This window comes from Pteronotus mesoamericanus, unplaced genomic scaffold (genome assembly GCF_021234165.1).
Source record: "Pteronotus mesoamericanus isolate MK-2021 breed Mesoamerican mustached bat unplaced genomic scaffold, CSHL_Meso_final contig_291, whole genome shotgun sequence".
Classification (NCBI taxonomy): domain Eukaryota; kingdom Metazoa; phylum Chordata; class Mammalia; order Chiroptera; family Mormoopidae; genus Pteronotus; species Pteronotus mesoamericanus.
The window spans coordinates 810708-954426 of NW_026555124.1; the positions used below are offsets into that span (position 1 = coordinate 810708).

At 45.2% G+C, this 143719-nt stretch overlaps 1 protein-coding gene across 9 annotated transcripts; it reads left to right on the forward strand.

Moving 5' to 3' along the window:
* The first annotated feature begins 1204 nt into the window (after nt 1-1204).
* BCL11A (BCL11 transcription factor A) lies at nt 1205-96581 on the forward strand. Of its 9 annotated transcripts, XM_054575379.1 has the most exons (6): nt 1205-1262; nt 8154-8483; nt 81268-81369; nt 86726-86868; nt 87406-88468; nt 96480-96571. In XM_054575379.1, exons 1-6 carry the CDS (start codon nt 1208-1210, stop codon nt 96569-96571), a joined length of 1785 nt encoding a protein of 594 aa, XP_054431354.1. In that variant the 5' UTR covers nt 1205-1207. The 9 variants fall into 9 exon arrangements, with proteins under 9 accessions (XP_054431354.1, XP_054431349.1, XP_054431356.1 ...); XM_054575374.1 differs by having other exon boundaries at nt 86726-88620; nt 96480-96581; XM_054575381.1 differs by lacking the exon at nt 87406-88468 and having other exon boundaries at nt 96480-96581.
* Nucleotides 96582-143719: the final 47138 nt, after the last annotated feature.

A 143719-nucleotide genomic window follows, 5' to 3' on the forward strand; every position in this document is an offset into this window, starting at 1 on the left:
CGCCCTCCCGACCCTCCAGCCCGGGCCTGCACCGCCTCCTTCGCCCCTGCCCCCTCTCTCCAGGCTGCCTGGGCTCCAGGAGGCCCCAGCGCTGCCCTTCCGGACCTGCCACCCTCCAAACTTGGGCTGGACTCCGCTTCGCCGCGCGCTCCCTCCCACCTCCCCTCGCCCGCTGCGTAGCTGTAACTTGGAGGCTCAGCTCTCAACTTCGGGTGATTTTTCTTTGCTAGCCTCTCCTTGGGCAAAGTTTCCCGAGCGCAGCCGCGGGCTCAGGGCTTTCACTTCGGCCCCGGGCGTCCACACGCGGGGAGCGAGAGCGGCGGCGGCGGTGAGGGGAAGTGGGTGTGCGCACAGAGGAGGGTGTCCGGGAGCAACTCTACCTGGCTTCCCTCCGCCCGCGCTTCCCCGGCCCCGGGCTGCAGCCTCCCCGTACACTCCAGCTTAAAAAAAAAAAAAGAAAAGAAAAAATCTTTCACTTTGGGGTGCACGTGCGGTGTGGGGGGGGGGGAGGAAGCACGTCTTGCTCCCTCCACCCCTACCCCAGCCGCCGCTTTTTTCTCCTCGGGCCACGCCACCGCTTCGGCGCTCGCTGCGGCCACTGGTGAGCCTGCGGCCCCAGAGCCCCCTCCCCTCCGCCTGCCCCTCCCCCGGGGGCCGCGTCTGGCGTCTGCGGAGCCCCCCGCCCCGCACCTCCCCCGCCCCGCACTGGCCATTGGCTTGTCCTGGTCTCTTTTTCATGTCCAGCCCCTGATGTGTGTCCATTGGTGTGAGCTTCCCCTTCCCTCCTCCCCTTCTCTCCTGCTCGCCCTGCCCATGTTTTGTGTGTCTCTGTCCATCCAGACTCCTGACGTTCAAGTTCGCAGGGACGTCACGTCCGCACTTGAACTTGCAGCTCAGGGGGGCTTTTTGCCATTTTTTTCATCTCTCTCTCTCTCTCTCTCTCTCTCCCTCTATCTCTCTCCTCTCTCTCTCTCTCTCTCTCTCTTTTTTTTTTTGCTTAAAAAAAAAAAAAGCCATGACGGCTCTCCCACAATTCATCTTCCCTGCGCCATCTTTGTATTATTTCTAATTTATTTTGGATGTCAAAAGGCACTGATGAAGATATTTTCTCTGGAGTCTCCTTTCTAACCCGGCTCTCCCGATGTGAACCGAGCCGTCGTCCGCCCGCCGCCGCCCGCCGCCGCCGCCGCCCGCCCCGCAGCCCACCATGTCTCGCCGCAAGCAAGGCAAACCCCAGCACTTAAGCAAACGGGAATTCTCGCGTAAGTAACCCAATAATAGTAATAATAATTATTAATAATCACGAGGGCGCGCAGGACGAGAAGCAAGAACTAGGGGAAGAGAGGGGTGTGTGCATGCATTTTAAAATTTTATCGCAAGAAAAACCTCCGAGAGTCGGGATAAAAGAGATTAAAGGGAGGAAAAAAACCTAATTCCATCCCGAACCATAGCCGTGTGTACTTTTGGGACAACACGCACCTTTTAATTTTATTTAATTTTACAAAAATTGACTCCTCTTTCCTGCTTTCCGGTGCTTTATTTCGCTCTTCGAGAAGGAATGCAATGATTTCCCCTCTAATTTTGCAAAATAATGAACAATGCTATGTATGGATGCGAACAACTCTCATGCAAACCTAGGGGAGGTAACTGGTAGGGAAGGGGGGGGTTGCTTCCACTCATCGAAGGAAGGAAAACGGTGGGGGGGGGTGTGATAGGGAACCCGAACCTAAAAAACAATTCCCAGGGAGAAAAGAGGTGAGACTGGCCCTCGGACATCGGCGCGCTCACGGTAAAGTGTGCACAGGGAGGAAAGTAGTCATCTCCACAATAGTGAGAAAGTGGGATTGTGGGAGGGGGCCCCGGGCGCTCTGGAGTCTGCCGAGTGTGGAGAGGGGTCGCGTCGGCAGGGAAAGCCGGGCGACCGGGAAGGAGCGGAGACGCGGTCGGCGCTGCCGCCTTTTGTTCCGGCCCTAGGTGGGTGTTTGTCCCGCTGCCTTTTGTGCCGGCTCCTCGCGCTGGCCCTCACGCGCCGCCGCCGCCGCCGAAGGGCAGGAGCTAGGGCCGGGGGCGCGCTGAAGAGGGAGGGCGGGCGCCCGGGGCGCTGCCGCTGAGTCTGAGGCTGCCCGCCCCTCGCGGCCGAACCTTAGCGGCGGCGAGAAGACGTGCTAAATAAAATAAAATTAGATTAAAAATTAAATAAAACAGGGCAAGAGAATGTAAAATTTCTTGCCCCCAAAACAGAGAAGCCAAACGCTCCGCTGGCCTTTTCTGCGATGCTCTCCTCTTCGACTCCCCCCCCCCCCCCCCCCCCCCCCCCAGCAAAAATCTCACAGTCTTTAGGTAGTGGGGAAAAAAATTACAATTACCTCTTTCCCCAAACCCCTTCAGTAGAGCAGTAGCGGCAGGGAGAGGGAGCGAGGAACTCCCTCCTCTTACTATTTTTTGGAAGATTTTCAAAAAAAGTGGAAGTGGATTTTGATTGGGAAAAATCTCGTGTCTGAATGTTTACAAGCACCGCGTGTGCGGGAGCCTCCTGCCAACAAACAGACACAGGACCGAGAGCGGCGCGGCAGCCTGGGAGCGGGCGGTGGCGGCGGCCGGGCCTCGCCGGGGCCTCGCTTAGCCTCGCCGCGCCCCCGCCCGGCCCGGGATCGCCCACCGGGCTCCTGGCGCCCGCCCGCCGGCACCGCGGCAGGCCATACCGCGACTTCGCGCCGGCGGGGTCCACAGTGCCCTCTCGCCCCCAGTACAATGCTCAGACCGCCTCCTAGCCAACCCGACTTCGAAATTGGCAGGAGGGAAACTCGGCTTTGCAAAGCATTTTTATTTTGCAAAGCAACTGAGAAAGTGCGTTCTGCCCCCCCTCCCCGCCCCCCGCGTCTACTGTCCACACCTTGGGACGGCGGGGAGGCCACCACGTGCTTTCCCTGTCTTCCTCCCACCCGACCTGGCCACCAGTCCCCCGGTTCCCGAGCACTGATAAGCCAGGTAGGGGTGGGTGGGGGTGGATGGGTGGGGGTCCTTCAGGGGAGTAGTATTCAAGTATGCATTCTTTAAGTCCTGGATCCAGGGACTCCGCGCACCCCACTCTTGTTCTTGCCCTCTATCCCGGGCCTGGCTTGGTTGGGGGGTGATGGTGGGAATCCGTGTGAGCCTCTATAAGGGGTGGGTGGGTGGCTGTCTCCGGGCTAGGAGAGTGCGTCTGGAAAGGCGGGTGGTGGGCACTTAGGAAAGTTTGTCAGCGAGGGAAGGACGTGAGAGGGCCCACATCCTTTCCCCTCTTCACTCGTGACCCTTGTTTTAATTTTTGATGCAATTTTAAAGGACCACCTAAACCCAGTTCTGTATTTTTTTAAAGGGGTGGTGGTGGTGGTGGGGGTGCGCACAGTGAATTGAATTTTTCACTTGGCCCTGTAACTTGTCACACACTTTGGAAGCTCCCCCGCCCCGGCACGTTGCGGGGCCCTCCCTCTCCCCACCCCCGCGCATCCCTCGCTCGCCGCTCTCCCCCGCCCCCCACTCCCCCGGCTGCGCCGGATGCGGAGCAGACGCGGCGCGCGGCGGTGTGAAGTTACAGCCCGGCCAGGTACCGGCGGGAAGGAAGGGCAGTGTTCGCAGGACTCGGGAAAGCCGGGCCCTCCTTTGGAAGGATGCATTGGGGGCTCAGAGGACGGACTGAGACCTGCAGTCCTGGCTGCACCTCCCCCCTTATCCCGAGTCCATCTCGGGGTACTGCTGGCTGGGTGGGTTAACCTCCTTCTTCCCCTGTTCCAGAACGGGCTTTAGGTTACGGGACCAGCTTGGAGGGGGTACAGGGGTCGCTCCTTTTACTGGGTGCGAAGAGGGGGCGGGAGCCATTGGGTTCTTCTGGACGCCCCCCTCCCCCATCCTCCGCTCCTTGGGCTGAGTGAGAGCCGTTCGGTCGCTAGGAGGCAGAACAAGATCAAGAAAGCTCAGCGAACTTGAACCTGTACCACATTCCCCCCCCCTTCCCCCGCCCAGCGTTTCTCTGCCGGGGAGGGAAGAGCTTTGCGAGGGTGGGGGTGGGGGAACCGGACGGTTAGGCAGAATTCCCTTTCTCCCCCCCATCACCCCTTGTGCCTTTGTTCTTCATTTTGACTTTAAAAAATGCTTCAGGCCAGGACTGCGGAGAAGCACCCCGCTGCGCCGACACCCCCGACTGCCGAGAGCGGAGCGGGGTGCAGTTCTCGTTTTCTTTTGGGGCAAGCATTTTTGATTGGGGAGGAAAGGGGAGTGCGCGCTCTTCGGTTTGGGGGCAAGGCCATATGGCAGAGATCCGGCAAGTTTGCACTTAGTCTCCAGGTTCAATTTTTTCACCCCCTCACCCCCCCCCCCCCCCCCCCGCTCAAAGCACGAACCACTGCGGCCACCGCGGGCTTGCAGAGCGACTCGGCAGCCCGACCCCTCGCTCCCCCGCCTCCTACAGCGCTCGCTTCGGAGCCCGAAATCACAACAATAGTAATAGTTATCATCATAATGATGCGGGCAAGCAGCGTCATTAATAATGAATAACCGCAGCCGCCGCGGCGCTGCGCACATCGGTGCCCGGAATTGCGGGAGAAATGCTTTTGCAGAGATCTCCCAGAGTAAAGTGTGAGCCAGAGGACACGAAATGCGTTTCAGGAGACGGGCTTGAGGTGTGTGCGGTGATACCGAGACTACACCAGGTTAACCGGCCGAGATTTTAAGCCTCACGTGCTATTTCTCCTAACTGGCAGGCCCTGGGAAGCTCCTTATCCGGCGGTCGGGCTGGATGGGCGTGGAGGCGGCGGCCGGGGCCCCTGGCCGCCCGCCGCCGGTCGGCCCCCGATCCCCGGTCCCTCGGCCCTGCGGCCGCTGCTACACGTGTTCGCAGCGAGCGCGGCCGGAGCCTGCAGCCTGCACGCTGCTCGCTTTGTGCCTCGGAGTCCCGGCGCCCAACTTCACTTTCTGCACAGCCCGCCCCTGCCGGGCCCCCTGCTCCGGGCCTGTCGCCCCTGCCTTCGCTTTTGTTTCTTTGCTTTTCCTCTCAGCATTTCAGTCTCGATTTGCTTCCTTACCTTGTTAAGACAATCAAAGGGAAAGACTTGGAAAGCAAACTTGAAGGCAGATCTCTTTTCCCCTCCCCTCCCCCAACGGCCCTCGTTTCCCTTGCTCCTTCCCTACATTTCTTCTAAGGATTTTTTTTTTCTTTTTAAATTTATTCCTTTCCAACAGCAGAGAGAGGAAAGAGATCTCAGCCAGCCGCTGGGGCATTGAGACATTTCAGTCTGTCTTGCTGTTTCAACGCAGAAGCGTTTTATTTTCTATTTCCTTTTCTAGTAGAGAATTCGCGGCTAATTATTATGATTTTTTTGCCCATTCCCTTCCACTTCAATCCTGGACTCCCCGCTTTGTAGCCGCTGTTTAGGCCAGAGCTTAGAAACCATGGTATTGTGGGGGGCGAAAGAGGATGGAGTCGAATTGAAGGAGGGGGTAAAATGGCTGAGGTTAGGAATATTTTTAGGGAAAGATGAATTTGCATTAAAATACAGAGAAATTATCTGATGCCCAGAAAGAAAATGTTGATTGCCACTGAGAAAAGATGTCAATGCAAATCAGTAGACTACACCAAGAGAATTGTATTTTCATATTTTCTTTGTGCCCTACTTCGTCTGATTTTTAATAATATGACAACATAATAAGAACACGCTCTGGTATATCTCTGAATATCAATAGCCAAATGTTTTCAGGGAGCCCAATGTTAAATGTATTTCATACATTAGGATATAATTCTTGTTAATTAGCAATAATTTACGTTAAGAGCATAGAAAATGTTGAGGTTACAGGTTTTATATCTGTACATTTGATCATCTTGTTATTTTCAAGAACTTTGCCTCCTATAAAATTAATTAGGTGAAATGTGGAGGTGTAATCAGCAACCTCTGAATTACCACTTCATTTCCTGGTTTTGATTGTAAATCAGTTCAGTCACTACATTTAGAAGACTTTAACCAAGTCTATTTTGTACCACATTACCTTTAACTATTTGATACCTAGGAGAATATTTCCACTTAATCCTAAATATTTTCGCTATCAGGCCTTGGGAATAAAAAACCAAATCTTAACAGTGGAGTTTTTTAAAAAATGTTTTTTTGTGAGGAGTCTGTGCACTAGTAACTTTAGTAAAATAAAATATTTTTCCTGAATCTTTCTTCAGTCTGTAAACCACAGAACTCTTCAGTTAAAGCTGAAAAACAACAACAACAACCACCACCACAGAACCCACATTTGTTGGTGTGTGCTTAAAATCCTTAATTCAGATAGCAGGGGTCTGGGAGAATGACTTACCCTATTCAGTTCCTCACTTGGTCAAAATGAAAGCAAATGTAGGAGAAAAATGACATAGAGGCATACTGCATAAGCACTTCCGTTCGTGTCCTTTTATCTGAAAACTATTCATGTGTATTCTGTATTGTATTTATCTTTTGGTCAGTATGTTGGGCAAAGAAACATAAGTGCTTACCTTGCTGTCTTTATTAGTAGGAATATAACCTTCATATTCCTGTGGTGACCTTATGTTAAATTAGGAGGAGTACCAGAGGCTAGAAATTATGACATGTCCTACTTGAGCACAGGTGCAGCTAGGCAGGGCTCTCTCAATATTATTTCACCCAGCACATCTGGGAGTTACTCCAGATCTTCCCCCTCAATATTCAGCCTGGGTAGGGTTGAAATAAATTTAACCTGAGTTCACTGGATTTTTGCACTTTATCAAAATCTGTTCCAATATTCTACACTCAAATTAAAATCTATTTTTTGATTCTCTGTGGCTTTAAGTTCATTAAATGTGAAATTGGCAGCTTGCTAAAGAAGGTCAGACTGATTAACTGTTTAAGACTTGTACATTTTCTGCTTCAGTTTTATAAACTGGCAACATCCTGGCTGTGTTTTGTATTTTGTGATTTTTTTTTTAATAGAATAATAGAGTAAGCTTAAGATTTCAGGAGCAGAGACTTACCAACTCTCTTTTCCCTTTTGTAAGGTTCAACAATGATAGAAACTGCTCCAGTGGATGCTGGAGCATTTTGCTGCAAAGTTTTTTAAAAAAAGGAAACAGGAATGAAAGACATATCTACCTTGTTATACCATCGCTGGTGATTATGTGTGCAGAAATAGTCCTATAATGAAGTGTTTTAGAGCTCATTCAGAAAATTAGTCAACTTTGACAACATGACGCAGAGTATTTCAAGTCTAAAAGAAAGGACTTCTCAGCCTTGTTCTGAAATGTGGCATTTGCTTGACCATTCTGATTTTATGTGATGGGGGCCACGGAGTGCAAACATGTTTAGAATATTTTAGGCTTTCTTCAGAATGAAAAAATGACTAATTGGCTTATTTCCTTAAGTACTCAAAAGTATCCCATTTAGCTAATGTGTCTGAGAAGAATTGCCAGTGAATTTGGGATTTCTTTGATTTTGTGGCACTGCTGAGAGTGAGATCAGAAAGGTTTTTGGCAGTGTGAATTACGCTGTGTTATGATTATTATTTAGATCCGTTTCACGGGTGAATGCAGTCGTTTTCTTATTACCGCGGTGTAAATGTGGCACATTTTCTGTGTGATGTAGTAGCTTCCTAATTTATAAAGCTATGTCTCTGTATAACTTAGGAGTATATACATTCATACACAAAGGGTCTGTGTGTTTATTCACCTCTCCTTTTATTCTTTGGCGCAATAGACAACTTAATCTATAGGAAAAAAGAAACTTGGTTTCCATCTATGTTTTTACAAAATTTTTTTGGGGGGAGTAGTAATTGTTTAAGCTTTCTTCATGTCCCCTGCATTACTTTATTTAACAGTCATATTCTTCCCAAATTCACAAACCAGACACATTTGTAGTATGTATGTATTTCTGGAGTTTTGAAAGTTAGACTTGAAATATATGATGATTTCTTTAAATATATGATGATTTGCCTCATTGATAAATTTGCTTTCTTGCTGACCACCTTTGTAGGTTTTTACATTTTAGGTGTTCACATTTTCTGGGGATTAAGTGGAAGAGCCTAGAAATACTTTATATAATTTGGTGGGATGGGATGGTGTTGATCTTATATATCCCCCTTTTCTCCTTTCTAGCTCTCTAATAATTGTGCTTTTGTTTCTCCAACCACAGCCGAACCTCTTGAAGCCATTCTTACAGATGATGAACCAGACCACGGCCCTTTGGGAGCTCCAGAAGGGGACCATGACCTCCTCACGTGTGGGCAGTGCCAGATGAACTTCCCATTGGGGGACATTCTTATTTTTATCGAGCACAAACGGAAACAATGCAATGGCAGCCTCTGCTTAGAAAAAGCTGTGGATAAGCCACCTTCCCCTTCACCAATCGAGATGAAAAAAGCATCCAATCCCGTGGAGGTTGGCATCCAGGTCACGCCAGAGGATGACGATTGTTTATCAACGTCATCTAGAGGAATTTGCCCCAAACAGGAACATATAGCAGGTAAATGAGAAGCAAGGAGAAAAGCTGTTTGCATGTTTTCTTTCCATTTTCAGAGGCGCCGTAGCCAAGCACTAAGGAGTGGTGAAGTGCTTTCTGTATTTCTCCATGTGACTGTCCATGGCAGCCCTGTAATGTTAAAATAATCGTTCCGATTGCTTACGTCCAGAACACAATATAAAAATAAATATTTTCCACTTCACTGAGTCAGATGTAGGCGGAATAGGTACACACACCTGATACCCTCTCTCTGAATCTGCTGATTCTGAATTTCTTTCCTTTTTTCGCCCCTTCTCATTTTTAAGTGTTGAACCTTATGACACCTAGCCCAATTTCCAATGTTTCTTTCCAGCCTGGGGGACAAGTCAGAGACAAAGTGGCCACATAGGCACTTGTAATTTGGCCAATGACCTGTTTTGAGTCGGAATACCTGGGCAGGTCTCTCTCGGGGTCCAGTTAGTTCTCAAGGCTTCTGTAAAGTGGGCTGGGCTGGCAGGCCTTTTGGAAAAGGGTGGAAAGAGTTAAGTGAGCTTCAGGTCTAGCCTTGGATCCATATTGGCTGTCAGCCCGTATGGGGCTGTAATTAAACACAGCCCCGTGTTGGGATGACACCGTGACCTTGACTTTAAGATGCCATTTCGACTGGCCAGGCCAGAGTAGAGAGGGCAGTTGCTGAAGCGCACAGACATGCTTACTCGAAAAGTTTAAGGGCATGTTGGAAATTTCAAAAGGTTGGTTTGACAGGAACGGCTGCTCCCTGCAGCCTGCCTCCTCAGCTAAATGATAAATGCTTCTCTGTGCTCTCTCTTGTCTCTGATGTGGTTTTGACAGATGTATCTTGATTTTGTTTGTGGTTTACACAACCACATGTCACCCTTACAAATGTCCAGTCCAGACTTCCACTGTTTCTGCTATAATACAATGTAAAAATTCTCTTGGAAAAATACAATACATTCAACAGCCCTCCTTCATTTGGTTAATTTTAGGGGAGAGGTAGCTAGGTGTGTGGGTTTTTCAGCAGCTCAAGGGAAAAGGAATTAACCGCTAACAGAGGGACTTACATCCCTACTCTTGAGTGATAAACAGCAACACAATATAGTGGTCCTTAACACACTTTCCCTGAAACCACAGTGATTTAACACATAAGACAAAGTGAATGCAGATTCTGTGGTGACAAAAACGGCTTGCCTGTTGGTGGATCACTTTCCTCTGTTTTCCCCATTCCCCTCCCCCAGAGACAGAAGATTTGTTCAGTTTTAGGGATGATAGTGCATATAATCAATTGATTCACTGGAACTTATGTCTCTGACCTAGTTTGACCACAAAGTTGAACTGCAGTAGGTCAGTGGTCCAGAGGGGATTAAATGTCATATTATTTCTTTTCTCCCCCTCTGCAATTTGATCATTAAACTCAAATGTGGCATTTCTTTCTTTCCTTTTTTTTTTTTAAATGCTTCCTGCAGTAGTATTCAGATAATTTTCCTTTAGTGAAATGAAAAATCTACTTCCAGGCAAGCTGCATTTACAAAATATTTTTCTCAAACCCACCCCATTCAGCTTATGTGATGTGGAGGTTAAGATTCTATTTCCCCCCCTCCTCCCACCCCCCAGTAGGATATGGCAATGACCATTTCCATGTGCTGTCTTGTGACTGGAAGGAAAATGAACAGAAGTGTAAGGCATGATTAATGAAGCAAGAGCAAGCGGAAGGGGATTTGTCATCTTTGGAGATCCAAAGCCTTTCTAAATCACCAAATATGGAGTAACACTTGCGTGATGTAACATCGTATTTACATATCGAGCTGCCCATTTAAAAGACAAAACACAGTGTCTGTCAAGCAAGAATTAAAACCACACTTCTTACTGAGGTCCCAGATAGGTTATTCGGTCTCAGATTAAGCAGCTCAAAAATTCTGTGCTTCTGTACTTAGAAAAAGAATCTAAAAGTTGAGGGAAGGCCTGATAGTAAAGGCTTTTTGCTTTTACAGTTGTGAATCTATGTAGGGAGAGAAAAGATATTTTCCTTAACTCTGGTTGTCATAAAGGTTCTATTATTATTTTTTAAAGAGGTAGTACAATAACAGAGCCTAGAGAAGCAAAAAAAAAAAAAAAAGGCAGCTCTAAAATATGTTTTATAAGGCTAATATGAAATAATTTCACTGAGATGGAAAGCTAAGTAAGGTATCTAAGATATTCAATGGGTGCACAAGTGCTTTGACCCAGGTGAGGTAAACTGCATGCACGAATAATTACAAAGCCTTGATTTCTTTCATTGTGTTTAATCACCTGTTCCCACTATGGAATTGGCTGAACATAAATAGCATGGTCACATCTCAAAGCGAGATGTCAGTAACTGGCATCATGACTTCTCATAATTCACAGTAATGAATTAAGAGTTTCCTATGGTGAAATTAACATTCTACCATGGCACATAAATTAAGATGCCCTGGTCCTCAGGTGCCTCTGAAGCAAAGTTCTGGAAGATGGCTGTGTACCCCCAACCCATTTCTCTCAAGCACGTCTTCACAATTCGAAGTCAGCTTTTCTTTTTATGGTGAGGAAGGAAACAATAAGAGTAATCATTCAGTGGATATTTGAATCGTGTCACAAAAAGAAAGGAGAAGCAATGCTCTGTATTAGGAAAGAGATATATTGATGAATCTCTAGAAGAATATGTTTGGCAACCACATAAAAGGTAGTCATTTAAGTGCGTTGTGTAGGAAAGGCTTTATTAAAGTGATGTAACTTGGATTTGAGCTCACTGTGTGCTCTGTGCCATCTTATAGGCAGGAAGCAGGAATAAAACAGTGACAGATCTCCCTGAGATAGATAAAGCTTAGAATTCGGGGCTTTCAAATATGGGAATAAGGTTAGAGATCTTTAAATCTTCAGTAAACGGTATGCATTTTGACTGTACATAGGCCCCTTGAAGCTGAGTATTTTTTAGAAAGGGTGATTTTTACCTGGCAAATAGATGGGTATGTGCCCATCACTTCACCCATGTACACATGTGTAACATGTACACACATATACAGTCATCAGGTTGCTTTTTCATTTTATTCGAATAGCCAATATATTATATGACTGTGATTCATTGAGACCATTGAAATAGTGTTAATTTAACTGGAAATTAGCAGGTTACACTGTGTGGGGCCCAGTTCATCAATTTGTGTGTCAAATATCCACCATCAGACATCAGCAGCTTTTGACTGGCAGTCAGGGCTTTTAATAGGCGTTCCGTCTTGTTTTCTACTCTCATATTTTATGAGGGGGAAATGTTCACTGGAGATTAGTGAATATAAAACTGCTGTTCATTTATAAAAAAGGCCAAATAATAGAGTCAGATTTGAGGTTTTGGCTTATTGCAAATAGAAATCTTTAAATTAGGATTGGGCTATTATAAACTTAAGCTTTTTGAGAAAATAGGAGAAAATATGACAAGTTCTATAAAATTCAGTAAAGTCTACTAACATTTTTTTCTCCTTGAAATCATGAACAGAGACATTTATATCAGGGTATTTAAAAATTATTTGCCTAGTCAATATACTCATATCTAGATAATAATATGTAAGACATATCTAATGAAGGGAGAAATACTAATTCAGAACAGAAATACATTAGCATGTTACTAAAAGTAAATCAAGTATAACATACTTATGCTTTTTAGAATTTAGAAAATCAGCTTGCCTTTTCTCTTTGAGCCCATTCTAATTCTTTCCTAATTCAGACTGAACAGGAGAGTGTACTTGTATACTTTACAGTGTAATTGTAAATGAGACTATAAATTATAGTATCCTATTATGACTCCTTATTTTTCGCTTTTCTTTATTTGTATGATTCTGAATAAAAACTACTGACTGCTGAAGTGAATTTTTAGTATAGCAGCTAAAAAACAGCAACAACAGCATCCCCCTCTCCAACATACTGATTAACATTTTATTTACCTTCAGAATCCACGGACTAGAGAATATTGTTTCCTAGTAAATACCTAGGATTTTCACTGGCAGCCTGTGTTTGTGAGACCACTACCCAAAGACTCATGTTCATGAAACTAGGAACCCTATATACAAGCTGTATTTGTAAATAAGACAGAGAAAGGTTGTGAACTGGCAGCTTGGATGTTTTGTCAAAGTGCAATGTCAGAGAAACTCTTTCTAAGACAAATTGTAAATAGAACTGTCACAGTGATTGCATGATTGAGCTGCAGAAGTGTCTTACAATTGTTGGCATTGTCAGAGGACTTTTGAAAGCTTAATTAAACACAGTGGCCCACATGGCTGCTAAATTTACTTCGGAAAGCCAAAAAGGAAAAAAAAAATCTAAAAGGTGGAAGATCCCAAAGATCCCAAGTTCTTCAGACAGTATCCCTTCGATGACACAGAAAAGATGCATTGTGTATTTTTCTAGTTGTCTTTTATCAATAATAGTTTTGAGAATAGGGCCACGTGATATGAAGATCATCCTGTGTGTGATGTGGCGATTGTGTTAGTTTTTCTGTCTCCTGCTGTTACAGACAGTTAATGTAAAAATGGCCTTTTATTGGAAACACAAATATGTATTCACTTCAAGAACAGGAGCAGAGGGAGAAAGTTTCCCTCCCATTCTCTGTGTTTATTCAGTGAAAACTTAAAAAAAAAAAAAACAAACGGTGCTGTAATTTCTTAAATCACCCCATCCCTTGTTGTGTTGTGAGTTGTGGCTTTTAATTTAAAGGATCTGAAATCTGTTTTGCACACCTTTCTCCTGGCGAATGTGGCCTTTAATGGTGGAGCTGCCCATGGGCTGGGAAAATGCAGCTGGGTGCGGAAACGCATCGGCAGTGTCAGCACAGCAAACCTTAAGCTCAGGGAAGGGGCGAGTTGGATGCATATTAATGGCACATTTTAGACTCCTGGAAAATCATTACTTTCACACTGCAGCGTCAGTGTAGTTTGACTAATGTGGGAGGACTAATTGGAGTGTATAACAAACATGCAAATCCTAGGGAAGCATTTTTCAGAATCTCATGATTTCTTCGTGAAAGTGTTTAATAAAGGAGAATAGATGAATGGTAGCTTCCCACATTAGTCAGGGAGAAAGGAAGAAAGTTTGGCTTTCCTTTGGGGGAAAATCTGAAATTTAACTGAAGTAGCGCAGCTAGGGAGATGCAACGAGATTGTGTCATTCGATGTTAATTTAATCTACTGTGGTTGGTCTGTTCACTCCCTTTATTGCACAAAGAAATCATTTGACAAAATTTACCCCAAGCCCAAGTCTGTTTTTACAGACAGTAGTACCAGCTTTGTGCAATAAAAAGCACTTAGCATCAAGCTGGACCCAGCCTGGCACCTTGCCACTTTTTTAGCAAGAGATTTAATCACCAAGGATCTTTAGTACCTTTCTGCTTGTTCAGATTTCATTTGGGTCATGGTTATGTCAGCACTGTTGTTATTACAAGGATTAAAAATTTTTTTTTAAAACTTAGTGCCCATTTTTAACATCTCAGATCAAGCAGGTTTTTATTTTATGTGTCAATTTGGAGGACATTAATAAAGTTCGTAAAATATGTTCAGACTATATAATTTAATGGATAACGACTAGTATTTTTATTTGTAATACAAACAAAAAATTGGCCTTCATATCCCTCACTCCTCTGTTCTCCAGCCCAGGTAAACCAGCATCCCTCAGCTGCTTCTCCCTTTTCCTTGCAGGGTATAGAGCTCTGGCCAATATCAGTAAATTTACCTTTGTAATTTGCCATGTAGTTTTTACAACAATGACCTAATTAATTTGAGCATGAACCATATTATTGCTACTAGAGTCATTTTCTGTCACAAACTTAATTTCCAGGAAATGTAACCTGACGAATAAGAATGCTTTAGCTCTCCACATGTGCTCCTAGAGACCAGAGGCAGATTTAAAATAATAATCATAAAAAAATGCCAGCATTATTAAAGCCAGTATGCTTGATGCCAAACTCAATTTGAAGCCAGTAAACATCAGACTATATTTCTAATCAGTTTTAGAATGTAACGTAGTCCATATTGGGTTCACTGGAATTTGTCTTCCTGCTTTTTTACTGGCCAGCTGCACTCCCTATGCATTTTTAAAACATTTCAGCAAAGGCTTTTGCTGTTCTTAGCAGGGTTCGTAACTTGGGGTCTATTTCTGAGCTCATTCGTCATTCTGCGATGGCATCGAGTTAGGTTGGCAAGGGAAGGATTTGAGGCCATGGGGGGTAGTGAGGTCACTTCTGACCCCAGCAGGGAATAGGTGAGCTTCATTTGCCTTTACAATAGGCACACAGTTACTGCACCTTGGAGGAGCTCTCAGGTGCCGCTCAGATGGGCGCATGTAAATGCCCTGTCAGATGCGGAGCTGGAATATTAATGCTTCTTCCACCACCGAACCATAATAAAGCTGTACACAGCCAGCTTAATATGCAGCTAGTCTTGGGAATTGTGTAAACTTAGATAGCCCAGTGTGAAAGACAGTGATGTAAAAATGCTCTATATGCCACAGTTTCCATTCTTGTTCTTTGATCTATAGCAAAATGAAAACATCCTTTCCTCCTCTTGGAGTTGTCTCCCCAACTCTACCACCTCCCAATCCACCACCAGAATTTTTTTGTGTGTGCTGGTATGGAGAAATGCAACATAATTTGTTTCATATGGTTAATTACAGGCGTTTGAATATTTAAAATTTTAAATAGCCACAGTTCCAGCTTTTCCTGTTAAAAGTATGTGATTTGAACAAAGGGTGTACAGTGTAAATATTTGTGGTGATTTGCAACACCCCTCTTACTCCATTAAACACACACACGCACATGCACACACATTCAGTTTAAATCTAGTGCTGACTTGCAGGACTTCTGTACCTTCATTTGTTGTTTTTTTTTAATCAACTCTCAAACTGGAACTCCCTTAAAACATTTTACCATAATTTTTGAGCTCACTGTTGCTTGAGGTTTTAAAGAGGATTTTTATAATGTGTTCATTTAACAGAATCAACAGCTGTCAGAACCAGTTGTGGTAAATCCACAAAATGTACAAAGAAAAATACACACGTTTCCTGAAACAAAACACTTGGAAAAATAAGCTGCCAAGAACTGGTGAATGAGAAGTTTGCAGACAGGGAACCGGAGTGTTTCATCTTTGGGTTCACCCTAGAGACCTATCGGAGCGGATCTGATGCAATGCCGCTGGAAGCTCTACCTGAACAGGTTGCTTCTCCGAGCCAGTGTGCTGAGCACAAGGACTGGGCTCTCTCCCTTTGCTGCCCTCTTTTTTCCTTTTTGATCTCTTTAGAAAGATAAAATGCCAAGTTCTTAGAGTGCTCAACAACAAATTATATCCACTAAAGGTGAGATGATCAGGTTTAAACTTCCTGTAAAAGAGGCTAGAAGGCGCCTTGCACACCCTTTTCCAGATAGGGTTGGCAGCCTGTTATTCAGAGTTGAATCGGGCCCGCCAGGGAATTCCCAGTGGGAACCTGGAGCAGGCATGTTGATGAAGGGGATACCTGGGGACCTTTGGTCACTCACAATGAGTTTCTGTTTGTATCTTCACTCTTGTTAGCATTGGCAATGAACAATTACACCTACAATTTGATCTCAGTTTTAGATAGAGGTGAGTCCACTGATTAAAAAATCCCATTAAAATGAAGAATGGAATTATTGTGAAACCTGCAAAGGTGCTTTTGAAAAGAACACAGGTGCTGTTGTGTGTCCCCCCTGCCCCCCGCCTTCTATTTTCTTTTTGAACTTTCTAAAAAACACAAGGAAGCCTTCTGCTAAAGCATCGGGGCATTTAAATTTATATTCATCAGTTCATTTTCTTGATATGTAATGATGCATAAAAACTGCAAAAAAAAATCACATCTGTTAATTTTTAGGGAAATAAGATGTAGCTTGGATTCTTATCTTGGCCAGAGCACAGTACACTATATGCCACATCTGATCTTTCACATTTTAAATATGGAGTTTCTCTTTGGGCCAACCCCCGCCCCCCCAAGAAAAAAACCCAAAACAAAACAAAAAAACAAACTGAACAAAAATTTGAAGCATTTCCCTTCACCTGCTCAGGGGATACCATGGTTTCATGATTGATTTACTAAAATTTAAGAGGCAGCTCAAAATGAGGTATTTACTGCTCATTTTGGGCCCCCCCTTCAAGTCTTTGAGTTCACAGTTAAAACAGTACATTAACCAATGTTAAATTTAAATCTCATGATTTTTCTCTTTCCTACTGCATCTCGTCCTAAGATTAAAAAAAATTATTCTTTTACATTTAAAAGTGAACATTGGCTACTGAAGAATGATTTAAAGCCTGAGAAAAAATTTTAATAATAAATCGTAACCTTCTCATGTTATGTTTTTGTTATGTTAAGGGGAAAAATCAATAAGGAAAAATTTAATTCTGATAAAGATACTCTTGGATCTTTGAAAACAACTGCTGTCCTTTTAACTAAAACATTTGAGCAGCTTCAAAGACTATGTATTTCTTCTGATCTTGGAGCTGTGTGACTGGTAGCAAGAAAGAAAAAAAAATCTTATTCTACATACAAGTGGATTGCTTAACAAGTCTGCACAGACACGTACTTGTTTGTACAATAGAGATAAAAATTCCTGTATAAAAATAATTCAGCTGCTGACAGCAGGCATTGTTGTTGGACCTGTCTTTTGTGCTTGTCCCAGCTCTGGGCCCCCTCCCCTCCTATCTGCTTGGGGCAGCTTGCTGCCTGCAGACTCCTGACCAGAAGTTAATTGCTATATATTAAATATATAGGTATTGTATCTAAAGAGGACTATCTCAAACCTTCCTATATGCATCACACTCTACCTTCTGATGTGACTGCTGCCTCGCCAGCAGGGGGGTGGCAGGCAAACGCTCTAATAGGGAAAATGACTTGAAGGCAGTTAGGGGAAATTTGGCCTTCAAGTCCCATTTGCTCTGCAGTGTAGCATCGGTTTCTAAACTTTTGTTTTTAATCTAATTCTGATTTACTCTGTCACATCCCATATCAACCCTCATTGAACTCTGCTCGTGTAGAGTAACATTAGTGTCAAACGGAATTGGTCAGGACCGTGGACCTGTGGCTCATACAGATGGTTGTGGATATGGGTTACATGCAGCTCTGCATCCTATTGTTTCTAATAAATTTTAAAATGTGGCACGTTTCCGAGAAGGGCCCATGGATAAGAGAGTCAAGGAATCAGGGTAGTACCTGAGGTTTTCCCTCCCCTTTTCCCTCCTCCTCTTTCCCACTTCCTCCATAGACCTGTATTTCCGGTAAGATCAACTCCAGAAAAGATCTGAGGCTGGGGGCGGGGGGAGGGGGGTGGTGGTGGGCAGGGTGGAGTGGGAGAGGGGTGGCAGAGAGAAGTTACTGGAATATTTTCAACAGGGGCTCAAAGACAATCACCAATGCAGAGAGCCCTTTGGGTCCAGCAGCGGAGCGGTAAGCACAGGCACGTGGTCCTTTCAAAGCTGTTACTCCCAGCCTGACTTGTACACTTGGAGAGATGGGACTTACATATAGTTTGGTTCCTTCACCTGCATTGGATGTTTGGGATGGGGGAAGGGGAGGCCTTTACCGGGAATCTAGAACTGGAATTTCTTAAGTGTCATGAGGTTAGTAGGTATGAGTTAGCATTCAAGGGGCGAGTTAGCTTCTTCCCTAGACTCGTAGTTGGGAAGCATGAAAATTCAAATTCCCACGACACACTCTAATAACTGGGATGGGTGGGTGGACACCACAACGTTTTGAAAGTCAGCTGATGTAAAAGCTGCCCGGGCAGGATGGGGGAACCCCCAGGAAGATAAATATCCACCGACAGGATTTTCACTCCTCAGAAGTAAACCAGGTCTCCCTCCTCTGCCTCATATGCTCTCCTTTCTTGCTCTTTTCCCTTTGGAAGTAGAAACTTCTAAAATGAATGCCACTCCAAGCCGATGAAAAAGCTGTTTTTATACCACAGTGGATGTTTACACAGGAGACTGAACTTGAGGGGGAAAAGGCTTTTTTGGGAGGGTGGTGGGACTCGTGTTAATCTGTTTTGTTGGAGGACTGGGCAGTATTGCCCATGAGCAACTCTGGGCTGTTTTTGATAAATTACCATGTTTAGAGATAGGTTTGGCTCTTAAGGGCTTAGTTTTATGAACAAAGTCCGTAACGATGTTTGCTGCCTCTGTTTGTCTCTTAGCCCCTTCGGCTTCACTAGAAGCTCAATGTTTAGTTTAAGCTCAGTCTGGAAGATATAACAATTTTGCATTAAAAAAATGAGGAAATCATAGGAAGAAAAACCCTTTGCTTTTTGGATGAATCTTACTGATAATTTGCTAAAGCTCATTTGAATTTTAAGCACTTCTTTAATCTTCAAAGGCTAAATTGCTTTATGAATATGCATGGTGTGGGCAGACTTCAGTTCATTACCTAGTTGTAAATTCTAATGACCATTAGGTCCTTCCAGTAATTGCGAATTGTTTTGCATTTTTGATTGGCCTATTAACATGTACATTCGGTGCACATCAGGCTGGCCTGTCAGCCGCTGAAGGAGAAAAAAAAGGTGAAAATTGTTTATAGCACCAAGATTCTTAGATTTTCAATCTTGCAAAATTGATGATGTAAAAAAATTAAAGCAGTGTTTTTTCTTCTCAAGATTGAAAGTTCACCAAGAGATTTGACATATTTAATTTACATGATGACTTTGCACTCCTTCATTAATGCAATTTGCATATGAAGCTGTTGTTAATCACTTTTGATCATGTTTTGTGTATTAGCTGCCTCAGTGGCTCTCCTCCTCAGATGCCCCAGTAGAAAGGAGCAAAATGATGCATCTTCTTGCCAAGTTTCCTTTAGTGAATTGAGGAATTAGAAGTCTAACCTTGAGTAATTACATATGTTTTATCCGTTTTCTTTTAACGTTAAGTACAGTTTGTGGAAGTGTTGGCTGGAAATCCTTCTCATTTGGAGAGAAGACTGTAAAATTTAAGTGTGTGATTGAGGCACATCCAGATATGTACAGAAATATGTATTGCCTGGTTCCCCCACGAAAGTTGTCGGGCAGTTTTATTGTTAGCAGTTTGATGGCAGGGAGACTTGAATATTCCAGTGGATTAAGACATCAGGCTCCTCCTTGGGAAGAGAGACGGCTGCAAACTACAGATCTTTCTAACAATGCTTCGGATTTCTTCTTTAAGTATACGGCTGGCACCTACACGTCTTGGGCCCGGTTTGGCTGGCTGCTTTATCTTTTAGTTCAAGTAAGTTTCCCTGTGGCCTTGCTCAGCTGCTGCTCTCAGGCTGCTCTCTTCCGTGTCCTCCCCTAGTCCCTAAAGTAAATCGTGGTCTCTGGGCTCCCGGGTGCCTCCCTCAAGGTACACAAGTGCCCTGGTTGTGAAAACAAGGTGCTAACTAACGGTTTCCGATTTTGGAGAGCCTGTGATTTTGGTGTTTGCCTTTGCTGTTGAATCGCCTGTGCTGTATTATTGATGTTCATCTTTGGTTTATGAGTTTATCACTGGTTAACAAGCAGAATCAGAACACTGAAACTGATATTCTGATTAAAAGGAATGTGTAATGAAAGAAAATAAATGGTGATGGAAAATGAACAGTGTGTAAGAAACATAACTACAATTTTAACCTCCGAGGGACCCTAGCACTGCCCTACCGTGACTTCCATCCATACCATGCTAAAAGCATGCTTCAGTTCAAAGTTGTTAATATTCAGCTGGGAAACAGTATCCAGAACACAAATAAATTATTAAGTGCATGAACTTTTTAGGCAGTAAGATGAACTGATGGGGTCCATCTGTGAGATCCAGGGGCTTTTTATTTGTGTGTGTCGAGCGATTCTGCCCTCTCCGACTTCACAGCCTTTGGTCTCCGGCCAACTGCATGCATAATTGATTCCACACGCACTATCATTTTCTTGATGTAATTGCTTTACTAAGATATGATGAAATCTAATGGATAATTTGCTATTTGAAAATGGGCAAAAAAAAAGTTTCATACTTTTTATTGGTGGGAGGGTCGTAGAGAATGGGAGTGTTCAGATGACCTGGTAGGGAAGAAAACAAAACAAAATGAAAAAGGCAAAACTTACGTATATACGCTGCTTCAATCGCCTTGGCTGTGGGTAGGAAGGTCTTTGTGACATATGGAAGCCAGTGTGTAAATCTCTCTTTCTATCTCATATCTCTCCTCCCCCCCCCCCGCCCCCAATTCCTTCTCTCTCTGTCTCGCCCCCAAACTTTACAAGAAAGGGATCCTAACAAGGTAAAAAGTAAACAATTTAGTCATCACAAGCCTTATTATTCAGTCTATCCAGGAGTTTTGCCATGTAGGTTTATTTAACTTCCAGGAATGTAAACACTGACACAGCCCTAGAAGCAGCAAGAAAGATTACAGTATTAGAGTTAAAAACCGTGAGCAGGGAGTAGCTGTGCTTTATACTCAGATGTAATAACGCTTTACATTGAAACATAATGGTAAGTCAAAACCGACTGGAAACTTCTGCTTATGTGGAGTACAAATTTCATTCTTAATAGATTGGCATAATCTAGTGTACCCAGAGTAGATTGTTATATAATGGAGAAACTGTATAAATGTCAAGTACACAAATAATTCTATAGAAAGTAAATGAAAAATATTAGAATTTCCTAAATCACCATTAAATTTTGTTGGTGCGACAATCTCATTTACTCCCTCAAAATCATGTGTGGCTTTGCATAAGTCTTCTAAAAATATATTTTGAGGGGATTTACGGACATTGAAACATTGTTTTAATCCAAACCAGTTCATGCTTTAAATGTACCTTTAAAAAAATTGTACTGTTTTTTTCAAAGTATTTAAAGGGAGTGGAGGGGTAGAAAGCATATAAAGTGAATCCATCTCACTGTGGCAAACTGTTTTTCAAGTAAAGTCATAATAATGAACAACACATGATCTGAAATTTGATCAGCAAACATATACTTATGCCAAGGAACTAACTTTCTTTCTTTCTTTCTTTCTTTCTTTCTTTCTTTCTTTCTTTCTTTCTTTCTTTCTTTCTTTCTTTCTTTCTTTCTTTCTCTCTCTCTCTCTCTCTTTTTTTTTTTTGCCATTCATATACCAAGGTTCTGTAAATCAGTAAACCAGGCAGAGAGTGACTATTGTAAGGAGGAGACTAAATCATAATACACAGAACAGCACAGTTGAGCTGTCTTTTGGAAGAAACATTAACATCACCACCACTAACAACAACAACAAAATACCTTTTTTTCAAAACTGGAAATGACAGAATGGTTTTACAAGAAAAAAAAACAAACCCAACCACCCCACCTCTGATGCTCAAAACTTCAAACTATTAATAGACCACCAGTGAGATAGACTGTCTTTGTGCCTTGAAATGCAAAATGAGGGAAATAATTAGCAGAGGAACAAAATTCTCAAAATTTGAAGAACTTCTGTGATTACTGGGGATACAGTGAAAAGAAAATGCAAATTTCTTCTCTATCTTAATTAGATTCAATTGTGCTGTGGGTGTGTTGGGTTTGGGGGGAGGGGAGGGAGCAGGGAGTGCTGGGGGGTGATGCGAGGGGCTGTGGGATGTGGAGACAGGTTAGCAGGGGCCCAGAAGGTAGCTTCCTGCGCTGGTGCAGTGCAGTAAGCGGTGCTGATGGGGCCTGAATCCTGAGCCCTCAGTTTAGCTGGGCTCACTACCCTCTGGGTCTAGAAGATGTAATTTGTTCTTTCAGGGGAGGGGTGAGCCCTGAAATGAGAGCCTGAGCTGCCTTAGGAAGGGGAAGCAGTCTGTGGGTAACTTTCCGCTGCCACGTGGGAAAGCTCTGTGAGCTGCTGTGGGCTCTGCCTGCGCACTGTGGCCGTCCACCAGCTTCCCAAGGTGGCGTCTGCACCGAGCCCCCTGACACGCAGGGCACCCCCGCCCCTGACCCCCCACAAACCCACTCTTTAGAGATGAGTGGTGGTGGTTGGCTAGAGTCCCGCCAAAGTATGTATAGCAAGTTTCACTGGCTGGGTTTTCCCTTGTGCGAAATAATAAAAGCCCTGGCCAAGGCTTATGAATCTATTTTTGTTTCATTAATATTATTTATTATGTATTTTATTAATATTTTTAGGAGGGACTGTGCTCTCATTTGACCATTTGTAGTAATAATTAATACATTCCGTGCTGGTTGTAAAAAGTGTACTCGCATTTAATTGCAAGTCAGAATAAATGAATGGATATGATTTAAAACAAAACTCACTTAAAATACTCTTGCAGGGAGCGAAAAAGGGGGCAGTGCCTGCATTTGATTTATTTTCTGGGTGAGTGTCCGAGGTGAGAGGGTCGAAAGGCTTGTGGGGGTCTGACAGGGTCGTGGATGCGGCTGAGGGATGTGGGGGCCCACAGGAAGCGGAGGGAAACCTGGGCAGGAGGAGGGGCCGCCAGGGGCTCCGTTCTTTTCTTTTAATTTCTGAGGTTGCAAGCGGGGTGGGGGGGGGCGCTTAAGCAAAGTGGTCAAGTCCATCTGCTCTGGAGAAGGTGGTAAAGAAAAGAGGTTAGTGGCAAGAGGGAAGGAGCACAAAGGGAAAATTGTACATTGGGAGCGTTGCTCTCCAGGCCGTGGTGTAGCCAGACTGGTTTAGCAGACAGAATGATAGATTGTTTTGTCAAGGGTCCCAGGGTGTGCCCTGAACTTGAAGCACTTTGTTTATCTTGAATAGAAAGGGAAAAGCACAGACATAATCGATGTCTAGTGTTTAGGAGCTAGAAAGAGGTAGGAGAACAGAGAAGAGTCGGGGTAGTGGGGGAGGTGCAGGCCCTTGGCGGTGGCTGTCCATTAACAGATGAACTTGGCCGATGGCCAAGCTTTAGATGCGAGCGTGTCAGGCCCCGGTGCAGCCAGGCCTTTTCAGTGGTTCTTCTTTCTTTCTTTTCTTTTCTTTCTTTCTTTCTTTCTTTCTTTCTTTCTTTCTTTCTTTCTTTCTTTCTTTCTTTCTTTCTTTCTTTCTTTCTTTCTTTCTGCTGACTGTACATCAAATGCTCCCAGGTTTTTGGCTAAAGGCAAGAGAAAAAAACGGCACACAGCTCAATTTTTCCCTCTCTGAACCAGTTGAGGCCAGCCTTTTGGCTACACACACACAGGTTCTATCATCTTTCCTGGCTTGCCAAATGGGAAAAAAAAGAGTGTGATAACGCCAGTAACCCGAGGGCCCGAGATCGGAAGGGTTCGGTGTGAGCAGGAGACCAGCGTGTGTGAACGCATGTACCGGAGTATAAGTGTGTGAAGCCGGCGTGGGGCGTGGTGGATGGGCCTGCGCGTGCATGTAGGAAATTGGTAGAAACTATTATTATTGTTATTATTATTTTTTGATGGCTGAAGTTAAGCTTGTAGAAAGGTCCTGTGAACTAATCTGTTGGTGGCTGAGAAAGATAATATGAAAGCAAGGCCCAGGAAAGGCCAGGGGTGGGGAAAAAGGGCTCTTGTTGGAAGCACCACATTTCCTGTGCAGGGCTGAGGGCAAACCCGTGTATCTAGGCTTATTTTGTTCTCGATTATCTTATCTTCTTTGGTCTGTTTCTGTGTTTTTTTGTTTTTTGTTTTTTTGTGACGTTATGCATTCACTTACGAGGGTTGGCAAGCAAGAGCCATCAGCCCAATATCTTCCTGACATTTTTAGCCCTTTTAATGTGCAGCCTTTGCCCTCCTGCCACAAGTGGGGAGGTAATTGAATTTCCCTGTTACTTACTGGCAGGAGGCATGTTCTGGTCCCACCAGAGGGGCTGCTGGGGCTAAGGTGGGGTTCACAGAGTTTCACCTGGCGGATGCAGGGCTCCCAAGTGGTTTGGGGGCCTGTCCGAAGAGCAGTTCACGCAATGAAATCTATTTTTTCCCACCATAGACTTGAAAGGCACCAATGTGACCATCCAAATAAAATGTGATAAAATCATGTTTACTCCCCCAGGTCGAAGCCTCACAAGGAAGGAGAATTGTTCTCCTTCCTTATCTAATAGCCTGTGGAAACTGGGAGAATGTGGAGGCCTCTGGGCTCATCCCACCAATCACCCAAAGACCTCAGCCACGCCCTCAGGTGCCAGCTTCTTTCCCACTGCGGTGTCTCTGTAACTTGTGTGGTAAGGAAAGGAAGAGGGGCTGAAAAGAGGGGAAATAGGCCTTTAAAAATGTTTATCTCCTTTTTTTTGTCCTCTTCAGCCTCTGTGAGTACATGAAATAAAATGGCAAAGAAGTGACGCCATTCCTAGTTGTGTGAGCTTGGGCAGCTTTCTTCATCTCTAAGCTTCGGTCTCCTCGTCTGTGTCGTGGGGCAGTCACAGGACCCACCTCGCGAACGTTGGGAGCATTAAGTGAGAGCTTGCCTGGCGCGTGGTAAGCACTAGAGAACGCTAGTTGCTATTATGATTATTACTCATGGCTAGAAACATCTTTCTCCTGTCTGAACTGGGGACCCTGTAGGTCCTGCCTGGGTGGGAGGGAGTAGGCTGGGGGAGAGGAGAACAGGGCAGGGAGGGTTCTAGAGCCCTGAGAGACTCTGTCTGCCTCCCAGTGGGCTCCGTGGGAGCCTGTGGGGGGTGCCCTGGGAGGGGGAGGCGGTTCAGGAGCCACGGCAGACGTGGCGAGGTGAGGTGACTGGGGGCTTCCTCTCCCCGCCCCGGCAGCCCCCTCAGTGCTTGCCTTCTCTCCCTGTAGACATGTGCTGCCTCTCCAGGAGCTTGTGCCTGGGCCTGTGACTTAGTCACTCAGGGTTCAAATATCTACTTTGCCCATTGACTGGTTGGGAGAGTTTGGGTAAACCATTTAACTTGTGTGAAGTGGAGACGAACCTAAGTACCTCCCGTACAGGGTGGATGCAAGGAATCAATGAGAGAAAGCACGCACATAAATTACTTGCCACACAGGATGCACTCCAAGAGTTTTTATTGCCACACTATGTATCTGACCTATTGTTACTCCATCCCACAGCAACCCCAGAAGGGAAGTCCTAATAGCTCCTTTTGGTGGAGGAGGAAATTGGGGCTCACCAAGGGTTAAATAACTTCCCTGAGGGTTCCAGTTATTAAGGATTCAGTCCTTTGGCTTCCAGTCATTACCCTCTGCCACCTCCTCAAAAGGTTTGCAGCTGTCTGCAGTGGGGCTGGGCAGCAGTTGGTGGGAATCTCTGGTGCTGGACGGTTGGCCCTCCTGTGGGTTCTGTGGTCAAGTTTTTCAATCTTCTGGGAAAGAGAGGAATGTTCCCATCCAGTCCCTGGGCGGCTGTCCTGGGCACAGTGGAGGAGCCTTGGAGCTGTTAGAAAGAGTTGCAATGTAAGGAATTCTGCTTTGCAAGTAGTCACTTCATTTGTCCAGAGTGAGCCAGAAATGGGTCAGGGTCCTGTGAAGAAGAGGGAGGAGGTTTCGCTATTTATGTGTGACTTGATGAGGAGACAGCAGTAGGCCGACCAGGAAAGCAAGCTAGGACTTCTAAGGGCTGGTGAAGTCTGGCTTTCAGCAGTTCTGTTCTATTGTCTCTTTGGCATTCCCTTCGCTGACCGCACCTTCAAAGGGTGGGGAGGGAGAATCAGAATTACACAGTGAGGGTGAGACATGTGTATGTGTGTGAGTGTGTATGTAAGTGTGTCAGTGTGTGTATCTGTGTGTGTAGGGGTGCTGGGGACAATGGGTGCTGGGGGTAATAATCTGCTTCAAGGAGGTTTTCATTTCTGGCCACACCAGTGCCGCGGTAAGGCGAGTCCGGAAGGCATGCGAGGAGACTTGAGGGAATATTTGAATGGAAACTACAGTCAACAACTCCATATGATCCACATGTGGCTTTCCCTGAGGCAAGTTTTCAACTGCATGGTGGCCTCCCCCAGTCACTCTGCAGGCTGCTCTGACACCATTAATATTTGCTGAAGCAAGACCTGAGGTTCGTTGCAGGGGGATTACGTAATGTATTCCAAAACCAAATGTCAGTGTTTTCCTTTTATTACCCATTCTTTCGAATTGGCTGGTTCACCATGGACTTCCATTTACATAATTTTAGTCGGTTGGTAGTTAGGAGGCACCTACTGTGTGCAGAGGCACCTACTGTGTGTGGAGGTCCCATGGGGGAGCTGGAGAGTTGACCTCAGCATTGACAAGTGTTAGCTGGGAGCTCTGCTCCCTTGGTTAGTCCTTCCATTAGGACCAAGGGAGGTTTTTCAGAACCAACACCAAGAGCTTGTTGCTGGCATGAACCCAGGTGGGTGGGGGCGGAGGTGGCTGCTGAGAACACATGTGGGAAGGATCCCAAACCTTACATTTCAGCTCTTACTCCGCCCTGGGACTGGCATTCTTGCGTCCTTGCCCCTTCCCTCTCCTGCTGGCTCTCCACATTGGGTCTGCATGCCCTGGGTCAGGACTTGGAGGGCTTTGCCTGATCACTCCAGAAGAGAAGTTCCGAATTTTGTCTGCTTGGACTCCTAGATTGCAAGGCTGAAATGACAAAAAGAATAGCATTGCTTTCGAGCCCCTGTTCCACCCCTCCCCACCCCAGTTTTCTCTCCATTCCCTTGAAAATCAGGCCCGCTCTCTGATAGTGGCCTTTTGTTTCTTTTTCTATTTTGGTTCTGCCTTCGTTAAGGTAAGCACGAATTTAATGTCCCAAGAGGCAGACTGGTGACCCTTCAGGCCAAGTGCCTGGATGTGGCAATGCTATAATAAATATTGAATGGTGAGAGCAATGGAAATTTAACAAAGCCATAACTGAGGAGACCGCAGAGGGGCAGCGGACTGGTGAAGAGGCTGTTGGATGAGCTGGGTAGTATTTCTACTTCAACCTGATTGAAATGTCGACTAAAAATCAATGCTGTTGACTAGTGATAATTTACAGCGTTCCCGGTGCTAAGTAGTTCCCCGCTTAAGAATGCGTTGGCTGGGCAGAGATTAGTGTAGGGAGTTGTGTGTGTCACAATGAATCAGACGCATTATAGGTCAGCCCTTTATTTGTTTCATCATGACTTTTACACAGTTGTCATGTAATTTATGGCTGCTTTCACATTGTCAAACATTTTCATTGCATCTTCTTTAACACACTCCTGACACAGACGCGCTGTCTTGGAAGGCTTGGTATTATTTCATAATCCAAGAGGAGGCCTATAAACCATCAAATTACACTATCTTCAGGCTAATCTAAATGCGCTGCAGATTAAAATCAGAGCTCATTTGTCCCTGATGCAAATTATTAAGTTCTAATTATAAATATCCATTTAATTACCCCATACATTTTTATTTTGCGGACCCTTTTGAGCACTGTTGTCTGCAATGGGGGGAGATGCATAGGAGACAATCTGCGATAATTAATGTACACTTCCCAAATGGTAAAGGATAAACATATGCTGCTTTGTTTGTCTTATTTATTGATTGATTAGATGTATAGAGACTTTGGCATCAGCACAATCCGAAGTTGAAATCCTTTTAAAAATGAAAACTATTTAAAAATCTGTTGGGGAGGAAAAAGCAAAATATAGCCAACCAAGAGCTTTCTGCTAGAACACATTGTCCTAAAATGTAGGATTTTCAGCAGATTCTGAATATGAACCAGCCTAGAATTTGCAAAAGTCAAGGATGAGAGAAACCATACCTGTTTTGCACCTAGAATGAGAAGCCATTGTTACAGGAAAAACTGTAATGTATAATAAAAACGACATCCTTATTTCTAGCCCTGCTACCCTTTTCTAGTAGGAAATAACGGTATCTGCCTGTAATAGGAAGACAATCTAATTGAGAGCACTATGATAAACTATTTTTGGTTACCAAACTATAAAGTAAAAAACAATCAATTAAAAAAGGTGATAAAATAAAAATCTTTAAAGACCTTATAACTAGACAATTTACTCTTCCGAGAAGGCATTGGGAAATTACCAAGACTGGTTTGTTGGGGGAAGAATTGAGGTTTTTGGGGACTTTTCTAGAACTAAACCTTGACTTTTAGTGATTATGGAAAGAGGCTGTCTGGGAACCAGGTTCTGACCCTGAGCTATAAGACCTTGGGCTTCCTTTACCTCCTGGCATTTTCGTTTCCTCGTCTGTAAAACAGGTAGTTTGGATTGGATGGGTCTCTAAGCTCTGTTCCGCTTTAGCCAACTCTGAACACACAGACAGGCAGAGTCCCTGCCCTTTTTGCATTCTAGTTGCTGAATGGGACTCACCTGCAAAGAGGGCAGAATGTTTCTTGATTTTCCTCAGAGGTGGACGCTATGGTGGATATTAAGGCTTGGGTTCATGATCCCTTGGCAGAAAGCTCAGGAGCAACTTTCAAATTGCTGGAAGCAAAACTGAAACACAGTACAATGGACTGATAACAATTCATAGAAGTTTCCAGCCTTATAGGGTTCTTTATCTTTTAATTATTGCAATTGTTGCAGGCTTTTTTTAAAATTTTTTATTTTAAATAAACTCTAAGGAGTGTAATGTGTATTTTTTCCATGCTTGCTGTTTTGGGCAACGCTAGCTATGTCAAAATAGAAATATGTTTGACAAAGAAATCAGTTGAATTCAAGCAACCAGGTATTTTAAATTAAATTAACTGACTGAATTCAGTGATATTTTCCTTTTTTCTTCCTCAAAGCTGGTTTCTCTGTATGGACATAGCCTACATATGCTGAGTTCTTGGAGTTACAAATTCTTGCTAGTTAAAGGCATCCAATGCAACATGTTTAAAAGAACTCTCCCTCTGTTAGGGTTGAAGACAGCATAAATTGAGGGAAAATGCTCTTTTTTTATTCATGATGTAGGTAAAAGCATATGGCCTGTTCTGGGACATGTGATCTTTGCAATCTTTTCTAAACTTGGTGTTTACCACTGACTTTTAGCATGGATGTTTCTGTTTTCCACATTGTCCAGCAGATACCATTTGTGTGTGGCATTAAATGAGACAGAAAATTGTTTTCAGAAGCAGGCTGAAAAACAACAAAGTTATTCTTTGATAATGACTATCTGAAACTTTCTTTTATTATCCCATGTGCTGAGAATGAGGGGAAAATGAACCAGTTATGAAATCCGTATTCCTTATAGGACAGAGGCACTCTTGAGATCTATAGCTTCGATAAAAAGGTAATTTATTTAAATTATTGCCTCTTTATTTTGTAATATTTTGGGCATTTTTATTAGGAGTGCAATGATAATCAGCTCTTTCAGAGTTTGCCTGCTCTTTGTTTCCGGTAAAAATGAAAAAACAAGTTTAGGGGGAAAAAAACACGAAAAGTAAAAGTTTAGTCCTAACCCAAACCAAAGAAAGGTAATGGACAGAGTGAATGAATGGCAGCCACCCAGCGGCACTACTTTCCCCTCCAGTTATTACCTGACGAGAAAGCATAACATTCATGCCAAAGAGATAGGCCACCAAATATGTATTCAGATAAGAAGTTTGGATTTCATAGCCCCAGAGTCCCTCTCTCCTCCCACCCCCCGCCCCTCATCGCACTGTGCAAATGTATCAGCCGCTGTATTGTTAATGTATGAGAGGACGCTGCCTCTAGGACAGCCTTGGCTCACTAACGGGGTCAGCTGTGTCACAATGTGATGTATGGATTATGTTTACCGTGGCATATTTTGTTTGCGAGCTGGGCTGGGAGATGAGAGCGGATGATAAATGAAGAGACCCTAGTTTTCACACTAGTTCCTGTGGTTCCGGGTCTCCAAAACAATCAAGCGCCGCTGATAACGGAGAGGTATTTATGGAGATATAATTGATTTCAAAGTTTTAGATTTCTGGCTGAAGTTTAAGAGAGTCCATTACATTCATGTCTTTACTTAAAGCTCCTATTTGACTTAAATAAATTATTTAGGGTTTGCTGCTGAAACCTCGGTGAATTCATGAACCTTTGGGCTAGTTAAATAACTTTCCAGTGGCTTTCTGTGCCTTGATGATTCATGTGCTTGGGTGCCTGTGTGTTTGTATGATTTCTAAATTTATTTCTCAAATTTCACTGGCAAGAAATGATTTTTCTTATTAAAGTCTTGTGGGGTACACCTGTAAAAAACTTACGTCTTTTGAAATAAATTCCCATACACAGCAACACTATCATCACAAGATATAGCATATATTTATATACTTATACACACACATTTACACACAAGTAACATATCACATATATAGTATGTATATATAGCATGTATATATATATACACACTGTAAATATAATGTATTCTCTCTCTCCATAATGTGTACATACAGAAAGAGAGAAAGAGAGATTGAGAGAGTGGAAAGATCTTTCGATTTTCCACGAGTCCATTTTCCTTATAGAAGTTTTAAAAATCATCCATGTGCATGCCTGTTCTCATCAGGCTATTTGTCCCTGAGGGTCTGTTTTTCACATAGCCCTGGACTGAAGGGCAGTGTTACAAATTTAGGGACAACAGTCCGAAGGTGGAATCAGGCAGATGCAGCCTGAGTGGCGAAGGCTGCTCTTGTTCTGTCAGGGGCCTAACACTTGTTGCCTTGAAATCTCCTTCTTCAGAGTTCTGCTGTGAGTATATTTCCTGTGACCCGCCTCTGCACCTGGTTAAATGGACTTCAGTAATCTGAACACAGTTACTTCTTACTTATTTTATATCCTGAAAGATATTAACTCCAACAAGCTTTTACCCACCGAGTCTACAGAGAAAACGACCAGGCAATTTTTGTTTCAATCTTCGTGTCTCTCTGGAGTACCAGTTCCAGAGGCTGATCAATAGGTTTTATTGTAGACTTCACTGTCTCTAAAAGCATTGTGACCTTATCTTGTCTAAAAATAGCATTTGCTCTTGCCTGCAGAACCTTGACCTGTGAAAACCCATTTGGAACATAACTGACATATCTAGTCAGCTGTATATCCAAGACATGCTCTGTGAGTGAATTCTGTGCAGAACCAGCCAAGAGAACACTTTCTTCGAAGAAAAATAAATACCAGTTCTGAACACTGGGAGCGCACCTGCTTGTCCGATGGGGAGATGGGACGTGAGGTGGGGAGTGGGAGAGACTCCCGATCCGGGGGGACTCTGAGAGGAGCGAGGACCCTCACCCAGGACTCCAGGGGGTGCACAGGACCCCTCACAGGGCAAGGGACTACAAGGGGAAGGGGTTTGAGCTGAAGTGCAAGGTGACTTTAAACAAAGTCTGTGACCCTGTTCAGAAAGTGGGACTCTCTGAAGGCTTTCCTTGGTGGCCTCAGTCCTGAGCCTGGGTGCCAGGGATCCTCCGGAGCACGGCCTAGATGGAGACAAGTATTTCTGAGTCTAAAATAACTCCCCTGTTCAATGAGGAGAAATCACTGTCACTTTCTCGTTTTAGGTGTGATAAAGGTTTTGTGGTTAAAGAAAACAGTTTTTATTTTTGAAAAATACACGCCAAAGTAGTTACTGATGAAGTGACAGGATGTCTGCAATCAGTGTATGTAATCTAGCGGGCAGGGTTGGCGACAGGGTTCTAGATGAAACAAGACCGGCTGCGAGCGGCTAGTGGTGGAAGCTGGATGACTCCTCCCTGGGGTTCAGTGTATACCATTGTCTCCACTTTTGTCTATGTGGGATTTTACTGAAAGTTCAGAGTGCTGCCTGACTGGTACAGAGCAAAATGATCTTGTCCAGTGGGTGCTATGTCTTCACCCAGGGTTTGGCTCAGAGGCAGGGAGGGGGCAGTTGTACCTGGGACTAAAGCACCTGTGAGTGAGCTCAAGTCTAGTATCTGGAGAGAAAGTTCACTGTTAAAAGATCATCTGAGAGTCTGCACTGGGCACTGTGCTCCGTTTTCCTGGACAAAAAGAGATCCTCTGATTTTTTTTTTCAGTGCATGAAGAAGAGTTGGAGGCGGAGTTTCATTGCATTTCAGCATCAGTGCCTCCTCCTCAGGTGGATGTTGGGGAGAAGCAGGTGGGCCGTGTCCCCTTACCTGGTAGTGTTGAGGAAGACCAGGCTCGTGGACCTTCCGGTGGCTATTTGAGCCCTGGCTATTCAAGAAAGGCGGTTTGCCTGGGTGGAGGCTGACCACATGCTAAGGAAGAAGGGGACCAGACCGTGGTCCAGGGAGGACCAGGGCACCATTTCCTGGAGGTGAAAGGGTATAGTGATTGCATGGTCGCACAGGGGCATTTTGTTCTCTTTAGCAAAACCCGGGACTGTTGATGAGTAGCTTGAAAGCGAGGTCATCGGTGGTCTTCTTGCAGCCAGTTTCATGGGAGCCAGGGTGGGCCTGCTTCTGCTGTATCTGCTGCCTCGAAGCTGAGACCAGCCTCACTGAGCCATTCCCAGGCACAGGTCCCTCTGGTTTTACAAAATGTCCGCTCCTGCTCGTTCCCTTGCAGAAGCTATTATTAGCAAGTGTCACTCAGTTATCTGAGAGTGGCGCTTTTAGCTGCCATCTATGTGCGTGACACTTGGGTTTACAGCAGATTAAATTAAATTTTAGGCTGGTTTGGCTTCACTGGCAGTAAACAATAGGACCAGCTGTTGTAGAAATGTAACCTGGCACCCTGGAGGACTAGTGCGTGTGTGTGTGAGTGTGTGTGTGTGTGTGCGCGCACGCCTGCACGTGCACCTTTGGGAGTCCTGAGCATGCAGGTGACTCTTGGGCAATTAGGGACCTGACAGGCCACCATTGTGGGAATGGGGAAGGTGCCATTGTCTGAGGCTGACCACGGGGCCACTCCTCACTTTTCTCTTCTCTGCACTTCATCTCTTCCCCTGAAAGTGCTTGTGTTTAGACAGATAGTTTCTCCAACTTGGTTTTACTGTACTTGATTGACAAAGGGAGTGTGTGAAGCTGCAACACTCTTTCTACTGTTTGCACATCCATGCCAATATTTTCCTGCAAAGAAGGGGCTAAGCTTGCATAAAAATACCAATGGAAACCAACAGTAGAAGGGCGTAGATGATTTGGGTCTCATTGCAACGTGATCAGGTTGATCTGACAGGTATTGTAGGCAGAACGTCTGGCTGCCCCTCAGTCCTGCCTTATATCTCAGACTCCTGGATGTCCAGCAGGCAGACCGTCATAGGGACAGGGAGTGAGGTCTCCTTTTTCAGATGCAACCAACTTCACTCTCCTTGGTCCTTGGTGCTTGGTACTTGATGTGGGTGTGCCTGTGAATTTAGGACCTTTGAATTTATACCTCACACTGTTGAGTCAGTGCAAAACAGTGTACATCAACATCACTTATTTAAAATTCTTCAGAGAACTCTGTGGGGATAATTCTTCCTTCTTATAAAAAGAAGGCAAATGTGTACATTATTTCACCAAAGGGCAATGCTCTTTACTTTTTCATCTAGATTTTAAAATTCTGTGGCACTTGATTTCAGTTCCTCAGACTCCAGAATTTATACTCGCTGATTAGTAATACATTATGCAAATAATTCAGTTTACATATCCAAATACTGTTTTGCATCATTCACACCTCATGTCTTGGAAAAAAAAGTGAAATGTTTCCTCAAAATAAACAAAACCTGCAGAAGAGTTTATTGTAAGGGTGAAAATTAAAGAGGCACTCATTTGCCAGGAAACTTTTGAAGAAATTTTTAATACTTCTGCATAATTTTGCAAGGTGGTTTTTTTTCTTATTTCTTTTTCTTTTTTTGCTTCTACCCATAGGACATGCTATTCAAGGTGTATTATGTTATCTTTGGCTTTCTGAATTTTTAAATTTTTGGAAAGAAGAAGCCTTAACATTATATTGGATACACATTTGTGTGTGTGTGTGTGTGCGCGCGTGCGTGTGTACACACAGCCATAAATGAAAATTTGAGCTGAGTTATTTGAAGGAGGTACAATAATTGCTTATGCGTGGCATGATTTTTCTGCCAGAGAGAAGAGAATAAGAAGTAGAGGCAAACTTTTAATACTCTATATCAAGAGAGAGTTAACCAAGCACAGACAGGAATGCTTAAGTTATAGATTGGCAAGTAGCATTGCCCTACAAAAAGCATCTCTTTGCTTTCAGTGAGTTTTTAATTGTCATTGGAGTAATTGAGGAAACTACAGGATGTGACCCGCAGCCCTTGTCTGCATAAGCACGTTCCCATGCCCACGTGAATGTCTAAACCAGTGGTTTTGACCTCACGTGTCAGAACAGAATTGGCCTCAGCAATGTGCCCAGATTCCACTGGTTCCAACCTCACTCTCTGGAGCTGCCGACTTACTGTTGCTGGAAAGTGTGTTCGATTGCAGGAAGAACTTCCCTCGGAGAGAAGGAAGGGAAGAAAGCAAGCGGGGACCTTGTTTTTTCTCTGCGGTGTGAATGCCGTCCTTCTCCGACGACGTTCCACACCCATCTCCCCTCACAGGTTATGGACACATTTTTGGCACTGCATAAAGTCAGCGTTCCAACATGTTTTTAATCTTTAACTTTTACGTCTTTAGAAGGCTGATGTACTGACTCTAAGCTGCCTGGAGATAGTTCAGGGCACAGCACCTGACAGGTGTAATGTTTTGTGTTTTATGTCTCTCAATATGAAGGTTATAGAACGAAATAAGCCACAGAATGTCTTAAAGATGTTGTTCCCCATATACCAACCATGCACAGTCCGTAGCTTCCCTTTCTTGCCCCAGTTTCATACTTTTTTTTTTTTTTTTGGTAGCCTGTATTTGAAAGGGGCCCTTGGTGTACTTGAGAAACCAGAAACTTCTTGGCTTGGTATAATCGGGATTGAGGAATCCCACTTTTTTTGTTTTTCATGGGTTGAGAAATGTGTACCAGAGCTCTTTTAAAGAGTGGGCTCTCCTTGGGCTGTGGATTGTGGGGAGGCAGATTTGGAGCAGCCTGTGGCTTTGGGTCTCAACTTGACTGACAACACATCAGTAACAAGCAGCCCCGTGAGCTCCCGTTTTGAATGACTGGTTCTTCATCTTTGCCCATCAAACAGCAGCATGTTGATGGGGTCCATCCAGCTTCCCTTGAGCCTGAATAGGAATTGCTGGGTCCTCAGGAAGCTCTGTGGCACCCCCTTTTACAGTCTGGTCCGGGATGGACTTTCTAGGGAACTCTGTAATGATAAGAAGTCTCCTAAAATCTCTTCAACACACTGTGATGGGTGCCCCCGCTCTGGTGTGTGGCAGTTCTCAGACTGGCCCAGGTGCATGTGAGCAACTGACATTCTCACGTCAGATGCCCTCCCACCTGCAGTTTCTGGCTGGGCCCACCTCTTCCTTGCCACTCGAGTCTGTACATGGAAATTCAGGTGAGTGGGAATGTCATTTTACAGGCACGACCTTGAGTCTGCTCTAACACAGACACTTAAAGGGTCAATTTTATCAGAAGTAGGAACAAAACTCTCTGGACTCCCCTCACGAGGGGCTGCCACACACTGAAGGTCTGCTTCCGAGCCCCTTCGTCTCTGCCACCGTGGGCAGCGGGGGGCTCAGTGGCCCGTCAGGAGGAATGGAGACCAGATGATTTCAGGCCCAGCCTTTCAGAGGGAGCCTGGGGAGAGAACAACTGGGTTTAATTTTTTTTTTTTTAAATTTTCTTAAATTAAGAGAACTAGATCCCAGTCATTATTTTAAAGTGTTTTTAAAGGATTTCTCTCTTCCCCTAAATCTGACTTTTTGGGCCAGGCTCTTGTTCCCTGTTGACCAGAGTATCTGAGGAATCTCAGTAGACAGGCAGTATAGGTCTTTGAGCACAAATGTTTCTCTTCATGAAAGGGGGAAGTCAGTAGGTACTGAGTATCTACTGGGCAGACACAGCTTTGTGAAGTCCTACCAGTCACCTTCTCATGTTACAGATGAGGAAGGTCGAGGGTGTGAGGGCAGCCGTATCCCGGCAGCCATGTCCCCGCAGCCACTCCCTGGGCGGGGATAGAAATGGCCCAAAGCCCAGACCTCACGCTCTCACCCTGGCTCGCTGTACCCTGACAGCCTCTGCTTGCCCAGCAGCACCCAGAGGTGGCTCCCCGTTTCTCTTCTGCCGAGAAACGCGTGCTAGTGTCTGTACTTTTCAGAACTGGGGCTCCGCTGATGTAGACTCCAGGGCTCTCTGGGCAGTGCTAACCTAGGGATCCTGTGGTAAAACCCAAACGACAAAACACCCGACCAAATGGCCACGGGAGAGAATGGTTGTGTTGCTTTGCCTGGTCATCGCACCTCCTCCCTTCCCTGTGTCCTCTGCCTTGTTTCGTGATAGGGCTCCCATAGTGTGGCAGTTCTGGGATGTGCACTGTGTGCCCGTGGAACAGCTTGGCGATGTTATCCAGATCATTGGACATATGCGGTCGATGGAGTTGGGGTGGTGGTGGAATCCATGCCCTCTTGGGGGCAGACGGGTGTTCAGAATTGGCCAGCCCCAGACTCTTCCTCTGCGACTCTGCTACACGGGTTCTAGTTTTAAAGACCTCTCTCAATAGCTGGGAATCCTTCCTTCTATCTACCTTAAATCCCTTATGCTTCAGTTTATATCCATTTCTTCTTCATTCTAGAGGAGACAGTGTCTTGTCACCAGCTTTGGGCTAAAACTCCTTATCTTTTAGAATTCTTTTCTCCACTTCCTGCCACTGCCCTTCAATAATCTCAATGCCCTGAGCTTGAACTCCTAAATCAAGTATTTTTTAACCCATTCATTATTCTTGTACCTCTCTTTAGAACCTCCTGGTTTCCCAGATCTTTTACTCAAACACTGGTCTAATTACTGCAGAGTACGACGGCAGGATACCTCCATGTTGTCCACATTCCTTACCCTTCCATCTGTACTCGGGTATCTGGCTTACCTTGTTCAAAACCAGTGCTGCTTTGCTGCCTCCTGCTCAGCTCAATATCCACTGGGATTCCAAGATCTGTCCGCTGTCTCTGAGCGCAGTTAAACCTTCCTTCCCAACCGTATCGATGCCACAGCTCTCCCTTCCCAGACTGCCCTCTGTCCTTGTTCATACTGAACTTAGTTCTCCATTTCTGTCCCAAGGTTCCTGACCACCTCTCTGCTCCACCAGGTGATGGAGAGTTATGACCGCGCCTCTCTACAGGTGCCTCCTCCCTCTTGGCTTCTCTCCCAGTGACAACTTCATGGAGGCTGAGAAATACAGTAAGTGGCCGCTCTTGCCTCACTTACTGCTGGGGAGAGAGCGGCTCAAAACTTTCCGCTGACATCTGGAGAACATAGGTTTTGGAGGAGCAGAGCCCAGATTCCCTGCGAGCCAGCCGAGCCAAGTCTTTTTTGAGTTTCCTGCACAACCTGTGTTATAATAATAGGAGCTGGTCATTGTGTTTCATAGTAAAACAAAGGCCCAGTGCACATGAGAAGCACATCTTGTCTGTGCTGGGGTGAAGAGAGGTGACAGCGAGTGTGTAGGATGACAGGAAAAGCATTACAGACGTGGGAAAGCATTTCAGGGCACACAAACATGGCATGAGTAATAGCAGGCTTATAGCCACAAGGCTGGATTTTCAATCCCTGCCTTCTTCTTTTGTACCCCAGTCCAAACAGTTAAGATGTAAATGATGTGGTGAGAAGAGGGGCCACCTGCCCTTCAGACTCTGGGGTGTTTTGTAGGCCAGGACCTTCCATGGGTGTTGGCCCAGTGGGGCCCAGAGAACATCCCCCAGTTGGAACTTTGTCGGACTGACTTGCTCACTTTCTGTTCTGCCCTGCCCAGAGGTGACTCGGTAATCCCCACCGCATGACCTCACAGTGGGCTGAGTGGCCTGGGAACTTCTGCCTCCAGTCTCAAGTCGGGAGCAGAAATGGGGAAGCTGGGAAGTTGGGGGATCAAAGGTCGTTTGGGAACCTCTGCATCTGTGTCAGACGGGCTTCCCTCTGCCCCTCTGTTGACCACCACATTCTCCTTGCCCAAAAGTACGGGGCTGCGCCTCAGGGAAGAAACGGGCAGCTTGTTCCCGTGTACTGAGTGCTTGTTTCTGTAGCACCCTCCCTGGGCCTGATCTCCAAGGCCATTTCTCCAGGTCACTAAGAATTCTGAGTGGGGACCTGGCAAAGGCTTGACTCTGTTAGGTAGCGGCTGCAAGTCCCCCGCTCCCTTTGCTGGAAATGTTGCTCCGGGGTTAGCGAGAGAGTGTCAATAGTATTCACGTCGCTTCCTGGGTGTTGGTATTTTCTCCTCCCAAAACTAGAAACTTTTTGAGGGCAGGGATTATGTTTTTACTTTTTGTATTTTCATGCCCCAAATAATGCTGGTTCATATATGCTATGTAATTCATACTTCATTCAGGCTGATTGATAGAAAATTAAGAGGCTAGGCTTTGCATTGGATTTCTTGGCTCCCGGTGGTGGGAAGGTGCCAAGGCTGGGTAAATTTATTTCCTCTCTTTCTCCCTGTAGACAAGATGAGAAAGGGCTGGAGTTGGCTTCTTTGTGGACTTCACTCTTGGCCTTTTTCTCTTGGCCAAGCAGTGAGCTCTCTGCTTTCAGCCTCTGCCCCTTCCCCAGCCGGCAGTCAGTGTGGGGGAGCTCCTCAGGCCTGGGCAAACACCGGGCAGGGCAGCTAGGGGATCCCCTGGGGGTGTGGGAACCTGGGAGCAGCCTCCTGCAATCTGCCCAGTACATTCCAGAAGGGACTGGGTTCTGCTTTCCTTCCGGTAGCTCTGGCTGACCGTGGGTTGGGTTTATTTAAATGGTGATTCATTCTGTCTCTGGCTGGTGTACGCACTTGTAAGACCATCCGTATCTCCTTACTCTGGGCGGCATCGTCCCAGGAGAGGGCCTTTAGAATTGTGGGGGTTGAGGAGAGTGAGGCCTCAGTATCCCCAAAACCCTTCCCAAAGGTGACTGTCGGGTGGGTTGTCCTCTCTCCTTCAATGCAGAGGTAACCAGAGGTGCTGAAGTGGTCAAGTGTGACTTGCCACCTGGCTCTGGGGGCTTGTTTTTGGGTGGGATTCATCTCTGAGATGGCTAATAGGTAAAACCCCTTTCTTCTCCTATCATCCAAATGGATGCCATGTGGGCGGGCAACATGGTCAAGTTTATTTCTTTACTTTCGGTGAGTATTGCAGTGGAGCCCGCCTGTCCTCCCCATCCTTGAAGGGGTCTTTGTTAAGAAACAGAAAGGAAACAAACCGTCTTCATCAGACGGTCATCCTCTCCAGGCTCAGAACCAATTTCAAGTAACCCAGGGCTGCCTTGATGCCTACGTTATTGAAGCCTCTTAAATTAAATAAGCAACATGATGTTATTGGGGGCTTTCATTTTCATAGGACCAAATTACTAGAGCTGAGATGAGAAGCAGATGACATAATCTCATTGTTTCATTCAGCTTGTGTTTATTGGGCGCTTCCTTACTCTACGCCCAGTGTGGTGTTAGACACTGGAGATGGCAGAGGTAAGCAAGACCAGGCACGTTCTCTCTTGTGAAGCTGACTTTCTTATCTGGGGGATGGGTTGGTGGGGGAGGACAGTGTGGAGGGGCAGACCCTTACACCTGGGAGCCAGAAGATCTAACGTACACAGTCTGAAAGAGGTGAAGTGACTTCCCCGGGCTACCAAGCTACCTAGACAAGCTAAGCCACAAAACCAAATAGGGTTTTCTGAGTCCCGAGCCCATGCATTTCCTAGCACATCGGGCAGCCACCTGTAGCACCTCAACAGAGTTACCGGTGCACCTCTGGGGGCCTTCGGAATTGCCCCCTTTAAAGCATCCTGGGTAAGCAGGCTTCCGCTTTGGACAGCGCTCCAGGGAAGGTGAGCACGAAGCTTCCTTTGCTGCTTCCCACTCCCCTTTCTTAGCCCTCCATGTTATTCAGGTAAAGCTGCAGGTCCAGGTCTGCACACATATTCATTTTAGAGTCATTGAGACTCTGTATTTCCTGGGAAGCGTTACTGTATCTTTGGCCCAGTTAGCACTAAGCACTGAGTCATATCCTTTCTTTTGCCTTTGAACTCTCATCCCAGTTACTTACTAGAAGGCCAGCTTGGTGAGTTGAGTATAGAAGATGAAGCTACCACATTTATTTATTTGCTTGTTTGTTTTGAAAGGAAAAATTCCCACTTGCTTTACCATTCCTTTTCTCCTTGCCTTCATGGAAACAGCGCACAAAGCTTAGAGAAGAATCAACGACACCCCCCACCCCCACCACTGTCTTCCATTAGGAGCTTCTTCTATGCCTGCTGCATTTTCTACTTTATTACAGCTTTTCTATGGTTTGGAAAATCCGTTGACTGAGTGATGATTGTTTTCATGAAACGGTGCAGCATGTAAAGCAATGGTTGTCATTAATAGTGCAGTTATGTAGAGTGTGGCTTTTTAAGCCTTCACTTTCAAATCAGATTAGTGCTCTGTTAACTTAAAATAGCCCCCCAAAAAAAGAAGAAAGAAAAAAAGAGAACTGTCGGAAATCAGAGGGAAATATTAGCATTATGAAACATGTTAACAAGTGGCCATTAGCACTTTATGTCTGCATGAATAGCATCTTTAAGTGTTTTATTGGTAACAGAATAGAGTGGAGTCACATAGAATGGCATTTCTTTTCAAATTGGCAAGTTCTTTTAATTCAGACTTCTCCTTGTTATTGCCTACTGGGGAGCATTTATTTGCTTGTCAAAATGTATGCCAGGGTGGGAAAAGGTACTTCAGCTTTTCTGGCAGATCCTGAGGTCTCAGGTGTAAGGGATTTGTCCCTTCCCCAAAACCATCCATACCCCTCCCACCAGGAGGAGGGAGAGTCTGGAAGCCGACAAGGAGGAAGAGGGATGCCTGGAAGAAGCTGGCATCTCAGGGCTTTGCGCCTGCCCAGTGGCCCCGCACGGGATCGGTGAGTGTGCGCACGTCGGTTCGCCTGGACTCAGGGCTGGCTGCAAGCGCGTGTGTCTGTGTGCGCGAAGGGCGAGGAGCTCTGAGGAGCTGCTGGTGGGTGGCACCTCCCTAGGCTCCCAGCCTCTTCTAGGGGCTGCACCCAAGCCTTAGGGATAAGAACTCTAATTTGGTCTTCACTGGCCCCTCTCAGGGGCCCCTTCTCCTTTTTCCTTTCCCCAAACTATCCAGACCCTTCCATTTCTATTATAATGTAAAACGCTCTTCGTTCTGGACCTTAGGGCTTGTGGGGAAAATGGAATTTGGCTGAAACTCAAATTGCAAAGCCAGAGTGACCCCAGGTCTGGCTGCTGGGCTGTTTTATAGATACGGTGTTGAGTAGCCTCTTGACGGTTAGGGATTCCGCAGGTTCTCTCATTCATTTTCAACACTTTTTTTTTGAACACTTGCCCTGTGCCAGGAGCTGTTCTTGGTATTGGGCATATAATGATGATCAAAGCACTCAAAAGTCCCAGATCTTACGTGAATTATATAGTGTGTCAGAAAATGATCGAACTGCTTAGGAGAAAAATAAGGTAGGGCCGAGGGATGGGAGCTGTGTGGCAGGCACACTTGAAGTAGAACAGTGAGGAGGTCCCAGCGAAAGCAAAGGCTCTGAGGAAGTGACAGTTGGCCATGTGGCTTTCTGGAGGAGGAGGGTTCCAAGCAGAGTGCCTAGAAAACGCACAGTCTGCCTGGTAGAGGAGGAGTCGTGGGCCCTTGTGGTCAGGCTGGAAGTAGTTGGGAGGTGAATAGGAACTGGGGTCCAAGGAGAGGAGACCAGCACGGGCTTTGGCTTTCACTCCAAGAGGGGACGCCTCTGGGGGAGTGGCGTTAGGTGACGTGGGTTTCCAGAAGATCACCTTGGCTCTTTTTTGAGACTCGAGTGTGGGGCGGTGAGGCAGAAATGGTCAGGAGGCTGTCGCCAAAATCCAGGCAAGATGATGGCAGCCTGGTTCAGGGTGGTGGGGATGTGGGAAGGGGCTGGATTTGGGACATGTTTTGAAGGTGAGTCCAACAGGGTTTGCTGACCCTGTTAGATGTGGGGTATGAGAGGAAGAGAGGAATCAAGGTAGACCCTGAGATGTTTGGCTTGGTGCCTAGAAGGATGGAATTGCTGTATTCTGGGCTGGGCAAGGCGTTGGGCCGTGCTCCGGAGGGTGGGAGTGCTCCTCGTAAGCTGTAGGCTCCTCCTCTGCTTAGGGCCAAGCCCTGTTCAGGAAGGACTGGGAGGACAGGGACAGGGCTCTCGGATGGGGCGGTTAGGAGAGCTCTGGTAGACTGCCTGTAGTGGAGATGATATAAACAAACTTTAACTTGTAGGTCTTTAGGGAAGGTGTTTTTCTGAACTGTTTTATTCAGTTTCCTGCTCTGCTGTGTTTTAGATACCAAAGACACAGAAATACGTGCTTCGTGTCTTGCCTTTTTTTTTATTGACTTGTTGCTCCACTTACTTACACGTCCACTGCTTGATTTTTGTATGTGCTGTGACCAGAGATCAAACTCACAATGTTGGCGTCTCAGGCGACGCCCCAACCAACTGAGCTACCCAGCCAGGGCTTCCTTAGCTTGTTGTCTCAGTGCTCAGGTAAACCCTCTGGGGCTGCTGGTGAACCATGAGCTCTAGAAGTGGGTATGTAAGCTGTGCCTTTCCCTGGACTTTGCCCTCTCCTGGTGCCTGACGGGTCTCAGGAATCCACTGTCTCGTACCTCCAAAAAGTCCTTTTCTGAAGATGCGTCTGTGTCTGTGCTGTGCTCTGACCTGCCGGTCATTCTGGGGTTTGGAATTCCTTATGGAAATCCGTTGTCCTACTTTCCCTCCTCCTCCCTTTCCCATTCCTGGAAAGAAGTTGGCTGGCAGATAGAGTGTTTTTCCTTGAAAGGAGAGTGGAGAGCCCTCTAATGGAAAAGTAAAATAATTCTTGGAATCCACATAACACCCAAGCCAGCCAAAGCTGAGACCAAGTAAATTATTTGGGGAGTAATTTGCAGGGGGCCGAGTCAAACAAATTGCTTTCTTGCCCTGACCTGAGCCTAAATCTTTAGATCAGAAACCGGTGATTTTAGGAGTCTGATGAGAAACAGGAGTCAGTTGTTTCTGTCTGAGCTCCTTTTGTTTTAGGTCTTCTAGGGTTTAGGGCTCACAGGTGAACATCATTTGCCAGCTACAGGTTCCTCATCACCAGAGGAGCTCCTTTGCCCTCAAGTCTCAATAAAGACCTTAAAACAGCAGCATTTACAGAACAAGAGTTTAACATCCCTCAAGTTAGGACTTAGCATTTTTCCTCTCCGTAGTGCTGGCTTTGCCATATGTAGAACAAACTATTTTGGAATCAGAGATGATTCAAAGGAGAGCCCATAACATAGAATAGTCTAGTCTGTCAGCTCAAAGGTCCAGCCTTGTAGTGTGAGAGACCTTCAGGGAAATCCCAAGGCCTCCAGCATTGCTATGGTCCCAGACACGTAAGCACCAGCCTCTTCTTGCACCAGGCAGAGCTGGGTTCCCGGCATCTTCATTCTCATAGCTATGCCCCTCCTTGGCCAGTTCGCCAAAGTGCCCAAGACCAGCATCCGTCCTTCACCCACCAATCATATCCTTCCCTTCCTGGAGGAAGATACAACCTTTTTCAGAAAGGGAAAAGTCTAGCACACTTCCACACTGGCTGTTCCATAATTTTACAGCCACACCTGTTTAAAAATGTGTTTTGGGGATGTTTTTCTCGCAGCAACTAGCAAACACCTTGTTCCTGTAAATGTCAGACTGGGCTGCTATGCTGGCCCCTTTCCCCACTGTGGGGAGAGTGGCCTGGGGCGCGATTAGGGGTCCCAGGAAGCTCTTCTCGGGCTCCTCTTTCATGGCAAGCTTTCTCCACCACATTTGAAAACAAGTGTGGCTGAGTGTGAGTTTCTTCCCATTTTTTATTTATATAATTTTTTTGTAGTTGTTTGGGGGGAGGGGGGAGGCAGCCCTGGGGCAGTCCGCATTTTAGGTTGGCTCTTTGAGATGAATAACTACTTAGCTGTTGCTCAACTACTTTTGTCTGTGAAATAAAGGGCAATAAGCACCATGACAGGAGAGAATTTCAGGTTTATTGTGATTTCTTTTTTGTGTTTGCATCTGTCCTGCTCACTTAGGGCATTAGCCGTAACCCTGTAGGACCCAACACCGAAGACCATATGATTTTAAAGCTTTAGAAATCTGCATGTGTAATATGTCTTTTGTGAAAAAATTTTTTGTTCTTTTGCTTTAGAAACTGTGATAATGATCCATAGTAATTATGCCATAGTATGCCATAGTATGTCGTTTGTTACAGGAGCACTGGATTAGTGTGAAAATGTGTCCTGTATACAGTTTCAACAGCTTGATTTTGCTCACCGTGTCATATTCCCCGCCCCTCCCCCCCGCCTACCCCCGCCCCCCACCCCGCTTTCTGTCCTGTACTATTTGGAAGACAATTTCCACATTTCTGCCATATGTCTTTGAGAAGCTTGGGGCTCGAAGGTGGTAGCAGACTGAGGACAGCGAGCTCAGTTCAGGTGGCGAGGCTGCTCTGTGTGACACTGTGACAGAGACTTGTGCAGACAGTGAGCTGTTGAAACAGCTGCACGTGGGCACAGTGCTTCTCCTTGCCTGCCTGCCCTGTTGTCTTGAGAGACTCAAAACATCTGAAAATGCAAAAGCACTTTAGGTTTTAACTTTTCTGGCTCAAACAGAAGCCGCTTCAAATGAGTAAGAATGTAGCAGCCTTTGTACATTCTGTATACATTCCCAGCTTTTAAAGAAAGGCAACCACCTTCTTTCCTTTTTCCCTTTCCTTTCTTCCTTACTCCCTCCTCTCTTCTTCTCCCCCCTTTTCTTCCTTCCTCACTTGCTTGCTTCCTTCCTTCCTCCGCCTTGTTTTGCATTCTGCTGTACTGAAGAGCACTTAATCCTTGGCCTCCTGTCTGTTGAGATATTATGTTTTTTTAATAGTGCTTGTTTATGACTAAGGTCAAAGACAGTATTTCAGAACAAAAATTAGAGTTAGTTCATAATTGAGTACATATGTATGCAACTGTTTATTTTTATAGTTTGCTAATTTATTTTTAAACAGCTCAGTTATGCCAACATGTTTATAGCTCTGTTCATCACATGCCTTACCAGCCAGGGTATTAAAAGGCACATGGTTTTCAATAGTTTGGATCCCAAGTTAAATTAGATAATGCCATCAGGTAGCAATTTAATTACATTAATTGAATGTTTAGGTGGAAAGGTAGTTTTGCAGAGGCTATTACAAAATAACATTTATAAGTACACATGTATAAATCTCAGCATTATAGACGTTATTTGGGGTTGTTGACAGAAAAATGGAGATATATATATATATATATATATATATATATATATATATATATATCAGGTGTTTAGAGGGAGACATGAGGGGGCTCGCTCATCAGTGGTAAATGCTGCCTTTGCCGTTTAGGAGGCTGTTGGGCATGGCCATTGCCTTTGTGAGCTGCCTTTATCATTAGTCCTCGGAGCAGAGACACACAAAGGCACTTGGGTGCGTTTCGTGGAGCCAGGGCTTTCCTGGGAGGCAGGCTGCCAGCTTGGGCTGGCTCACTGAGTCTGAAATGACGAGACACACTCTACTTTGTCACCTTGAAGGGTTGAGGCTTGGTGCACTTGGGTGTATCCCTGTGGCCCTCCAAGCCAGCTCCCCCCGGAATCGGAGGGGGGCTGCCTCAGGGTTCCTAGGGGTTTTACAGCCCAGGGTGGAAGGCACTGGCAGAGCCCTGGGATATAAGATGAGGCGGGTCAGCTTTCTCCTGATGCAGACAGAGTTAAAGAAGAGGCTGGGGCCCCAACTCTGCTCACCTGCCTTTCCTTGATGCCCTGGGATAAAATGGGAGCGCCGACGTTCGGGTAATACGGCGAACTATTTTGGGTCCAGGTGTTCTTTCCCACTTCTCTATGATTTAGTGTGGTGGGTGTCAGATGATGGCTGGGAAATAGGGAGTTTTAGGTGTGCTAACAGACCTTTTGCCTGTGAGTAATTCATTGTCTTCTGGCACCATCTGGTTTTCCCAGGGCTGCAGTGCCTAGTGTGGTGTCCCGTACCTTGCAAACACCCTGTGTGGGTTACTTACCAAATACCTCCCGCACCGCGTCTGGCCAACCCATCAGGTCGGTCTGCTGTTGCTCCTGGACGCACATTTTCTGCCCACCATTGTTTTGGGGGATACTGTCCTCTTCCCTCGGGTAGAGTTGTTTCTGGTGACCTCTGTCACTGGCCCTTCCCTTTAGGAATCACCCATGGATGACTTGGGCTAAAATTCAAGACCCAGAGGGAGGATTGCCTCTCCTCCTCACACCACAGTCAGCTTGGGTCCCCTGCCTCCAGGGGTGGGGGCAGGGGGGCAGGATTGTTTCACAACATTTTCCTTGGTGGCCTGAAGGTCTCGGTTCCTTGGAGCAGAAAGGCAGGGCGGGGAGATGTGCCCAGGGAAAGGAGGCCTGCTGGTTGGGACAAGAATGTAAAGGCGGGTTGGTTTGGCCCCCCAGGGAAGGACAGGAAAGCCCTCCCTCCCGGTGCAGATTCAGTGTTTGTCCAGCTGAGAGCAGCCCCACTCGGTTGACTACCTGATGAGTGATTTTCCCCAAGCTGACAGCTGCTCCAACACGTTTCACCTGCAAGTCCTGACAAAGTGGTGGTGTGTTTTTTTGGGGTTATTACTGCAGCAGGCATTTGGAAGAATCTGGAAGAATGGGGCTCCAAAAGGACAACCTGGAAGCAATCTCCGAGTATCTGTTCCTTCCCATCCTGCCAACCCTCTAGCTTTTTTGGTTTATGAAAAAAATCAGGCCCATCCCTTTCAAACATCCATTATGCTATTAATAATGAGGATAGAAATAAAATCACAGTGTGTTTTTAAGGTTCTTGAATAAGCCCTTTGATGAGCATTGTCGGATTTGAGCCTCACCTCATGAGTAACCTTGTGAAGAGGCGGGAGAGGTGGTATCGGAAGCCCAGAGAGGTGAAGGGCAAGTCTGGTCTCCCAGCACCAGGACCCAGGACCGCTCCGTTGCCGCCCTCCACGGGTTCCACAGCCCACCCACAGGCTTGAGTGGTGGGGCTCGCAGAGGCTGGTTTGGGGCAGAAGATCTGTTTGAACAGTTTGGGAGCAGGGGTGTTGCTGGGGGTGCTCACTGGTACCGGAGGCAGGTGACAGGAATTAGCTTTATCCTTTGAGGGTTTGCTGGGACAGAACCACGCCTGACCTTCAGCCTCTCTATATAATTTCAAGGATGTGTTGCCGTAGTCCCTAAGCAGCAGGGGAAATGTTAACGTGGAGAGGCTTCTCAGCAAACACCGCAGGTACATTTCCCGGTGAGCAGCAGCCCCTGCTCCTTGGGCTCATTCCTGGCTTGCGGCAGTGCTGAGAGACGGCTCCAAAAAGCAGGGTTGGCGGGGACACACGTGGAGCTGGCTGTTACAGCACACAGGGCCTTCCCTTTGCATTTTGCTTTAGATTTGACTTTTCCTGGGCTCCAGGATGCTAAGCTCCCATTTCAAGGAGAACATTAGTGTAAATATAAAAACCACAGGTAGTCAGAGGTTGACTTGTTTGTTTTATTATGCCTTCCTCTTGGGGAGAGCTGGCTGGCAGGGTGGAAGGTGCAAGTGTGTGTAATATTCTGGCATTCAGATTGGTGGCTTCCTCTACCTTTCCAGTGGGTGGCTGGGTTGGGTGAAGTCCCAAGGCAGATTCGAAAGGGAAGGGTAGGTCTTCGTCATCACTCCAGCACGCGTGCTGGCAGGCAGCTGTGTATGGACGACTGGGGAGGCTGCTGTGCAGGGGGAGCCCCGGCCCCGCTCTCTCCTGCGAAGGCTCGGTGGGCATTTCTGTTTTGTGGGGGAAGTCCTGCCAGGCGAGTGGGAGCTGAAAAGGAGACCAGGGCCTTGTGGTGCAAGGGTGGTGTCGGATGAATGATCCTTTTCAGAGTTTGCAGAATGTCCCATCCAAGCCATGAACGTTCCTGGCAGGCTGTGGGAAATGTGGGCTTTTGGTCTGAATGGTCCTAAACACTCAGTGTCCCTTCCTTTTCTTCCTTCCTCCCTTCTTTCCTTGGTTTGATTGGGTCTTGACAGTCAATATCTTTCATTCCATCTCTCCTTTCTTTTCTCCCTCCCTCACTCCCCCTCCCTCATTCCCATCCTCCCTCTCTGCCACCCTTCTTTTACTCCTTTATTTTTGAATTCATAAACAGTCAATAATCAATTTTCAGGAGGTTTAGATGAATGGAAATTATTGTCTAGTTGGAAAACTTTACAAAAAGTATTAAACTCTTACAACAAAGATCCAGAATATTGTCCCTCTCAATGGGCATTGGGTTTGCATCTTTTCTCCCAAACCTTCTAGTTAGGTTAAATTAGTCCTTGCAAAATGTCACGCTTCCCTGGCAGAGCCATCTGAGAATTTGATGCAGCCTTTCCAGTCCTGGGTAGGAACTGGTGGGTATGGAAACCACCAGTTGTAAACCCCCAAACAGCGACTAGTATGGGAGCTGGGGTGGCACTCAGACCTGGGCTCTGCAGATTCCTTTCCCGGCCTTCGGCAGTACGTGGCAAGTCCAGCTGGTAGGTGGGAGCCTTATGCCTCGTCCTGGGAATAGATGGAAGGGAAGACACAGAGGAAGTTGTTACGGTGCTCACAGGAAGCAAGAATCAGCCATCTCCCAGGGGGAAACCTGGGTCCCGTAATGGCTGCCTAGGCTGGGGGGTGGGGGCACAGGTGACGGTTTTAATAAGAAGTCAGATCCCTGGAGAAGTGAGGTTCCTTTGCTACTGTCCCTCTTTTCTCTCTTGGGTCACCTGGTTGGACTCAGGCTCTCTCCTACCTGCTTGGAGATGGCTGTGCTCCTGGATGGGCCTGACAGGCCCTGGGGGGATGTGGCCCTCCTGTCACCGAGCTTGACTGGGTTTGGGGGAGGTGGCCTTCTCCTGCTGTCCCCACCCTCAAGGCAAATGCAGTGAGTGGATCTGGGTCTCCCTTCCTCACAGATGCCTTCACAACTGGCTTTGATCCTTATTCTAAACACATTCCATGCATATTAAGATGACAGACACATTGGTTTTGCTCCAAGCAAGTACCCATCCATCCTAGAGGGGCCCTGGGCCCTAAGGACAGGTAGGTGTTTGGGAGAGAGTAAGCAACAAGCAATGTTGTTTCTTCTGGACGTCCCTGATGGCTGAGTGTCCTCTCTCTGTCCCACGCACACCTTCCCCTGTCTCATTTTACCCACAAGAAACTTGACTCTCTTAGAGAGTAAGTGCTTCGTCCTGGTCACACAGCTTCTTAGTGACAGGACTAGAATTGATGGTTTTTTTGGTTACCAGTGGAGTCCTTTTATTTCTCTACTATATTTACCATGATCAGATTGAAATATGTTTTTTTGATTGGTATTTCTTAAATACCTATTTTAATATGAAACAGCATGGGATTGGGTATGAATAATATTTTGACATAGGAGGAAGAGAAGGGGAGGAAGTTGAGTGGGGCCAGTTCTGGAGCAATACCTGAGATCTGGCATTTTATGCACAAAGCCTGCGATGGCAGATTGAAAAATGTGCCAGCACGAACCCACTGGGCTACTCTTCTGAATTCCATGAAGAAGTTACTCTCTCTGTGTAATTCTTTTAGGCCAAGACTTTTTCCGGTGGTTGATTTTTCCCACTTGCACACAGCCCATAGAAGGGAGACAGGGTTGAGGGGCGGGGAAGCCTGCTCGTTTGCCTGGTTTACCTGCTCTCTTGACGTGGGAGCTCAGCAAGTCTGCTGTGCGTCCCTTTGTTGCACCAACTATTGCAAATCAGGACAATAAACTATAAGCACCTCCGCTCACTTCGAGGGACCCGATCGTTGCTTTGATAGGTGTCTGTACAAATATTTATATGATTCTGATAGTCTTGAGTTGCATCGTTACAACGCTCAAAGCTGTCAGGTTTCCAGGACTTCTGGTAGTAAAGCTTCTCAGTGGAGTAAGGATTATTTTCGATCTGGCCTTTCCTCCCTGAAATTCTGTTAGCCTGAGATTTCACCTAATGCAACACAAGTTGTGTAGAGAGAAGCATAATATTACCTTGTTCGTTCCGTCATTAACTAGTAAGATAACTAGAAGAGGAGGCCATTCTGGAATGCAGAGAGGCTGGTATGACTTCTCAGAATATGTCTCCCTGCTCCCCCCTTTTTAACTCTTCATGGGAGATGAGCACATTGCTGTAATTAAGGAAGCAATGTAGTACCTTTGAAAGGCCTTTATCTCTTGTCACTCAGGTGAGCCCCTGAAAGAATTTACAAACCTTTCGGGAGTGACTCATCACATTATAAAAGTGTCCCTCATTTTCCTGAAGGGACACCTCCGTGTTCATTTACAGATCATTAAGGATTAGAGCTGCTAGAGTGTGAGCTCCTTAAGGGCAAGGACTGAGGTTTATTTCATTTTGTTCTCTTGCCATTAACGTGTTTGGAACAGATGAAAGAAATTGGCTCCCATTGAATATCAAGGGGAATGAAGGTAGTCTTTCTGGAATGATGTTGTAAATAAGTGCAGAATTGGGTATTTACTGACTCCTTTGCAGAAACAAGTCTTGTTTTGGAAGACAGGCCAAGGGCTTCTTGTTTGTCACGTGGTAGTTGGAGCCCTCTGTTGTTGATTTAGTCAACTGTGATTGGGCCAAGCTGTTAAGGTTTCCCCCATGTTACAGGCGAGGAAGTGAAGCCCCAGAAGTACCTGCGAGCCCACCCAGCGAGGTGCCTGAGTTCCAGCAGGTCCTGAGCTCTCCTGCTCTGGCCTGAGTGCTTCGCAGACACTATTTAAATCAGTTTGCACAGCTACCCCAGGAGACTAGCAATACAGTACTGTCACGCACATTTTACTGATGACGAAACTGAGGCTTAGAGAGATTAGTGAGCTGCTCCGGGTTGCACAGACAGGAAGTAATGGTAGATGAAGATTTCAGAATCTTAATTTGGGAGTCGGAGCGCTCATCCTGCTGACCCGCCAGAACTTGGCCCCACGCACTCAGGGTTTGATGTCCCAGACCTTACACCCTGACTGTTGGCAGGGGCTGTTTTTAGAGGTGGCAGCTGGCAGGTTGGCTGTGGACTTGGGCCTGAAGGATTGGGAGGCGTGGGGCGGCCTTTAGCACACCTAGTTCTTTCCACTCTTTCCCCGTCTTTCACAGGGCCTCACCTTTCTTCCCTACCGCAGAGACTGTCTGCCTGGCTCTTGGGTAGGCTGCCGGCTCCCAACTGCATTCCTGCCGGGGATTATTTCTCTGGCCAGGCCACGGCCACTCCCCGTCCTGCTCTGAAGGCATGTCTGTCAGCCCGGAGGGGTGCGGTTCACGGGGCGGAGAAGTTAAAGGTGGCTGGCCTGAGGGAGCCGGTCCCCAGCAACCTCGCCTGCCCCCCTTCTCCCTGCCCAGGCTGGACTTGGGGAGTTTCATTCTCAGGCCCACCCCTCTAGCCCACAGCTCCTCTGCCCTCAGCTCCTCTGCCCTCAGGGCTACCCTAGATCTTTCTGGGCACCTGGCTGTTCTGTCCTGGGCAGAACAGCGAGACTGTGGGAGTCCCAACCCTCAGTGCCCTGGGCACAGCCTTGACATGCAATCTCTCTGGCAAGCAGCCTCAGGCAGGCCTGGGCAGGGGACTGAAAGGAGGAGAAGAAGAGGGAGAGCTGCAGCAGACCAGACGAGAGACAAAAGCCAGCTCAGGAGCAAACAGTCTGGCAGTGGGGTGGGTGCCCTGGCTGGAAGGGCCGGCCTGGGCTGGCCTGCCCTGGGGAGTCAGGTCGGTGCCTGCTCTCTCTGGCTTAGCCCTGCTGGTGCTGTGTGTGGGGCCGTGAACATGGGGTTTGGAAGTCTTGAAGGTTGTGAGTTGGGGAGAGGAGAGGAGAGAGCCGAGATAGCAGGGCACCAAACACCTCGGGCATGTATCTTCTCCACCACGCCCATGGCCAGGTGTTGCCCGAGACCCGTTTCACGGCATTCACGGCAGCCACTGCCCTGGGGGCTGAGCGGGCTTCTTCACTCCACTCCATGCTTTCGGTCCAGGGGCCCCTTGGTCCTCCTGGCTCACTGACACTGGCCCACTGGGGCTGGTGGGTGGTGCGTGCAGGACGCTTGGCAATCATTGTCTTGAGAAGGCCGCACTTTGTAGGAGCCTGGGCTCCAAAGCCAGATATGTGAGTTCCTTCGCCTGCTCACTGGGTGGCCTGAAACAAGTTGATCCACCCCATGGAGCCTCAGGCTCCTAAGCTGTAGAATGGAGCTAATTACCTTTCCTGTCCACTGGGAAAACGTGTTCTGCTTGACAGTCACTCACTCGGAGGTGTTACAGAATGTGCATCTTGTCCCAGCGGTGTTCTGGAGGCATAAGGTATGGCGGTCTTTTGACTTCAGCCTCAAGCACCGCAGGCTGGAGCTGGGTGGTGGGGGAAGGTGCCTGTGCCGGGGCCCCCGGCAGCCCACTGGGGGGCCCTAACTGCTGACCCTGCACAACTTGCGTGGCTGGCCCGAGCTGGCCCGAGCTGCCCCTGCCTCCCCTGGCTCTGTGGTCAGACATCATTCTTCAGCTCATTGGCTCGGGCCGAAGGCTGGGAGAAGATGATGGCAACCCTAGGAACTCAAGCTCCAGAGGGCATGCTGTAGGGTCATCTTCTCAGAAAAGGCAAAGATAAATGTTTTGTCACTGTAGCTTTCTTCCCCTTTGCTGCTCATGTGCAGAGAGTCAGAGGAAGGGAAAGTGGGGAAGAGACACTGCTCCTGCCTCATGGCCCTCACCCTACCTGCTTCCTGTTCTGTTAGAGCAGTGCAGTTTCTGCATGAGCTGGACAATCATCTGCGTCTGGTCGAGGGTTATGGGTGTTTCAGATATATGTTTAACGTACATATGCATTAGCACATACTCCCAGGGGGCTTGGCTTCTCTTAGCAACAAAGTCTACAGGCTCCTTGGAGCATCAGCAGTCTGGCCAACAATGGGGAGGGTCTGGGACGACCTTGGGCCTGCAGATGACCGTAGCAGCCCCACTGGCCTCTTGCCTCATCTGCCTGGTTCCCTCTCTTTCCCGGCCATAGGTGTTGGTGAATACAGCTGGGTAGATCAGATGACCCCTGCCCATTTCTCTTCAGTATGCTTAATTTATTTGCTATTAAAATTAGAAAAATAAATGCATTCCCAGAGGTGGCTATGGTATGAATGTCCCAGAACCCTTGTAGGGAGAGACGTGAGTATAGGGCAGCTCAGTGCTTCTGGTACTGGGCTGATGCAATGCTTGGACGTTGTCACCTCCCTACCTCCTCGGTGCACGCCCTGCAACCTTGTAGGGACCCCTGCGTCCAGCCCAGCCTGGGTGTGCATCTTGCGTGCTTGGTTCGCACTGATAGGGGTCACTGGTGGGGAGGGGTTCTTGGGGAGCACACTGCCGCATGTCCCATGGGCTGTCCCTGAGGCTGTGCCCGGCCTGCAGTGTCCAGGGCCTCTTCTGCCAGGGCCCTGCTGGTTATCACTGTGGGCATTATCTCCACCCACCACCTCTGCATCCAGGGCTGTGGTGTCCCCTTGAAGAGCCACACACCCATCTACCCAGAGGCCCCTCTTGCTTAGAGTCTGACCCAGTTCCCCATCCCCACCCCTCTACCAACCTCCCCCAGGGACAGTTGATCAGCCCAGCCCTGCTCATAGCAATGTCTCTTAGGGCGAGCTCGTATTCTCTAGAAGCTTCTTTGCCTCTGGGTACCGCAGTCTCTCACCTCCTTCAGCCTGCTGGCGTTGTGCATGGCCATTTCTGCAGCACCCGGACCTTTGTGGGTTCTCATGGTGACCCTTGGGTGAGACAAGGTTCCATTTAGGACAATTCATAGGACCCTTTTGAGCATTTCTGTACTAGATTATTGTCTTGTCATTGGCAAAGGGAGAAAAGAGGCAACAGAGTCCTCTGGGGTCAGTGTTGAAGATCAGGTAGTAGAGCAGAGAAAGTTGGACTCAAGACTGGTCTGGAAGGCCTTCAAAGGAAGTAAAGTTGTTAAATTGCTGTGTAAGCTGCAAAGGCCCATTCAGTGGAAGCTATTATTATTATTATTATCACCATCCTAATGGTCATTCTCATCACCATTATAGGTTATAGCAATGAGGTAGGTAGTAACTGGCGAGTACTGATAGAGTTTCCAGCTGATTCCTGACATTAGAGGCCACGAATTTGCCTACCTGGAACATTCCACTTCAGTTCAAGAGCTGGCGTTTAAGTCTAGACTTCACAGCTCTGTGATAGTTCCCTGGCTCACTGAATTGATAGCTAGTTTCTAGGGTTTGACTGGAAGACAACTTACATATCCTTGAATACTAGTTATCCTTATTGTGAAAAACCTTGCATTTACCAAACAGCAGTAAAAAGGCGATGCTTCATTTTACAAGAGATTTTTTTTTCCCTACTTTACCAAAAGAACCTCAGTGCTATTCCTTTTCGATGGAATGTTTCTTTAGCTCCCTAAGAGTTTACAGGTCATTAACTACCCCATGGAAGGGCTTTGATAGATACAAGGAAGGCTGCAAGAAAATAGACTCACAGCTCCAGCTTAGAGGGTGCCAGTTAGAGAGAATTAGAGTCTGTTTGACGGCAGGTGTCTACCGAGCCCTCCACGCACTCAGCGCTGGGAGAAGTGGGGTGGGAGCGAACTGTTTTCCTTCAGAGAACTTCCGGTTCCTTTGGAATCAGTATTTCTTGTAATTGTGAAGACGGTATTGTGAAGACAGAAATTAGGTGCTAAGTTGTGTTCACTCATCTCTTAGGATGATTGATGGAAAAATGGTCTCTGCTTTACAAAAATTCTCTGTACCTAATGCTTTTCAGTATGCGTGCAGTGAGGGGGACTTGAGGAAGGAATTGGCCTGAGACTCCTTTTGGGAGCCTGGAATGCAGGGAGTTGGCTGTCCTGGAATTTTATTTGGTGTGATCAGGGTCTGTACTCCAGAAACGCCGGGCTCCTTGGGCTGCTGGGAGGGCAGAGTTGTTGGGGAGGAGAGAGGGCTGTTACGAGATGGGAAAGATGTACCCATCAGGCTCTTCCAGAAGCGGAAACTGGCTCAAGCCTGTGTCTCAAACGTGTGGCAGAGGAGAAGATGAATGTCATCCTTCTGTCTCCCTGCTCTCCTTTAGGCTGCTGCTCTGGGCTCACTTTGGTCCTATGTCCAGAGCTGACCAGGGAACAATGGCCTATTGTCATATGGTCAGCACCAGCCCTGTCTCTGCCTGGGAAATGGTTTTAAAAAATTCCTGGTTCTGGCCTGGACACCTGCCTCCGAGGGCTAGCCACTTCCCCTTTAGCAACACCTTTGGGATGGTCCCGCCCCCTACTCCCCAGGCAAGGCATTTTGTAGCTGCGTTTATTGGACTTTAATTGTAAAGGTCAGAATTTGCTTTTCTGGCTTCCAGGGATCCTCCTTGGTCCTAGCATTCTGGGATTTCATGAGCAAGTCCATGTTCCCCTAATCCATTTCCTCTGTATATGCCTAGCTTCTAATTGTCTCTCCTCCTGTTATCCTAAAAACCTTCATCATTATTTGAGTTTTCACATGTGAGGGTGGCCCTGGCCTCTTTCTTTTTAGTTTGTCCCCACCCCTTTTCTGGCAATCTTTCACAGATCTGTTGTATATTTCTTAGGAGTTTTTTCAAGTATTCTAAGAAGAATGAAGCGTCCTTGTAAGTTACACCCTCAGAGATGCGGCTGCCTCATTTAGTGCCCACAGTTGCGGTCTGCCCGGGCCACACGGTGGCAGGGGGTTCGGGTTGAGGGGAGGAGTATGGGATTGCCCTTCTCTGAGCAGGAAGGGAATTGGAGTTTGTTCAGCACCTTTTATGTACATGTTCAGATTGAGGGTTCCTTTGGAGCATTGTAACTTTTAGGAAAGCCCCAAACTCTCAAACGACAGGGACTGCAACATAATGTCTGCAGCCCAACTAGGAAAACAACCCAACTGCCCCCACTGGCTGACTGGAATCATTCCTTGAGGGGTCTGGCCTGAGGTACTGAGGCACCATCCCCGTGAGAAGAAAGGAAGCCAGGCAGGGGTTGGGACATGGCTGAGAAGAGAGAGACACAGGGCAGGTCTGTGCCCTAGGTGTGTACGAGTTAGGAGCAGGTAGCCGATTCCAGTGCAGAGTCCCAACGCTGGCCCGAAAAAGAGATGTGACTGACATTCACTCTCAGATATAACACACCAGGGTCAACACGGTGGTCTGGTGCAAGCTAACAGTTGCTTTTATCGAAGGCCCCGTGGAAGGGTTTGACCTCCGATCGGGGTGGGTGGAAAAGGAGTGGTAGCTCTCCGGGCCTGCGGCTGTTTGCGCAGGCGGCCTCTTTCAGAAGTGTGGTCAGCAGCGAATTTGATTTTACTTTTCAATAGAAATGAAATTGTTTGTATGCCATGTCAGGGGGACTAGATCATCTCTCCCAAATCTGTGAAGGAGGTTCAAGGCTCCCCTCTCTGCACTCCCCCACCTTATTACTACCCATCCGTTATCCTTTATCCCCTGTCTGTCTGTCATACAGAGGCATCTCTCAGGTACCAGCTACAATGCCAGAGTCTGTATCCCCAGCCCCCACCCTGCCAAAGCCTCACATTCTTTTCCTCTCTTCTCTTCCTCTTCCTTTTTCTATTGATTTGAACATACTCTTGGGAAAGGGGCTGATGACCTCATTTCTACTGAGGTATAATTAATAAATACCAAGAAGTATGTGTTTTATTTCACAAACAGAGCACTTAGACGCTGGTCTAAGTACTTCACAAATATTAACTCATTTTAACTTTCGTAACAACCCTGTGAAGCAGACACTATTATTATTCCCATTTTATAGATGAGTCAATTTTTTATTCTAGCTGAAGAAATAAAGTTTGGTGGCGAAACATTAGGGGTGAGCCAGCAGTTATTTGTCATTGCAGAGCCAGCCTGCGTCTCCCCAACTTGGAGGTTGGGTAGTTGCAATGAACTCGTCAGTATTTCACCTCAGCTACCACGGGGCCACTCCCACTCCCCGTCCCGTAAGCCTGACCTGCGAAACTGGCACAGGGTTTCTGAGACGTTAGGGTATTAGGGATCCTGTATTCCAACCTGCTTGTGTACAGTGGGCTGACTGAGGTCCGGAAGAGCTGGCACGGTCTCCGGCCAGTCATGGCCGTGCACAGTCAGGAAGCCAGGATTCCCAGCCCAATACCGTCCCTCACTGCCACACCGCTCCGTCAGCACTGTCCTCTCCCCGCCTCAGCTCCCCCAGTCTGTTTAGCCCGAAGATCTATTGCCCCAGGAATAAGAATCTGTTCAGGTGTCTTCAGTAATGTAGGTGTGCCTTCCACATGGGGTTTTAACTTTCTTTTTCTCAGTTTATTGCCTGTAGCAGTCTCTGTTCTGTTTTCTTCAGCTTCTTCCCCTTGAGTTACTGTCCTTCATTTAACATGGCTGCCCCCTGTTTGGTCCACTTCCCTTCCCCTCCCCATGCCTTCCCTAAATCCCCTTCTGCCCTGCAGCTCCAATCTCCAGGCTCTAGCTGCTCCTGCTGCCTGTTCTCCTGTTGTCTTCCAGGCCTGAGGTTGGGGGCCGGGGGAAGGAGGGTGAATCTTCATTTCCTCCCCTGGCGCTCTGCTCTCTACAGCCCTGAGCAGCAGCTGGCCCCCCCAGCCCACCCCCACCCCCGGGGGGTTGTCTGAGAGACCTTGATGTTGTCTTTCTTACCAAGGCCTTTTTGGCAAAGGAGAAGTTATCTTCAGGACCCTTGGCTGCTGTTCAACTATAAGCTAATGACAGAGGTCAACCACCCCCCTTTCTGGCACAGTGGGGACTCTTAGGGCTCTCAAAACCGCATTAGTAGTTACCCATGACTCAGAAGGGGCCTCAGTCCAAATGAATACCCATTCTAAAATAGTTTTGGGGTCCCTTCCCATCACTTCCTTAGGGTACAGGAGCGATATCTGTGGAATAAGATGGCATTTGGTAATGGAGCCAAACAGATGGCTTTGGTGTTGAACTCCCAGGGGGCTGTCGGGGGAAAGACATGAGTGGCAGCATCCCCCCGCCCCCCCGCCGTGGGGGGGACTGGATTCTCAAACTCAAAACACTTTCTGGGTTCCCAAAACTTGTTGCCCTAAGTATTTATCTAAGAGGAATGGAAACATGCATTCTCATAAACACAAATATTCATTGTTATCGTTTTTCAAAATCATCAAAACGTGGTAACAACCCCGATGTCAATTGATAGGTGAATGTTTAAACAAATTGTTTTACAGCCATACAGTGGGATAGATACTCAATATAAGAATGAAATAGTAATATGCTTAACTACATGGGTGGATCTCCAAATCATTCTGCTCAGTGAAAGAAGTTGAACACAAAAGGGAATGTGCCTTATGTGTCCATATATATGAAATTCTAGAAAAATCAAAACCATGGCGATGGGAAGCAGATCAATTGCTAACAGGGGTAAGGGGAGGGGATTGGCTGCAAAGGGGTGTGAGAAAACTTTTTAGGGTGATGGAAATGTTCTATATTTTGATTTTTGGTTGAGGTTATACAACTGTATAGAATTAGCAGAATTCATCAAACTGTACACTTAAAACGAGTGACTTTTATTGTATGCAAATTATGCCTCAATAAAGCTAAAAAACTAAAAACCAACCACTTTGGCTGGACCATCATGGAAGGCTGTCTGTCTATCTCTAGCCTTTCACTGTTTGCGACTTCTCAATACTCCAGCCGTTTCTCTGGGTGCTGGGGTAGGGGTGGGGGTCACCGAAGTACATTTCAGGGATATCAGAATGCTTTTTGATTTTTAGGAGATTTTGTAGAAGTTGGTCGTGACAGGGAGCGAGGTGGAAGCAGACTGACATGGTGTTATCCTCCATGACCAGAGCATGTGTCTCTGGGTGAGAAATGTGTGGGTATTTGAGGGTGTTTGAGGGAATGAGGAAGCAAAGGGAGGGGTTTTATTTCATAGACTTCCAGTGGGCTTTAAAAAATAAAAAGAGGAGACGGTGCCCAAGGCAGCCTTATTCATTGATACACCTTTTCCTTGTGTGGAGATCGCAACTGTGTGTCTGGTGAATTCCTGTAAAGTGAGAGTTTGTGTTTGTTTTGAACATCCATCTTTCTCTCCAAATTGTCTTTCATGCAGTTTAGTCAGCATAACCATGGCATCTGAACTTGGCTCATCGACTTGGCAGCCTCGTGTGGAGCGCCTTTTCTGAACCCAGCTCAGTGGTAAGGGTGTGTAGGTTTGGGTCTTCGCCTTGGGAAACCTCTGCGCATCCACGGTGTTGGGTGCAGCCTGGCCGCAGGCCTCACTCCAGGCCGTGGCTGTCCAGGTGGGGTGAGCCCCCAGGACGCTTTGATGGGAACAGCCAGCCCGGCCTGGAGAAGTGTGGGCAACATTTCAAATGGTAGTTACATTAACTGCTGCCTTAGTTTTTGCTAGCCCTGCCTTTACCACACCCAACAGCTAAAGGGAGCCAACGACATCCATGTTCACTGCTTTCTGGCATCAAAATGAAGTCCTTTTCAGTGGTGCTGGATTTAAAAGCATATGAAGACCATGTTTTTAGAACTTAGCCTTTGCATTCAGGATTTGCTCCTGCTGAGCCCAGCTTCTTTGCAGATGAATGAAGTATAGCTAGAGAGTTGCCCAACCTTGAAGTTGGGTTTCACATAGAGATATTATTATTTTTTTGGTAACTCTGACACCCAGACTTGATCCACTTGGCACATGCTCTGGTTGGCGCATGTACTGTTCTTCTCCAGGGTGTGGGATGGCTGTTTAAAGAGGGTGGATATGAGTGCTAATCTTTGGGTAGCATAACATGTTGCTGCCACTTGCCTTTTTTATCTGGAAGTTCAAGCAGATATCAGAAGGGAACTGTTTGTGGGTACAGAGATGGTTTAAATTACCATTTTGAACAGAAATGTTATCTGGCAAAATGACTTCCCTTTTCAGAAGGTGAAACATTCCTCTAACCACTCTTTGTTGAATTCCTAGGATATGTGTGTATCATATCACATCCTATGCAGGGTACTTTGAAATAAAATAAAAATAAGCAGAAGACAGAATTCCTTAAGAAGCACATGGGGGTCATTGAATTAAGTAGAGGCTGAAAGAGGTTACTGGTGATGTGCAGATGGGGATAGGAGGCTGGATCAGTTCAGGGAATGAGGGCCCTGTGAGGCCAGAGAAGGGAGAGGTTGAGTCTGCCTGCTGAGGGGACTAGTAGACCTTTGGCTGGTCCTTCAAGTATAAACAGGCTCCCAGGAGGTCAGATAGGAAGAAGAAAAGCCAGAACGGAAATGAGAATGGAAGGGGTTCTTTACTTGAGCAGAGTGCTTTCATTTGTGGGTATCGGGAGCTAAGCCTGGACTAGAAACTTGGGACTAGATGGTAGAGCTCTGAAATGATGGGTGAAGGATTTGGACTGTATCCTGTTGACCAGGGCAGGCCGTGGACATGTGCGAAGCAGGGGACAAAGCAGCATTCTAGGAGACCTAAGGCAAGGACTCTGTCCAGGGTGGGATGGGGCAGCTTGTTGGGATCCTCAGTGTAATGTCCTTCATGCTAAGTTCTCCCCTCTGTTGACATATATGTTCCAGAGGGTGGAATTACTTAATAGAGGGTGGACCTTAGGTTTTCTTTCACAAGCAGAATGGAGCCAAACATAGTAGGGGACTAGCAAATGGGTCTGTTATTAATGTAGAGGAAATTTTAAGTCTTGCAAAGATTTCGCTGGGGAGTAGACAGGGAAGTTTGGAGGCAAGAGCTGATCAGGTTCCACATTGTTCCCTGCCCCTCTCCTCCAGACCATGTAGGTTGGGGAATTGTTCAGGGCGTGGGTAGTGCTCCATGACGGCATTTGTCATTCAGATGGCGTGTGATGAAACAAGGCAGGCACCGAAATTCATATCCTTATGAACGCTCTTTAACAGTACCCTTCTACTCTGGAAGGTATTAAACTAGCCCGGATTTGAGTGAACTGTTTTTGGATGGGGTAGGAGAAGAGTTGATAAAATGGCTAGTAGATAGGCGTTTGGAAAGGGAAGGTCTCGGAGCTCAGGAAATTAGCCAGGGGTGCAGAGAAAGTCAGAAGGGCAGCAGAAATCCTAGTGAGCCCAGAACGTTCTAGAGAATGAGTCTCCCTTAGCATTTGAAATGGTCAGAACATCTCTTCAGCCTCCTTCGTGGCTCTTCCTCCTTTAGCCAGCAGGCTCCTTGTCCTGGACCAGGAGGAGGTCATTTGAATGTGGGGCAGCCTTGTGTTCACTGTGAAGAAGAACAGCTTCCAGGAGATGTGGTGGCTTTGGGAAACACAGCAGAAAACGGTGGCAGAAATTAATCAGAGAGGAGAGTAGAACTGACTTCCAAAAACTCATATTATGTGGATTTGGATGTGCTGTGAGCAAAACAATGCAAAGGATATGAAATGAGGAATAGTGTAAATGACTGGCAGAGACCCTGTTGGTGGGTAGACCAGGGTTGACTGGCTCCCACATTGTGGATTTAGTTAGGTGTTTCCATTTTACCTTCCCCAAACTCTATAAAGCAACAGTATCATTGGGGTCTAAGACATTTTTCAGAACCGTCTTGGCTCCCTGTTGTTTATGACCAACAGAAATTTTTCTTCTTTCTCTGAAGATAAATTTATTTTGGGTGGTAGTGACTTCAGGCTATTATTGAATCTTTGGTTATTGGTTTGAAAATTATTTTGTTATTATTTTTACATCAGCCAAGCTAGAAAGTTTCACCGAATCCCCCTGTAGTATAATAAATGTTTCCTTTCATCGGAGAAGCAAACTATTTACAGCTGTAACAGGGTTTACAATGAATTGTATAAATGATACTGACTTTTGTGTCAGCAAAAAACAAAACAAAAACTGATCATAGATGACATTACCTAAATGACAGTACCTCCGCGTGTCCTTTCTTTCACATTTGCCGTAACCCTGTTACGGCATTGTCCTATCACCCCAAGTACTGTCATCTTTAAATGCTGTCAGGTCGTAACTGGATTGCCAAGGACAGAGTAGAGGTATCGGGGAGAACACAGTGGTGTTTCCGAACGTGCTGCGTAGATGATCTTCTTCCTCCTCGCATAGGTGGGATTCTTGGAGAAATTGTTCAGTTAAAGTGATGGCTCAGGTATCTTTTATAGGCGTTGATGAAGTGGCCAGATTTACTCCTCATGTTCTTAGAATGAAAGAAACATTCTCTTTTAACAGCGAGTCAGACTCTTCTGGGAAAATGTTAATGTTTCTGCGTAATGAAAATGCGGTATAAATATTATTATTGTTTTTAAAACCAGGTCAAAAGTTATAGCAAAGAGAAGGTTCTAAGAGTTTAACATCCTTTTTTTTTTTTTTTTTTTTTTTTTTTTAAAGATCTTATTTATTTAGAGAGAGAGGGGAAGGGAGGGAGAAAGAGAGGGAGAGAAATGTCGATGGGTTGCCAGTCACACAGCCCCAACAGGGAACTGGCTGCAGCGCGAGGCATGGGCCCTGATTGGAATTGAACTGGCCGCCTTTTGGTTTGTGGGATGATGCCCAACCCACTGAGCCATACCAGCCAGGGCAACATCCTTTTTTTTAAATTTTTTTTAAATGTTTCCCCAGGTTTGGGTAGCGATTCCATTTTAGAGAAGGACAACTGAGTCATAAAACCATCAGGGGCAGGCATTCTTGAACAGCTGGAGTTGGAAAATCTGTATTTTGTGTTTGCCCCACATGTCTGTGTACCTCTTCATAAGTTTACACCAAGTTCTTATCCAGATTTACAGTCTACACCTTTCCGCAGCTTCTGTAGATAGGATGGTTAATGGGAAATGCCTTAACATTAAGCCTCTTGCTTCGTGCATTCTATTGCTCAGAAGTAAGGGAGTGAGGCACAGTTACTTTGACTACGCTTATTAAGGACAGGTTGCCTGCCAAAGAATAGGGCTAAACTTAAGGGGACTAGCTAAGAGGTCTTTGTCATGTTTCTCTCTCTTTGTCTGCTTTGAATTTTGTAACAGTATAGTTTTATAATTTAATTTGATTTTGTATTCATTTTTAAATATATATTGTTGATTGGTATATTCTAGTATTTATAGCCCTCCCAGAGGACCCCAAGGGAAGATAATCTCCATTTGAGGAGACAGTTTCTCAATTTCCATTTAGATGACAGAAAAGTAGCTGCCCACTGCACGACTCCCCCGCCGCCCACCGTGTCTCCCTCTTACCCTTGCGGGGTGTGGTGGTGTGGGTCGCAGGCACCCACGAGCCTGCCCGGAGGTGCAGCATGGGATGCGCTGACATCAATGCGGAAGCGCTGGGTAATTGACTTGCAAAATATAGGTTAGGGAGTTTTATGGGATATCAAATTATCTTACTCTTTCTCTGATTAAAGACAAAATATTACATTAAGTAGATCATTACAGGGGTAAAAGGTTAGAACTTTACACATCGCGAGGTGTAGCAGGCTTTTTCCTCCTGCCTGGCGGCACAGGCCCCTGGCACGTAACGGACTGAAGGCAGGAAGACCGGCGGTTCGTAGAACTGTGAACCGTCTGCATAGCTAAGTTAGATTTATAGGAGGGCTGTTTGCCTTAGCTTTGAACTGCCTGAGTCTTTTTTTTATTCTGATAGACTAGTAATTATAAAATGAACTGTCAATTTGTAAGTGAAGGGATGTGTTCGTTTTAAGGCTACAGGCTGCTTCTGTGTCACACCTTGATGACTTGGTCAGCTGTCTAATTCCTGAAAGAAATTCCAGGCCCAATGCTCATGCAGAGCTGGAGTTTCCATGTGTCTGGTAATAATATACCAGCTCATCCATCAAGCTGCCCATTTCTGTGCTTTCCTTATTTCAAAGCCCAAGGCCCCCAAGTCTGCCACAGGGCTTGTGGCATGTAGAAGGGGACAATTGCCAGGCTGGATATAGCCATTTTCTTTCAATATTACAGATTGACAGGTCTTTAGAAATTACTCCTTAAAACAGGGGTGTCCAACCTTTTGGCGTCTCTGAGCCACAGTGGAAGACGAAGAAGTTGTCTTAGGACACACATTAAATACATTGCAACATGTAATCACACAAAAAAAATCTCATAATGGTTTAAGTAAATTAACAATTTTGTGTTGGGCCACATTCATAGCCATTCTGTGCTGCATGTGACCCGTAGCTTGGACACCCATGCCAGAGAGAGAGAGAGAGGTTTCTTAAATTTCTCACTTACCTCAGCACTTAACTGCATGTATGTGCATGAAGTGTACTGTAGCATTTGGCCACCCTGTTCTCGCTGTGTGAGAAGAAGGCTAAATTGAGGTGGGATGAGAAGGCTAAATTGAGGTGGGGCAAGGTGGGCTAGCAGAGCTGTGATTGGCATCTCCATTTGATGCGTGGGGGGGAGAACAAATCACACAAGTCATGCTCTGGAAAGGAACCTTGGTTCAGCCCCAGGACCATGACCCTGAAAGCCCCTGTGCAAGTCCCAGCCTCCCCAGGGTGTCTGGCCCTTCCGCAGCCTTTCGGTCAAGTCCATTTCAGAATGGAGAACAGCCTGCCACTGTCCTCTCCTCTTGGTCCGCTGACAAAACAGGGGTGTTAGAGATATTGGGTAGATATGGAAACAGATCCCTGAATATACTAAACGGATCGTGTGTGTGTGTGTGTGTGTGTGTGTGTGTGTGTGTGTGTGTGCGCGCGCGCATGTGTTGAGGGAGGAAGGAACCAGAGCAGAAGGCAGGAGAAAGAAAGTAGGGGAGAGAAACACTAAAATGCACAGCCTTATTCCTTAACCCTCCTGTTGGAAATGGGGACCAGATGTAGCAATACATACTTGTAGCAATCACCTATTTGATGAAGGGATTTGTCTGGGGGACCTGGAATTGCTGTGTGCCGTTAAGGAAACACTTGCTTTCTCTGAGCTGAACCCAGCCCATTGTTCACAAGGGGCGGCACTTGTATTTATAGACCAGGTCTGACAGTCCCTAGTGAAAGGCAGCTTCACTTCTCACCATGCATGGGTTCTCCTATCTAGGTTGCTGGAGCAGCTTCCGAGGAACCTAATATTCGGCAGTTTGTGACGTTGGATGGAGGGTTTTTCTTTTGAAATGAGTTGATTGGTGTTTGCCACTTTTCACATTTTTTCCTGGGTCTAGGTTTTTTCTTATTTTTTCTTTACAGGCAGCGTCTAAATAATCCTGTCTCCCCCCCACCCCCGCCACCCCAGTTAACTTAAGGGTACCGAGGGCTCTCCTAGGACTGAGGTCTGGAGGCTGATGACCAAACTGTCAGGAGCAGGATGTGGGTGGCGGTGGGGTTAGCAGCCCACTATTGTGGTCCTGTCCTGGGGATTCCTGCTGGGGTCTCCTTGCTCCACCCTGTCCCGTTGCTGTGACTTTAGCTAATTTGGGCCTATGAGAATTGTAGCTTACGGTGTCCCACCCCACCCCAGCCCATTGCATCTCACAAGCCAGCAACGGCCAGACCAGGCTCCCGTCACCCACGGTTTGCAGGGACCTCAAGCGAGAATTGGGTCTGCTTAGGGACTTGGGAACACAGCCTTGGTGAGATGCGTCAGCTTGGGAATTATGCCCGGGCGGGGGAGGGACCGTGTGCAAATAGTATTTCTCTTTCTTATTTTGATTTAACTCCTGGTCTCTATTTTGGCCAAGTCTTAGTCAAGTGCCACAGAGGATTTCCTTTTTGGTTTGGACTTGATGAAATAAACACAAGTTTACTCACATATGGTCATGGACACCTTCCTCCAAGCACGTATCTCACAAGTTATTCCTAAGGGAGAATTCCTATGATTTTAAGGCCTTACGTTGGAATAGTGATAAGGGCGGACAACCTCAGCCTGAGTTGTTAACCTTCCTTTCCTTCCTCCCCCTTTCTTACCCTGCTTCAAGGTCCCCCTTTCCCTTAAGAGAAAATCATGCAAGCACTGCTGGAAGTGTACACTTGACCTCCACCTCACCAGGTGCAGCAGCTGACTGGCACAAAAAAATAGGAAATATTTTTTTCTTTCGGTGGGGGGAGAGTTTCTGTTCCACAATCACTGCTGTTTCAATAAAAAGCAACTTGGTTTATTTGTAAGACTTACTTCCCTTTCTGGTGAATATGACCATTTTCAATAGCAGAGGACCCCAATGGTTGGGGGGAGGGTAAAGGGAAGGGAGGCGAGAGAAGGGAGATGCTAGAAAGATGAGGGGAAGAAGGGAGAAGAGAGGTGAGGAGGAGAAGAAAAAGGAGAAGAGAGAGGGGAGAGAAGGGAGGATTGAAATTGGAGCTATTTTTAGCTGAATGCGAATGCAGATTTCATCAGGTTTGTTGGCTGTGGAGAAAGACTGTGTGCGGACAGTCACCTTGCATCTAACTTCCTGCAAAACGGCCATGGTGACTGAATTTTCTGACACTGTCAGAGCTTGGACAATGCTGCCAGCTCCTAGAAGGGCAGCCCAACAACTGTCACATGCAAAGCATCAAAAGCATGAGCTGTCGATAGTGACCTGCATTTGCAGGAAAATCTGAGGGCTTTCTAATTAACGGAGGAGCTCTAAATTAGAGTAAAGCTGTTTGACAAGCCCCCCTTATATGTGGTAAGTGTCACGCTGCAGATAATCATTACATCTAACAAGCTTCTGATTTTTAACAGAAGCTCTGAAACAAACTCACCTATAATGGTTCAGATTCAAGGGAGGAAAGAAGCACTCCACCCCGATGAAAAGAAAAGAAGGAAAGGAAGAAAAGAAAGGAAGAAGGAAAGGGAGGAAAGAAAAAAGAAAATAGTGGAAAAATGAAAGGATATCCTCATTCCAGTGCTTCGGGCAAATGCTGGGACCCCGTCTCTTGAATTCCCGCCTTTGTTGCCAGTGGAAGCGTTCAGACACATCTTCTGTCTCAGGTTTTCCTTACTCTAATCGGTGCCTGCTAATAAGCCAGCCTGTTCATTGGTGTTTCCCAGAAACAAGCATCCTCAGGGTCTGAGTTGTTGAAGGCAGTTCCCCAAACTGTAACAACTGGAGTATTACAATCAAAATACATGATAGAGACACATGATTTGGGTTCTGCCTTGGATATAGAGATAGACCGGGGGCTGAAGCAGGTGGAAACTGTGTCCCAGGACTTGCCTGAGATCACTCAGGGTTTTGTCTGAGCTCAGGCCTTCTGACCGCATCCAGGGCTCTTTGCACAGGGCAGGGGAACGTGAATCCTCGTTTGAGGTATTGATTTAAACCAGTTTTCAAAGACCTGAGCTGAGCTGATCATTCGTGTGTCTTCTTTTCTTCGGGGCCCCCACCCTGACCCCAGACCCTTTCTCTACCAGGGATGCATTCGAGGGGAAAGGGCTATAAACTTGATGGTTGCCCAACATTGTTCAGGGCGTGCAGTGTTAGGAGACACACTTCTCTTGCCCATGTTGATCTTCCCCAAACTGCACACACTCTCCTTGCAATTATTCATGGGAAAGAAGATAATATAGATCACGGTGCCTGATCCTTCTCAAACAGCTCACAGAGTAATCACAGGCTGAAGTGCAGGTTTTCTTCCAGTGCCTTTATCAGTAAATCAGATTTTGAGCATTTATTAGCAAAAGTTAGATTTAAGCATCATTCCTGTAATGTTTGAAAGAAAGATTTGTTTCGGTGGGGACTCTGCCAATCAGTGATCTTCCTGCTTGACTCTGCTATCAATTATTGCTGCAATTATTTGTCTAGTTGGACATTTAAAATGTCATCAGAAAGAGATGATTACATATTCTAGAAAGCAAGGCACTGTATAATCAGATGAACTGAATCCAGTTAAATGTAGTGTGTTACCAACCTGTCCTTCAAAGGAGAATTCTTGAGCTGCCACCGAAGCAGCAGCCTTCTGCCCGGTTTTCAGGAAGCCGATCTTAACCTTGGGATGCAGCGGGCTGCCGGAGTGGGGTGATACTCAATTACGGGAAACTTTCCAAGTCTGAAAATGGAATTGCTCCTCACATACACGAGAAGTGCGTTTTGGTTATCTCATTCAATTCATCTGCAAATCTATAAATAAGATGTCCCTCTATTTTGCTTGTTTCCTGTGGATTTAAATGCCAAATCCTGAATTGTTGCAACGTTGTCACATGCCCCCTTTCCCACTCTCCATGCCTGGTGCCCAGGATCTAAGCAGTGGCAGTAGAAATTACAACTGTTTGGAAGCCAAGAAAAAGCTCCATTTCTCACTTTTCTCCAGTTCCGGATATTCTCGGCCCTGCTGCATATCAGCCTGCTCCCCACACACCTCCTCCACTGCACGCCCTCCTTCTGTCCACAGACAGGAAACAAATACAGCTCCAAATTTATTTTTCTTACAGAGGACAAGAAACCACAACCTTGATAAACAACACAAAAATGCCAGCCCAACGAAACTCCAGATAGATAGAATGGTCCCAAATGTTCTAAACGTACAGAAACCCCCCCATAACCAGCCTGTCCCTGCTCTGGGCAGCAAAAGTGGCCCTGATGAACGAGATGTGTGAGAGCTGAGGGTGACAGCCAAGCCTTCTGCTGGGAAATGTGAGTCCCTTCACATTCTTTTGACACCAAGGTCAGAATGGACTGCAGGTTCAGGAGACATCCTATGTAGATGGGTTTCATGAGTTCAGGAATTTCCTGTGTGGCTGGCTGGCTGTCTAGGCTTTTCCCAATTTACTTCCCACCAGAACAAAAAAAATGTATTAGGGACCTGTTAGAAAATTAATCTTATCTGTATGTGTTGGGTGGGGTGGGGGGACCCAGCACCTTTGAAAATATTAGAGCCCTGTGTTGTGTGTGCTGTAGGATGTGGGAGAAAGATGCAGGGAGTGGAATATCAAAAACTAAGGAGTTGCCCTTAGCATGGAGAAGAAACACTCTCTCAGCTGCAAGTGATTCTTAGCAAGGAGCTGCGTGGGGACAACCCTGTCACCTTTGTCCCTTCTCCTCCTTGAGCAGCTGTGTTCAAGAACCTTTGTCTTGCCTGGGTTACCCTGCCAGGCCCTGCAGCTGGTACCCTGGGTGGCCTCAATTCCAGCCTGGGATGAGCCGGGCCAGGTGACCACACTGCCCTGTTGGGGAACAGAAATTGCTTTGGCCCCTGAAAGCAGGTTGTATGCTTGCAGTGGGTGAGGTATCGTGTGTTAAATCTGCAGGGCACAGATTTGAAGGGCCTTTGGGAGACAGGAGGCCCTGGGTTCCGGCTGTTCTTACTTTTTCTAGGATCCCTGCCCCATTGTTTTCAGGGTGTCCCAAGCAGAGGTGGACTCTCTGCTGGGGTTGTCTGCTGAGCCCTTGTGGTTTTACATTCCAGGGCCCTTGACAGTGACTCAGCTGGGAAGCCCTGGCCACACAGAGCACGGCAGGGCTTTGCATTCCTTCTCCTTGGGGCCTCCACTGGGCTGTGCGCGGATCTGGTGCAACTTGGGTGATGAGGTATGGGTGGCTCAGGTGTTTGCCTGCATCTGAGGCAGGGAGGCAGATGAGATCAGCCAGCCAGCCAGCCTATAATGTGCCTGCCATGGATAGCTTTCTAGCCTTGTTTCAAAGCCTTTTTAGTGGAGCAAAACTATGGGTTTTACATAGGATTGTTTGAACTGAAGAACTTCACACTATTCTTTCTCTTGGGGCAGAAGGATAGGGTTGTCGTGGCGGGGGGGTGGGGGCAAGAAGAGAGGAAAGCATGGGCGATTCTAAAATAAAAATTTGAGAGAGGAAGAGGAAAGGGACCCAGACCAGGTAATCTGGGACCAGTTCATCAGAAGACACAGGGATATTTGACATCTAGTATAAATCTTCTAACTGTGTAATTACACAGCATTTGGAGAGTGAATTATTAACAACCTGATTGTCCATAACAACCATTGAGTAAATACACAGTTACAGAGTGCCGAAATTGTACAGTGAACTGATGGGCCAGCAGCCACTTTCAAGGGACTGTAATCATGTCTTGGGGTCAAGGCTGATCTGGAGGCTCCTTGGTTAGTGAATCATTTACTGAAGAGACCTCAACGACTTCAGGAAAGGAAGGTTCCCCTGGTCACTGCTGGATCCACGGCCGCTCTTCCAGCTAGGTCATTTAGAATAAACAGCTCTCTAGTGGGAAGAAAAGTCCACTGAGCAGCCCTCAATTTCTGAGTATTTACTGAAGGCTCTTTGCCCAGAACGGTGCCGGGAGATGAGAAGCAGACAGTACAATCTTGGTTCTTAGAAGGCTTGGACTTTAGTTGGGGAACTGGTGCTGGCGGGACCATGGTGGCCACATGCAGCCCTGGGCCCAAGAGAAACGTAGCAGAGAGCGGCAGATAGACCGTGGCATATCCTCGCCATCCCAGCTATTGTCTCACCGCGGGCCTTCGTGCCTCTCAGACCCCCAAGTTGCCTTGCTCCCTGGTAGTCTCAGCGGGGCCTCCTCCCGGGGAAGTCCACAGCCTGCTCCACACTGGAGGAGCTGCCCCGTGTCAGCCAAGAGCCCCAGGCCATAGATGCAAAGTATGGTTTAACAAAAGCAGCTTTTGAGTAAGAAAGCTGAGTGGAGTTGTCCCAACCTGTCAACTTCAGATTTCTTTCCTCCTCTCCATAAATCAAAAAACGGTTGGTGGAAGGGAGGGACAGAAGCGTTTCATTTTCGGATTTTGTAAGAAAATAAAATAAAATCAAAAGAACCTGTCCCACGCTGATACCTTACACGCCAGGTTTGAGCCTGAGGCAAATTTTTGTGGCCGTGTAATAAGCCTCTTTAAAATGGTGACAGACCCTTGACTTTTTGCCTTGAATTACACTGATAAAAGACGTTTTATTGCATTAGAGCTGGGGCAGGAGTACAGGACGGTTCTTGCCTGGTCGGCCTCTTTGAAACGGTGTCAGCCCTGCTGTCCACACTCCCCACTGCCTGACAGGGTTTGAACGGGTTGGCGGCGGAGATCTGTGGGCCGGTGACAGACGGGCCTTTCTACCCAGCAGTCGAAAGTTGAGGTTCTGGAAGCAAAAGGATTTCAGCCTGAGGGGCTTGTTAGGGAGAGTGGAGTGTCTCCCGTTCCTAGTAGATGTGAGAGATCTTGATTGAAGAATCTCATTGAATCTTAGCGAGATTCAAAATGGAGAACGATCCTGGGGTCTCCTCTGTAGTGTGGGGTTACTTTAGCCCCCCTTGATGCCTGTGGAGAAGGAAGGAGGGGGATTGCAGACCCCCTGTGCAGTGAGGCCAGATCTCTGTGAGCTGAGTTCCCAGAAGACCTGTCCAGTGTGCAGAAAGGAGCTGACACGGTGCAGTTCTTGGTCGGAGGAACTTGGGGGGCAGGGGGTCTGATAACTTCAGGGGTTACCCCTGTGGAATCAACAGAATTAGTAAACCTGAGAACAGCCAGCAGCACCCACTCTGTGGCTGGATTGGGGCCTCTCGAATGACTGCAGATTATACATGTGGGCATTTCTTTTTTATTCAGGAAATTCTTTCCATGTTGGTCAGTGGTATATGTGAAGGATTAGAAATGGGATAAAAAGCCAGGAAAATAACCACGAAGCCAAGAAAATAGGCCTCTGATAAATAGGCTGTGTCTGCCTTGCCTTTGTTCTGTGGGAGTCTGTCAGAGAGGTTAGGGCTGAGGCCCGAGCTGGGCTGCTGTGTTGTGCCTGGGAGGGGGGAAGGTGTGGAGGGACTGAGGGGACAGTGGCAGAGCTGGGGGAGCTTGTGGGCGGGCAGAGGCCTGTTTCTGAAAGGACGACTCACTGCCTTGGGACAAGGCCTGGCCTCACATCAGCAGAACCCTCCTTGATTCAATCTCACCTCAGGCGAGAGGGCAGCCTAGTTTTGTTCCTGAAGAAATGTCAGAGCCTGACCTGCTAGACCATTTTTTTTTTTTTAAAGTGTGTAGAGCTTTGAAGCCTTAAATTAGTTCTCATAATTTTTCTGAGCAGTTCTGTGTTATCCATAGGACATAATAGGTTTTCATTCTGGAAAATGGCCAGTTCTAGTTCTAAGAATCTCTTGGTCAAGCTTGTCACAGAGCATTAGGCCGGCAGAGTGTGCCTTCCCCACGTCCCCCAGCGCGCACACACACACTACTTTATAGCCCCAGGGAGGCATATAAGTGTCTGGGAGACTAGTGCCCTGGCAACACACTCTGCCTTGGCCCGCCCCCAAGGGGACCGGAGGTGAACGGTGACGAGGGGCAGAGCCTGGTCCTCAGGAAGGTGGGCAGGGCGCTGAGTTCCAGCGCTGCCCTCACGACGGCTGTAGGACGCCCCTGAGAACTTCCATGTCATGGCTGGGAGGTGGGGTTAATACCTTATGTCGCCCCACAGGATGGCTGCGGTGCCAGAATGTGAGGACCAGGCTTTGGGAAGCAGCAGGTAAGGCGTCCCACAGAGGCCAGGGCGTACTTCCTGAAGAAGGGCCAGACTGGGAGGCCGAACAGAGCTTTCCTGAGGTTGCCAGACTCCTGGGCCCTTTACTGTGGAAGGGTTGCACAGACCATTCATTCCTGGGAAATAAGAGCAGAAAACTCCCCTGCTCACCGGGTGGCAGCGCCGCCTGGGCCTGCTCCCATCTTCCAGTCCTGCCTCCCGTCTCCACTCACTCCAGTGGCACGCGCGCCCCACCTGGACGAGGTCCCCCCACAACACCCACAACACGGGGAACACCGGCAAACATCAAGGGCCTTTTTATAAGTGCTAAGCTTGGTTCTCTGACGCTTATTCTGGTATTTCCTTGAGACCGATGAAAATGGCGAGACAGAGGCATTAATTATATTTGTTGTGAGTCGATGCAGATAAAAAGGCCCAGGGGTGGCCTCTTCAGAGGAATTTGGGAGTTGCATGTTCTGTTGGCTTTGATAGACAAGTCCTTCGCTGCCCTGGCTGGTGTTATCAGAATTAAACGTTTGCTAAGCAAATGGTCAGTCTCATGGGATCCATCTTGACAGCCCGAGTGCCTTTTTATCCCTTCAGTTGACAGTGCTCATTCCACAGGCATCTAATCATACTTACATCAGGAGAAGCTCGTGTGGCTTTCAAAACTTCCCAGGTGTCTAGGACTATGATTTTCCACCCTTCTCTTCCTTCCTCAGGTAGGGTAGAGAGGCGTGAGTGGAGTCTTTGAACATTTGTGTGAGGCTGCACAATGTGGTTGAAAAACGCCATCCGGCCCAGCCTCTTTCATCCCTCACCTCTTCTTCCATCCACAAAGGTGCTCAAGTTGAGCCCCACCTTAAGAAAGCCCAATAGACACAAAAATCTCACCAATGGAAACTGGTAAATTAGAGGGTGATTTTTCACATTACAGAAAGATTGTTAACTTTTCAAAAGGTTTCGCCACAGGGTTTCTTTAAATAGTGAGCTCCCCCACTGAATTTAAAGTGTTTGTTTACAGATCATTAACTACTTGACGGAGAGGTTGGGGAGGGGGTGGAGGAAGAAGCTCTTAAAAGGTAAACTCTTAGAAGCCCTGCCAATTTTCGATGAGCCTAGAAGGGTGATGAAACATCTCTGAAATCATGTTGGTTAGCAAATGTGATTCACTTTACAGAAACCCATGTTACATATGACTTTCCAGGAACCCCTTCACGTTGGTTGAGGGCAGGGACCGCAGGACACTGGCGTCTGCCTCCCTGGTTTGAGGTGGCTGGGTTAGAGCTGTTGGCTTTTCTTATATTCCGGTGTGTGCCCTCGTGACCAGTGGGTGCCAGGCTCTGGCATGAGGCCTAGCTCTGCCACTGGCCTTCAGGCGTGGGCAGCAGACACCTTTCCCCTTGACATTTAGCCTGAGTTTGTGGGAAGTTTCTTCCTGGTTCTCTCTGACCTTCAGCCTCTTTGGCTCAGGACCCACCTAGGTTTGTTTCCTCCTCAAAGCTCAGACAGGTGAGCTTTGCAAGACTGAGGCCCCAGGAGGGTGAGAGCTACAACCAGGCTCACACTCTGAATCTAAGAATGAACTGCGGGGCCGAACCCAGCCCACACAGGTCTGTAGATCCCTCTGAATCTCTGCCTGTTCACAAGGGGGCGCAGGCCCATCCCGACCGGCTTCTGGGGTGGCCCCATAGTAGGTCTCTTAACTGCATCCAAGCCTCCTGCCCTAAATCTGGTCCCAAGAAGATTGCATCTGGTGTGGGGAACAGGAAAGAGAAGTCATCTACTTAAAGCCAGTCTTTTTTATTTAAAGATGAGAAAACTTGGGCCAGAAAGGGGAAGAGATTTACTCAAGCTCTCGAACAGCTGGTGAGTAGCAGAGTTGGGGCTGATGAACTGGATTCCTGACTTTGTTCCAGCAGCGTCTCCAGAGGAATGAGTCCCTCACACCCTGAAGGAAGAGAAGAATCTGGAGAGTGAGATTCAGTGGGACTCATGGGGGAATGCACTGGGCAAGGGCATCTTTAAAAGTAGTTCCCCAATACCCACCCCCCCAAATAACCTGAAAAGTAACTCAGGTAGAGGAAAGCCTGTACACACATGCGCACTTCACTGTACACAAACAAGATTCTGGAATAAGGACTCAGTAGGTGTAAGGTGACCCCCCTGCCCTCCCTGTGGAGGAGAAGAGAAGAAAGAAGGAAGAGGGAGATTTTGGAGGGAAGGTCAGTCGATGATTGAAGAGACAAAGCAGTATAGGAAAAATCTCCACATTTCTTGCACAGTCATTTGTTGAAAATGTGTCAGCAAGTACAAGCCCATCTTAAACTTGCAATGATACATCTGAAATAGATTATTTAAGCCAGGGAGGCAGGATTGCAAAGAAGAACATGGCTATCAACACTTGTTTGTCTGACTCAGAGGGCTAAAACACAGGGAATTGCGCCTTAGCATACCACCCACCATTCATCAGGGGAAGGAAATTGAGGTGGGGGAAACCAAGCAGGACAGACGAATATTCAGAGTTTCACAATAGTCCACAGGGCTATGTCCCTGATTTTAAGAAAAACGTGGCATTTGAAACTATGAGTTTATGAAGGCTTAAGACGTCACAGAAGTCCTCAGAGGGTCACGTGTAGGCGGCATGTCCTCTGTTGTCACCCGAACTAATCAATGCACAATATTTTGATTTAAATGTCGCTGCCCATTGGGCTCCACTTACTTTGTGAACACTTTGGGCTCTACTTCTCTCTGGGCATCCATACCTGCATTTTCTCTTGTCTAGGAAGTCCTTTCTCTTGGCTCTCCAGGCCTGGTTCCTAAGTTATGGTGTCCCTAAAGCCACTCTCCTCTCTTCCAAGTGGAAGTAATTTTTCTTCTTTTGAATTTGTTTAGCAGTTTATCTGTACCTCTCTGGTGACACACTTTCTACACTGGAGTAGAGAGAGTTCTGTCCAGGCCTTATCTTCTCTGCTAGATGAAGGCTCGTGCAGCCTGGGTTTGAGTTTTCTTGGTGCTAACCACAGAGGCTGGCCTATGGCGTGGGTAGTATAGGCATTTGGTTAATAATTGTTGAATGTATGCATGATAGAATGAATGAATGGAATTTATCCTGGGTACATACGTTTTGCATAGTGAAGCACTCAGTTAAACAAAGAAAAAAAATTGTTTTAAGACAATTTGTCTTTTTATGCAGCCGCCCTTCCAGTCTCCTCATTAAGTTCTACTATTCTAAGGCAAACGTGTAATGTGTAATAAAAATTTATCTAATTCACGATCAAGTGAAAATACTTTGGGCCCAGAGCCAAAGAATATTATTGGAGTGAACTTTTTTCAACACCCTAAATTTAACCAGCTGGAATTCTTTTTTTAAGTAGCATCCTATTCAACCTTTTGAAATGAAGGATTTGCCTTTTAGCGGGAAATCTGCATTTCAACACAAAGATGGAACACAATGTCTCTGGCTTAGTTATTCTTCAGAAAAGCAAGCTCTCGTGTGCTCTCTCTCTCTCTTTCTCTCTTTTTTGAATTATATGCTTTGCTTATGTTAAAGACACAGATTGCAGAAAATTTTGTTTAGGCCTGACAGATTGGTAGCGTGCATTTTTTGCATTTTTATAGATAAAGGGGCATGAAAGATGTTGTCTCTCCATCCCCCCTCTTAGAGTGAATATGTAGGGTGAGAACTCTTAAGGTGAAGTTAGTAACGTGCTGTTTAGATGATGAAGGCTCTGAGAGGATAGAATTGGTTAAAAGAGAAAACAAGTGGTTGATGAAATTAAAGCCACTGATGAGGTATCAAGGAATATAAGAACGACGACCAAGTTTCAGTGAAGAAATTCTGTAGTGTGATGTCTCTAGAATTCTTTCTTGCTTTTGTTTGTACAGGATGCACTGTTTAAAGAGCGTCACAATTCGGTAAAACCTTAGCTAATAAAAAGGAGTGATGGAAAAAATGCTCATGGAAATGTTAATTTCTAGAACAAAAGGGAATGCGATTTTGACAGTATTGGAAGGTTGATTGAGAAGTCTGTTAGCAATGATAAAGCTGGCACGTTTTCATTTTAGACTGATGTGACTCAAGACATAGGCATAGCTCATGAATCTGAGAGAGGAGAGCTGATATCTTTTGTAAAATGAGAGTCAAGAGCTAGAAGGATGTTCAGTGGATTTGCTTTTGCTTAAAGAAGCCTCTCGTGCAGACTAGTTGCGCTGTTATTTTTGTGACTTGGATCTGATAATATTGCTAGAACTGGAACTGGTTCTTTCAGGGAACTTTACAAACTTTCAGGATGCATTTAAGTGTAGCCTAGAAGTCGGTTACTGGCCGGGTGGGGAGAAGACTAAGAGTCTTGGAGCTGGAAGGGGTGGTAACGGTCCTTTATTTTGGCCCGTCCCCAGTATAGAGATTCTTCTGTATCGTGGTGTGTTGTCATCATTCTCTTGTTGAAGATCCAGGGTGGAAAGGAGGTCAACCGCTTCAGAAGGTGGCCATTCCTCTTGGGAATAGCTTGACTTCCTTTGTGCCCTGTCTCATTGTAAAAACAGGGAGGTTGTTTAAAAATATATGTTTAAGAAAAAATACATATACACATATATGTCAGTGAACGGCAATCCTTTGTATAGCTCTGTACTCCTAGAGAGGCCAGGACATTTAATATCTGATAAAAGTTGGGCACCCAGGGCAGCCACTGTGTTGGAAATGATGCTTTGTGCTTAGCTGTTTGGGCACTTTTGTAGATGAGCGGTATTACTTGGTGATCAGTAGACAGTAGTGTAGATGTATTATACACCCAGTGATTAATTGCAGAAACAAATAGTATGCCAATATTAAAGGGATCTTTGAGATGTTCTTGAAGAAACCTAAAACTTGATTTAGTAACCTTAAATTCCAGGGACATCCAACTGAGCTTATAGAGGTCTGTGTCAGAAGTTGGTACTCAGTGTATATGGAAATGTAGAGGGACCAATGTGTAACATTAAATCAAAAGCCTTCCTTATTTGTTGCATATTTTTAATTACACTTGAAAAATAAGATTCATTATTTTTCACTCAGCCATAAGGAAACATTGCAACCTAACAATGCAAAGGGCATTTCTGAGGCCCCAAGGGCATGTGCTGGGTCTGAAGAGACCTTTATGAAACAGAACAGGTTAAAACACCTTACACCAGAGGAATCAAGGCATTTAAAAGGTTGATTCAGAAAAGAGCCACACCACCTTTGAGAGCCCAGAAAGGGAAACAGGAGTCCAGTTCTTGCTCCATCTGAGCATGAGCCACAGCTCCAACATTTAGGCTTTTACAGAAGCAGTGGGGACACCACCTGCTTGGCGTGAGCTGGGTGGGATGTCGTCTGATGCAAAGCGTGTTCCCTGCTTGATGAGGGAGCCAGGACCTCTTTCCTGGCCTGGTCAGCGAGGGAGGAGATTCCCAGACAGAAGGGATAGCAGCCTCCCAGTCCATGGGTCTCTGCCAGGGGAAAATCAGTGCTTCCAGCTTCCATGCCTCCATATACCCAGAGATGGCACCTGTTAAACTGGCTTATGCATCTGAGTCACCTGGAGGGCTTTTTAAACACAGACCTGCACCCTATTCTGATTCAGGAGGTCTGAGGTGGTGCGTTGAGAATGTGCACTCACAACAAGTTCCAGGCAGTGCTGATGCTGGGCCTGGGTCTGCGCTTTGAGAACCTCTGCCCTAAGAGTACTACCAAGGCGGTGCAGAGGCCATAGCTGGACCACCCTCCTCCTAGCCAGCCACGCGAGCCCGTGTCTCCCCGGGAGAGTGGCAGTGCAGGTGGGAGGAGAGGCCTCCAGGCAGGGATGGCCTGGGAAGGCAGAGCTGCACATGGAGGGTGATGGCTTAGAAGCATTAATTGTGAGACTTTACTCAGTCTAAACTGTGATGGAATAATTGAAAGCATCATAGCAAGAAGTTAAACCCTAGGGAGGTGCTTAAGAGTGTAGCATTTCCGGTTCCTGTGGGAATGTCGATGCTACTTACCAAGGAGAGCGCTGTGAATGTGGTATCAGTGGGAGACGCAGCAGACTCAGCTGGGCTTCCCCTCTGCCTGAGCTTGGACACTTCTCCTGGAGGAAGAGAAACCCAAGTATAAGTCTGTCTTACAAACACACCGTCAAAGGCTTGTTAGGCCGACAGGAGTGGTTGGTTTCTCTTCAGCTGGCTAACTCTACAGGGGAAGCAGAGCTAGAGGGTGAAAACAGGCGGGGTGAGCGAGAGTTGCCGGAAGCAGATCAGGTGTTACTGTCCCATTCTGAAACCAAGTCAGTTCACATGGACCTATTGAAAGGCTCACTCAACACCTTTGGGCTGGACTCTCACCCAAGAGGTTAAAAGAGTTTGTTTCTCCTCCTGAATCAGGAGAGAGCCCTCCTCACTGACACTTCTTAGTCAGTGAAGACCAGGGCAGGGATGGCAGAGGGGAGGAGACAGATAGATCTATCCCAGGAAAGAGCACTGGATGGAGAGTGAGGAGGCTAACTCTGATCTTTACTTTGTAGCATCAATATAGCCATGGGCCAGTCACTTAATTTCTCAAGGTCTTAGTTTCCCCACCTGTAACACGAAGGCGCAGGGTTGATGATTTCTCAGGTTTTTTACAACTCAAAAAACCCAAACCAACCCAAACCAAACCAAACCATGATGCCACATACTCAGCACTCTCCTCGATGAGCCCTCACTGTGCCACGTGGCCTGGCTGTGGAGAACTGGGCCAGGCTGCTGCCCCGAAGCTCAGCGTGCTCAGGGCCACCAGGCGTGTGAACAGGTTTGCCAACCAGAGGTGCATGCAAGTGGTCAGGCCTGGATTAGGCTAACAGTTCTCCTGTTTCTTGCTAGAGGCCTCCTGAGTTGCCTCAGGGTGTCTTCCCAGACTGTGGCAGGGAGTTTGAAATCAGACTCTCCCTGTCTAATTTTTGTACAAGGTCCAATGCCTTTGTTGCTTTTATGCCGGAGTCACAGAGGTACCTCAGTTGTGTGGGTCACCTAAGAAAAACATTTTAATCTCGGTGACAAGCACTTATTTAACAGCTAAGGTAAGACCAAATGCAAAACTGAATTCTCAGATTCCTCATCAAAAAACACGGACATAATCTGCAGTTAATTCTACTCTATACTCTCAATTCATTTAACATAAACAATCCAATGAAGACATACTTTTTTGAGTCTGGTCTTCCTCCTTTTGCTGGTTCGTTCTGCGGCATTTATTTTGTTCGGGGTCGGAGAGGAGGACTTGCCCCTATAGACGGTCTTGGCTGGGTGGAGCCTCCACCGCAGGCTCCTTTCACAACCCTGGTAACAACAGACTTAGGCTGCCCCATCCGTGGAAGAGCTTCCATGAGCCGCATGCCATTGTTACCCACCAGGTCCTCATGAAAGGAAACCTTGTGCTGGCTGCCCTGGCTCTTCTTGGTAATGTGATCTGCATAAGGAGAACAGGATGTATTTTACACTTGAGACCTGCTGTCCTAGAGTACAACAACACCACTTTTAAGTGCTCTTAATATTAAGCTAATGGAAAACATTCTGTGTTTACTCACCATCGAAGTCTGTTTTTCTTCTCTACTGCCTCCCCCAACCATCACAGACTCCAAACCTCTAGAACACACCAAGCGTCTCCTGCTCCATTTGTCCTCTGTTCTGTCTCAAGGTTGACCTCTCCATGCTTAGTTAGTGCAAGGTGGGCTTAGAAAAGCTGGGAACTTACCACATAAACCATATAATCCCCAGGTTCCACAAACCAAATATTTCCTTTCTCACAAAAATTTCAGTGCTAGAAATGCTTGATTTACTGCTAGATTTATGTTTTATTAGTGAGAGAAGTCATTTTTCCTCACCAGAGTAAACGAAGTGCAGTAGAATGGAGAAGGTGGGCCACTTTCTCTCGGTTTCTCTGTATTGGAAAGTTGGTTCTCTCTTCCCGTCATCTAACGGGAAGATTCCTTACCCTCGTGGTGAGAATTGGCCAAAGTTATTTTCACGGCAGAAGTCCCGTCTCTGTTCTCCACTGCTCTGTGTCTGTACGGGATGCACCGCTGATAGAAATCTAGAGTGTGGCTCAGCTTCGTCCTGAAATGCCCAAGGTTTCCCTGTCATTGAAGGTGCTGTCGTACCCACAGCCTAGGCAGAGGGGCAGTGGGACAGGGAAGGGAGAGGGGGACTCTGTTCCAAGAAGGAATGATTTATGAACCCGCTTTTTTCCTATTAGTATACTGTTTTGCTTGAGCTTGTCTACAAAGTAAAGTAAATGTATGCATGTAAACCAGCCTTGCAGATAAATCTCCCATTTTACCAGCCTATGGTAATATGACCATAATATTACCAGTTTCCCCTTGCTATTTTCACGTCTTATTACAAAACAATCAGCAAGCAGTAACCAACACATGAATGAAAGAACCACCCCCAATACCTTAAAAAAAAGACCCCAAAATAAAAGAACACAACACTTTCCTTTTGTCAAAAAGACCAAAATTAAAAATAAAACAAAACTGTGGGAAATAAGTCATCGCTATTCTTTGGATACAGGTGTTAGGCCTGTTAACTATCTGCAAGGCTGTTGTAATGATGTTAATCTATTTTAATGGAATTGAAATGTGATATCCTGCGGTTTACGATGCACATTGTTTATAGCTTTAGTGCTTGATTTTGGGTTTCTTTCACAGATAAACTTCTGCACTGGAGGGGCCTCTCTTCCCCTCGTTCTGCACATGGAGCTCTAATCCCCACGCCCGGGATGAGTGCAGAATATGCCCCGCAGGGTATTTGTAAGTTGAGCATTATTTCTTCTACAAATGTGCATGTGTATAGAGATGAGAGTCTGGAAATTACCCTTACTTTTTAAGTACTGAAAGGAGTTACTTCCAAAATAGACTGGCATCCGCATATATATTATTCCATTACTCACTTGGCACCCGGTCCCCCATTCCACTCAGCTTTTCCCTCCCCTTTTTTTCTTTCCTCCCTACTTTCGTGCCTACTGAGGGCACGAGGGAGCTAAGAGCAGCTCGTCCCTGCGGGTGTCCTCCCCAGGGTGTTGTCTGGCTCCGCGGATGGTGACTGCATATGCCTATGTGGTCAGAGTCCATTTTATTGCTGGACAGTCCACTCCCGTGGCCTCATTTAAGACTTTGAATTATTCCAGGACATACATTTTTAGCAGAGGCCGGAACCAAAGGGAGTCGGTTTAGAGTTACTCCAAAGTTATTCTCATGCATGTTATATATGCATTTACATGTGTATTTAAAATGGTGTATTTTTATATATATGTGGTGCATTATATATGTGCATACATATGTAATTTCTACTTGTTTTTCTCCTAGTGTTAAAGGAAAATGCACAGCACAGTTGCTAAAATTTAAAGACACAACCACAACCACTACCATCACCTTCACAACCACCCCCACGCCCACCCCCACGCCCCCCCCTCCACCCCCACCCCCCCCATCACCACCACCTTCACCATCATCACCACCATCACCACGACCACCACCACCTTGACCACTACTTGTTCAAGCTAAATTTTATAGTGGAGATCTTTTTCATGAAACTTAGATTTGTATGTTTCTAAAAATGTTCTTGAAAGATGTTGTTTCAGAAGGTAATGCAGCTTGCTTCTCTGTGGAGGGATAAATGGTAGGCGTCATTCATAGCTAAAGGGTTGGGTGGGGGGGCTGATTCTACCCCAAACACGTGAAAAAACAGGTTCAAGGAAAAAACAAGTGTGACATCTAGTTTTTTATTTAAGGAATGTATGTTTATTTTGAACGTAAATGAAAAATACCCTGTTGTGGGAAGAAAAAAAGAAAGGGAAAGTGTTAAAGGACGAGAATACCGAAGAGCGAAAGTGCAGGAGTTGAGGCTAGAAAAGGGGACTCGTCTTTAGGTGGGAGGTCAGCTGACCTGTGGATGGCGTCTGCAGGGCAGGCTTGCACCCCGAGACCAAATGCAAAGACAGTTGTTTATTTTTGTTACCTCCTAGGTGATCCTAGGAAACAAAGAGTTATCGAGTGAGTTTCCTAAGCCCCAGGGTCCTGAGGGCTGGGTGGTGCAGGGGTTAGAGGCACCTCCTCTGCCCCTGCTGCTCTCCCACCTCCACACCAGGCTGGGCCTACGCCTGCTTAGGTCACAGATTGCAGATTTAGGGGATTGGACTCATGGCTTCGAGTCCCTACATGTTGACTAAGTCCTGGGTGGGGAGAGTGCTTCTTGTTTGGCTGGGGGTGTCTGGGGCCCCACACTTGGCTGTGGGAACAGAGCCACCATTGGCGGGAATGGGAGGGAGGAGAAGCAGAGCAGTAGAGAGGAGGGTGGAGCTGAGTGGCCAAGGGCTGCTGGCCTGGGAATCAGTTTAGCTCTCTCTTCCATTGATCCTCCTGAGGGCAGGGAGTTTGATTTGAGGGGTGGGAAACTAGGAGCCTCATATGGAACCCCTGTGTTCCCTGCAAAGGGAGGGTGCCCAGTTTGCTGGAGCCCATGCTGGCAGGACCAGTTTAGGAGTGACCAGAACAAGGTATGTGGAAATGGGTTGTGGGGCTCCGGAAAGCTCTGGAGCCAGGCTGACTGCCACCCCACTCAGCTGCCTTTACCAGGATTTCAGGGCCCTTAGCACTTCCCCTGAGGCCTCCCTGCTGGTGGGCACAGCCATGGTGCTTCAGACAGCCCCCTCCAGCCTTCCTCTCACCTGGGCATCCCCTTGGCCTGCGGTAAGACCTGGATTCTGGGTTCTAGACTCCAACTTGCCCCCGGGTGCCCTTCTGGGTGTGTAATGTGGTTAGCGTGCTAGGTAACCAGGCAAGCCTGGTAGTAATGAAAACTCACATTCATGTTGGACCTGACAGTTTACAGAGGGCTTTTATATGTGTCTGTCATTCGAGCCTCACGATCCTTTAAGGTACTGTTTTTATGCTCGTTTTACAGATAGGAAACCTAAGGTTCAGAGAAATTGAATGACTGTCCCAGAGCCACAGACTAGTAAATAATAGAGCCAGGGGTCCAACATCAGATCTCCTTGTTCTTTTAAATCCTGAGGTTTTGATCATGTGACTTTTTAATCACCTGACAAACTAGAAATAGGGTCATTCCTTCCCATACCATAAAATGAAATAAAATAAAAGCCAGTAGGTGAGCTAATAGCTCATGTTAACTGTTTTGATGCCTCTGAGTTCCTGTGCTTGGGGCTAGGTCTCAGTTTATTGCCCTAAATCAAAACAATCCCTGTGATTGCCCAATGAGGCTCTCAAATTGAGAAGTTGATTTTCATCAGAGTAAATGAAGAATATTATTATATTTTACAAGTCAATAAATCAATGTAGCCCTAATTTTGCCACGCAGGAAATCAATTCTGGTCTTTCTAAACCATCAAAGATGTTATGAACAAAGTAATTTCACAAATTATGGCAAGTAACACATTTATTGATGACTGCAGTTTAGGAATTTAGAATCTGTGAGCACTGTAATATAATATGGTACACTGGCATGAGCTGAGTGAATACAGATTATATGGGGAAACTGTAATGCATCATTTGCTATTAGTGGACTGGTAATAATTACCAGTTTCAAAGCAGCTCTTTCCATGTAATCTTTAGTCTCAATCGTAACAGCCCTGCTCATTGACATTATGATTACACTAGCTGCCCTCATGGTCTAGAATATCTAGTTGATGGGAATACTAAAACGCGATAGTGAAAACTGTATGTTGTATGCTCATTAGAAGATGAAATGCCATTTTCTCTGACCTGATGTATGGGGGAGAGAAGAGGGTAACAGCACAGTGTTAACATGCTACAGCATGATCGTGTGGGCTCCGAAAACAAAATTTTACGAAGCTCAGGGCAGCAAAATAAAACGGACTTGTCTCAGCTAAGCAAAGGATGCAGACGAGACCCTTGATGTAGTGCTATATAGATCTTGGCATTTATCAATGGCCTTGTTCATGGCGATGGGTCCCGTGCTGGGTTTCAACAGAATATTTTAAGGTAAAATATGATTTTAAGGCATTCAGAGTGATGAAAGTGTTAAGGACTTGCTTCAGCTGCAGATCTCCTTTTTCGCTTACCCAATTCAGATTGTCAGGCTAAATGTATGATAATAACACAGAGTCCTAGAGAGGCAAAGGAGAAAGCCGTGGAGGGTCACAGTAGTTGGAACCAGAGAGTTTTTCTCTTGCCTGTTCAGGACCCAAGTTAAAAAAAAGAAATTATGAAAATACTCTCCATAATGCTTTTTATTTCCTTTTGAAGAAAGGAGGCAAACAAAAAAATAGACAGATAATGTGATATTAATGTCAGCGTTTTCTTTCAAAGTCTTTCTGCCCCCCCCCGCCCGCCCCCCTTAAGGCGAATGTTTAAAACCTAATTTTGATATCTTATCATCTAGTCTTGTTAAAGAGATTTACCCAGGAGTGGGATATATCGAGTGAGATTATAAATGCATTGTAAAGTAAATTACGAGGGCAGGGCAGGGAGTCCATTACTCAGCAAGTGCTTGAGTGAGGCCGGCTTGTTTTGGAATATGAGTGTTTGGGGTTCCTGAGAAGACCCAGCTAGCTTTTCTTTCGGACTTGCTAACTAGAGGAATCATAATCGAGTTAATTCTTCATTCCCACTCTAGCTCATGGTGAATTTTTTTCCTTTTTAAAAAGTTATGAGCCAAGGCGTTCAAGAACTTCTCTGGCCCCTCTTTTAACAGAGGGGCTAAAGTTTATTTCTCATTTGTGTTTTGTATCCTGTCTTTTTTTTTTTTTTTTTTTTTTTTTTTTGGGAATCCTGGGCAGTTGTCTGTTTTCTTCCTCTTGTCCTTTGGCCACCAACATTTGCGCCCTCTTTAATGCTGCAGTCGACTGGTAAACTGTTAGTTACTCCCTTGGCGTATGTATGATTTTTTTAATTTAGCTATCTCCAAAAATGAATGATTGTGAAGTCAAGCTGGCCCCTCTTTGCCAAAGTGGCATTTACCACTCTCGGGTTCTTTTCAACGAGAGGGAAATAATGTGACTTAAGCAGGGCCCCTCTCCAGGCGGCTTGGCTACTAGCCAAAGGGTTGACTAGCTGAACTGTATCTTTCTGTTTCTTTCTCAACTGGAGCTGAGGCGCAGCAGAGGGTGCAGGATGTTGTATAATTTGGTTCCCGTTGTTCGCCTCTCAAAATAATGAGGAGGAGGATAGTGTAGCGTTTCTCAGCCTGCTGCCGGTCATGGTGCTGGCTGCCTTAACTGTTCTTAAACTAGGATGCTGTGGCAGCCTGAGTTGGCACCAGCCTCTCCTCCTAACTCTAGGCTTGCATTTGTTTGATTGGGGGATAACTCCTAAAGATTTGATAAGGCCAGTTGGTTAAATCTGAATTAAATTTCCCTTTTGAGATTTTCACACCCTCCCTTGAGATAAAAACGAGAGTCCTCGCCCTTGTGGAGCATTGTGCAACTAGAATTGGGATTCGTTGACCCTCACGCAGGCTGGGATGTATGTGAGAATGTTGTTAGTTTCTCTTCCATGGAATTAGCTTTTGAGTACCTTCTAATTTTTAACAACATCAACAACAGTGAATGTATTTCAGGCTAAGATTAAAAGCATCTCTGGGGCCATAGAGAATTGTAATGAGTTGACCTTCTCTTTTTTGATATCTCCATGAAATGATTGCCTATTTAGAAAGTTCACCTGCCACCCAGGGGGGAATAGAACGATGGGATTTAGGGAGCAGAGAAGTTTCCCTTAGGTCACCTTGTCGAAGTCTCTTACGTAAATGAGAAAACGGAGGCACAGAGATGGAATGGCTTCCCCAAATGACAGCTGGCGAAAGACTGGAAAGTTCAGAAGGTGTTTGCTGAGGTTCCCTAGCCTGTAGGGATCATCATCCTCAAGCTCGAATTGGTCTAGATTTTTCTGTTTTGGAGACTGGATTTAAAATTCTTAGAACTCAGTTCAATGGCAGGAAGACTGATTGGACAAATATTTTTTGGGCACCAACCCCTGGATGTGCCAGGCACAAGGAATAGGTCAGGAAGGGGCTCAGGCCTCGGGGCTAAGGGCTGGGGGCAGGGAAGGCTGGAGGCGGAACATAAATAAGCAATTGCTGATGCCCTGCTCGGTGATTAAACATTGATGTTGGTGTTGTATTGTTTTGCAGGTAAAGATGAGCCCAGCAGCTACACATGTACAACTTGCAAACAGCCATTCACCAGTGCATGGTTTCTCTTGCAACACGCACAGAACACTCATGGATTAAGAATCTACTTAGAAAGCGAACATGGAAGTCCCCTGACCCCGCGGGTTGGTATCCCTTCAGGACTAGGTGCAGAATGTCCTTCCCAGCCACCTCTCCATGGGATCCATATTGCAGACAATAACCCCTTTAACCTGCTAAGGATACCAGGATCAGTATCCAGAGAGGCTTCCGGCCTGGCAGAAGGGCGCTTTCCACCCACTCCCCCCCTGTTTAGTCCACCACCGAGACATCACTTGGACCCCCACCGCATAGAGCGCCTGGGGGCGGAAGAGATGGCCCTGGCCACCCATCACCCGAGTGCCTTTGACAGGGTGCTGCGGTTGAACCCAATGGCTATGGAGCCTCCCGCCATGGATTTCTCTAGGAGACTTAGAGAGCTGGCAGGGAACACGTCTAGCCCACCGCTGTCCCCAGGCCGGCCCAGCCCTATGCAAAGGTTACTGCAACCATTCCAGCCAGGTAGCAAGCCGCCCTTCCTGGCGACGCCCCCCCTCCCTCCTCTGCAATCCGCCCCTCCTCCCTCCCAGCCCCCGGTCAAGTCCAAGTCATGCGAGTTCTGCGGCAAGACGTTCAAATTTCAGAGCAACCTGGTGGTGCACCGGCGCAGCCACACGGGCGAGAAGCCCTACAAGTGCAACCTGTGCGACCACGCGTGCACGCAGGCCAGCAAGCTGAAGCGCCACATGAAGACGCACATGCACAAGTCGTCCCCGATGACCGTCAAGTCCGACGATGGCCTCTCCACCGCCAGCTCCCCGGAACCCGGCACCAGCGACCTGGTGGGCAGCGCCAGCAGCGCGCTCAAGTCCGTGGTGGCCAAGTTCAAGAGCGAGAACGATCCCAACCTGATCCCAGAGAACGGGGACGAGGAGGAAGAGGAGGACGATGAGGAAGAGGAAGAAGAAGAGGAAGAGGAGGAGGAGGAGCTGACAGAGAGCGAGAGGGTGGACTACGGCTTCGGGCTGAGCCTGGAGGCGGCGCGCCACCACGAGAACAGCTCGCGGGGCGCCGTGGTGGGCGTGGGCGACGAGGGCCGTGCCCTGCCCGATGTCATGCAGGGCATGGTGCTCAGCTCCATGCAGCACTTCAGCGAGGCCTTCCACCAGGTCCTGGGCGAGAAGCATAAGCGCGGCCACCTGGCCGAGGCTGAGGGCCACAGGGACACTTGTGACGAAGACTCGGTGGCCGGCGAGTCGGACCGCATAGACGATGGCACTGTTAATGGCCGCGGCTGCTCCCCGGGCGAGTCGGCCTCCGGGGGCCTGTCCAAAAAGCTACTGCTGGGCAGCCCTAGCTCGCTGAGCCCCTTCTCCAAGCGCATCAAGCTCGAGAAAGAGTTCGACCTGCCCCCAGCCGCGATGCCCAACACTGAGAATGTGTACTCGCAGTGGCTCGCTGGCTACGCGGCCTCCAGGCAACTCAAAGATCCCTTCCTTAGCTTCGGAGACTCCAGACAATCGCCTTTCGCCTCCTCGTCGGAGCATTCCTCGGAGAACGGGAGCTTGCGCTTCTCCACACCGCCCGGGGAGCTGGACGGAGGGATCTCGGGGCGCAGCGGCACGGGAAGTGGAGGGAGCACGCCCCATATTAGTGGTCCGGGCCCGGGCAGGCCCAGCTCAAAAGAGGGCAGACGCAGCGACACTTGTGAGTACTGTGGGAAAGTCTTCAAGAACTGTAGCAATCTCACTGTCCACAGGAGAAGCCACACGGGCGAAAGGCCTTATAAATGCGAGCTGTGCAACTATGCCTGTGCCCAGAGTAGCAAGCTCACCAGGCACATGAAAACGCATGGCCAGGTGGGGAAGGACGTTTACAAATGTGAAATTTGTAAGATGCCTTTTAGCGTGTACAGTACCCTGGAGAAACACATGAAAAAATGGCACAGTGATCGAGTGTTGAATAATGATATAAAAACTGAATAGAGGTATATTAATACCCCTCCCTCACTCCCACCTGACACCCCCTTTTTCACCATCCCCTTCCCCATCGCCCTGCAGCCCCACTCCCAGTAGGATTTTTTTCTAGTCCCATGTGATTTAAACAAACAAACAAACAAACAAACAAGTAACGGAAGCTAAGAATATGAGAGTGCTTGTCACCAGCACACCTGTTTTTTCTTTTTCTTTTTCTTTTTTCTTTTTCTTTTTTTCCTTTATGTTCTCACCGTTTGAATGCATGATCTGTATGGGGCAATACTATTGCATTTTACGCAAACTTTGAGCCTTTCTCTTGTGCAATAATTTACATGTTGTGTATGTTTTTTTTTTAAACTTAGACAGCATGTATGGTATGTTATGGCTATTTTAAATTGTCCCCAATTCGTTGTTGGGCAAAAATGTTGCTGTTTCCAGTTTCGTTCTGAGAGAAAAAGAGAGAGAGAGAGAAAAAGACCATGCTGCATACATTCTGTAATACATATCATGTACAGTTTTATTTTATAACGTGAGGAGGAAAAATAGTCTTTGGATTAACCCTCTATAGACAGAATAGGTAGTGCTGAAAGAAAGTCTCTAGGAGCTAAATGTCTGTCTCTAAAGGGTTAAAATGTATTAATTGGAGAGGAAGAAAGGCCTTGAATTGACAAATTAACAGAAAAACAAAAACAAGTTTATTCTATCATTTGGTTTTAAAATATGAGTGCCTTGGATCTATTAAAACCACGTTGATGGTTCTTTCTACTTGTTATACACTTGTAGCTTAATTCAGCATTGGGTAAGGTAATAAACCTTAGGACCTAGCATATAATTCTATATTGTATTTCTCACAACAATGGCTACCTAAAAATAGGACCCATTATGTCCTAGTTAATCATCATTTCCCCTTTAGTTTAATCTTGTAAGCAAAACTGATTATACCAGTATAAAAGCTGTTTTGCTCCTGGTGAGAGCTTAAAAGAAATGGGCTGTTTTGCCCAAAGTTTTTTGTTTTTTGTTTTTTTAAAATGATGATTACATTGAATGTGCAACGTGCAAAAGCCCTGGAACGTGATTAAACACATGAGTAAGGAATTCATTTCATGAAGATACTTGTTTTAAATAATGTCTTTTAAAAAAATTCTGGCACCAAAAGAAATAGATCCAGATCCACTTGGTTGTCAAAGGGACAATCAGATGATAAACTTCAAGACCTCGTATACCATGTTAAAAAGAAGAGACTGACAATAAGGCTTGACAGAGGGTAACAGAGGAAAAAAATAAGTGATTTATTAGCACAACATAGTACTATTTGCCATTTTAAACTAGAACAGGTGTATAAGCTAATACTGATACAATGATGATTAACTATGAATTTTTAAGATGCGTTGAAATGTGACATTCTTAAAAAAAAAAAGAGAAAGAGTTTTAAGAGTAGCAGTATATATGTCTGTGCTCCCTAAAAGTTGTACTTCATTTCTTTTCCATACACTGTGTGCTATTTGTGTTAACATGGAAGAGGATTCATTGTTTTTATTTTATTTTTAAAATTTCTTTCTTTTTTATTAAGCTAGCATCTGCCCCAGTTGGTGTTCAAATAGCACTTGACTCTGCCTGTAATATCTGTATCTTTTCTCTAATCAGAGATACAGAGGTTGAGTATAAAATAAACCTGCTCAGATAGGACAATTAAGTGCACTGTACAATTTTCCCAGTTTACAGGTCTATACTTAAGGGAAAAGTTGCAAGAATGCTGAAAAAAAAAAATCGTACACAATCTCATTGATGAGCATTTTTAAAAAAAAAACTTAAAAAACTTTGCCAGCCATTTACTTGACTAATGAGCTTACTTACTTGGACTCAACATTGCAAGCGCTGTGAATGGAAAACAGAATACACTTAACATAGAAATGAATGATTGCTTTCGCTTCTACAGTGCAAGGATTTTTTTGTACAAAACTTTTTTAAATATAAATGTTAAGAAAAAATTTTTTAAAAAAACACTTCATTATGTTTAGGGGGGAACTGCATTTTAGGGTTCTATTGTCTTGGTGGTGTTACAAGACTTGTTATCCATTTAAAAATGGTAGTGGAAATTCTATGCCTTGGATACACACCGCTCTTCAGGTTGTAAAAAAAAAAAAACATACATTGGGGAAAGGTTTAAGATTATATAGTACTTAAATATAGGAAAATGCACACTCATGTTGATTCCTATGCTAAAACACATTTATGGTCTTTTTTCTGTATTTCTAGAATGGTATTTGAATTAAATGTTCATCTAGTGTTAGGCACTATAGTATTTATATTGAAGCTTGTATTTTTAACTGTTGCTTGTTCTCTTAAAAGGTATCAATGTACCTTTTTTGGTAGTGGAAAAAAAAAGACAGGCTGCCACAGTATATTTTTTTAATTTGGCAGGATAATATAGTGCAAATTATTTGTATGCTTCAAAAAAAAAAGAGAGAAACAAAAAAGTGTGACATTGTACAAATGAGAAGCCATATAATGGCGGTTTGGGGGAGCCTGCTAGCATGTCACACGGATGGCTGTCATAGGGGTTGTACATATCCTTTTTTGTTCCTTTTTCCTGCTGCCATACTGTATGCAGTACTGCAAGCTAATAACGTTGGTTTGTTATGTAGTGTGCTTTTTGTCCCTTTCCTTCTATCACCCTTACATTCCAGCATCTTACCTTCATATGCAGTAAAAGAAAGAAAGAAAAAAAAGGAAAAAAAACCACAATGTTTTGCAGTTTTTTTCATTGCCAAAAACTAAATGGTGCTTTATATTTAGATTGGAAAGAATTTCATATGCAAAGCATATTAAAGAGAAAGCCCGCTTTAGTCAATACTTTTTTGTAAATGGCAATGCAGAATATTTTGTTATTGGCCTTTTCTATTCCTGTAATGAAAGCTGTTTGTCGTAACTTGAAATTTTATCTTTTACTATGGGAGTCACTATTTATTATTGCTTATGTGCCCTGTTCAAAACAGAGGCACTTAATTTGATCTTTTATTTTTCTTTGTTTTTATTTTTTTTATTTGGATGACCAAAGGTCATTACAACCTGGCTTTTTATTGTATTTGTTTCTGGTCTTTGTTAAGTTCTATTGGAAAAACCACTGTCTGTGTTTTTTTTGGCAGTTGTCTGCATTAACCTGTTCATACACCCATTTTGTCCCTTTATTGAAAAAAATAAAAAAATTAAAGTACACGATGTAAGCTTCTTGTGTCCTCATTTGACACACTCTGTAAATTACTTTCAAGAAATAACAGGTTTTTAAGAGAAGGCCAGTCAGTCTTTTTCAGGATTATCTCTATGGGCATTTTGATGTATGTATTGGACCCTAAAGGAACGTAAAGTACTTACTATATATTAAAACAGATATATCTCAAATGATGGAAATAGTTTTTAGACTTTATAGTTCTAGAATAATTTTCAGTCTGATGTTAAAAACTTTCCCTCCATCTCTTAGCGGTAATCCATTTGGATAGAAATGAAAAACTTAGTGGTAATAGCATCTTAAGCTTTTATTTCCTTTGGATTTTTTGCTGTTCTTGTTGTTTAAAAGTTCTCTATTCTAACACCCCCATCCTACCCTAGAACATAATGTAAACAGGGTTTTGTTTTTTTTTTTTTAAGAAATCAGCTTTTTCATTTCCATGTAAGAGTCTTTCCTCATGTCAAAAATAAACACACTTCCCAAATCTAAAAATCCAGAAATGACGGCATCAGGTAAAAGAGAGAAAAGAAAGCAAGCAATAACCAGGAGGTTAGCCAGATGTGGCCAATTCTGTGGAATCAGCCCCTGATTTCCTGAGATGTGTGGTGGTTCGCCTAGTGATTCGGAGATGCTAGGGACCCTAGACGGGAGAGATCTTATAGGTATTTTTATAGGGTCTTCCTGGCTGGTAGCAAATGAGGGTGGGAATACCCTTCGATTAATTATATTTTGGCTGATCAACAGATTTATGAAATGAATCATCATCTTTGAAAAGCAACTTAGGTCTATTTTCAACACCCCTCCTTAGAAACCTGTGTTGTCAGTTTTATAAATACTGCATGTTGCAGCATCTATTTGCTTTATTATAACACATACCTCTGTGATACTGTCTCCCTGTTCCCAGTGTAGACGAATGGATACAACTTTGTTTTTATTCTTGTAAAAACCAAAACAAAAGCCGTTCTGTTGTCTTCTTGTGGTAGCTTTTTTTTTTTTTCTTCTTTGTTGCTCAGTTCTTATGCCCTGGTGCCTGTGAGGTGGCCTTTTCATGTAAAGCCTTTTATCTGAGGCGAGAATAATTTTACCTATGTAAAATAAAGAGAAACTAGTAGGCTTTTTTTTTTTTTAAGCCCTTTTAGGTGGGAAGCAGAGAGGAATCTGGTAAGAGGGGACTTGGGAGAGCTGGGATGGGATGGGACGGGGTGGGGGTGGTGACTTGTAGAACTTGATAATTGGCAGTGAACTGAGGGGAGAAATATGTGTTTTAGATTAGGTTACTTCACAACTGAATCCAGAATGCTGTTCAAGACAGACAGAAATATTCCCCAGTGCCAGGCCAATTTTAGACATGGTGACTTCTGCTCCACTATATTAAATGTCTTTAAAACCACTGTGTGTCCCTATTACTCTTTTATTAGAACTATGCGTGCAGCTGTGCACGTTTTATATACAGTATTCATATTAATTTCTCAGTATATGATGCTTTTAGTGTAATTAGTTTTTTTCCATCCTGACAGAATTAATGGTGGATACTGTATAGTTGTATGTTCAGATTTCTTAAATCAAATGGCAAATAGGGAGGGGTGCAAACATTTGGTAATAAATCACAGATTATGTTTGATTTACATGATCCCAAAGTTAAATAAATTTATTAGGAGACAGGTTCTTCAGGGTACTTAGTCTCCTGGCTTATCAAAGCCCTCTTACAAAATATTTCTGAAGCTGAGTGAACAATGGAAGCATGAAAACCTAGACAACAAGAATATAACTTATAAATGACATCTTGTATCTGGAACCCTAAAATTAAAAATATTAATGTAAAATAAAAATCATTTTCAACAGTAGGATGAATTCATGATATCCTTTTAAAATGAGGAAATGCTAAGAACATTAACATTTTTCAAAATTTTCAAATAAAGTTCTATGACTTTCCCGATGTGTTGATGCAATGTTCTCTGCATACCTGAACTGCCACTTACAAAAATGTTCCTTTTCATCTTCATCTTGAGAACAACTTAAACAGGAATACAGCAAATGCTGTTTCTCACAGACTTTCAGAAACTCTCCTAGTGCAAGGACTACCTCCATGCTGAGACCGTTTACTGTCTCTCTGTTTAGGACCTGCAGGACTGACGAACGCCTTTTAAAGGTTGCTAAGAAGTGAGGTGAACACTCGGTGCTTCATTTGTACCAGCAATGGCAGGAAGTGTGAAATAGTTGAGTTTTCCTCAGGGCATTCTGTGACAGAACTGTTTATTTAAATACCATTTTTGTATATGTAATAAGTACATACTGTATATATTCTTAATACTTGAGGTGAGAATTTGAAAGGAAGTGGCGGTGAGGGTTAGATACCATTTCATTTGGAGGAATAAGGCAATGAGGTGGTTTATTCACAGAAACTCAAAGTTTGTTAAAAGGTACTGGAGTACTCCAGGCCTTCCTGAAACAGTTTGAGAAGCCTCAGGCCCCGTCCTGTCCTGTTTCAAACACTTTACTCACAGAGAGTAAGGGACGAAATACATTGTTTTTTTTTAAAAAAAAAAATCTCATTCCCCCACTCCATATACACACATAAACAAGATTTCTTATACTGTGTTGTAATTGTGTCTTCCTCATGATGATCCTGTTACTCCATTGTCCCTGGGCCTGGTGTGTTCAAGAATGTACCCATCCCATTCTTTCTCTCTCTCTTTTTTTTTTTCTTCCCATTTAAAAAAGAATGGGACGTCCCATTTAAAAAAGAAAACTCCTGGGAATGTTGCCGGCATGAGGTTGGGATTGGCAGTGCCCTTTAAACCTGCTCGCAAAAGTGTTTTTTAAAAAGACTCTTTTAAAAGTAATGAGCCACTTTGCAAATTTTCCTAAGTGTCTCTTAAGGCCCTGTAGCTCTCCCAGTTAAGAAGAAATTAGCTCACTTTTAGAGAATTGGGCATCAGAACACATAGGCAGAATTGGGATTACATACATTTATTCCAGGGCTGCTATAGCTACAAATTGTAGACTTGGAGTGTTGGGTACGCACTTTTGCTTGCTGTCATCTTGTTATCCCATTAGCCCATTGTTTCATTGAGTGAAATACATGGCCAGTGAATCAGCCTTCAGGGGGACGGGCCTGTTTCTCTCTCTCTCTCTATTTCCCAGTGTCATCTATGGTCCTAGGATGCGATTAATTCTCCCTTTCAAATGGAGAAGGAGACCAATAGAGTTCACATGGGTCATTGTACTCAAAACTGAAACTTGGCTGAACACAACTCAATGGCTGAAACAAATACTGGTTTTCCTTTCTGTAAAATGGCAAAGACTACTTACAGGGAGTATATATCAGGTTTTTACGAGACAGCAGAAAAGGCAATGTAAGTGATTTTTTCCAAAGTCTATCCTTTAAATCAGGATCCCCCAAACCCACAGGGGGCTGTGCTTTTAAATAACAGTGAATGTGGTACACGCCCATGCTACGCTTTGTCTGTTAGGCTTTTAAATATTGGTAGCAGGTCTCACAAAGGGATTTGATGGGATATCAGCTGAAGGGGCCTCAACGACAATGACTTAAGGCTGGACTGGGAACGGGATTCCCAGAGCCCACCTGGACACAGCAGGCCCCTCAGCCCAGGTCTCCACTGCTCGGGGGGGATTCCTGAGAGCAGCTGAGCTCCAGACCCTGGGCCTCCTGCGGAGCCAAGTCAGGGGAGAGGAGGCCCCAGGCCCCTGCTTCAGGTCGCCATGGCAACGAGGCCTGGAATGCCACAGTGGTAGCCCTCTTCCTCGGCACATCCGGACTCCCAGTTCTGCTGCTTCAAGTCAATGTACACAGCAAGGGAGGAACCCCGGAGGAAAATAACCACTCCCTTCTTCCCTTCACCATTGCCTTTCCCCCTTACAAAAGAGAAAAAAAAAAAAAAAAAGAAAAAGAAAAAAGAAAAGAAAAACTGCATGTTTGAAAGAAACTGCAGGCAGTTTTTGGTACAATTTGGGAGCAACTATTTTGGGTTCTGGTTTTCCTCTTCAGAGATTTGTTCGCCTCTTGTAAATCGTTGGCTGCTTTGACGTTGAACTTGATGACATTTCATGTTTTCGTTGTGCTGCTTTTACATCAATTTTGATTTTTTGTTTCTTTATAATTTTATTATTATTTTAAGGAAACGTCCCCCTTCCCTCCTTCCTCCCCTGTTCTCCTCAACCAAAGGACTGTTTCCTACTCAAGTTTTCTCAGTCAAAAGGGAAAGTGTTTCCTTCCAGGTGTGTCCCGAGTTTATTAGGACTATATCACGTGATCGGGTAGAGGGCCTGGGTCCTTCGGGGGAAGGCAGGGAGGGAGCTCATGGGGAAGGCACTCAGAGGCCAGAGATTTGAGGGGGGAGGTTAAGTTGGAAATCATGTTTAAGATGCCAGTGGCTCAACCTGTGGTTGACTTAAGTTATAATTGTAAAAAGCTAGTTAGAGAACAGAAAATCACTGGGCCAAGTCACACCTGTACTTTTTTTTCCCCCTTCCTCTGTCTCCATTCTCTTTCTAGGTTCTTCACACACCCCCATTCGGCGTAGTACCCAGAGAGCTCAAGATGTGTGGCAGTTTTCGGATGGAAGCTCGAGAGCCCTTAAGTTCTGAGAAAATTTGAAGCCCCCTGGGGCGGGGTGGACGCGTGCCGCCCGCCGACATCTGCGTGGTCTGTCATCCTGCTAGTTTGTGATGTTTTCTGACAGTAGCCTCCAAGAAGCCGTGTGCGAAGACAGAGTCCTGCGGAGTCCTTCCTGCCCGGGCCTGCAGGGCCGTTTTATTTATATTTTTTAATAAAATGTAAAAACAAAAAAACAGACCCACATTGGAATAGTGAATCAGTCCCATAGAGAGGGCTCACGGACCATCGCTGTCCCGAGTGACGTCCTGGCCCTTTTGAAACCAGCCAACCTAATTACCCGTGTTGTGGAAATGAGCATGAGTTCCCCCACCCCTTGTTTCTATACATTCTATGTTGTCTTTTAAAAAGTGTGCTTAACATTGACACAATAAATGTTGGAGCTTTAGGTGGTGTTTGCTTGTTCTTTAATTATTAATGCTTATAAGACAATGCAGCTGCTTATGACTTTGTATTTCTGTACCCATTTCCTGCAGATGCCCATTGGGTGGGTAGGAGGGACAGACTTGAGGAACGGGTAGGAGGTGTAGGAGGGGAAATAGGTTATTGCTTATCAGATGGAATAAATTTTCAAGGAGAATCAAAGTGCAAAACTTGGTAATAAATCATAGCAATATCAGAATTAATGTAGTAGTAGTGTTGCTGTTTATTAATGCTGGTGTGGTTTTCCTAACTGTCTGACTTATCATTTGCATACCATTAAATAATGCATAATATGGCACGCTGAATTCTGTTTTTCAAATATATGCTTTTGGTGGCTACCGTGCAGGACTTGAATTTGTCTTTTAATTTAGCTTAAGAAAGATAACGTCACTGGGTTAGTGGTAAATCCCAAAGAAGGTGATAAATGTCAGTAGTTGCTTATTAAATATTCTAATTTTAGATTTCCAAACCTTTGGCAAATATATCTTAATGCGGACAAACAAACAAACAAAATGTCTTTATTACTTACATCAAGAAATTTGGAGCCAATTTCATAAGGGGGAAAATTATAGGAGGAAAGAGGTTCGGATCAGAACACACTATTATAGTCATAGTAATGCCCCATTCCTTAGAAATCCGTGACACAAATAAGTTATGTCTACAGACAGGTGATAATTCCTTCTGGCCCAGTTAATTTGCAAAGAACTTTTCTCAATTTAGTGTTTTCTATTGCCTGGAGATCCAGAAAGCTAGAAACTATAGTATATTAAAATAGATTTATAAATAATAAACCTGTGTATTGTAGATTTACATACTGGCTGTGCATGTAAGTGGGGAAAATCACACCCACTCACCCTCTGGCTAGATTACCTAGCGTTGTGAGGAGATAAAATAATTGGCATCTGGATTCTTTCCTGCTTATTTATTCATCATAAATAATGATCCCTTCCAGTAGTGTGCTGCCTCAGACTTTACACAGTGCTTTCATGTACATTATCTCACCTGATCCTCATGGGGACAGAGTTTACAACTTCCACTTTAGGATGAAGAGAGGGAGGCTCACCAAGGTTAAGGGCTTGCCCAAGGCCACGCCAATGAGATGAGGGAGAGCAGAGAAGCTAGCTGTTCTGGTGTCTAGTCCAGAGCTAATTCCACTGAACTCTGCAACTGATCGAAGATCAAGGGTGTCTATTGGTAAGGGCATGCAAAGTTGGATCTTCCTGCTAACAGCTGTGTGCACTGCAGGAGGGAGCTGGGAGGAAGGGTCCCTTCTGACTATCTTTCCACAGTGGCTTTTCTATGACAAAAAAATACCATGGTTGACTAAGTGGCCTTCGTGAGTTTTTAAGAGTTCCTTGAACCTAAGTAAGATGGTGTTTCCAGACAAGTTATCTCGTGGAGAAACACTCTCCCTGACCCCCTCTCTGCCTGTGTTGTCAAAACCTAGGATCCTTAGGGATTCTGTGATGACATCCTCCCCAAACATGCCCAGCTCCTCGCTGGTAACTAGAGTGATGCCACTGTAAAAGGGAGGCCCTACTGAAACAATCAACATGGGTTTTGGGTCAACTTCAGCTTGGTAAATGCACTTGGCGTTCACCACACTTTCATCTCTGGTCTGTGTTTCCATTTCCACCTCATATTTCTTTTCAGAGTCAGTTTGTAAATAAATGGATATTTCTAGAAGTGGGATTTTAGGGGGGTGGGAACGGGGGGAGGGGAGAGAGAGTGGATAGAGGATATCTTTTTTTCCCCTCCCCCTTTTGGAGAAAAAAGGTCCCTCATTTTTTAAAAAAGGACCATCTCTTCCCCGATACCGTTTTTAGTTGAAAGAAAATGAAGATTCTCTTATGGAATTCATATGAAATGATGGTGGTGTCCTAGGGCTAGGGCTTTTGAAAGCCCACACAGGATTGATGATCATTGAAGACATCTCCCTGTGTGATATGTCAAGGTCATGGTTATCCGTGAATGGTGGAAGCAGCAGAAGGGACTGACAAATCTGGTTGGGGTTCTCACCGTGTCCTCTCCTGAGCCTGGAACTTCAAATTGTAGAGAGATTAATTGTTTGCCCAGCATGCATCGAGCACGTATTAGAGGACACAGTCTCAGGTGCTCAAGAGAGTGGGGACCAAGCACAGGATATTGCTCCTACCCTACCAAGCCCAGACTATGAACATTAATTTTGTGATCTGTCTAGTTTGTCACACTAAACACAAAGGTCTGTTAGACTTCTGGGTTCATGATGGCAGAGACTCAGTACCTTCTGCAGCACCTAGCACTCAGACTTTTGAATATAAATGATTGCACCAAAAACTGGTGTTCCTTTAAAGAAAAATTTTAGGCAAGGATAGGGAACTTGGATTCTACTGAGGCCTAATTGAGTGGCCCAAATCTTGGCAGAACATTTCCTGGTCACTTTTGCTTAGAGCTTTCAAAAGCATTTGCATTAGAGCCAAGCCTTTTAAGGGGTGAGGAATATCCTTCAAGTTATATGGGTACTGACATCGTTTTTTTTTCTGGGGTTTTGTTTTTTTGAGGTCTAGATAGTGAGGAAGATGATTATTAACATTAATGTATTTTTTTCCTCAGTGTTAATGTTTACTACTATCAAGGATTCTTATTTTACAAATCAATATCCCCAGAAAGTAGAGGTAGACAGGTTCAGAATTGAAGTATTTTGTAGTTTGTTGTTCTCTCCTTACATGCCTCATAGCTTTGGCTTCTATTGGGGTATTATAATGTGAGGGAATGGATCTGAGGACTTTACATATTGGCTGTGACGTCCATAGGAAGTTCAATTGGAAGTGCATAAACAACAAATGTTGCAAGCACACCTTCTTCAAGGGATCCATCCTGGGTTCTTAACCAACAGGGAAACAATGATGTGACGATTCTTCCCTCCGACTCCCTAGTAGAGACGGGACTCTTCAGTCTGTAGTTCCCCCAGAGTTACATTAAGCCAAAATCTTCTCACTTGCAGCAAAATCCACTAATTGTTTTCCTTCCCATCTTAGTGTAAATTAAATTAAAATACTTTTTGTTAAGTCACATTACCTTTCCCTTGCTTTATATTTTTAAAAATGCTCCCAGGAAATGCTTAACTCTGGAGAGCACTTTTATAGACATGATAGCCTCAATTTTCCTAGTGATTCTAGAAAGTGGGCAGGAGAAGAATAGACTAAAGCTGAAAGGAACCATGGCAATCATTCATTTTACAGATCAGAGCAATGGAGACCCAAAGACTAAGTGAAGGACCTATGATGACACAGCTTGCGGGGGGAAAAAATAGTGAGAGCCAAGCTAGAAACCACAGAGTTAGTGGTTGATCCAGAACTGGAACCCAAGCCTCCAGCTCCTGTGCAAGGAATTCAAGCTGCAAATCTTCCCCTTGTGGCCTACTAAATTCAGAAGCAGGAATGGCAGAGAAGTGTGCATTGCAGAAGGATTTAAGAATGAAATCAAAAGCTTGTCTGGGTGCCAGTCCTAGTGGGTAGCATGTAAGCATGTCCTATATTTTGAGGGTTTCTAAGCAGCATCCTGATGACAGAGAGCATTTAGGTCACTACCAGGGAGGATTCCTCTTTTCATTCACCCCTCTGGTGGCAGGAATAAACTTAGGGACCAGGACTTGCTGGGAGACAGACTTTAAAGTTACAAGGGCATAGAAAAGAGCTACTCATCAAACCAAATCCATCTCAAATGACTTGAGTAGATCTCACCATCTACTTCATTCCAGAGACAGGATTTAAGAAGAACTCCCACTTAATATGAATTTTGAGGCTGCATCACATCCTGTCAGAGAATCCATACAGCCAATAGCATGACCTGAAACTTGTTACGGGAGATATTTAATTTTGAGTTCCAGGGTGGTAAGTAGCAAAGAACTAAAGGAAAGATTGATCGAAATGGTACACAACTCTCAGTTGTGAGAATTATTCCACTTAATATCCTATTTAGATTGCACAGTCATTTTCTGTGAAAAATGAAATCTTACTCATTTTCCTTTTTGATCGGGGTCCTTGGCTCTGATTAGAGATGTACGAATTTGGCCTCACCCTTATTAGATCTGCTGTGCTCAGCTCTTCTGCTGCCATTTCTTTTCTTGCCAGCCACCCTTTGATTCATGTGTACTTTTTTGTATGGACAGGGATTGACTTTTACTGTCTTAGAGCCGGACGGGGCTGTAGTTGCTGCGTGTAGCAGTTGTTTAGAGCCTGCACCGGCAAAGTCATTCCTGAAATAGGAGCAGGACGGCGGGAAGCCTCATAAAGCAACAGCAAATCAAATATTCCTGTTGAGGATGGTCTGAGAGGAAGTCATTTGCCTGATTTTTCCCCCTAGTGATAGTTCCCTGAATTTCCTGAGATAGCAATGCAAACAGGCAGTGCTTGCTGCCTTTGCTCTCTCGTCTGCTCCTCTCTCCCTGCTGACGTGTCCTCTCTGCTCAGACACCTTGAAACCCTGCGAAGAGGCACGTGCAGATTATCTGCCTTTCGGCCTTAGGACTGGCAGAGAGTTGCTCACGCCCCGATTTCAGAGTGCCCTATTTTACCTGTTGCTTACTTCGCCACACAAACGGAAGAAACCAAAATGCAAATATCCCTCTTCAGAAACTCACCCACAGAGCAGAACTCAGGAACACGAGACATTTGCCTTTAAAGCAGACCTCTTTGTGTGGAGTTGCCTGGAGCCACTTTGCCTTATTTGTGGAGTTCTTTTTATTTTTCAGCCTTTTTGCGATTACACCGTCTTTCCCTCTGACAGGCTGTGCTGGGGGTGGACTCCTGGGGTTTTTAGCCCAGGCAGGGAATGGTGCTGGCGTCTGAGTCAGCGGCTTGGGGTTGCAACGCTGGCCCTGTCTTTGCCATGCGCATCCACCTCGCGTCCCCTCTGTCTGAACTTGATCCCACACAAGGCCCATCACTCCCTCAGAAGGTGGAAGGACGCACCCTGCTTCCTGCCTACCTACAAGCTAGCAGCACACAACAGTCAAAACAGCATGAGCCCCCGAATGCCCTGGACCCCACTTAGGATTTGAGGGTATTGACACCCGGGCTTCATGGCCATGGGCAAGTGAGACTGTGGTCCATCTTAAGGGTAAGCTCTCCTGTGCTTTTGGTGAGTAAGCCCATTTTCTTTATAAGTTTATGTCACAGAATAAAAAAGCTGCAGTGATTTTTGTTTGGAACCTAATGCTGTTGTCATGTTTTAAAAATGCTCACATTTTTTAAAATGTTGCATCTGCGGTACACAGAGTACATTTTATCACTTTGGTGCACCTTAAGGTTGGAGGCCCTCTCTACCCCTCATACTAATGGAGGGTATCCCTGGGCGACAGCTCTTTGGCAGTGGCAAAACACACATCTGCTGCCTGCAGATCTGAGGGTCAGGACATGTCTGAAATGTGGTCTCTGATTGAATACCTAACCCTTCCCATACTTAGTTGGCACACTGCCTAGAGCTCGGTAAAGAGCAAGATGTAGGTTAAAGTAGAAATAATAATATCAGCTAATGTTTATTGAGAGTTTACTATCTTCTAGGCACAGCGATAAGAGTTTTCCATGCTTGTTCTTATTTCTTCTTTGTAACCATCTTGTGCGGTTGGTACTATGATTATTCCCATTTTACTGAAGCTCAGAGAGGCTTAGCGACATGTCCAAGCTTATAAAACTGGTACTACCATTATGATGTGACTCCAGGATTCTCTCTCTTAACCTCTGAGTATTAACTTCCAGGATTGTTCGCATTCAAGAATTTTGTCACCGTAAGTAATGCCAAGGTGGAGGGTACTACATGACAACAATGACAACAGTGCTACTTAAGCAGATTAGGATGCATACTAAGAGTGGCTTGGCTTTGAGGGTTCTGCTCTCGTTAACTATTGAGCAAGGCTGGAGTCAGTATTTCCCGTAGTGCTTGCATTTCTGTACATCCTCGGCGCTGGGAGTTTGATTTTGTGAGGCACGTCAGAGTTCTCTCCTGCATCTTCTCCATCTGCAGTAAGGCTCCTTCATTTGTTCAATCAACAAATATTTATTAGGTCCACGCTATATGCAACCTACTGAGCTAAGTGCAGGGGAAGGAATGCGAAGAGGTAAAAGGCACAGTCATTGCCCATCAGAAATTGCTGCCAGTGGAGAATTAAATTAATTAGAATCCTCCTAAATAACTAGTCTCAGTTAAGCTGGTGTGGTGAGAACAGTGGGCCTTTTAAAATGCTAATAGATAATTCACGTTGCCAATGTAGATAGCAGTCTCTAGCATCAGGCTTTGGAGCTCTCGAGTAAATGGGAATGTTATTCTTTATACCTTGTCAGTAAGGCTCACACTTAAAAGTTGTTTCTCAAATGGTGGGGATGAGTATACATTGATGTTTCCTCCTGCATATGTCCCAGTCCTTGTCAAAAATAACAGCAGATGATTTAGAAGGAGGATAGTAATAGAAACGTAGTTCTTGTCCTATGATCAAAGCAAGCGACCTATATAGGGGATAAGTCCGTGTTTTTCAACCCTCTGAACCGATCTGTAACCGATTACCTGCTGCTAATTCAATCTAAATGAAACATGACAAAAAGAATCTTTGCTTTTTCTTTGTGCATTCCTGTGATCTCTCTCAGAACGTCAGCGTAAGCCAAGTTTGTCTTCCCACCTACAGTGTGCAAAAAGGTAACATTCTAGGCACTAGCGGGCAACTGTAAAGAAGTGTGAGACCCAACCCCTGTCTTCAAAGAGATTACAATCGGTCCTAATGGGGTGGAGTAAGATTATAAGCATAAAACTAGGTAATTAACAATGAAAGGATGCAATAGATTAATTCAGAAGTGAGGGACACAAACCGTAGGAATGTGAAGGAAGAAAATTACTCAGGGGCCCAGGTATTAGACTTTTAAGCAGTTGTCGAAGGCAGGCCACGATCTAGATGAGAGAGAAAGGATGGGGATAAACCAAGCATGTGGTGCTTGGAGGGCAATGGCTAAACAAGTGTGTCAGGGAAAGAAGGGCTGCCTATAAAAGTCTCGGAAGGGAAGGCTGAAAACTAATTTGGAGCCATATTACGGAGGCCCTTAAATGACAAGCTAAGCGGTTTGGATTTAGTCAAATAGTTTTTCAAAGTTATGTCAGTAGAAAAGTTTTAGGAAGAGTATAACAGGGTCTGCAATGGATTGAAGACAAACTCAAAGGAGACCAAGAGACCAATAGGAGGTTGCCCCTTGCAGGTGTTAACAATTTCCTGCAGAAAAGGTTCTGCTATGAATATTTGGGTCAGACTATGTAGTCACCTTTACCACGTTTGAGCAGACAATGATTCCATTGTTCGAGGGTATATCTAAATTCCCCATTTGCCCTGGTCCAAATCCAATCCCAGACAGCCTATGGGAGCCAACAAAAGGTCTTCCTTACATGTTGACTGTTGTTAGAAGCCCACACAATGAAGAGCTTAAAGATAAAAACCTTGAGGCCCAAACAGGTCAGTGAGTTCCTAGAGATTGACTATTTTTATAGTATAGAGGAAAACATCATGTCTCATCAACCCTTTAACACTTTAGCATCAAGTCTCAAGCATAATGATACACTTACCTGGAAAAAGAACAGAAAACTACTCCAGTTTTGTAGGTCAATGGGTTCCAAGGATTCCTTTTTTGGGCATGGAGGATTTAAGAAGTTTTTGATTCTTTTGCTTATTTGTAACAGTTATATTATGTTGCTTTCTTCTTTGTCAGTATACTTATGGATACATCCCAGGCCATATAATACAATTTTATTGTTATTTGGCCACCGCCTTAGATGAATTACATAGTGAAAGCATGGATTGAAAGTAAGCAATTGTGTTTACACTGGATTAGAGGAAGGTTCCATGCACAAAGTAAGGCTGAGCAGGCCTGGGTTCATTCTCTTGGAGCTTACGTTTCAAAAATGAAGACTTTTGTATTTTTGTATTGCCGTCAAATCATCTGGTAACCTTCTATACCTTTTTTCCTCCCTGCCCATCACCCTCTTTCTCCTGGAAGCAATTTGGGTCTACGGCTGTCCAGTGTCATAAATCAGAACATTTAAAGCATATTAAGAATTACTTTTTGAGTTTCTTCCAGAGCCCCCTTCCTCATTCCTGTGATGTCCACAGCCACCAACCTCAGCACGGGCCCCACCTGGTAGGAGGAGTGTCTGGGATATAAATACATGCTAAGGATCAGTCATAAGCAAATGTCTGGGAACAGCCCAAGGGTTTCTACACAAGCGAAGATGTTTTCTGAGGTGTGAAAACGCTGTGATAATATAGCCCATGTTTTCCTTTCCACTAAAATACAGTAAAGTGTAACTGAAAAAGTGAAGTACAGTCGTCCCCCCTTATCTGTGAGGGAATACATTCCAAGACCTCAGCAGGTGCCTGAAACTGTGAATAGTGCCAAACCCTGTATATACTGGGTTTTTTCTTCCTATTCATATGTACTTATGCTAGCTTAATTTATAAAGTAGGCACAGTAAAAGATTAGCAATAACTAAAAACAGAACAATTAAAACAATATACTATAATAAAGGTTATGTGAATGTGGTGTCTCTCAAAATCTTACTGTACAGTACTCACCATTTCACTTAAAGGAAACATCTTATGGCTTCTCATTGGCATGTCCAAATTGCCGGCATCACTACTCTTGTAGTTCGGGGCCATTATTACAGAAAACAGGGTTACTTGAACACAAGCACTCCAACAGTGCAACAGGCGATCCGATAACACTCGATCGGATGCTAAGTGACCCACAGCGGGGAGCCTAGACAGCGTAGAAAGGCTGGCCTAGGGGATGAGTCACCTTCCTGGTGAAAGAGCGCGAGATTTCATCATGCTACTCAGAACTGCGGGCAAACAGAACATGCCGCAGCTCAGAACCGCACAGTGCTCAGAGCTGAAACCAGAGAAATCAAAACCCCAGGTAGGTGGGACCACCGTGTTCCCGGCAGACCTCGGTGGGGGACAGGGAGGAAAATCAGGCCTCTGTGGAGCAGAAGACAAAGCTCCCTTGTCTAGCGGGGCTCCTGTCTTCGACGTCAGCCGAGGGTTCAGTCCACACGACAAGAAAATGATAATCACTGAAAGCCATGTATACTTTATTAGGAAATATGAGTGTCCATATAATTGTTTAATATAATATTGGATTGGCCAAAAAGTCTGTTTAGTTTTTTTTGTAAAAGAAAAGAAGCATTTTTCATTTCCACCAATAACTATTGATTTGGATATTTGGAGTATGTCGGCCATCTCCTGCTATTGCCTTCTAGTGGGCAGAGGCCAGGGGTGCTGCTGAACATCTTCCAATGCATGAGACAGCCCCACAGCAAAGAATTATTTGGCCATAATGCCAATAGTACCCAAAAACTTCACAAATGACTTTTGACATGTTTGGTCAGTCAAAGCACCTTCACCATACACTGCACAAATCTTTATTTATATTTCAGTTGTGTTTTTACCTTTCTTGAAATAATAAAGCATAATGCGCCAACATATTGTTGCTTATCTTCTTTCATCTTCGATATTAAAATGGCTGCACAAAAATTCACCTATTTCGATAAGACATTTTTTAAATGCATGCTGATGTGACAGCTGTCACAGTACAATTTAACAAAATTGTTTCTCATGAAGTTAAAGACAACTAGGCCCTACTAGGGCCATTGTACGGAAAAAACTAATTGAACTTTTGGCAAACCCCGTAGTTTCCCTGTGAATCAGAGTTATGGTGTATGCTCAGGAAGTATATACATATTCCCAGTTACATTTGTAATTGCTTATGTATACCCCTATTTGCAACAAAAGGATACTCATACCTTGTGTGTGCCACCAGCACATTCACACCCAGACAGGAAAGCAGGCCTCAGCTCTGGTGACTGTGATGACCTTAGGGACATCACTGGGTTTTGATTTTTTGGCTTTCATTACTCCCTAGTTTCTAGAGTCTTGTTTTCAGAAACTGTTCATTCTGGGCTCCCACCTTTCTTCTGCAGAAGTTAAAGGTCAAGGCTACAAAACTGGCTAAAGAAGTAAGCTTAGTTCATCCTCTCCTGGCCTAAGGAGTCACCGTGTCTACAGAACAGATGTGGGATGGGCAGACGGGGAGTAAACCTATCCCTTCTCCTACTGGAAATCACATTTAATTCTGACCCAAGGGGCTTTTGTGTCGCAAATGGAGAGGTAATTCAGCCTCCAGACTCTGAGCCTTTTGGGGTAAGAGGGCTTAGTTTTTCATATATACAACTAGTGTATATTTGAAGAGCAGAGGGTGAGGGTCAGGGAGGCCTAGGTAACCTTAAAGATAATGGAAACAAAATGACAGGTGTTGGGCGTGTTGCTGTTCAGTGGCATGGATAAATAGAACACAAACTTAAAAGTTAATTCCAGTTTTGAAAAGCTCGAAGAGTTCTACCAGCATCGTCAGTGGCGTAGCAGCGGGAGAGGGACACCCCCGTGCACGGTGAGTGCTCACGAGGTGGAGTGTGGGCTAGGGAGCTTCTCCTGCCAGCGGTATTATTATTTTAAAAAATTAGTATTGAAATGGAAAAGTTTCACCTGCAGAGACCTGGAGTGAGACCTCGAAGGACAGGAGCTCTCCGCTGGTAACGACACTTGGTTGTTAACCAACACAGCCGAGGACGGAGCCCAGTGACCTAGAGGGAGATGGCTGAGGTAACCAGTCCCCAGGAGCAGTCCCCCGAGGGGGCATAGGTCCCATTTCAGCCACTGCCAGCAGGGAACATTCCACTTGCTGCTGTTCAGTGTTGACTTAGACCATCCCTCCTGGGGGTCTGGCTGCAGTAGAGCTTGGAAACTCTGAAGCAAGTGAGAGGACTTCAGAGATTTCCATTTTGGAATGTTGACACCTTCCCATATTCAAGGAACACGGTGTGTGTGGGGGGGGGCTGTGTGTGTTGGGTTTGTACGGGGGGTGGGGGTCAGTCTTTCCCCCACCGTACAGCTGTGTTAGGATGACTGGTGAAGTGGAAAGTGCTACTGTATATTCTATGCCCTGTCCTTTCACCATCGTCTTTTGGAACCAGAATTAGAGAACTCTTTAGCATGGGCACCCTTAGGTTGTTGTTGTTGTGGTTTTCTTTCTTCTTCTTCTTCTTCTTTTTTTTTTTTTTTTTTTGATCGGCCAAGCTTACAGTTTTCAAAGTGCTATGACAGGATGGTTGCAAAAATAAAAAGCTAGTGAAAGCTTAGTCACAATATTTCTATAGCTGGCAATCAAAAGATCATATTGCATGCAACTGGCAAAATCATCATAGAGAAATTATGCATTTTCCAGAATACCTTATTCCCTTCTGTGTATTAAACATTACTTTAATATTCTGGTGACAATGTTTTATAATTAATCTAAATGTAAGGGAATGAACACACCAGAGATTATGTCTCAGTGCAAAGAGGTGAAAAAGCCTTTTTTTTTTTTTTTTTTCCCAGTGGCAGACCGGATTACTGACTCAACTCTTTCACTTAAGAGCAGCCAAGGATATCGCTGAGGGCTAACATCCCACCCCATCCTCCAGCGAGCGCAAACAGCCGGTACACTTTGGGGAGTAAAACCCCTTCACTCATAAGGGTGTTAATGTTAACACAGAAGAAAAGCGTTTTTAGAATTACATTAGTTCATAGACTTATATTGAACTCATGAGGGGAATCTAGCCCCAGAGAGATAAAAACTAAAGAGCTGAGCCATAAACTAGTATGATAACATCCTTATTATAAGATGCAAATTGAGGGACCCAATTCACTAAAACACATGTTACTGATATTTAATTTTGCTTGTGGGAATATATCAGAAGTTGGCCTATGCCTTTTGCACAATGTACTTAAAATGAGGGCGAGTAACTTTAGCTATAAAAAAAGTGATAGAGAAGCACAGGGCAAGCCAGGATTGAGAGAAAATTGTGAGGCTCTGATTTAAGTGTCATTGTGGACAGCTTTCTGTCCCGGCTTGGGCTTAGAGGCACAGCGTGGGCTTGGGAAGGTACATGGGGCCGCGCTTGGGCAGGGGAGCGGGGCCTGCGGCAGGGCAGGGAGTGGGGCCTGCGCGGCTGGCCCAGACCCATGGGGAGGTAGCTGCCGGGTGGGGGACAGAAGGGGCAGGCCCACGCACAGTGGTCATCGCAGGAACTTCACTTGAGCTAAGAAGGTTGTGAGCCTGTGGTTTAGACAAAAGAAGATGCACTTCCCCAAGGGAATAAGGTCAGTTCCTCTTTCCTTGGGTGGCACAAACAGCCGGCGGGTGCACTCGGACTTCCTGCCACCACTGCCACCCCCTGAGGAGGTGAATTATGCTTCCCTCGCAGGGCGACATTGCTAGGTTGTGTCTCTCTAGGCGGCCACTCCGGTGGGGCTCAGCGGGCGAAAAAACTGTTCCTCAGCCCTTGCCTCCTCTCAGAAGCCCTCTTCTCCACCTGGGGGCTCTGCGGGGAAGTGCCTCTCCCCTCCAGGTTCAAAGCAGGATCAGTGGCCCACAGAACGTGGACAGCACTTAGAAACCTGTTTGAAATGCACAATGCACAGCCCTTCCCCAGAGCTTCTGATTTATGGTCTTCATTTTAGTGCTGTGCATTACCTTTTGAGAAGTATGGCTAACCCCACTCTCTGATCTATTGTATGAATCCCTCATTGGGCATTTAGCCTTTAGGGTTTGTTTGTAGGGTTTAGATAATATAGAAAGGGTCCTCCAAACACCTTTTTTATTTTTTTTATTTTTTATTTTTTAGGGAAGAGATTTAAATCTTTGTGATTGGAGGAAAAAAATATCATAGGAAGCGAAAGGGTGCACTGGAGCTTGTTAGGGCACAAGCATGCCACTGTGAAATACTACCTTAGATAACATTAGAGTCGCCTTGATGTCGGCTGGGAAGGAAGGGTTGTCCCACTTGTGGGGTCTGCTGAGGGGATACATTTGTTCTGATAGTATTAGCTGAAGCTCTAGAAGTAGCTGTGGGCATAAGGGTGGTCTGCCCTGCCTTGACCTCTCCAGAAATAGGTTGCCAGCTACCTCCTTGAGAGTGGAGGTTAGGGAGACAGGGAGGAGAGAACAGGGGTGCGGGACAGGGACCCCTAGGCCACCTTAGGTAATTAAACTTGCTGACCTCCAGCCAGGCTGTGTAAGCCTGCGGTGATTTCAGGAATTTCTTGAGCTAAGTGCCCCCACTAACCTGCAGACACCTAACATTTCTTTAATAAGGTGACAGTTCTTTCATAACACAATTAGGAGGAAAAAAAAAACTGCTTATACTACAAAGGCTAGGTTGAGGTAACACTTCAGTGTGAATGAGGAATAACCAGGCAATCAATTCTGGAGTCTCAAGAGGCGAAGAGGATGAGTCCATCTTGGTTTTGCTGGGCTGACAGACTCAGCTAAACCCAAGAAGAGGACTGCATGCAGAATGTGAATTTTGAGGACTCCAGTTTACTTTACACTTTGCAAGAGGAGTGGAAGTTTCTAAGGAAGTATTTTAGACATGCAGCTGCAAAAGCCACAGCTCAACTGCATTATTCAATGAAGTTTTTGCTTTTAAACCCAGGCTATCTCATTTACAGAAACTTGTCTCCTAGAGCTTTATTAATTGGAACCATACAGTTAATGCCTTCTCTCTCCACCTTTCTCCGTCCCATACTTGGTTGCTGTCCCTGGAGCAAGCACAGAACCTACACATAATTCCCTGTAGAGGTGCCCAGATGTAAGTGGCTCTTTGGAAGGGACACGGAGACTTTGGGTGGGATGATGGTGTCTCCCAGAGTGGATTTTACTCCTTGTGGTATCACAAGGACAGCCCGCATACCTCTGGGTCTCGGAAGTGAATAAGTTATTTTTCTCTCCTTTTTTAAAAGCAAAGAGGATTTTTTTCTCACTCAGCTCTCAAAGTTAAAATCACACCATCAAATTGATCTAAGTGTTCCGAGATGGGCAGGGGATTGAGAAGGGAGTGGGGATGGGACTGTTAATTAATGATTTCAAATGTGCATATCAAAATGCTCCTGTTGTTCCAATAGTTCAGATCTGGACTCTAGCCTTGAGAAGCCATATTTCCAGGTGCTTCTTTTGGAAGGGAGAACCCTGGGGGCTTGCATGTGCACCTCAAAGAAATGCCCAGGCGACAGCACTTGATAGCTGCGGAAGCAGCCCCTGGTTTTTGGAGGAGGCGTTAGGAGTTCATGGAGGGTTTTAATCCCCAGTCATTTTCTTATTACTGCTATTCCTTACAGTTCCGTAACTGCTAGCCTACAGAAAGTTCACAAGCACTCTCTCATTTGACGTTCACAGCAGCGCTGTGGTATGATACAAACAAGACAGGTGCTGCTACCTCCATTTTATTGGAAAACCAAGGCTCAGGGCAATTTGGGAGCTCTCCTGAGATCACAGAGCTGGTGAGGGGTCAAATCAGGTCCCAGGGTAGATGTTGTAGTAGTATGTGAGGATGGCATAACATGAGATATGTAGACCATTGTTTCTCTAAGTTCAAGACCTCTGATTTGCTTCTTCCTCCCTCCAAGACAATAAGTTGGTTCAGTGTCCTGTCTTGGGGTAGACTGGCAGCATGTCATCAGTGCTAGGTAGCTACCATATGATCCAGCAATTAGACTCCTAGGTGTATATATATATATATAAAAAATTAAATGTAGGGACTTGAACAATATCTGTAAGCCATGTTCACAGAAGCATTACTCACAATAGCCTGTAAGTGGAAACAAGTGTCCATCAACAGATGACTTGATAAACAAAATGTGGTCTATACACACAGTGGAATACTATTTAGCCATAGAAAGAAAAGAAATTTTGACGCATGCTACAACATGGATGAACCTTGAAAACATTGTGCTTAGTGAAATAAACCAGTCACAGGACAGATGTATAATTTCACTTATATGACGTACTTAGAACAGGCAGGTTCATAGAGACAGGAAGCAGGAGAGGGTACCAGGGGCTGCGGCGAGAGGGGCTGTGCAGGGGGGAGTTGCTGTTTGACAGGCACAGAGTTTACGTTGGGGTTGATGAGCAAGTCCTGGAGCTGCGTGGTGGCGATGGGTACACGGCGCCCTTGTGAATGTACTTAATGCCACTGAATTGCACACTTACTAATGGTTAAAATGATAAATATTATGTGATGCATAATTTATGATAAAAAACTGTTTAAAATATCAAACAGAACCCAAATAGGAAGCAACGACAAGGACAAACAACAACAAAGAAAGCAAAACTGAGGAGGAGGTAAGGAAAGCAGAGAAGGCACAGGGTAAGGACAGGGACTGGTGTGGGAAACAGACGTGGAGATGGAAGAGAGAGGGGGAGGGCAGGTGGGAGGGGAGGCCCTTTGCCAAGGGGCCTGCAGCTTGTTTGGGGGAGGGGCACTCTCTGGGACCCAAGACACCTTCAGGGAAACTGTCCCAGCCAATTTCAGCCAGAGAAAGGCAGATTTTCTTTTATTACACAACAATGTGCCTGGAGCCCTGGGGTGGGGTCACCTCTCTGGGGTTGGAGAAGTGTCCATTTCCAGTTTATTTATGAGTTTTATCCCAAGAGTGGGATAAACGGCTCTGAAACTGACCTGATATTTATGTTCATTTTAAAGCCGGTGGTTGATATGAGTGCTTTCTAGATGAACTGCGCCCTCAGCGCCATTTACTTTAGTGTAAGATTTCTGTTGGGGAGGAAACTGAGAAAAATCATCAAATTCCGTGCTTGCTGCTCTCTCTGGTTGTAGTCTCACTTTTGAATAATTTCTGAGCACTTAGGAAGTGCAAGGAGTGGGGCCGCTTCAAGTTATGGGGGCGTTCCAAAGACAGAGAAAATGTTTCTTGCCTGGGGCTGGGCTCTTTACTGTTAGTTTGTGAAATCTACTTTTATCATTCTAAAAGTTTCATGTTGTCCATGCCGCCCGTTAGGAAAAGTGGAAGATCTGGTTTTTAAACATGTACTTGGGCAGATCAGGAAAGACAGATTCTAAATCGCACCTGGCTTGTTAATTTGTGGGGTCCTTCTCTGTTTGTTTAGAGTTCCCTCACCTCTTTTTTCACCCTTAAGGGACAAGATGGTATAATCACAGCCTATCCCTGCAAAACTCCTGGCCTGTCAAACCTGGAAGGTTCAAGTCAGAAGGCAGGAAGACACTGGAATGCAAGATGTGAACAGCGAGCTAAGACAGAGTGAGGGCGAGAATTTTGTCTAGTTGCTATTGGGCTTTATGAACTTGAAGATTAAGAATTGGCCTAAAAAGTGAAGGAACTTGAGAACATTCTGAGACCAGGGCAAAAGGACCCCAAGCCATCAACCCTGGGAGTTGCTCTCAGGAAGAACCCAGCATGTATTTGGTGGTGATGGAGGAAGATGATTCGAATTCATTTTTTTGCCAAGTGGTTTTGTTTTCTGAGTCCTCAGTCCTGGTCAAACCTTCTATTTTTATTTTATTTTTTTAAAAAGTCAATTGTTACAGGTTGTTTTTAACTGCAAGGGAATTTAAGCAGGAGGAGAGACTAATTCATACAAGCTCTCTGGTATATCTAGGAGTTCCCCGAAGGGATTCCAAAGAAACCTTGTGAGTATATGCCTGGAAGGAGGGAAAGGAAGTGATTATATTATTGCTAATGATATAATCATACCTTTAAAAAATATTTCAAACTTTGTGGAAGGTTTTTTTTCTTTCTCACCTAAGGACATGTTTTCATTTCTTTAGAGAGAGAAGAAGGGACAGAGAGAAACATAGATGTGAGAGAGAAACATTGATTTGTTGCCTCCCTTATGCACCGACACGGGGTGGGGTCAAACCAGAAACCTGCGTATGTATCCTAACTGGGAATCAAATCCATAACCTTTCCATTGAGATGACGCTCCAACCAACCAACTGAGCCATACCAACCAGGGCAAACTTTGTCAAGACATTTTCTTATCTTGTCCCCACACTACCCAGGTATTGCCATTAGCCTCATTTTTCCAATGAGTAAACTGAGGCACAGAGTAATCCAGTGTTTTTTTGATGGCCAAAAAGCTAGTTAAGAGAATAAGCAGGGATGTGAACCCAGCCAGCAGACCTTTCTTTGGGGTTTTAAAACTAGTCCTTTCTGCGCATGCCCACTTTTGAGTTTAGACTCATGGTAGGTGCCAGGTGGGAAGGTGTTGGATGTGGTGGGTAACTGGGAGAGCAGGGGTGCTTTTGAAGGTGTGGACATGCTCACACTGGAGCTGGTCCTAACCCTGTCATGGTGAGGGGACGGGAATAAGGACAGACCCTTTGCTGGAGGAGAGGAGTATGTGTTGGGTGCATGATACTGATGTGTGATTCTCAGTGATTCCATTTGGTCCATGAAAACAGGTGAATCTCTGTACAACTTGCATCTTCTGAGCCACTTCTGAGCCTGGCCAGCTCCCATGCCTTATCCTTAGGAAGGCAGCTCACCCCTTTACCTTTAAGTTTAAATGCCTTCTTTAAAAGTTACTGTTCCGGTCTGAATAGCAAAACCATTTCCTTTAGAGAACCCTTGTTTTAATATTTTCCAATTATCTGGGAGGAGTTGTTAGTCTCCCTTCCTCAGATGGATTAGTTTGTCAGATTTTGTGCATCTCACTTTAATTATTCCAGAAGCAAGGTGTCCGACCTTGAGAAGACAAGACACAGAAAAGCCAGGTGAGACAAGCCTGGAGACCGAGGAGGTTGGGAGGGAGGATGGCAGCGACAGGGAGCCTCCCCAGGCAGGTATCTTGGAGGCCCAGCTGAGGCACTGAAGGCAAACTCTCTGTTTGTAACATGGGATCCTGGAATGCGTGCTGGGGGAGGGGCACTGAGGACATCTCTAGGCCATGGGCCCAGTGGCATAACTCTGCATTCAAAACCAAGATACCGGGGTTCCAGTTCCTGTTCTCTCAGTTTCTTTTCTTTTCTGGGCCTTAGTTATCTCATCTGTAAAATGAGTAGATGGATTCCAAGGTCGCTTCTGACTCTAAGTTTTATGTGACTCTCCCTAGAGGGGAGAACCTGGGAGGGAACCTGGGAGAACGATGCTCAGTGGGGACCAGGTAGGAAGTCACCAGGCATGGGGGTAGGAGGAGTCAGTGACTCACTGAGGAGCCGCTGCCATAAGCAATTCGTGGTGAGAGGGGTAGGCTCAAGCCAGTTCAGGGAAGGAGGGCTGCTCTGAAAAATGCCAGTGAAACTACAGAAGGAGGTTTAGACTAAGTGATGGGCAAGTAGGCGCTAGTAGCAAACAAACCAGCTCAGGGTCTCAGCTTGGTCAGGAATGGAATGCTTTCTTTCATGCTTTGGTTTTTTTTTTTTTTTTTTTTTTTTAGGAAATAAATCCAATCAGGTCTTTTATCTTGTTTAGAAATCATAAATTTAACATGTATTGGGGTTAGTAGACCAGTTCAGAGGCTGTTAGGGGGCACGGGGTCACTAGACTAGGAGTATTTATGAGGCACGGTTTAAAGAACACCATTCAACAACTCTTGGCCCGGGGCTGTTTTGGCTGCTGCTTTGGGTGATTTTTTTGGCGTTCTGTTTTGTTGAAATATAGTTTAGCACACAAAGAATTAAATAGCTTTTGAAAACATTCCCCTCACACCCCAGCTACATACTTAAATTCCCAACACTTTTGAACCATGGCTGTAGTTCAGTTTACAAACACAAAAGATTTGCCCACTCTCTCCTACTATGTGTGAGGCACAGTAGGAGGTGTTTTGAGGGAAACACAGCAAACAATACTAGGGCCACGGCAGGTGACTCAAACATTTTCTGAATTGTAGCAAGTTTGGGGTATTGTCCTTCTCAGATAGGAAGGCACATCAACACACACCTACACAGTGACCTCCATGTGCCTTTTGGCAGTAGGACTCGGTCTTGGTTTCTGGAAACTTTTTGTAATCAATGGGCCAAACTTTGTCCTAATCAAAATATAGTAGACATGGCCCCCCATGAACGTCATTTAAGAAAGACTGAGGAACACGCACAAACGGATTTAGACCGTAAGTGAATGCTGACTCCTGGGGCACTCGGGTAAAGGTTAAGGGCGTGCTCTGTTCTTGAGCACCTGTTTTGTGTAGCTCATTTATATCTCTGAGCTATGGAGTATTTTTGCCATTTTCCAGATAAAGAAACTGAGCGTTAAACTAGTTAAGTGACTTGATAAAAGCCACCTAGCTAGAAAGAGGTAAAATCAGGTCTTTCTGAGTCCCAAGTCCAGGCTATTATTCACTCATTCATTCAACAAATATTAACTGAGCATTTCCTATCAAATGTGTTGTCTTCATGGGCATATACTGCAAGGGAGACACATCTAACAATCATGGAACAAAGCACAATATAACATGTGTTATAGTTAAGTGCTATTGTAAGATTGACATGAACTCAGAAAAGGGAGAATAAGGTGGGATGGAGAGGTTTGGTGAGGTGTCTTGGGAGGATCTTAAGCTGGGCCTCACAGCACAAAAATTCACAGGGACAGAGAGCAGAGAGGAGAGCAGAACAAGGTGTGTCTGGGGGGTCAGTGAGGTGCAGAGGGAAACCAAAACAGGTGATTTAACTTGGCAATGTTGCAGCCTTTTGGGTTCCAATGTGTCTATCTGAAGTGACCTTGGATCCCCCAAATATTGGAGAGGGTGAAAGAAATCTTCATTGCCTTAATAGTGACTGTCTCTAAGTCCAGAAAGAGAGGTGGGAGTGGGGTGCGAATATAAAATAATTATTCTTTGATGGCGATTTCCACATGCTTCCTAAAACGGTAACCAGCCCAAATTACCTTTCTACAGGTACATCTATGCAGATGAGGTCTAATAAATCTGAAATAGTAATGGGAGAAGCCGTAAGAGTAATGATTTTAAAAGCCCTATGTTCCCAAGGTGCATATGTTACCAGCTGCGCAGACTCCTTTCTTTGTGTGTTCCAAACCTTTTTTATTCCCTTTAAAAATATCATGTTGGTAAGAAGGTGCTTCATTGGCTGAAGGCGTAGGTGCTTGGCTGCTGGCTTGGTTTTCGAAAACAGAAATGATGTTTTTGTGGAATCAACTTGGGCAGGGTATTCATTAAGCTTTTCAAAAGTTGTCAGTAAACTTAAGGAGATTCTCAGGGAGGCCGTTGTGGTGGCTCTGACTGACTGTACCCCAGGCCCACCGCTTCCCTCTCTTTCGCCTTCTTTGCCCTGTATACCCTGAGGAGGCAGGTGGGAGGAAAATACGGGATGGTTTGGGAGCCTGACGCTCGTTGGGCGAGGCTGGAGTTTCGGGTAGAACCCAAGAAGGGCTTGGCGGCTCACGGTGCTCTGGCGTGGCCTCTTAACCATCGCACCGAATTTCCCCAGAGGCAGGCCGCCGCCGCCATCCTCTCGTTTGCCACGGGTGGTGACTTCTGGGAGCATTTCTCGTAGGATTTAGGAGGGATGTCCAGGTCCATCTCTGGGGGCCCATTAATTTGGTCGTTAGGGTGTTCTAGGGACAGGTCTGCGTGGTGAGGTGGAAAGAACACCGGACTGGAAAAGGAGCCTTCCCCTGGACGTTCCTGCTGAGACCTTATGCAAGTTTCTCAAAGTTCCTCCATCTCAGTTCCCTTAGCCTCCCTCTGGACATTTGCCTTAGATAATCTCCAAGCTCCCTCCCAAGTCTGTGACTAGAGACCAAAGTTATAAATTCTGTCTCCTCTCCTTCCGGGATAGATAACGCTGCTTTGTTCCGGGGTCACACACTGTGGCCCTCACCTGCCCTCATCTTGACTCTTCTACGTAAGAATGTCAGTGGGTCAGCCCACATCCCTGTCATTTTGGATAAAACAGCTCCCAGTTGATGCTTTCAGCAAAATTGTGCAGAGGGACTAGAGTGATCAACAACCATGCTGGTTTGAGAAGGAGGGCTTTCCTTCAGCTTTAAAATTGACAAATGAGCAAAACTAGATGAGGTGTCGCTCTAAGAAGGGCAATGTCCACCAAATTAGCATGAAGGTGCTGCTTAACCAAGGCCAGTGAAGGTATCGCTAGGAGATGTAGAAAAATTCTAGAAGGTGCCCATCTCTCTTGGCAATTACTGTTTCTCCCTGGATGTCTCTTCAGATCTCTCTCCTATAAATATTGAAATTTAAATGGTGATCTGTTTTCTGCCCCCAGTCCCCAGGCCCGTGTAATGAAGACACTTCTCATTCCAGAGGCTAGTTTGATCCTGGTCTAATCTGTCTTCCACCAAACATCCCTGAAACCACCTTTTCATTTGTTACCGGGCTCTTGTTTAGCAGTCACCTATCCAGGGCGGGAGGGATGATTCTAGTGAGTCTGATGGGACTGTGGCTGGGCCTAGCCTCAGTGTGCACATACTTTACCACCCTCGCCCTCTGCGGGGGAACAAGTAACCTCTCTTCCAAAACTGGTGCTCTGATTGGGCAGCTAAGTAAGAAACAAGGGACCACAAGAAAGCAGGAGCCGTAAGAAACGAGTATGGATGTTTCCTGCCCAACATCCTAGATGCGCTGAATTTCGGTGATTTGTTCTTGCAGGGAGGGTTCCGATGGTTGAAGGAGCCTGTTTTGGCACAGCCTATTCCATGTGGCCAATGGCTGCTCTGTGTAGGGAGATGACCACTTTCTTCTGGGGCTTCTACTCCTGCCTTTGCTTGTGAGAGCCTTCTCTGTGTGTTCCAGGGGTGCAGAACACTGTCCAGCCATTTATAATTTCTAAGATCTATCTAAATCACAGAGTTTATATACAGATTTTTTTCTTTTGTAAAAATTCACTTTTTGTCAGTGTGATAGATGAGAATGTTATGGTCTTGGTTTACATCACATTGCACTAGGTCCCTGAATGATGTTATAGAGTTGGCCCTCTGTGATCGCCTCCCCCATGACCTGCATTAAACTGTGATACAAGGGAGAAATAACATTTTTTGGTGTGTGTTAGGCCATTGTAATGGGAATTATTTGCCACAGCGGTTTTGCCTAACCTGGCCAATGTGAGACATTTCAAATAATGGCAGAATACTGAAATCTTCTTGGCTTCTGAAAACCATACCACCCAGGCCCACCCAGGCCCTACCCTACCTGGCTTGTATGTGAAACTGACTCCTATTTCTTGAGACCTAACCTAAGGATTGAAAATCCAAGTAACTTCTCTGTAGAGAAGTGAAATGGCCTTTTCCCCTCCTCTGTTTGGCCTTCCTGCCATAACCTCTTCCCCCAGTGTCCTTGTGAATAATCTTTCCTTTTTCTCTCTCAATTTATAAAAGTAAAATAGAAATGTTCAAAGGTGAAAATAGGCCAATGATTCTTTAGCTATGTCAATGCATACCAAATTGGGGTGGAGAATTTTAACAATAAAAAAAATTCTTTCCAGATCTTCCTTTGGCTTGAAGTACTATCTAGATAATTAATGCCACTGTGGTATCTTTTCTCCTCTCTTTAGGTGACTAAATATTTGCACCTCAGCTCCCTCCTCTTTGTGTATGTGTATAGAAATCATTTCAATGCCCTCGCTTAAGATCTGGCAGAGAAAAATATCCTTATCCCCTTGGAGAAGGTCATCCAATTCTGGAAAAGCTGCCTCAAGAAAGGACCATATACACGTTTTGTAAAAGCGTGATTATTAAGTTTCAGGTTTATTATCATGCAAATGCTTTCATTTCCCCTCTTACCCCACCCAATCCCCTCCTATAACCATGAATAAAATGACATCTGGGACATTGGGAATTTAACCAGCCAGTCAGGAAGGCGGAACAATGTTTCCTCAGCCAGTGGCTCACAGGGGTTCTCAGAGGGCCTTTGCAGGGAACTTACGGAGTTGTTCCTTTGAACGAGGTGGCAGCTTATCTCACATTTTAAACTCCCTTTGCTTTCAAAGTTAAGTGTTTATCTCCTTGGGAATATGAATTGGTACAACCTTTCGGGAAAGCAATTTGGCAACATGCATCAGGAGTCTTAAAAACGTTTGCATATTTGACCTGGTAGTCCCAACTTCTAGGGCTTTCTCCTAAGGAAATAATCAGAGATGTGAGCACAGATGTAGGTTCAAGAATGCTTTATCACAGCATAATTTATGATAGCAAAACACCTGAAAACAGCCTAAATGCTGAATAATAAAGGGAGGGTCAGTCTGCTTGGTGATGGAATATTATGCTGCTTTTAAAAATGGCATTAAAAAATTTAATAACATAGGGAAATGCTCACAATAAAGTGTTAAGTAGAAAAAAATGCAAAACAAGTTCTCATTTTATTAAAAAATAATGTTTTAGGCACACATACATAGAAGGCAGGGACTAAATACAAACACAAGAGTTTGGTTCTGACCTCAGTCTTACACATTCTAACCGATTAACGTTGAGCAAGTAATTTAAACCCTCTGAATTTTATTTTTCAGGATTGTGGTGAGGATCTGAAGGAATGTTTGCCAAGTTTCTTGCAAGTGATAGTTGCTCAGTAAGTGGTAGTAGCTACTATCCTTATGACTCTTGTCACTGTGATTTATTTTGGAGTTTGGCCATGACAAAGCTCATGTAAGAATACTTTTTGTAGGGAAAGCCTTCCTGCTACTTTCAAGTTACGCGTACTTCCTGCCATTGTCTACCCACTATCTTCTGTGAAGTGGTCCTGCTTACAATCCAGACCTAACAAACTCCAACCCATGGAGCAAAAATTGCAGTAGAGAGAAAGCCTCCTGGAAATGCATGGATGGGCGCATGGCGGGGTGGGGAGCAAGACTTCCCCTGGCTGTTCAACCAAAGCAAGTTAAGCATTTAGGAAAGTGCTTATTATTGGGTCAAAAACAAATGATAGTATACTGCTGTATGCACTTCACTATTTAAAACCCTTTTTATCTCAGAGGAGAAAACACTCCTGTGAAGTAACTTATATATATGGTTTGATCTCCTGTCTTAGTTATCTATTGCTACATAACAGATTATCTCCAATTTAGCGCTTACATCAAAACACATTTATTATCTCACAGTTTTATGGGTCAGAAATCCAGGTGCTGGATAGCTGGGCTGAGGTTCTATCATAAAGCTATGATCAAGGTGTAGGCCAGACCTGCAGTTATCTCAAGGTTCAACTGGGCAGGCTCACTCAGTGGTGGCTGGTAGGATTCAGTTCCTCATAGGTCGTTGGATGGGGGGCCTCAGTCCCTCACTGGCTGTTGGCTGGAGACCATGTTAAGTTCCTTGCTGTGTGGGCCTCTATAGGGCAGCTCACAGCGTGGCAGCCAGCTTGATTAGGTGAGCAAGTTAAGAGAGAGGGAAAGCACAGTCATAGTCATTTGTAACCTAATCTTGGAACTGACATCCTATCACTTTTGCCTTTTTTTTAAACGTTAAAGGAAGCCAGCTACCAGGTCCAGCCCATACTCAAAGGGAGGGGATTACACAAGGGTGTGGATACTCGTAGGCTGGGCATTGGTACCATGTCAGAAGGCAGCCTACCACATCCCCTTTTTATAGCAGGGGCTTGGTAAGGATGTGCGACTTTCCCTAAATCATCCTTGAAGAAAGATGCAAACCAGGGTCATTTGCATTCCAAAGCTTGTACTCTGTCCACTGGATCATGCAAACCTCTGCTCATCCTATTCCAGCTTAATCTTCATGCACAAAGGCATGCATGGTGTAATTTATTGAGTGCTTAAAGATTTTCATATAATAACAATATCCTAAGAAATTTACCACGTTTTATGATCATCTAGGATGGGGGCACATTTTGGAGACGGATAGAAAAATGTAATGATAATTAGAAAAATATACAGAGGCTCCATTACCTACAAATGCCATCCAGAGTTTTCACAGAAGAGGGCCGGGAAAATAGTTCTCTAGGCCATCCAGGGTAGCAGCAATGATTAATTCCAAGCTGTTAGCGCATTTTATTATGCAAATATTCCAGCGACTCAGCCATGGAGAAAGTCTGGGCACCGCCCCCGCCCCATTCACTCTGGCCACTCAATTTGCATGGAAATGTGATACTCTCACTAGGAGCGGACAGTTTGGTTCTGGGGGGAAGGGTTGGGAGGTGGGTGGGTGGAGGTGGCTGGAGGGAGATCCAGCTACCCATTAGCAACATTGATCATTTTAATGCCATTTGTGGTTAGAAAAACAATGATATTACCTTAATTTAGTAATTAATTTGCTTCAAGCAGGAGAGATAAGCAGGCCGAGGGTGCATTCCAGGTGCATTCAATTTTGGGCTGTTCAGGAATGGGGGTTGAATCCTGCATCACCAGGAGGAAGGGTATTCTACGTGAGCAGTATTCAGTCTCAGCAGAGGTGAGGGGATCTCCTTTCTGGGGAGAGAAAGGAAAGCAAAAGCAGCGTGTCTATGGGAACCAGATGGAGTTTTATCTGGGATTTTTCATAATGGCCAGTGCTTGGTATCAGGGAGGTAATCACTGATGGTTCTTATGGCTCTTTCCCACTTAATACTTGGGTGTGTTCAAAACTGTGTTCAATGAACGCACGCCCTCAGCTTAAGGGTGCCAGGCTTCTGGGAGGACTTAGCTCTGGGTTGTCGGAGGCAGCCGCTGAGGAGGCAATCAGAGCTACAGTCGGCGATGTCTCCAGGGACGGGTCAGGACACCAGACTGACTTGGGAGGTGGTGTAGGGGTGCTGAGGGACAAGGACTTGAGCAGCGCAGTTACCTGGGAGTTGGGGGCAGGGGCTTCCGAGGCCAGAGCAAAAGTAAACTTAAACATCTCTCGGCAGGTCTTACCTTCAGAAGGAGAGATGAAGATGGAAAGATTAGCAGAGAGTGGGACGTCCACTCAGCCACACATGTGAAACCTCCACACACACTGGGAAGGAAAGAACGGAATCAGGTTTTCCTACAAGCAAGGGGGAAGGTCAATCTTGGGAAGAGAGTGTGCCCCTTAAGCTTCTTTGTAATTCCTGCTTTTGGCAATGAGGTTTCAGAAAAAACACATTTTTGAGTCCGTTATCCCATTCCTGTACCTTTTTGTATATGCCACTTTATAGGCACTCTATCTTCACAAAACCTTCAAGCAGATAGAGCAGGTGTTATCATCTTCAACTGACAGAGGAAAAAATCCGTGGCTTGGAAAAGTCCAGTCATTTGCCTGGTGAATTTGGGGCAGGTGGTCCAGAGGTTGTCAGGGATGTGGACTCATAACTGCACAGAGAGCACAGTTGGAGCCAGGCAAGCAAGGAGGTTTTCAGGGATGGGGGTGCAGCCTTCTCATTTCCCCAAGGCGCGGGGAAAGCCAAAGCTGGTCCAAAGTGAGTGGCAGAGAAAGGGAGCTTGGTAGTAGCGGAGGTTTTGAGGAGAAGCCACTAAAGCCTTTTGAGAATGACTTCTGCTGACGGGTGGAGAGAAAGGAAAGAGGCATCTGGGGAGACCTGGTGCCCGATCTCTGAATTTCTGGGGCAGTCATCTCATTAGCTTCTCAGGGCTCCAGTTCTGGGAGCAAATGGCTCTCTGTTAGTTGACAGACTGGAGGAGATACCCGATGCCAAAAAAAGAGGCTGGTCTATAGCAGAAAGGTCAGTGGCCTGGGGGACAGAAGACCTGTATTGTTTTCTCATTCTTAGTTATGCCACTAATTCACTTTTTCACTGTGTGACCTCAATCTCCTCAGTTCTTGTTTTGGTCCCTTGTAAAACATGGAGGAGATGATCTCTAAGTCCTTTGCAACTCTTTCTAGGGGGAAACTAAAGTCAGGCAGAAATGAAGTCAACTTCCATTCCATTTCTTGGTAATTGATCACCAGACCCCAGCCTCCAGGAGACCCAGCTTCTCCCTCTAAAATTTCCAAGTTCTGGACATCTTAGAACTTGCCCTGATTGTGAAACACAGTGACCTTGGCTATAAGAGAAACGGGCCTTTTCCTGTGCTGCTCCGAGGATATATGATACCACCCACGAGTTCCCATTCATTGTCCACACGTCTGCATTTGACTACACTATTCCTTGCCTGTGTTCCTTTAGCCCTGCCTTCTCCCATTCTGCCCTCAGCCTTCCCCGCCCCCAATCATGGCCACATTTCCACAGAGAGGTGGATATTTGACCATCACTCAGGGACCACAGGGGAAATGTAAGATAGGTTCCTTGTCCTCCTGGAATGTGAAACATAATAAGGAGAGAAATTGATCAATAAAGTCAATGCATATTCAATCACAATCCCAGGAGCTTTGTTGTTGAAACTCACAAACTGATTCTGCAATTTCTATAAAGATGCAAACACCTAGAATAGTACAAAATTTTTTTTCAAAGAGAAAGATAAAGTTTTAGGACTTCTATTTTCTGATCTCAAGACTTAATGTAAAGTTAGAATGATCAAGACATTGTAATGTTGGTGTACAGATAGACACATGGATCAATAGAAAAGAACAGAGTCCAGAAATAAATGCACACATGATCAGCTGGAAATTTTACAAAGACACAGAAATTTTACAAAGGAAGTTTAATGGGTGAAAAGATAATCTTTTCACCAAATGAACTGAAGTTTTTAGACCCCAAATGCAAAAACCAAACCAAACTAAACAAAAACCCCCCAAAACCCAGCTTCAATCTCCATTTCCCACTATACACAAAGATTAAATCATAGACCTAAATAGAACACTTATACACACAATAAAATATTGATAAAAATAGCATGACCCAAATCAAAAACTTTAGCTCTTCAAAACACACTTAATAAAATGAAGAGATAAGAGAGACTAGGAGAAAACATTTGCAAAAAGTACATCTGTTGAAGAACTTGTATCCAGAGCAAAAGACTCTTACAAGTCAATAATAAGAAAACAAACAACCAGTAAAAATGGGCAAAGATTTGAACAACAGACATTTCATCAAAGGAGATATTCAAATGGCAAATACATACATGGAAAGATGTTTAACAGCATTAATCATTAGGAAAATGCAAATTAAAAGCGTAGGAGATACCACTGCATACAAACTTGAATGACTAAAATTAACAAGGCAGAAAACAAAACAAACATTGGCAAAGATGTGGAGCAACCAGAACTCTCATTCATCGAAATTTAAAGATGAGAACCTAGCTCTCACCTCTCTATGGCTGTTCCCAGGAAGGTGGGGGAGAAAGGGACTTGTGTGGATGGGCTTTGAGGGCTTGGCAGGATTGGTACAGGAGAAGGGGAAGCGCAGGCAGGGGCTTAACTGTGGACAGAGCCCGGGGAATGCCAGTTCTAAAGGGCAAGCGAGGAAGCGGCCCCCGCCATGGTGGTTTTGGCCAGCACCTTTACAGTAAGCTGTGGGGAAGTGTGGAGTTGCTCGAGTGTGGCAGCGCTTCTGGCCTTGAGCCCCACACGCGGGTCACTTTCATCAGAACAGGAAAACGAAACAGGCTCCCCTGAATGATTTATGGGAGGGCTTGTATTTTGGGGATGTGATACTGCAATTTGTGTTATAGGATCAGGACATCTGTTTCCAGGGAGGTGCATTCTCTGACCATGAGTCTTCCCCACCAGGGACCCTCAAATAGTCACACGTTTTATCTCGGTTGCTTGTTAGTATAATGGGGCCTTCTGGTGACGAGTGGCCTCACCAGTGCACGAATGTGAGTGGTCTGAGCTCAACGGGAAGGTGAGCAGGAACTGCTTCAGTCCTACCCTGTCCCTTCGATGGCGTCCAGCCGTGCAGTAAGCTGTAGGATTAGGGAGTGTGCCATCTGTCAGATGGCAAAGGCAGGCCTCTGCTTAACAATTAAGTTTCAGCCATTTATTTGATTAAATTTCAGATATGCTAACTGTCCCCATGTGGATTAATGTCCCTTGCTGAGGAACTCCACTGCCAGCAGATCCTGGGGAGGTCTGAAGCAAGAAGGTATAGAACCATAGTGTGTCCTGGCTAGGGGAGCTTGGCAAGCTTCTTGTTTACTTGGCACTTCACAGATGACAAAATTGGGGCTAGCTGGTCACAGGGAGCCAGTAGGGAAGGGACTTGCTCCCTGTCACACAGCCTGTGAAGGAGCTGGACTCAATACTTCCAGTCTCAAAATTTCGAAGTCAGGAGAACCATCCTCTCGGTTTCCCAGGGGTGTGGGCACGGGCTGGCATTTGTGTAGACAGGAACACAGTGTGTGTGGGGCAACCCCCCCACTCCTTAGCCCTCTCAGAAGGGAGATGTAGGGCCCTTTGCTTGCATCTGCCTTTCCTTGCCAGGCTATTTCAGGAAAAGAGCCTGATTAAAAATTCAATGGGGAGGGAGGCTCAGTGCAAGTAATACATTTTTTTTTTTTAAAATCTCACCCCCTTCTGCTTTTAAAAGGGAATACAAATCCTCAATTCTTAGTGTGGAAGATTTTTGTCTGGTTTAAATTTCAGGGACTTTGTTTTGTCAAAAGGGTATTTGAGATTCTGGAAGCCCCACCCTGCCCAGTTTTACGGCTCCCCACTAATCCCTGTTCACCCTGAGGCCTTGTCCACACGGTGTTCACGGTCTCCTAGCAGGTCTGGGTGAATCCTCCCGGCTCCCACCTCGAGAACCTCCTGCAACCCAGGGTCCCCAGGAGCATGTTATGCAAGAATGTGTGTGTACAAGCACCTCCCCCCACACTGTATGTGGGATCGAATATTCATTGTATAAGTCAAATTAAAATGTATTAACTTTCCTTCCAGATGCCCCCTGATAGCAAGTTTAATTACTCTGGACATAATTAAATGAGTTTAGGAGATTAGAAATATAAGGGGGTAGTAAAGAGCATAAATTTGTGGGGAAAGATGGAAAATTTAATTCCAGAGTCTTTTGTCACTTGGTGGGTAGAGTGCTGTGGACTAGGAGAGGCGGAGGAAATCCTGGGTGGAGGTGGAGTGAGGAGGAGTGAACGAGTTTGGGTGGATCAGGACGTTATCAGCCTTCTGCCCCACAGTGCAGGCGACCCTATGGTTGGGCATCTTCCCCCTGATTCAGGGCTGTCTTTTCTGCAGGAGGCCCAGGGAATGTGGGGCAGACAGACAAACTAAGAAGCCTGGCAAATAAGCAGCATTGCTAGGAGTCCCATCCTCTCCCCTGCTTCATTCTAGGGTGTGGCTCCTTCTTGGGACACAGGCTTTCTGTCCTGTGGTAGGCTTTTCCAGGGACTCAGGATCAAGTCCACAAAGGTCGGTGTCTTCAACGACCGAACTGGTTCCCTAGAATGCTCGCAGCTTTGTGTGTTTCTGGGCCTTGGCTCATGGCCCATCTCCAGGTTACTTCAATCCCAAACTTGCCCTGACTTAGGGAGCAATGGGGGCTGAGGGAGCAAGCTCAATAGGACCCTAATCCAGCTAATTCATCATATGTTGCATTTCTCCATTGAAAACCCAGATACACACACACACACTAACACACACATGCACACAAGCATGCATACAAATACACAGTCACACTGAAATGCACACAGTCATGCACATAATACTCACACATACATATGTATACTCGCATAAATATGTACTCACATATGTTCACACAAACTCATGACCACATACATCAACACACACCAACATTTATACACACACTCTCACACATACATTCACACAACCACAAACACTGGTACACACATGTATACACACATGTACACACACATACACTTAATTGCACAAATATGTATTCACACACACACATGTCCACAATCTGAAATACACACACACACACACATTCACACACACTCAGAACTCAAGGTAACTGTTTGGAGGAGAAGATACCATCTTTGTGATAAATCTTCCTATAAGTCTTTCTTTTTAGAACCCAGTTTCTCAGCTGGAGAGGGTGCCTTGCCTCTGAGTGGGAAAGGCAGTTGTGGTTTGTTAAATTTTTCAGCTGCGCAGGGCGGAAGGATATTCTTCCTTGTGGTTTAGAATTACACTCTAGAAAGTTGCAAACAGATTTCCACACATTTTTCTGAAGGTGCCTTTCCTGCAGTAGGGCTGTTTTAAAAAGGCTGGCTGAAGCTTTAGATAAAGTTCTGATATATATATATTTTTTTATAAAAGCAAAAAAGAAAACACCAAGACACTGAATGAATAATGAAAGTGAAGGCAAAACAAGCCTGAGGAGATAAAGTGAAAATTCTCTTACATTTGAGTCTGGGGTTGAGGATGGGGGTTGGGGACTGCCAACTGCTAGAATGGTGTTTAGAAATAAAGAGTCTGTGTTATGTCTAGTGGTCCTAGTATTTTGTGTTACTCTGACCCCGGCATTGTATCATTTCAATGCAGTCGGGTGTGCAAACGTTCAGTTCTGGTGGGTAGAAGGTATTTTGTATTCAAGCCAAATCTACATTTCAGATTTGAAATGAGGGGAGCAGGGGGGAGAAGGGGGTGTGGCTGAAAGGGGGCGAAGGTCAGTGTTCACAGGTCTGAGACCATGTTTAATATCACATGACACCTTTGTCAAACAGTGTGTCACCCCCCTCCCCTCGGTACACACAGGCTGTCTGGGTTTCTGTACCTAAGGGACCTTCCTCTGGTTGCCTTCCCGCCCAAACTCTCAGACTTGCTTTCTGTAAACCAGAAGAAATGAATGAAATTTGACCTATCAAAATTTTTTCTTATGTGGTGGCATGAGAAACCCTGGAGGTTCATGTGCTCCCTTCTCTCCCTGGTCAGGCCTGTCTGCATCCCCCTCCTGGGCTCCTGCGGGCTGTCTGAGGCCTTGGGATTGACTGGAGGCTGGGGGAAGGGACTGGTATTATATTTCATGCTTGTGTCCTTGAAGGAGAGCCTCGGGTCTGCAGCCCAGGGTCGGGTCATCCCCTGAAACCTCAAAGGAGGCGAAAGAAACCCCGGCAGACAGGCACATTTGAAAAGGCTTCAGAGAGCAGTGATTACGTCTCTGGGCTCTAGGGCTGTCTGCTGCCCTGTGGTGATGTGGGCAGATGGCCTACTTTTCACCTTTTGGACCACAGTTCACCTCTGGCTTTGATTTTCATCTTCATTCATTCCTGTCACCAAAGTCCCCACATAAATGCTGCTGCTCTGGATAACACCCTGGCTGTGCTGGTGCAGTGACTCACCTTTGTCCAGCCTCTCTGGGCCTCCCCAAGGACGCTGTATAAAAGGGGCAAGACTGGGGAACACCTGGTCTGTTTCCTTCTTCATCTTTTGGGCACTGAGGTTTTTTTTCTTTTTTTTTAAAAATCTGACATCTTTGTACTTTTTATTTATTAATGTATTTTTACTTTTTTTTTAAATTCTATGACAGCTGTCCCAATTTTATCCCCTTTGCCCTCTTCCACCTGCCCCCTGCCCCCCACTCCCACAGTCAATCCCTACTCCGTTGTCCACGTCCGTGGGTCATTCATACATGTTCTTTGACTAGTCTGTTCCCCTTCTTTCCACAATTATTCCCCTCACCCCCCCACCCCTCTGGCTACTGTCAGTCTGCTACATGTTTCTATGCTTCTGGATCTATTTTGCTCGTTAGATTATTTTGTTCATTAGATTCCTCTTACAAGTGAGATCATACGGTATTTATCTTTCACTGACTGGCTTATTTCACTTAGCAATATTCTCTGGTTCCATCCATGCTATCTCAAAAGGCAGGAGTTCCTTCTTTCTTTCTGCTGTATAGTATTCCATTGTGTAAATGTACCACAGTTTTTTGATCCACTCAGCTACTCATGGGCACTTAGGCTGTTTCCAGCACTTGGCTATTGTAAATAGAGCTGCTGTGAACATGAGTTTTTAAGGTGGAGAGAGAATGAGCCATTGGTGCATAGCAGTTTGCTAGCAAACTTCATTCAAGCTTTATAAAGAGAGACAGGTCCATTAACGAGCACACAATTCAACAAAGCCGGGAGGATTTTGGAGGCACATATACCTGGATTCAAATTCCGAGTGTCACTTTTAGCTGTACCCACTCTTAGATCCTTCCTCTCTTGTTTTGAAAATAGGGATAATAATGACTCAACTGTGAGGTTACTGTAAGCATTGAATGAATTATTGCATGCAAAGCTCCTGGCATACAGCTGACTCCCAATATATGTTAGTCATTATTTATTTCTTTTTTCCTAAACTTTATTTCTATTTCTTGACACTATTGCATATGTCCCCATTTCCCACCCACCCCGCCCCTTGCTCACCTCCATGTAGCCCCCTCCCCACTTTCCTTCTGGCTATCACTGCGCTGTTGTCTGTTTCTATGTGTTATGTATATGTATTTTTTTGGCTAATCCCTTCACCTCCTTTCATCCAGTCTCCTCCCTTCTGACAGCTGTCAGTCTGTTCCATGTGTTCATACCTCTGTTTTTATTTTGTTTGTCAATTTTTTTTGGTCATTAGATTCTACATACAAGTGAGAGCGTATGCTACTTGTCTTTCTCTGACTGGCTTATTTCACTTAGCATAATATTCTCCAGTTCCATCCATGCTGTCACAAAAGGTAAGATTTCCTTCTTTTTTTTACGACTGAGTAGTATTCCATTGTGTAAATGTATCACAGCTTTTTTTATCCTCTCATCTGCTGATGGGCACTTGGGCTGTTTCCAGATTTTGGCTATTGTAAACAATGCTGCTATGAACATAGGGGTGCATAAATTCTTTCAAATTAGTGTTTCAGGATTCTTAGGATATATTCCCAGAAGTGGGATTACTGGGTCAAAAAGCACTTCTATTTTTAATTTTTTTGAGGAAACTCCATACTGCTTTCCACAGTGGCTGCACCAGTCTGCATTCCTACCAATAGTGAATGAGGGTTCCCTTTTCTCCTCATCCTCACCAGCACTTGTTGTTTGTTAATTAATTGATGATAGGCATTCTAGCAGGTGTGAAGTGATACCTCACTGTGGTTTTAATTTGCATCTCTCTGATGATTAGTGATGTTGAGCATTTTTCCATATGTCTGTTGGCCATCTGTATGTCCTCTTTGGAGAAGTATCTGTTTAGGTCCTTTGCCCATTTTTTAATTGGATTGTTTGTCTTCCTGGTGTTGAGTTGTGTAAGTTCTTTACACATTTTGGAAACTAACCCCTTATCAGAAGTATTATTGGCAAATATATTCTCCCATGCAGTGGGTTCCATTTTCATTTTGTTGACAGTTTTTAAGTTTGTTTGTTTTTCGCTGTGCGAAAGCTTTTTAGTTTGATGTAGTCCATTTGTTTATTTTGTTCCTTTGTTTCCCTTGTCCAAGGAGATTTATTGGCAAAAATATTACTGAGAGATGTCTGAGATTTTACTGCCTATGTTTTCTTCTGGGATTTTTATGGTTTTGTGACTTACATTTAAGTCTTTTATCCATTCTGAGCTTATTCTTGTGTATGATGTAGGTTGGTGATCTAGTTTAATTTTTTTTGCATGTACCTGTCCAATTTTCCCAACCCCATTTATTGAAGAGACTGTGTTTACTTCATTGTATGCTCTTGCCTCCTTTGTCAAATATTAATTGACCATATATGTGTAGATTGATTTCTGGGCTCTCTGTTCTGTTCCATTGATCTGTATGCCTGTTCCTATGCTATTACCAGGCTACTTTGATTACAGTGGCCTTGCAGTATAGTTTGATATTAGTTATTGTGATACCTCCAGCTTTGTTCTTCTTTCTTAGGGTTGCTGAGGCTATTGGGGTCTTTTTTAGTTCCATATAAATTTTTGAAATATTTGTCCTAGATTGGTAAAATATGCCATTGGTATTTTAATAAGAATTATATTGAATCTATAGATTGCTTTGGGTAGTGTGGACATTTTAGTGATGTTAATTCATCCAATCCATGAGCATAGTATATGTTTCCACTTATTTGTATCTTCTTCAGTTTCCTTATTCAATGCCCCATAGTTTTCAAGTACAGGTCTTTTACATTCTTGGCTGAATTTATTCCTAGGTATTTTATTTTTTGTTGCAATAGTAAATGGGATTGTTTTATTACTTTCTCTTTCTGATAGTTCATTATAGGTACATAAAAAGGCCACTGACTTCTGAATATTAATTTTGTATCCTGCTACTTTGCCAAATTCATTGATTAGATCTAGTAGTTTTTTGGTGGAGTCTTTAGGTTTTTCTACATACAATATCATGCCATTTGCAAATTATGGCAGTTTTACTTCCTCTCCAGTTTGGATGCCTTTTATTTCTTCTTGTCTGATTGCTGTGACTAGGACTTCCAGTACTATGTTGAATAAGAGTGGTGAAAGTAGACATCCCTGTCTTGTTCTTGATCTAAAGAGAAAAGTTTTTAGTTTTTGCCTGTAGGTTTGTCATATATGGCCTTTATTATGTTGAAGTCTGATCTCTCTATTCCCACTTTGCTGAGAGTTATTTTTTATCATAAATGGCTACTGAATTTTATCAAATACTTTTTCTGCATCTATTGATATGATCAAGTGATTTTTATCTTTGATTTTGTTAATATGATGCATCACATTTATTGATTTGCAAGTATTCTACTAACTGTGCATCTCCAGAATAAATCCCACTTGATCATGGTGTATGATATATTTAATGTATTGCTGAATACATTTAATGTAATGGTTTGCTAATATTTTGTTGAGTATTTTAGCATTTATGTTCATCAGGGATATTGGCCTATGATTTCTTTGTAGTGTCTTTATTTGGTTTTGGAATTAGGATAATGCTGGCCTAGTAAAAAGAGCTTGGAAGTCTTCCTTTCTCTTGAATTTTTTGGAAAAGTTTGAGAAGAATAGATATTAGTTCTTTGAATGTTTGGTAAAATTCTCCTTGTGAAGCCTTGGTACAGGACTTTGATAGTCTGGAATTTTTTAATTACTGCTTCAATTTCATTAGTTCTAATTGGTATATTCAGGTTTTCTGATTCTTCCTGATTCAGTTTTGGGAGACTGTATGTTTCTAGGAATTTATCTATTTCTTCCAGATTGTCCAATTTGTTGGCATATAGCTGTTCATAGCATTTTCCTACAATCTTTTGTAATTCTATGGTGTCAGTTGTTACTTCTCCTCTTTCATTTCTGATTTTATTTATAGTCAAACCTCAGTTCTCAAATGTCTCCTATCTCGAATAATTTGGTTCTTGACCAAGTTGTTCATGGAAAAAATGTCTCGGTTGTCAAACAAAACTTCGGTTCTCGATCTGACAATCCTTTCATGTTGATACCTGTATGATCAGTTACACGTCTCTCAGGTGACAAACAAAGGAGATTTGAATTTTGAATAAATTGCTTCTCGAACAGCCTTCTGGAATGAATTAAGTTCAAGAACTGAGGTTCCACTGTATTTGGGTCCTCTCTCTCTCTCTCTCTCTTTATTGATGAGCCTGGTTAAATGTTCATCAGTCTTTTTCACATAACTAGCTCTTCATTTTATTGACCTTTTGTACTTTTTCTTTAGCTTTTTTGTCATTTATTTCTGTTCTGATTTTTATTATTTCCTTCCTTTTACTTACTCTGAGTTTCATTTGTTGTTCTTTTTTCTAGTTCTTTTAGGTGTAGGTGCTTAATCTTTTAGGTTAAAAGATTAAACAATCTTTTGGGTTGTTTATTTGAGATTTTTTTTTTTTGCTTCTTGAGATAGGCCTGTAATGAAGTTCCCTCTCAACACTGCTTTTGCTGTGTCCCACAGATTTTTGGGTTGTTGTGTGTTAATTTCATTTGTTTCCAGATAATGTTTGATTCCTTCCTTCATCTCATTGTTAACCCATTCATTGTTTAATAACATGCTACTTAGTCTCCATGTGCTTGAGAGTTTTTCTATTGTAGTTGATTTCTAGTTTCATACTATTGTGATCTGAGAAGATACTCAATAGATTTCAATATTCTTAAATTTGTTAAGACTTATTTTGTGTCCTAACCTGTGGTCTATCTTTGAGAGTGTTTTATGTGCACTTGAGTAGAATGTATATTATTTTGCTTTGGGATGAAATGTTCTGCAAATATCAATTAAATCCACCCAATCCAGTGTGTCATTGAAGGTCACTGTTATCCTGTTGATTTTTTGTCAGGAAGATCTATCCATTGATGACAGTGGGGTTAAAATTCCCTGCTATGACTGAATCTCTTTCTAAATATCCACCAAGATTTTCTTTATATTTAGGTGCTCATGTATTAGGTGCACATATATTTATTAGGGTTATTGGATCAATCCCTTTAGTATTTTGTGGTAACCGCCTTTGTCTCTTATTATGGCCTTTGTTTTGAAGTCTAATTTGTCAGGTATAAGCACTGTTACCTGAGCTTTTCTGTTATTTCTATTTGCATAGACTAATTTTTCCATCCTTTCACTTTCAGTCTGTGTGTATCTTTTGTTGTGATGTGGATCTCTTGTAGACAGCATATATAAGGGTCATGTTTTCTAATGCATTCAGCTACCCCATGTCTTTTGATTGGAGCATTTAATCCATTTACATTTTAGGTTATTATTGATATGTGCTTATTTATTGACATTTTTTCTTTATACTCATGTTCCTTTCTCTATTTCTCTTCTTAAAGCAGGCCATTTAACATTTCTTGCAATACTGGTTTGGTGGCAATAAACTCCTTTATCCTTTTTTTGTCTGGGAAGCTCTTTATTTCACTTTCAATTTTAAATGATAATCTTGTTGGATCAACTAGTCTTGGTTGCAGGTCCTTGCTTTTCATCACTTTGAATATTTCACATCAATCCTTTCTAGCCTGAAATGTTACTGTTGAGAAATCAGCTGATAGCTTTATGGGAACTCCCTTGTAGGTAACTGTCTCTCTTTTGTTGTTTTTAAGATCTCTCTTTGTCTTTAAACTTTGCCATTTTAATTATGATGTGTCTTGGTGTAAGTCTCTTTGAGTTGATCTTAATTGCAACTCTCCGTGCTTCCTGAACTTGTGTGACTTTTCCCTTTACCAAGTTAGGGAAGTTTTCAGCCATTATGTCTTCAAATAGGTTCTCTATGCCTTGCTCTCTCTCTTTCCCTTCTGGTACCCCTATGATGCAGATGATGTTATGCTTGATGTTGTTCCAGAGCTATCTTAGACTTCTCTCATTTAAAAAAATTCTCTTTTCTTTTTGTTGCTCTACTTAGGTGGTTAGTTCATCTTGTCCTCTAAATCACTGATTCAGTTCTCTGCTTCATCTAACCTGCAGTTGATTTCTTCCATTGTATTCTTCATTTCAGATATTGTAGTTTTCATTTCTGACTTTTTAAAAATGGTTTCTATGTCCTTCTTAATGTGTACTACCTCTTTGTTTAAGTTCTCACTGAAATCACCCATTTTTCCCCCACGGTCCTTGAGAATCCTTTTAACCATTGTTTTAAACTCTGCATCATTTAACTCTTTTACTGGAGATTTCTCTCTTTTTGAGGGCATATTTCTTTGCCTCCCTATTTTGTCTCTGTGTATTATTAGATCTGCTATGACCCCCAAACTAGTTATGATGGCTTTATGATGAAGGTGTCTTTCTGGGCTCAGTAGCACAATCGTCCAGATCACCTGAGCTCCATACTCCAGGGATGTTTCCTGTGGGTCATATGCACCCTCTTGTTGTAGTTGAGCCTTGAATGCTATTGGCCCTTTCATGGGTGGATTTAACCCTTCAGACTGGCTGACTATAAGAGTAAACCTTGATCACTGTGTTTGAGACACTGTGCAGGGGCTGCCCCCCACCCAGGGTGGAGTTGTTTCCAGCTGGGCCAGGTGCTTGCTGGAATCCCCCTTTGAGTGTGCATTTGTGTGGCTGGTTGGGTTGAGCTCTTGTGTGGTCTGAAGCCCATCACTGGTTGTGCTGCTTCTGGGTCTACTGAGCGGGGTTCAGGTACATGTCAATATAAGTCATTATATGTAACTAGCCTTGGACTGCCTGTCTGGAGTTACCACATTGTTCACTGTTTGTGGCTGTGTCTACTGCACCTGGGTGTGCATGGGAGGGGCCAATCTGTGTATAAGGGTTGGCTTCCTCCTGTACAGCTGGGGACAGATCTATAAAAGGACCAAGGCTCCCTGAGGTCTGCCTCTACCTGTTAGCTACCCCACCTCCCCCTAAGTTTGCCTGGTCTTCCTCCAGAGCCTTCCGAACAAAGACTGTAGGATGGGCTTAGGCTGGCTGCAAATCACAGCCCCTTCACCAGGTTGTAAGTGTGTTAGGAGGGGGCAACTAGGGTTGGGAGGACAGGACTAGTGAGTCCCCTACTTGGGGATCATGCAGTTAGGCACTCAGTGAAGAGAAAGTAGCCACTGCTTCAGGGCCAAACAACTCAGTCTCTGCCAGAGTCTCCAACTCTAGTTCCTTCTAAGGGGACTCACTGAAGGTTCAGGGTAGGTGCAGCTCACTGTTCCCTCTGCAACAGCAAGTTCAGTTGCTCTGGGTTTGGGGGGACAGATCAAAAGTCTCATGTTGTGGGTGATGCCAGCCATGCCCACAGGAGGGGGCTAAGCACTTTATCCTGATCCAAGACAATAGCCGCCAAGGGTCTCACACTTTGAATGTTCCAGCTCTGAGCAGCTCTTCCTTCCCTCCATGGAACTGAGGCCCATGGGGCAGGGTATTCAGGACTTGGCAAGGCTGATCCAAACAATCTCCCATTGGGGGTGGTACTGCAAGCCTGTAGGAGGAAGGCAGGAATTTCTTACCCTTCCTGGGGTACTGCAGGCTGAGCTCACAGGGGAAATAGGATTTGCACTCCCTGCCCCCCACCAGAATGTAGCCAAAAACTGCAGCGCCCGTCTGTCCGGTTCTGGAACAAAAGCTTCCATGGGAGTCATGGTTCAAAAGTCCCAGCTCTTCATGGCATGCTGGTCCCCCTGCACCACTGAACTCAGCAGGATGGGGCAAGCCAAGTGATCCTGCAGGTGTGGGGAGGGGTGCTGGCTGTATGTTCAAGGTGTGGGAGACTAAGCCACACAGTTTAGTCAATGCCTGAGTCTCCACCAAAAGCCTCCCCAGAAAAAGAGGGCCCTGAAAGTCACTGCTGGGTGCAGCCAGCAGACCCTTCCATAGGACCAAGCATGGCAGAGTGGCCTTGCCCACAGTCAGAGACTGAGCAGTGCGCTCCCCAGGTTGGTGCTATAACAATAGGAGCGCTCATCCTTGAAATATAACCATCTAGTTCTCCCAGGAGGACTGAATCCCCACTGATTTTCACCACCAGATGCTATGTGGGCTCCTCTTCCTGTCTCTGTTGCTCTGAGTTGGGGATCCTTGCACAGGGTTGAGACCCCACATTCCTGGAGGAGGGAGTTTTGCAGCCATGATGTCTCTCTGTCTTCTCAGCTGCTGACGCACCTGGGTGCAAGGGCTGACCCTTTCTGCATTTCTGCCCTTCTTACCAGTCTTTATGTGGCTTCTTCTGTAAATCCTTGGTTATTACATTTCAGTTCAGCTAGGCTTCAGTTGGTTATTCAGGTTGGTTGCTCTGTAATTTAGCTGTAAATCTGGTCTTGGGCTGGGAACAGGTGAATGTAGCTTCCACCTCCTCTGCAGCCATCTTGAAATCTCCAATCATGAATCATTTGTTAAGATCTATTTATAGCTCTCATTTTAAAGAGTTAGAAGCAGTTTATCATAAATCCATGGGGCAAAGGCAGAGTTTTAAGAAGTACATTTGGATGAGGGAAAGGGGATATCTTCAAGAATGGGGCTTGAATTCCCTCAACAGATACTTCTGACCAAACATGATTTTATTTATTTTGGCGGTTTGAAGAATTCTCCTTTCCTCAGAGCACTATGGTGGGAAGAATCTATGCAGATACCAGGTGGTATCTCCAGGACAGGCATGAAGGCTTAGTGCCTTGTTTAAACCTGTTGCCATTTGGAGAGCTGTTCTTAAATAGGTCAAGGTCAGCTTTACCTGTTTAACGATCTGCTTAGATGAAGAAACATGATGCCAGGAACAATCTGGGGAGACTGTGCAAGGCGCCATACAGAAAAGCCCCAGCCTTGTTCTTGTTCCCCACATCCCTTGCCCCGTCTCCCAGGCCCAGCTTCCGGGCTGCAGAGGTTGCTTTCTGAAATGAGATATAAACTTTGCAATACGCCTGAGACAACCACAAATTACACACAGCAAATCTCTAATTCCTAGCTATATGAGCGTCTTAATTTGTTATCTGCACTTCAGAAAATTCAGTCCCTTTCAGTGTGGGAGATATCTGCTCATTGCCACTTTTGAAAGCCCCCAAATCAAGAGAAAAAAGAGCAGGGGAAAGCTGGGCAGGAGGAGATACTTTGATGGAGAGACGAAGAACTGAATTTTTGTTTACAGCTCTGTCGCTGATTATCTATAAGATCTCGGGCAGGTAAATCTCACCCCTGCCACCTCAGTTTTCAGACCTGTAGGAAGGAGTGATGGTCCCCGCTCTGTCCCTTGGTTTTGTTTTGATGTGCACTGAGGCAGTGGCTTGGAAGGGAATACAGTGTTCTGCAAATTGTCTGCCTTCCCTCTAACCTTTGATTCTTCCTCAAAGAAGCTAAACCCAGCTTCATGAGGCCAGGTAGCCCAGGGTAGGAACACGACATAAGTCATCCAAAACCCTAACAATGGTTGACTCACTCAACCCAGTGGCAGTTTGGAGGGTTTGCAAACTTGAGAACATGCCCAAGATTTCCATTCTCCTTGAGACTGCAGTATGGACTATGGCAAGATCTTCAGAGGTGGCCTTGTAATGCTCCAAAGAAGTCACAAAATATAGGACTTACTGATATAGGACAGGGGTTACAAAGCTACAGCCCAGGGACCAAATCCAGAGCAACGCCTGCTTTTGTAAATACTATTTTACTGGACTATAGCCAGGCTTATTCTTTCATGGATCTCTGTCTAAGTCGATGGCTGCTTTCAACAGTGGAGGTGAGTAGCTGTGACAAAGACTGTCCCTCAAAGCCAGGAATACTTAACTATCTAGCCTTTCACAGGAAAAAATCTGCTGATCCCTGGCATAGGATATGGATCAAAATAGGCTGCCACACAAGCCTCTTATGAATGTGTAGCTTCCCCAGTTATTTAGCTTACTTTACTTATGAATTCCTATTTATATCTCAGGGGAGTTATTACTGGTTCTGGGCTCAATGGTAAAACGAGTGAAGTATCATTTTCTTTGTCCCTCCCCCCGTCACACCCCCCAATGATTTTGAAGTTTCCCCCCTGCAAGAGACAGAAGAAAGTTGTCCATCTTTGTGCGAGGCACTTTACTTAGACCATTACCTTTCCTTTTTATGATAACTAGTGAGTTAAATTGTGTACACATGGAGAAACTGACCTTCAGAGAGGTTAAGTAACTCAGCCAAGATCACACAGGTGGTCTGAGGTGAAGCCAGGATTTCCACCCAGGGCTGTCTAATCCCAAATACAGACTCTTCCCATCAGATTGCTGCTCCATAAACGTTAGTCTTTGTCCATCCATCCCACAGCTTCTCCTCTGTAGGCGGAGCAACTGCCCTTGTTGCTCTGCTGTCTGGGGTCTTGGTAAGGACGCTGCTTTTGAAGGCCTGGATTCTGGAAGCAGCCTGAATGTGGGGAACTATCAGCACAGGCTGAGCTGAGCTTCTGGCCTGAAGCCAGGCTAGGAGAACAGGCATCTGATCTATGATAAGGATGAGGGGCCCAAGGCGGCTGCAGCTGCCCCCGGCCGCTCCTTTGCTTGCTGTATGGCCAATCTTCTGATGCAAGGGCTAGGGGGTTAAAAGTCAGCTCTGAGTTGACAGTTAATATACCTGCCCTCCTCTTGCTCCCTGGGGAGGGATTTTTTTTTTTTTCCTGTAAGCTTAATTCAGGGTAAACACATATTAGGGAGAAGCAGGAATGGCAAAGCTTTTTTGAAAAAATTAAAAGGGAGAAGGCCAGTGATTAATCTATTATCCTTTGGCTGAGGATATTAGTAGTATACATGTCGAATTCTTTAAAGGCTCAAAGCTCCAGGCTTATGAAGGGCTGATAAATAATAAATAGTAATTAAATTAATGATGTGCACACTGGCCTCTCTGAATTCCAGGAAGTTTGAAAGTGAACTCATCCTTTATCATAATTAAGACCCTCACCCAGGGCGGTAGTGTGTAGAAGATATCACAGATTTCTCGAGTGGTCACAGTTTAGTTTGGGAAAAGGAAAAGGCAGAGAAATAGAGAGTCCTGCGTGGGGGCTCAGGTAGCTGCGGCCGCCTTGGCAGTAAGAGGGAGAGGCTGTGAGGTACACAGGGAGACATTTAGGAGATGAGCTTGGCGTTACTGAATCCTGGGTTCTCCACGTCCTTATTTATCAGCTCTCTTATACTCCTTAACTTGAGAGAAATGTGAGTATATAAAGGACTGCTAATTCAGCAAAACTTTGTAAATCATTTGGGACGAGGGTGGTCACGTGGAAAAGTCCATGTAAAAGCCGAGGCTGGCTCTTCAGGAGCCACAGCTCCACGATAGGGGCCACAGCAGGGACTGAAGAGGCGCCTTCTTCAGCCTCAGGTGGAAATCTTGAGGCCCTCACCCAGGGCTCTTCCACTCAGTGTAATGCCTGGGGACAGGCTGTGGCTCCAGGCACAATCAGCAATGGCCATTGCAGCTCATACCTCAGGCTATGAGGCTGTGAACAAATTGAAACACTGAAATAATAACTCCTGGAGGGAGGAGGCCCTGGCAGCCAGAGATGTGAGGGTCAGTCTTCATGGAAGAGAAGGATCAGAGGGTGCGAGTGAGCAGGGACCAGTCATGGGAAAGTCTGTCTCCTGCAGTCACTCGTGGGGCTCAGGGAATTGGTGTGTGTGTGGGCTGAGGTGGGAAGGGCTGAGCCTCTGACCTCTGGGTTAAGGAAATGCCATTTTCTTTCTTTCCTTCAAGAAGAAATTCACACACATGCACACATATACACTCACACACCAAAAAAAAAAAAAAAAAAAAAAAAAAAAAAAAAAATCCAACAGTTTGTGGTCCTGTTTCTTCTCAGACAGGGAGTGGACGGCCTTTCGGAGGTGTCCGACTGTGCCGTCCAGCCAGACTGACATCTGTGGGAGTTCAGGGTTTTAAATGTTTAGTCTGCACAAGACCCTCAGGCCCCAGCGGGCTCAACTCCTGATAGGCCTGATTTAGCCACATACCCCCACCCCCTCCCATGAAATGGAATCATGGGGGCTTGTGTGAGGAAAGCTCAGCTCCCCCTGAAATCCAAGGGGAGGACCGGGTGCAGGGCTGTCATCAGAATTGTTGGGGACCTCAGCCTGGGACTTAGTCTGTAGGTCAGAATATTCCCACCCCTCCCCGTCTTCCTTTCAGCGAGCTGCCATTTTCTCCTCTGATGGGGCATGGCCAGGGCTCAGCACCACGTCCCCAGCCTCTCTGTTCACTTAGCCCTTCACACTTACTGCGTTCACTGCGCTTACACTCAGCCCAGCAGTTGTTTGTCAGCCTGCCTGTGCCCCGGCCCTCTGACCCCCGCTCCTTGCCCCATAGTTTTGTTCTTTATTTCTCTTTAAGTCTCCAGCTTCTAAATCCAAGTTCTAGATATTTACCCAAGATAAATGAGAAAATATATTTATATAGAGGCTGAACATGAATGTTCATTGCAGTTTTATCTAGAATAACCCCAAATGTCCATCAACAAGTTAATGGATAAACAGGCTGGTGTATTCCTACGGTGGATACTAATCAGCAATAAAATGAACGAAATATTGTTATGCCCAACCACATGGAATAATGTCAAAATAACTGTGCTGGGTGAATTATCCAGACAGTAAAGAGCACACACTGTATCATTTGCCTTAGATGATCTTTAAGGAAAACAGGCATGCTAATGTATGGTGAAAAGGCAGGTGGGTGGTTGGCTGGGGAAGGGACGTGGGGACAGGAGGAAGGGATGGATTATAAAGTGGCCAGGGGAGTCTTTTGGAGGTGATCTATGTTTTTGTTGTGGGGATGTTGTCACAGGTACATATGTATACCAAATCCTATCCCATTGTATTATTTCAATGTGTGCAGTTTATTGGATGTTGATGCTATCTTAATAAAGCTGTTTTTAGAACTTTCCAGCTTCTAGCACAGTGCCTGGTACATCTGGAATTGGCCCGAACTGAGCTTAGTTAAATATGCTTGTTAAAAGCCCGAAGATTTCACTGGGTGTGGTGGCAGGTGGGGAACACTCAGCGAGAGCTTTGGAGGTCTCTGAGTCATGGAGTGTGCAGCGGGCAGGGCTGCCCTCTGAAACCAGTGCTCAGCTGAGGGTCTCAGCCCATTTGGCCAAAAATAAACTTCTTTGGCCAAAGAAGACGAACAGCTGGGGTCCAGGGGACAAGGAGGGGAAAGTGAAGGGATTGCCCCTGAGCTGCAGTTGTGCGCTGCAGCCACTGGTGTTCTAACTGGAGGTTCTACAAGGCCTGGGAGAGGGCACGCCCTGGGAGGGACAGCAGGTTGCATCTAATAATCATCTACTTAGTTCTGGCCTGAGTAGAAGCAGGCAAACCACCATGAAATAAGCCTGGTTTAGAAAATACGTTACTGCTGAAAATATGTTTTTTAACCAGTTTATGCAACACTTTGTCCCTCAGTGTTCCCAGGGACTAAAGGGCGTGAAGATGCATAAAACAAAGCAAATAAGTTCGGAATGCAAAGTATTTACATCAATAAACATAATTTATACAAATCAATTAGCAGAATGAGCTGCAAAAAAAGAAAAAGAGATAGAAAAAAAGAAACCATCAGTTTGAACTGTGTATTGAAATAGTGTCTCTTATATTTAGCAAAACGTCGAATTTAGAGGTAACCTCTAGGAAGAGTCCTTGTCTATCTGGGGTCTTGGTTTAGCTGGTTGTTGTCTGTCCACAGAGCTTCAGTTATGGAGATTCTGATTCTTATTTGCCAAGGGCAATGCAGGAGATACACTTAGCTTCACTGTCCTTTAGTCTACAAGGTCTGCTCTGATGTTGATTCATCTATTTGTCTCTCCTTCTATCTAACACTTACAGTGAGCCTACTATGTACACTGGGCAGCATTGTGACATTGTGAAGGTGATTCCAAAGATATGGAATGCCCTTACCCTGAAAAACTCATTGTCTAATTCAAGGTTTCTCAACTTCTACAATGTTGACATTTTGGGCTGGAGAACTCTTTGCTGTCAGGGGCCATCCTGTGCATTATAGGATATTTAACAACATTTTGGCTTCCACCCACTAGATACCAGAAGCTCCTCTTTCCCCACCTAATCCCGAGTTGTGACAATTAAAAATGTCTCCAGAGATATCACCAAAATGTCTCCTGGGGGACAAAAGTTACCTCCAGGTGAGAAACCGCTGGTCTAACTGGAGCCAGACACACCTGACACTGAGCAATGTGTTTTAATGATGCATGCTCAAAGGATTTTGGGATGAGAAAGGCAGGGACAAGGGATGTCTGAGCTGTGCCTTGAATGGTATGTGGAAGTTCACCAGCTATAGCAGAGAAGAAAGGGCATTGTATGCAGAAGGAATAGTGTAAGGGAGGAAGGTCATTCCAGAGCATGGTGGACATGGGAGCAGAAAGAGCTGGATGCAGCTGGTGTTTCAGCTGGATGATGATGGGGAAGAAGACCTGAGAAGGGCTACTAAACTGGTCAGGACCAGGTGGAACAGGACAGTGCAGGCAATGATGCACTTAAAATTCACCCTTTTTTGACATTGGAACAGATGACGATCTTCAAACTTAGTCAAGACTAGAGTGAGCAGTAGAGACACCTCTCATGCACTAGCCAGCCAATGCAATGCAATGCAATGCAATGCAATCCAATCCAATCCAAGAGGGGTAAGTGACTTAACACTTGACCTTCCTCTTCCTTGATTATCTGCCCAACCTTAAATAGAAACCAGAGGTAAAGAGAACTGAACAGTGTCTGTCAGTCATCATATGTAAACCATGACTTTTCTTGAGAGCCTAAGAATGAACTGAATTCTGAATTATGTCTCCCT

What these genes read in the sequence shown, in the direction of transcription:
- BCL11A (XM_054575373.1), top strand. Translation starts at nt 1,208, where the DNA reads ATGTCTCGCCGCAAGCAAGGCAAACCCCAGCACTTAAGCAAACGGGAA. An exon ending in CAAACAGGAACATATAGCAG is followed by an intron (nt 8,484 to 81,267) that starts GTAAATGAGAAG and finishes TTTCTTTCACAG; the next exon opens with ATAAACTTCTGCACTGGAGG. An exon ending in ATATGCCCCGCAGGGTATTT is followed by an intron (nt 81,370 to 86,725) that starts GTAAGTTGAGCA and finishes ATTGTTTTGCAG; the next exon opens with GTAAAGATGAGCCCAGCAGC.